General features: G+C 41.5%; 11 protein-coding genes and 1 long non-coding RNA gene across 14 annotated transcripts; 7 read left to right on the forward strand and 5 right to left on the reverse strand.

The window, feature by feature from the left end:
* Window positions 1-5,572: 5,572 nt before the first annotated feature.
* LOC135501270 (protein O-mannosyl-transferase 1-like) lies at window positions 5,573-23,409 on the forward strand. 2 transcript variants are annotated; one of them, XM_064793299.1, is made up of 19 exons: window positions 5,573-5,837; window positions 7,073-7,306; window positions 7,902-8,071; window positions 9,724-9,878; window positions 10,060-10,206; window positions 10,936-11,044; window positions 13,187-13,252; window positions 13,622-13,715; window positions 13,999-14,154; window positions 14,678-14,901; window positions 15,296-15,388; window positions 15,518-15,614; window positions 16,204-16,296; window positions 16,891-17,023; window positions 18,763-18,839; window positions 19,643-19,768; window positions 20,283-20,409; window positions 20,661-20,835; window positions 21,343-23,409. In XM_064793299.1, the coding sequence occupies exons 2-19, from the start codon at window positions 7,094-7,096 to the stop codon at window positions 21,530-21,532; spliced, it is 2,445 nt and encodes an 814-aa protein (XP_064649369.1). In that variant the 5' UTR covers window positions 5,573-5,837; window positions 7,073-7,093; the 3' UTR covers window positions 21,533-23,409. The 2 variants fall into 2 exon arrangements, with proteins under 2 accessions (XP_064649369.1, XP_064649368.1); XM_064793298.1 differs by having other exon boundaries at window positions 5,574-5,837; window positions 7,070-7,306.
* A 1,450-nt stretch (window positions 23,410-24,859) lies between these two features.
* On the forward strand, window positions 24,860-30,174 carry LOC135501444 (monocarboxylate transporter 14-like). Its single transcript, XM_064793569.1, has 4 exons — window positions 24,860-25,831; window positions 27,160-27,303; window positions 28,099-28,860; window positions 29,393-30,174. The coding sequence occupies exons 1-4, from the start codon at window positions 25,366-25,368 to the stop codon at window positions 29,641-29,643; spliced, it is 1,623 nt and encodes a 540-aa protein (XP_064649639.1). The 5' UTR covers window positions 24,860-25,365; the 3' UTR covers window positions 29,644-30,174.
* A 797-nt stretch (window positions 30,175-30,971) lies between these two features.
* Window positions 30,972-35,678, reverse strand: LOC135501315 (prolow-density lipoprotein receptor-related protein 1-like). Of its 2 annotated transcripts, none has more exons than XM_064793366.1 (3): window positions 35,515-35,678; window positions 33,505-33,653; window positions 30,972-33,078 (listed from the first exon to the last, which is right to left on the reverse strand). In XM_064793366.1, the coding sequence occupies exons 1-3, from the start codon at window positions 35,579-35,581 to the stop codon at window positions 31,501-31,503; spliced, it is 1,794 nt and encodes a 597-aa protein (XP_064649436.1). In that variant the 5' UTR covers window positions 35,582-35,678; the 3' UTR covers window positions 30,972-31,500. The 2 variants fall into 2 exon arrangements, with proteins under 2 accessions (XP_064649436.1, XP_064649435.1); XM_064793365.1 differs by having other exon boundaries at window positions 33,505-33,649; window positions 35,511-35,678.
* A 13,224-nt stretch (window positions 35,679-48,902) lies between these two features.
* On the reverse strand, window positions 48,903-49,548 carry LOC135500986 (low-density lipoprotein receptor-related protein 8-like). The gene is made up of 2 exons (XM_064792704.1): window positions 49,538-49,548; window positions 48,903-49,476 (listed from the first exon to the last, which is right to left on the reverse strand). Exons 1-2 carry the CDS (start codon window positions 49,546-49,548, stop codon window positions 48,903-48,905), a joined length of 585 nt encoding a protein of 194 aa, XP_064648774.1.
* Window positions 49,549-49,551: 3 nt separating this feature from the next.
* LOC135501884 (uncharacterized) lies at window positions 49,552-51,332 on the forward strand. The gene is made up of 4 exons (XR_010449662.1): window positions 49,552-49,781; window positions 49,911-50,007; window positions 50,585-50,677; window positions 51,282-51,332. It is a non-coding gene; the product is annotated as an uncharacterized LOC135501884 (long non-coding RNA).
* Window positions 51,333-51,631: 299 nt separating this feature from the next.
* LOC135500987 (protein O-mannosyl-transferase 1-like) lies at window positions 51,632-54,614 on the forward strand. Its single transcript, XM_064792705.1, has 5 exons — window positions 51,632-51,650; window positions 52,527-52,603; window positions 53,401-53,526; window positions 54,041-54,167; window positions 54,436-54,614. Exons 1-5 carry the CDS (start codon window positions 51,632-51,634, stop codon window positions 54,612-54,614), a joined length of 528 nt encoding a protein of 175 aa, XP_064648775.1.
* Window positions 54,615-58,953: 4,339 nt separating this feature from the next.
* LOC135501882 (monocarboxylate transporter 14-like) lies at window positions 58,954-63,685 on the forward strand. Its single transcript, XM_064794279.1, has 4 exons — window positions 58,954-59,743; window positions 61,070-61,213; window positions 62,040-62,801; window positions 63,302-63,685. Exons 1-4 carry the CDS (start codon window positions 59,278-59,280, stop codon window positions 63,550-63,552), a joined length of 1,623 nt encoding a protein of 540 aa, XP_064650349.1. The 5' UTR covers window positions 58,954-59,277; the 3' UTR covers window positions 63,553-63,685.
* A 256-nt stretch (window positions 63,686-63,941) lies between these two features.
* On the reverse strand, window positions 63,942-68,443 carry LOC135501881 (prolow-density lipoprotein receptor-related protein 1-like). Its single transcript, XM_064794277.1, has 3 exons — window positions 68,256-68,443; window positions 66,285-66,433; window positions 63,942-65,859 (listed from the first exon to the last, which is right to left on the reverse strand). The coding sequence occupies exons 1-3, from the start codon at window positions 68,320-68,322 to the stop codon at window positions 64,282-64,284; spliced, it is 1,794 nt and encodes a 597-aa protein (XP_064650347.1). The 5' UTR covers window positions 68,323-68,443; the 3' UTR covers window positions 63,942-64,281.
* A 12,250-nt stretch (window positions 68,444-80,693) lies between these two features.
* On the forward strand, window positions 80,694-82,758 carry LOC135500988 (protein O-mannosyl-transferase 1-like). Its single transcript, XM_064792707.1, has 4 exons — window positions 80,694-80,703; window positions 81,506-81,631; window positions 82,185-82,311; window positions 82,580-82,758. The coding sequence occupies exons 2-4, from the start codon at window positions 81,506-81,508 to the stop codon at window positions 82,756-82,758; spliced, it is 432 nt and encodes a 143-aa protein (XP_064648777.1). The 5' UTR covers window positions 80,694-80,703.
* A 4,569-nt stretch (window positions 82,759-87,327) lies between these two features.
* LOC135501883 (monocarboxylate transporter 14-like) lies at window positions 87,328-91,941 on the forward strand. Its single transcript, XM_064794280.1, has 4 exons — window positions 87,328-88,132; window positions 89,461-89,604; window positions 90,429-91,190; window positions 91,691-91,941. Exons 1-4 carry the CDS (start codon window positions 87,667-87,669, stop codon window positions 91,939-91,941), a joined length of 1,623 nt encoding a protein of 540 aa, XP_064650350.1. The 5' UTR covers window positions 87,328-87,666.
* A 308-nt stretch (window positions 91,942-92,249) lies between these two features.
* On the reverse strand, window positions 92,250-96,858 carry LOC135501880 (prolow-density lipoprotein receptor-related protein 1-like). Its single transcript, XM_064794276.1, has 3 exons — window positions 96,689-96,858; window positions 94,669-94,817; window positions 92,250-94,243 (listed from the first exon to the last, which is right to left on the reverse strand). The coding sequence occupies exons 1-3, from the start codon at window positions 96,753-96,755 to the stop codon at window positions 92,666-92,668; spliced, it is 1,794 nt and encodes a 597-aa protein (XP_064650346.1). The 5' UTR covers window positions 96,756-96,858; the 3' UTR covers window positions 92,250-92,665.
* Window positions 96,859-104,013: 7,155 nt separating this feature from the next.
* On the reverse strand, window positions 104,014-107,026 carry LOC135501561 (psychosine receptor-like). Its single transcript, XM_064793719.1, has one exon. It carries the CDS (start codon window positions 107,005-107,007, stop codon window positions 106,021-106,023), a length of 987 nt encoding a protein of 328 aa, XP_064649789.1. The 5' UTR covers window positions 107,008-107,026; the 3' UTR covers window positions 104,014-106,020.
* Between the last annotated feature and the right edge of the window lie 13,941 nt (window positions 107,027-120,967).

The following is a 120,967-nucleotide window of genomic DNA, read 5'->3' on the forward strand; positions in this document are numbered from 1 at the left end:
GGAAATGTGGGCTGCTGCTGTGGATGCAAAAGGATGACCGGTCAACGTGGTAGGTAGACTATAGACAAGGGCAAGGACGCAAGGTTAGGCTACACTAGGTCTCCGACAGAGGTCTCTCTTATATCCTATGCACGTAACACGCAACACCTCTAACTAACGTCTGTCTCGAGGAGTCGGCATCCTACAAGAACCATTTTTCCAAAGAAACATTTTGTACAGATTTCCGAAAATGAATTCGAAGGAAATGTCTCCTATCCCACCGTATACGCTCCATTTCATATCCGAGGAAATATTTCGTTGTAGTGTTATATTTATTGGCAAGTTCGACAAATGGACGTCGTTAACGTCTAGCCTCGGACGGCAACTGGTCTAGGAGAAGGAAAACTCCGATATAACACCAAAATTGCTGAAGACGGAAATGCTGGGCCATGGACACATGGTGCTCAACCACGGCATTCCGCACCTCAACACTTCCCTGAGAAAAAAACCACCCAGCGAGTAATATTACAGTGGATACCAGCACACTGCAGTATCCCAGTAAATGAAAAGGCTGACAAACTGGCAAAGGAAGGAGGTAAAATGGAACAAAACAGTATTACCCTATCCTATGAGTAGGCCAAATTTAACATCAAAGCTGCATAAGAAGGCATGGAAGCAGAACCAACCGGACCATGAACGACAGAAGAGCTGTCATCGGCTAACAAAAGCAGAACAAGTTGCCATCTTCAGACTTAGAAGCGGGCATACAGGATGCGGTACCACCTATTCCACAAGTACAAAATAGGAGACACCGACCACCGACCAGTGCTCTTGCGATACGGGATCGATGGCAACCACCCAGGCGCTATAGGACTGCCCTCTGCACAAAGCTCGGTCGACAAGAAATCTGGCCAAATTGTGCCAACATACAGGATCAACTGTATGGAGACCGGTTGGAATTGCAGAGGACGACCGAGTAAATCCGACGAACATGTAAGACTGAATGAGGTGAACGCCAGAAGAAGAAGAAAAGAATACTACCCGGTGTTCGCATTTACCCTGATTTGATCAGCCCTTTTTGGAGTGACGCAACACCACCGACTAATTAAATCTTTCGACTGCTGCGGCGGATCCAAAAAGATGATCAGTTATCTAAAGCAATACTACCGGTTAATTTGAGAATATGATATGTCATCTACTCCCTGCTAATCAACATGATTGAAATACATAATATCAATCTCGACCAGAAAGGTCCGAATAAGAGCACGAGGTTTCTCATATGGGAGGAGGCAATCTTGGAACTCGGCTGCAGAAAAATTGCCCGTCCAAAAATGTCAAAATTCACTCTCATCTGCTGCTTCTTCGTTTTCCTTTACCTAAATGACACGCTTACATCTTCTGTGGGAGCAGCCAGGAAAATGACTGTTGAGGATACGGTCACATCTGCTGAGAGAATGACCAGTGTACTGAATGTTGAGGCTACGGTCAACACTGTTGTGGCGCGTGTAACTGTAATGGCAGCTGAGGATGCGGTCACATCTGTTGAGGGAGTGACAAATGTAATGGCTGTTGAGGGTACGGTCACATCTGCGGAGGGGGCAGCCCGTGTAATAATAATTGGGGACCGAGTTACATCTGCCGAGGGAGTGACCAGTGAAGTGACAGTTAAGGATAAAGTTACACCTGTCGAGGGAGAGGCCAGTGTAGTGACAGTAGATGATAGAGTTACATCTGCCAAGGGAGTGGCCAGTGTATTGACAAATGAGGATAGAGTTACATCTGCCGAGGAAGTGGCCAGTGTAGTGACAGTAGAGGATAGAGTTACATCTACCGAGGGAGTGACCAGTGTATTGACAGATGAGGATAGAGTTACATCTGCCGAGGCAGTGGCCAGTGTAGTGACAGTAGAGGATAGAGTTACATCTGCCGAGGGAATGACCAGTGTATTGACAGATGAGGATAGAGTTACATCTGCCGAGGAAGTGGCGAGTGTAATGACAGTTGAGGATAGAGTTACATCTGTTGAGGGAGTGACCAGTGTAATGACTGTTGCAGATAGAGTTACATCTGCTGAGGGAGTGGCCAGTGTAATGACAGTTGAGGACGAAGTTACATCTACCGTGGGAGCGACCGGTGTAATGACAGTTGATGATACAATTACACCTACCGAGGGAGCCGCTAGTGTGGTGACAGTAGAGGATAGAGTTACATCTGCCGAGGGAGTGGCCAGTGTAATGACAGTTGAGGATAGAGTTACATCTGCCGTGGGAGTGGCCATAGTAATGACAGATGAGGATAGAGTTACATCTACCGAGGGAGTGGCCAGTGTAATGACAGTTGAGGATAGAGTTACATCTGCCGTGGGAGTGGCCATCGTAATGACAGATGAGGATAGAGTTACATCTACCGAGGGAGCGACCAGTGTAATGACAGTTGCGGATACAATTACACCTACCGAGAGAGCTGCTAGTGTGGTGACAGTTGGCGAAACAGAAAGCAGTTCATACTTTCCTGAAGATTCTCGCAGTTATGGTTCATTGCGGTTGAATTCCAATCGAGACCACGGGGAACCGGGTAACCTAAGCGAGACCGATCGTTCATACATTTGGCATATTCGGAAAGTAGAGCAAGTTTTCAAGCTCTCACTCCCACTACTCAACACATGTGTTGGTGGTTTTGGTAATATTCTGAGCTTGATCATCATGACAAAGAAGCACAATCGGGTACATAGCACATGTTTCCTCATGGGCGCTCTTGCCGTTCCTGATCTTATCATGTGCATCTTTGTTACTCCCGTGTTTTTCATCGGGTGGAATTTCCACCCAGAAATATTTCGATTAAGATACTTCTGCCCCAGTTTTTATTACATTATAAATGTGTGCCTGTTTGCAAGTGGATGGGTATTGGCGTTTATGACGTCACAGAGATTGGTGGTTACTTACCGCCCCCTACAGGCAAAAGCTATCATGAGTAACATCAAACTGATGCGGCATGTTCTGGTGGTCATGGGTTTGGTAGCCATCTTGATAAGCACACCAATTCTCTTTACCGTTGAACCTGGTGTTGCGGGCGAGGGCAATTTGAGCGAGGTCTGCAAACTATTTCCCTCCAACACTTGGTATGTAAGGGGATACATGCACATCAACATGGTTTTGAGAACCTACATCGTGTGCATTATCATTCTGGGTTCAAATATTCTTTTAGTCTGGAAGCTAAAGCTTGTTGGAAAGCAGAGGGCACAAATGTTGGACACAACAAGATCAGGTTACAGAAGACAGAAAACAGTCACGAAGATGTTGTTAGGGACGTCAGCGGCTTTCATCGTCCTCAGTCTCCCAGTTCTCGTGTACAATATAATCCGCGTTCAGTACCTGGAAATGTGTGGACCAGTTGAAAGAGCTGCAATGGCAGCCGCCTACCCACTTTTGTACATGATATGTATTTCGAACCATGCATTAAATGTCTACTTATATTGCGTTTTTGGTGGGGAACGATTTCGTGTTGAGTTTCGTAAAGTGATGAAGTGTTCGTCAAGCAGCAAGGTCGTACCATTACACTAAATATTCTTATTTGCCAGGTTCATTCGTTGGAAAACGTCGGATAAGTTATTTATTTTTTCCATTTGGCCACTGATGCCAACTTTTGCGATTTGTAAGAGACTAAGCCAGAAACTCCTATTTTTACCCCAGGCATATCCGGTGACTGTCTGACGGCAATGTTTATTTCTGACAAACAATCAACCTAGCTCAGTTATCATAGCAAGTATACAAGCGCTATTCTACACATGGTGCCACGAAGAAGTTCATTGTAACTCCGATCGACTTCGCTGAGACAACAATAAAGTGGATGTTTTCCACTTGGGGCTTTCCACTTCTTTGGAAATGCGACTAAGAGCGACAGTGTACCGATAAATCGGATGAGATTATGTGTACTCCGTGTAAATCAACCGAATTATTTTACACAGCGGACAATGGTACACCATAACGTGACCGTATTTACCATAAACAATATTTCCCCGTTTATGCGGGTACGTCGACTTTTTTTACACTTTATGGTAATTTTCTTCGTACTTCAAATTGATTGAGACAAAAGTTTAAACCTGTAAGTGGGATAATATGTCCGTGAACAGATTCGGCACGTCTGGGGTTGGGAACACATTGCAATGATCTGATAAATAATGTGAAGCGCTTTGAGCGACTGAAACCAGTTGGATTTAGCGTTATTTATATAAGTCTCATGATGTACTATTTCAAACATTGATAATTTGACATTTTGAAAACTCAGGCCGATTCAACGGCGAATGGTTCTGTTCTAATCTATGGCACTCGACGTGGATTTCTTGGTAGATATTTCTAGATGATAACTTCAACACACCTGTTAATAGGTTTGTATCGATGTAGCTGTCCTGAGTTTTGTAGGCCTTAGTCATGCCTTATTCAGGGTACAAATTGCGCTTATTTCTACCATATCTGCATAAGTGGTGAAGCTTATTGCATATAATGTGCTGTGTTGTGTAGCATGTACACCATAACATATGTTCCATTGACTTACTAGAAGTGTACCAGGGTTGATTGATGGAAAACCGAACCATTTGTAAGTAAAGTTGGGTCCTTGATAAGGCATACGAATATGTTAGTTGAAAATATAATCACTACTTCTCAAAACTGTCGAAAAGTAAAAGACGAAGCGTATCGCTTTTTGTATCAATGTTGTCGTTGACACTATATCTAAATAGTTTTATAGAAATCAGTGAATTTGAAGCTGGCATTTGCTGTAAAACGGATAATTTGTAATGGCTATGTTCAGCCATGGAGGTATTATTAACAGTACCTCCATGGTTCAGCTGATCGAAGAATTGTGCAAGTTCCAGTTGTGCGGAATTGGCTTGGGTCAACGCCTGACACGAGACAGCTCTGTCCCAGCGCGCGTCTTTCGGAACGGGCGGTGGCTTTGGTGTTGAAACCATACGCTCAGACTCTGGTATTGCTAAAGTCATGTTAAGTATATTGCATCTTAAGATAAACAAGATCCCAATGTACCGGTATTATAAATTTCTTGATTTAATATTAGGCTTTGTTTCTCATGCTTTATCAAGTAAGGCCCATTTTCGTAAAAGTCTCCCCTGCTTGGTACATGGAGTGGGCGAACCTAGATGCACTTATGTGTGACGTGCAAAGGGTCCAAGGAGAGGAGCTAATTAGTATTCACTCTTAGGGTCGCTCTACTGGGTGTTTGCACCACACCTCATTAACCCCATTCAACTGAGGGCTTTGATCTTTAATATCCTATTTTGGGAAGCCCTAGTATTTTTCGCCGGTTTTCGAGAAATCCGACCTATCAGTGAAAAGTGGGACAAATGTCAGACTTTTGTCGGATACATCAGGAAAGGTTTTCTAGTTGTCCAATAGCAGTGCTGCCATCTTCTGATATGAAGCTAGTAAACCAACCGACTTTATGATAGATCCACATGAAACATGGATCGATGATCCTATTGTGTGCACATTCCACATATCGATGACCTCGATCTATCTATAGTGTATCAAGACTGTGCATGTTTAGCTCTCGACATAGATAAAAATGATATAAAATGCCTAGCCCACCGAACTGTGACTACCATTTCAATGCCATGCATGACGCTATCAAAATGTGAACCATATCTACATGGAGTCATTGTATGTGGGCACTGGAAGATATTGTGATGATATTCCGTGCTGAATGTCTGTGCATAATGCGAATACTCGTCTCTTCTCGGGACGATCCGAAACGGGCCTAAACAAGGACTTTAACTTAAGGCACAGTTGCGTTACGACAGTTTTCGTGTGATGTCTTGATTTTGATGTCGAGTTGGACGAGTCAAGGTAAGGAAATAACCCGGTCCCTTTTTCTCCCAGTCTTCTGCCAATCGCCCGGGTTACGTGTTCATTGTATATTTGCGTCCTTATCTCGACGAGCTGAACGGGTAGTTCTAACGCTGAGAGAACACGGCGTGAACAACCTCACAATATTGCGATGTATGCTGCGAGTGTTGGTGGTACAGGTAGATATTGGCCTTCACGCCCATTGGTCATTTTACCGCTACTTGGTTTGTCATGTCAATGAACTATCGAAAGAATTTTGATAAGGTTCTTATAAGATTCACAGTCGAGATCTCATTTAGTTTCTTGTATTGATAAAAGTTTTTTATCACAAGCAGAAGTATTCAGTAAATATTTCGTCCTTACACTAAGAATTTCTTCAGTACACTGACTGACAGAGGTCGCTCTGCTGACGTCAGTTGACCTCCAGGGTTGTCGGATTTGAGGATCTGAGCGTATGTGTGGGACTGTTGGATCCGAGAACCCTGGAGGTCAGCTGCCGTCAGCAGAGCTACCTCTGTTAGTCAATGTACTGAAGAAGTCCTTATTGTAAGGACGAAATATTTACAATGTAAATATTTCTGCTTGTGATAAAAGAACTTTTATCAATCTAAAACACCAAGCCGGTGAATCTTTTTGGATCCAGTTCTTGTACTTTTACATGTACAATGTTTATAATATCTTTGTCATGTTTTAGATCTTTAACTAAGAACCTTAAACAGTGATCTTGCAAAGACTTCACATGTTAACCAAATCAGAAACGAAATTCTATGAGGAATGGTGTTATTTTATACTTTCTGTCTGATATTGTTCATCTTGATCGACACGGCATCTTCCTATTCTCATGTAAAAGAACCTGAACGCGAAAATCTTATAGAGGTCTAATCTGGATACACGACCGAGGCAGAGCAAGGCCTATATCGACCGAATGCGGTTGACAAAGCTATGATCAAAATCACAAGCGGTGAAATCACGGCACGTTTGTCGAGAGTGAAAAGTAAACTGTATAAACAAATCGTAACGATTACACTGCTAACGCTAGCAAGAATGTAATGGTTAGGGATGAATCAACGTTATCAGATAAGTTAGCATGATTGGTGGGGTGAGGTATATTATCGTAGAAATGTAGTACTGCCGTGATGATAGGCCTACGTACATGAATGAGGTTTACAACCAATGACAAACCGAAAGCACGTATCACTTGCCTGTTCTTACAATTATTCATTTGATCTTAGCAGAAGTAAGGCTAGATCTATAAGATGTTAAACGAAGAGCTGGACAGTGACCCTGTCACCAGGTCAGGGGAGGCCGCAGACGAAAATCAAGATGATCAAACTATGTCATCTTCGGCGAGGCGCTCTGAGAAATCTTGTTCGGGTGTTGATGAGCAAGACGAGTCAGCGGAAGAGCTGATGACGCCAGTGAGACCCCGAATAGACAGAGACGTGGTCTCTGATGTTCCGAGACAACAGGTGGGTGTTCATAAAGTGAATTGTTCGTGTGTTTTTTTCATTCGAGGAGACAGTATGTTCCGACGAGAGCTGGAAAAAGTACAGGTGAATCGTCACAACATAGTTTAGATCATTCAGTTTAGATCATTCTGGGGGCAACAACTGATTTCTGCTATTCCTCTTCACTTTTATTGGATGTGTCTTACACTCGTACATGTATCGAAGGCTCGACCAAGCTAAGACGTATTCCAACTGGAGACCGCGAACTTACAACTCATCAAGGGCAGATGCACAGCATTAGCGCGGTATCACAAAAGGTCGATTTTGTTGCTGAAACGAACTTTGATATAACTCTTGATCGGCAATTTCAAAGGTTCAGGGTGACACCTCATCATGAATCAGTGCCATGTCTAAAACAATGTTTTGCGCTCAACCGCATTTGCATATTCAAGAGGCTACGAATTAAGCTAAGGTATATAATATCACAGCCGGGTGAAACTTTTAACCAAAATGTATAAAGAACCGTCGGAAGAACTAAGGTTTTGATTCATTTATGCATTTTGCATGTCCATTAGGAGGCTATATATGCATCTAATCTATAAAATCTCCATTCCAGGGTGACGGAGCATTCCAAAAGGACAATTGCACCGAGATGACATCACCTACCATCAAATATCCAAATAGTCCATTCTCAATCAATGTTGACATCGATCTCATGCAGGTGGCGCTGTTTGTCCTGGCAGTGGGTACCCGGATGTGGCGGCTGGATTACCCTAATTCTGTGGTGTAGGTACCAACATTACTATAAGCACCGTCCTGAAGTTACGACAGTAAGGCACAATTTCGGGTATTGAATTCCATACACTAATAACAGGAGACTTTTTCCGACTTCTCTTCTCTCTTTTCAGTTTCTCTAACTTTCTGTCGATTTTTCCGACAAAAGTCCGACTTCTAGAAAACCTGTGAAAAACACCAGGGCTCCCTCAAAAGGGCATTGACGATCAAACGCCTATGTTGAATGGGGTGAATGAAGTGTGAGCCAAACACACAGAGTGACCTACATGAGGGACATAAATTGTATTCACATTGAGGGTCACTCTGAGTGTTTGGCTCACACATCATTATTTATTTATTTTATTTATTTATTTAAAACCTCTAAACAGGAGAACAATACAGTTGATACAGTTAAACAGATATATAAAAGTCCATTAAAAAGATCGCACCAAAAGTTTGACCAGCCCCCTCTCACGCGACCCCGGAGAGCAGTATCTGTCGTCGAGGAGGAGAGACCTAAGAGAGTCAACTACGTCATCCTCGCCGACAGAGGCCACGTCAACGGGGCAGAGCGAGCGGGGCCGGTCCGACAACGCAAGAACAACAGGCCACACATTTTGAGAAACATCGTGTAACAGTGTGCCAACAGTACAACCCCGCCCAGCAAAAAATTCAGCCAAAAGAGCTGCATTAAGAGCACTGGCCGGGGACCGGCGTTGAAAAATACGGTTAAAAAGTAAAAGCTTACTATTGAGGATCACAGAGGAGACAGGATTAACAGAAATGGCCTTAAGAAGCTTGCTATGGTGTGATCGCTTCGGTAAGCCGAGCACCCGTTTAAAATTATTACTCTGAAAACTGTTTAAAAATAGACATATCGTGTTTGTTCATATGCACGCTAGAACATCCAGAGATTGCAATAGGTAGAATAGCGGTTTTCCATAAATACACTTACTGCGGCTGAGCATAGGCCGGGATAACTGAAACCTGCACTGAACAGACTGAAAGCTCTACGTTGAGCAGCAGAGACCCTCTGCTCTACATGGTATGATGATTAACCCCACTCAACATAGGCCTTTGATCTTTATTGCCATATTTTTTGGAAGCCCTAGTATTTTTTACAAGTTTTTTTTGGTTAAATCGGACCTTTCAGGGAAAAAGTCGGACAATGTCGGATTTTTTTCGGACATATCAGGAAAAAGGTGGAGAAACCGTTAAGAAATTGGATATAGCCTCCTACTTCACTCCCATGCCCGTATGTCACGCTGTTGGTGATCCTACATGTATATCTCAGCACATCTTCAAATGAAATGAACACACGGCGTTACGGCTAATGTACAAGCAGTTCAGGACATTGGGAACTCCTATAACTGTTTGCTACCACTTAGAAATTAAAAAAAACCCATTTTCTCAAGTTATTTTGATCAAAACTACATGTAGCTAAAAGTGGGCCTTCATACATTACTTGACACACACCTCCTTTCCAATCTTTTCCGAACTTTGTTTTCGTTTCCCTTGCATATGAGATTGTTGTCAGCGAGAGTGTCTGCGTGGAAACCGACACTGGATCGCTGGGGTGTATGCATCGATCACAAATGATTAGAATGATGACATTACACATATTTCTTTATGGACTCACCTCCCTTTAAATCCCATTTTTCCAGGTTTGACGAAGTAGTCTACATGCAACAGGTTGGCTGGTACCTGAATAGGACCTTCTATTTTGACCACCATCCTCCCCTCAGTAAAATGTTCTTCGCCCTAGCGGGTTACATGAGCGACTATAATCCGGGACGAGTCTTCGAAACTGTCGGACAAGGTAGGTACTGAAATAAATGCAAATGCATGTGAAGCATGCAGTGTTTGCGAATTTTGAAAGAAAACGATTTTTAAGTTCTGTGGAACTTATTTGGAGATAACAAGCATTAATATCCTGGAGAAGAGTCGTCTGGCCGTTCACTCAAAGAAGCTCGTCATCAACTCCACACTTCCTCTTCCAGAATACGACCCTGATGTACCAATAGGCTACTTGCGTTTCCTTCCCGCTCTATCCGGCAGCTTAATCATACCAACCGTCTATCAGATATTGGTGGAGCTCGGCATGAAGCGGTGGACTGCCGCAATAGCAGCAACTTTAGTATTATGCGGTATGTATTATGGATCAACCTTATACTGGTCGGGGGCCAGGCGATTTAATAGTCTGAAATGCAGATGCATTCTCAGATATCGTCGCGATCGCGCGCTAACATTAACGTGTATTTGCGTGTCAAATGCACTAATCATAAATTCCAGGGGGACTGAACTAATACAAATGCCAGCATATCGTCCTGTGCCGATCTTGCCAAAAGCCTATTTTGGCGTTACCAGAATACCCATGGATTCTAATTTTTTGACCACAAACTTTACCCAAAGGACATAGCAAAGCATTCAGTGTATGCTCAATGTCAGTCCTTAACATAGATACATGTATATAGTCGGACTTCCACCTATCAAATCCCCGTGTCTTTTGCGCTTACACCTATGAATTGCCGTGTCTAAATAGACCCGTGTGTCAAATCCCCGTGTCTATTAGCCCCATCGAGCTCGATGGGGCTAATCGGGGGCTAATTTAGACCCGTGTTCAAAACACAGGAGAGCTCCCTACCTACAGCGCACCTGTCGCCGGTGCTATTAACCATTATCTAACACCACTGATAGGTGTAAGTGCGCCCCGGGTTTTTTGACACACGGCGAGGACACGGGTCTTGAAAAAACACGGGGTTTTATGATAGGTGGAACTACGACTTATTGTATTCTCTTTCGCATACCAATTCTTCGTTAAAAACGCGTAACATTCCATTGAGAAAATAAATACCAGTTTGTAATATTGTTTTCAGAGAACACATTCCTGACTCAGTCTCGCCTCGTAATGGTCGAGAGCATACTACTCTTCATGATCTCATTTACAATTTTGGCACTTCTCAAGTTTCTTAATCGTCGCTCAAGGTAGGTACTAGATGCATTGATCGAAATATTCCACTCGGTGACATCTCTACGAAGTTTTAGTCTAAAAGGAATATGATCATTACCCGCAAAGTGTTTTTCAGATCGATCTGGCCAAAGATACTTCGCTTTTATCTTAAACTGCGACAATGTGATCACAACTAGTAATGTAACACACAGCTGGGCAGCCATTGCCGTAGATGATCGTGACCGGTGTAAAATGAATGCACGTCCTAGGAAAGCAGGACCACATACAATAGCTGTGTATTGTCAACGAATGTGGTTAATGGTTTGGTTAGGGTAGCTACATAATCTTCAACAAAGGAACCCGGCGACTCTATTCACTTTAACGAAAGGACCGAACTTAGATTCCGGGGACTTGCATTTCTTTTACACCGGTTTTAGTTGACACCGTGAAAGAGCATTGGTTAAGCCCGCAGCACACCAGCCGCCAACTTTGACGACAAGAAGCGTTCAGCTGACGCCTCTCAACGCCGAAGTTGGCGGCTAGTGGATCCCGGTCAGAGCACACCTGCCCAGAATCGGCGTCCAGTAGCGTCTTTTCCGCCACCTTAGGCTGCCATTTTGAAATCATGTGACATCAAGACGCATACTGATTGGCCATAGCCTCGCCGCCGACGCCAATTCAGGCGGCAATCCGTAGCATACCTGTCTTTTTCTTACGTTCAAACGCGGCGACACGCGTCAAAAATACAAACATGTTAGATATTTGGCGTTTAGTTGCGGCAAGTGGCGGCAAGTCGCGTTCGCCGACGCCGTTCGTAGCAGACTAGGGATTTTTCAGGCGTTCAGGACTCTTGCGGCAAAAAACGCATGTGAACGCCGAAGTTCGCGGCTAGTGTGCTACGGGCTTCAGGCTTTACCCTGAGGATAATCTAGTGTTTGCAGCATCACTTTATATTATTTTGCTAAGTGTGATATGTTCAGATTCCTGCCTTCAATCTGGTACCTTTGGCCAGAACGACATGAAACACACTCTACCAGTGTTTACCAGGGACGAATGATCGAATGTGTTGTGTTGAATCACGAATTCCTAAAGACTAAGAATTTGGAACTTCAGAAATTAAAAGCTCTTTTTTTTCAGAAGGGTGGGTAAAAGTTTCCTGAACTCAGGTACTAAATGTTATTGATTCATTGTAAAGTAATTACCAAGACGAACACAATGATACCTTATTCAGCTCTGAACTCTTAAAGATAAAGGAGATACAGAGCATTTTGTCTAAGAGACAAAATTGATTATTTAATTTCCCTTGCTATGGCTTGATGGTGGGCATTCTTTGTCTTAGAGGGGTTTTAGAACCTCGTTAAAATACCATTTCCTTATTAGCCTAATCATCGCTACTAAACGAGTAACACTATTTGAGGCATGTCTTTTGTGAAAAAAATCTAGCCACAACCAGCCAATAGTAATGATAAGAGACAAGACCACTAATGAATATTCATAGGTTGGAGGGTCGAGGCCTATCTATTAGACGAGTGCATGTTTTTTACTCTCAAGTACATATTTGGAGAGGTATTGACAAAATATTTGTTGTGGCAAGTCTACAGATATAAAGAAATTATTTGATGAAAAAATTAATTTCGAATTTTGCTAATTGGGTAATAGGGGGCGTGTTTTGAGTTTTTTCTGCCAGTTGGCTGAAAAGAGTGGAAATATCAAAGTCTGTCTAATTTGTCGATTATCAAAAAATTTCCGTGGTCAATCACCATTTTATTTTTCACCATTTACTTGCCCGACTGTCCGGAATAACATAATCTAAATTTCAGATTCACAACACCACGCGTTCTTTGATGCGTCGCGGTCAAACATTGACAATTTAACTGCTAAAAGGCTTAAAAAATCAATTGTGGTCTTGTCTCATAGTCATTGAATAGAAGATGAATTATCTTGCAAAAGCCCCCTATTGTCAAAATTTGGAACCCGGTGCGAGTTAAGTTGCTGTAGTATTGGTTCCAAATTCTTAGTCTTTATTTATTCTTGGTAGTATGCATGGTTGTTACACATACTCGCATACGCTGATTCCACAACCACAGTGACATTCCGTGTTTAAAAAGGCAAGTCTGAGCACAGAACCTCACGATTTGAAAAGAAAAACTCGTATCATCTGTTATCAATATTTTCAGATCTTTTTCCATATCTTGGTGGTTCTGGCTAGTTACTCTCGGGACGATGATCACCGTGACTGCCACGTAAGTGATTTGATCTATTTGTTTGCATTCATTATATGTGAAAATAGAAGGTAACACTGGAAATGGCTGCAAAAATGGCTCGTAGGGGCAGAGTTTACTTCCTTTGCCAACTTAGTCTACATAGCCTTCGCCTCATTAGTGTCCTCTTACATCAATAAAGACCTAAACATCGAGAGCTCTGTTTAGCGTAGTCTAGGGGCACGTGACTCGCCACTAAGCTTTGTCTTTATTGTGGATGTAGCATCATACGATTTATGGGCTTCAGATTTTATGGTCTCGGTTCAGTTGTCAGCAATAGGTATGTTTTTGGACGGTCGAATCAAGTACATGTATAAACGTTCTTTTCCAATTTATCACTTTCAATTTCAGAACAAAATATATCGGCGTGATGACGTCAGGTCTAGTGCTATTTATGGCATTCAAGGATCTCTGGTACATGATGGCTGACCTTTCATATACTGACGTATGTATCATTCTATAGTCAAAGAATGTGTAAAATGCACATGTATAAGTACACAGAGCTTAATGAGATTTTAACTAAGAATATCAAAATAGCCATTTATCAGGATTGTGAACCTGAGTCGTACCACCACCAGTTTTTAGGCATTTGAGTAGAATATCTTAATAGCTCTGAAAATATTGAGTTTTTCTTTTCAAATCGTGAGGTTCTTTGCTCAGGTTTGCCTTTTTTAATATCCTAATCAAATGCCGAAACCACTTACTGCAGCTGTATCTTTCCCTTGCAGCGAGTCCTTGTCAAACAAACACTTGCAAGACTTGCTTGCCTCATCGTCATGCCCGTGATCTTATACTTGGGAATCTTCTACGTGCATCTCTCCATCCTTGTAAAGGCAGGACCAACAGATAGCGTGATGACCAGCACGTTCCAGATTGGTCTTGAGGTAAGTTTAAATGGATAACGCCAGGCGGGAAAAACTATTGAGAGTCATATTTATGCCTCGGTCAGAAATAGGAGACTGAACCGCATGTATACTTTGACGGACAAGACGCAATGCCCGGCCCGGGACTCGGCTTCCTGAACGAGATACCTTCCTGCGACCTGTCTTGCACGGGACCGGGCTTCATTCCCTCGATGGGTATGCCGGCCAGTCGCCCAGGCCCGAGTTGATGGACGAGACGCGGCAGAGTCCAGGGCGTTGTCATTCCCGGCGACCTTTACAATACATCTTATCCAACATCCTCACTCCCAGTGTGATGTATCACTTAATCCTGGCCTTCGTTACAACGTAGCATTGTCAAAATATCAGCAGAATTCGCACCAGGTAAAAATGACACGTAAGGAAATTCTCACTAATAAGCATGGTGTAAATAATGGAATGTCTCGAAAAAATCAAACCGCAGATATTTTGTCAACCGAATATTGACAACATTAGAATAGCAAAGTGTATCATGTTTTTTTCACAGGGTGGACTGGCAGCCCTCACCAAAGGACAGCCTCTGTACGTCGCTTACGGCTCACAGGTGACCCTTCACAGGACATTTGGTCCCGAGTCTTGCTGGCTTCACTCACATGACGCCCTCTATCCAGTTCGATACGAGGACAACAGGGGGAGCTCGCATCAACAACAGGTCACGTGCTATGGGCACAAGGACGCAAACAACTGGTGGTTTATCAATAAAGCGGACAGGTATTGAACTTTGAATTATATAGGCCTACATGACTTCATTATGTCTATGGTGGTATCTAACACCAGGCGGTATCTGACGCCGCCGGTAAGTCATAATGGCATGCATGCTTGCGTTGTCTTTATTCTGTTGCTTTAGCACTATATTCGATTGCAGCATCTTAATTTAGGGTGTATGATTGTGCACTGTTAGTTACATGAGAATACTACTTTGTCATCGGTAATTTTCGCACAACTTCCGAAAATGGCAAATCTTTGGTGCCATCCTTGGTGCCTTCACCTGTATACGGCAGTTGTACCTGAAATGTTTACGCAAAACGACCACCGAAGAACAAACGATAGACATTGAGCATCCGATTTATGAATACTGTACTACTATACTGTTCTCATGTTGCAGCAACGACACGAAAGTGGCTGACCCTCCTGAGCGGGTAAAGGATGGTGACATTGTACAAATCTACCACGGGCTTACAAAGCGACCCTTGAACAGGTATGCAACTGATAAGCGATGTGCTAGCTGCTTTCATTCTCAAGATTATCCTTCCCTTTCATATCTCAACGATCAGAAGGACATTGGCGGATTTTCTCTTTTATCATTGCTTTTCGTTCTTCTCTTCAGCCATGATGTTGGTGCACCAATGAACCCTGCCATCATGGAGGTTTCTTGTTATGTAGACCACAACATTAACATGTCGGCGAACACGCTTTGGAGAGTGGTAAGTTTTTTTCCAAGTCATTTAAATATATATCTTACTCAATTAAATTGTGATTTGAATTTGCTGCCGACATATTAATATATTTGGATTTAAAGGTAATGAGGTTGTCATCAAGTGGAACTATGGAAAACGAACCCCTCCCTGTTTTGTTCGATAACGGAAACGATGCATGGTCAGAGCGAACAGTGACCTTTGAATACAACGAGTCGCTCTAAGAAATCTTCGCTCCATTTCATATAATGGTTACCTGCAGTACAAATCTCAGTTCAATATATGATGATCCATCAAATTGGAATATAGTAAACAGTTCAAAGCACAATCGTGTGAATAATACCGTTATATATTCCGCATATTATGCTCCCTTGTACATGTAAATGGGCTATAGTTTTTACCAAATATCTTTCTTCATCAAAATTAATATTTTTTGGTGGCTGTCATAAACAATAATACACATTCCTCACTCTGTTTACCTTTCCATGAGGCCCTGAACAAGTGAAATAATCTCCCTCTTGTTAGTCATTCAACAAGGCCCTGAACAAGTATAAAAATCTCGCCATTGTTTACATTTTTCACTTCTTTGTTATTTCAGGAGATCCTGAACAAGTATGACGAAGGTGAATACTGGCTGTCGATACGATCTCATGTCCGCCTGATCCACGTCAATACCACGTCAGCTCTCAGGGTGAGTGGTCCTCACGCAGAAATAAATTGCCTATCAAGTGGAATGCGACTTTGTTCATTTGATAAAAAATCGTATGACTCTTCGGGCCATCACCTGAACTAGTTCTTAAAAATTCATTAGAAATTGATACTGACCACATACTCGTGCATTCTGGTGTAGTATGGAATGGTACATATCCAGGTCGAAAACCCAGATACATGTTAGACTATAGTATGTTTCTTACTATCTTCGTAAGAAAATTGTCAATTTTACAAGTGTCGTGTATCTGTAGGTACTTTCATAATTTGCCCTGTTTCTCGGTTACGATCACAAGTAAATATCTTACAAACATCTCACAACGAATGTACTTGCACATATGTCTGAAACTAAATAAAACAACTACTAAATTTTCTTTTCCGCATTGGTGAAAGAAAATGCATGCTCGGCCTGAACAAAAAACAAAGCATCACTTTACGGGTCCATGCAGGCCAATCATTGCGATAATGGTGTTGTCCTATTTGAATAACACCCCACTACAAATGGAAATAAGGACTGAATATAATTCAGTACCTAAAAATTCAGCACTTTTTCATATTTTACTGATCAATGTTTCAGGTGACAGGCATCATCTTACCAGAATGGGGTTTTGGTCAGCAGGAAGTGGTGGCTGACAGGAGCATTACCCAGGAGTCGGCAATCTGGAATGTGGAAGAGCACCTTTACCTCAAGGATAACCAAACTAAAGAAGGTGAGCTCCGGTTTCCTCCTACTTAATGATAATAATATTATTGAGTTCTTATATAACGCCTTTCCATGTTTCCGTGCTCAAAGCACTTTTGGGATATTATATTATTACCCCGGTCTCCACAGAAACCAATCGGGGGTTTCAAGAAGCAACCAGAAGTCGCTCACTTGAATTCGACCAGTCTAACAGACGTTGAGTATTTGATTAGCAAGGTGAGACAAGACCACAATTGATTTTTTAGGCCTTTTAGCAGTTAAATTGTCAATGTTTGACCGCGACGCATCAAATACTGCGTGCGGTTGTGAATCTGAAATTTAGATTATGTTATTCCGGACAGTCGGGCAAGTAAATGGTGAAAAATAAACTGGTGATTGACCACGGAAATTTTTTGATAATCGACAAATTAGACAGACTTTGATATTTCCACTCTTTTCAGCCAACTGGCAGAAAATACTCAAAACACGCCCCCTATTACCAAATTAGCGAAATTCGAAATTAATTTTTTCATCAAATAATTTCTTTATATCTGTAGACTTGCCACAGCAAATATTTTTTCAATACCTCTCCAAATATGTACTTGAGAGTTAAAAACATGCACTCGTCTAATTGATAGGCCTCGACCCTCCAACCTATGAATATTCATTAGTGGTCTTGTCTCAGGTAACGAAGGTGAGTACTCTTTGGCCTCCAGTTTCCTCGTACGTTGCAAGCTTGACGTGGAGTATGTGTGATTTGTTATATTTGATGATCGTCGTTGACTTTGATATACAGTGTAGTCGTCAATTGAACACACAGGCCCAAAATCTTATACTTATAATATTATCTTAGTACTGCATAATACTGACAGGATTCGTATCATATGACCTTAGTATAATGCACGTATACATGCGTAAAATTTACAAGACTTGTGTAGGATTTCTAGTCAAGATACATGTATTAGATGATCTTTTAACTGAGAACCTTAAAAGGATCTTCGGAATCTTCCAGAAATCTTGCAAAGACTGTACACGAATCTTAATTAAGGTATTCCCTAAGAACCTTACCAGACTCTTTCCCTAAGTTTTGTAACTTACAAGGTGGTAGGTGTTTCACTAAGAATGTTATCATATTGTTATCGGTTTTTTCTACGTACATGTACTCCGACAATATTGTAGAACATTGCCAGTGTGACAGCGGATATAGTCCCCCTGGAGTCATAGTCCGGTAGCATTGTATTTGACCAATTAAACAGCATGATCTATTGTACCGCTAACCCTAACCAAAACATTTAGCAATGCGGGCTATTGTTACACGGACTATCAGCCCTAGGACTACTATCCCCGTCACACCGGTGTAAGTAGAAAATGTCTCAGTCTGTTTCTGGCCCTTTGTATATTGACGGATTATGAAGTGTATAGATTATTGTTCTATAGTGACCACGACTGTCGTCAGCCTGGATATCAAAGTGCATAATATAATCCATTGTTGTTCGGACATTTGGTCCCAGGATATTTGAAATCTTTACACGTGCTTAAAACGATTGATAGGTCAAAAACATACCAATGCCGACTCTTCGGATAATAAATAGTTGAATATCCAGCGTATGTTTTTACTAACAGAAGCTCACTATCAAATCATGTTTACCATTGTATCAATTATGCATCCCCTCATTTAATTTAATTGGCTCGAGATCTGAGCCACCAATAAGTTGTCCGTAGTTGATGCTTCGTTTATTCGAACGATTTGTTCGTTTTTCATTTCAGAAGACCTAAGAGCATCACCGCTCATCCCAACGAAACCCGTATACCTTTCATTCTGGGATAAATTCAAGGAGCTTCAGGTGAGGTTGTTGTATTTCTTCCTACAAAATGCAATCGATGAGAGTTGCGAAAGTTGAAAAATTATGAATCGATAGCAGTTCCCCATGCCGACTTATCGGCGGTGAATATCAGTCCTAAAGTCTTCTCCTTTCACCGCCGATAACTGCCGCCAGGTAATCTATCGGACGCACCATCATAAACGGGTGGCCAATCAAATTGCTCGACACAAAGTAATTGAATGACGGCCTGAATTGAGAGTTCAACCTCCGGATCAGGTTACCCTTCTTCTATACAACATGCACTGTGCATTTGGGTCAGGTCAGCATCCCTGGAACCTTTACTGATCGAACACCTGGTCTTCAATTATAGTGGCTTTCAGTGCGTGTCTCGTGCGATAACCACGAGTGAGTGTAATGTTAGTGTTGTCCCGAGGACGCGTTGGAAAGGAGGGGAATGCAGGGAGACTACCGATAAAGTAACAGCCCTTCTGACGGCCGTCAAAGATGGATATACGCACAACGACGGTGGATCGGCATGTTAGTTCCCTGGTGTACCTCTTTGGTTGCCCCCCCCCCCCCCCATATCTTAGTGATTCCATCCTAAACACAGCTTGAAAGATCATGACTAAATGGAGTAGCAGGAAAAAAAAAGGTATCGACATGTACAGCAAACAAACAAAAACTTTCAGTAAACGAAAACATTACAACTAGCAATACACTAGGGCAATATTTTCATACCTCTAGCCCTTCATTTGTATTACACAGTTATAAGTAAAATAGTGTGCATATTCTTCCAAATGTTTTCGTTTTTATATCTTCTTCAGATGAAGATGTTGTCGTCGCGTGTTGACGAGAGTATCGATCACAGATATGCATCCGCGCCTACCGACTGGCCGTTCGATGAGAAGAACGTGGCCTACTGGCTCAAAGAGACCGGCAAGGAAAGCAGCGTACGTATACCACCCGAAATTGGCTCGTCCCGGCCCCTCAGAAAAATATAGAAACTCGTTGACGTACAGAAGTTCCGAAAATTTGAAATGTCACAGGCATGATCGGGATAGAATATCCGATGAACAAAACTATAACGCGATTTATTCTCTGGGCTATTGACAATCATGGCCTCTTGAGCCATACCATATTCCGTCAGAAGTCTGTGGGGCTGGACAGGTTTTCCAGTGGGGACGGTTTTTACTTTTCCGCCAGCTTCAAACACTGCTTCCACAGACGATTTGAATGACGTTGTAGATCATTTTGAAGCACATTTATGTTATGTTAGAAGCCATGCCTGTGAGCCAAAACAAAGGATGTTTTATGGCACAGAAGTTTCAGCCAAACGAAACCGAGGTACGTCATGCGATTTAGCTGGGTGACATCACGTAATATCACCTAGCCAGCACGCCTATTACTTTTTTTCTTCAAAATTAATCGAGTAAGGAATAATTACCTTTTCATTCTCCTCTTAAGGCTCAAATACATCTCCTAGGGAACATCGTCAGTTGGTATTCCGCCCTTCCCGGGTTCTTGCTTTTCGTCCTCATCTTTACAGGGATCGTCCTGGCGAGGAAGCGCTCTCTTACAGTCGTCAGGGAAGGTGAGGATCACTCCGAATGGTTGTCATGCAATGTCCTGCTCTGGCAGACATTGTTACTCCTAGGCCATAAAACACAAGACAAGATTATTATGATATTCTTTACTAAAATTTAATTCAGGTTTCGTGTGCATAATAATTCGTGAAATGATACGATTTTTCTAAAATCTTACAATAATCTTGTAACGATTGTGCATGTGAACGAAAGTGAAATCCTTAATACATATCCTTCTGACCCATTATTTTTCATTCAGACTACTTGGCACAAATGACCTTTGTCGCCGAGCTCCTTATCGGAGGTTATCTGCTTAATTACCTGCCTTTCTTCGCTGTGGAGTCGACGTATTTCCTCTACCACTACCTACCGGCCGTCCTATTCAAACTTATTTTTGTAGCCATCCTCGTGGAGCAGATATATTCGGTTTTAGCGTGAGTAATAGTTCGATTTATATCATTTTCCAATTTCTCTTACTTGGGGACACTATCACTTTGGAGAATAAGTTTCTAAAACTAGCCACAATATCGTGCAGGAAACGCCTGTCATCTAACCGAGCTGACCTAACTTTGGATAAGGAACATGTGCGTATCACATTTAAAAAGCAAACGTGAGTGCTTTGTACTGTACTGTATTAAGATAAAAGTGTTCACGAGGGTATAAACCAATTACAATGTACTATCAAAATCATGGAGGCATTTATCGAATGGGGTCATGCATTCATTGCAGAGGTTTCTTTCCTTCTTTTATTCAATCAAACTTATAGAGGTTCAATGCAGCGTTCTGAGACATTATGACTGGTTTCCGTTACCAACCAGGACTCATGAAACACGCAAAACAGGTCAATGCAAAGGAAAGAAAGTCTCGAACTCCATAATGGCGGGAAACGCCCTCGTTATTAATTTGTGGTCGTCGGTATATTCACTTTCTCTAAATTTTAGCAAAGATCCAAGACTCCAATACCTAGCGGTTGGTATGATATCTGTGTGGATGACAGCTGTCGTGCTCGTTTTCTACCAATACTATGGACTCAGTTGTGGCTTCAAGCAGTACACCAATAAGCAGCTATTAGACATGGTATTCAGATCTTGGGATTTTATAATGGTCGAGCAATCGGAGACAAATAAATAATAGTATAGGCGCATGTTGAACAAATCTCGACTTCATATAAGATCTTAATACTACGAAAGCCCAGAAGGATCATTGGAAATACGAAATACGAAATACAAAATACGAACTTCGAACTTCGAGATTCAATATCTAAATCAATCAATCACAATACTTTAATGAAAGCACGTGACTCAGAGAATTAGTAATGGCGAAGCTACCAATGAAGATCACAGAGAATGCACATCTACCTGGGCTTGTCTTCCATATTTAGAAACGGTTTTAGATCGGTGTGTCTTGAGTATATTTAGTATGCACGCCAAACTAATTGATGGGCATGCATGCTTACGTGTCTCTCTCTGCACACGGCTCCGTCGACTGGTGAATCTGAAGATGGGGCTTTACGTAAAACGTACCGGGAAAATAAATAAACTTATTTAGACGACGGCTACGTATGGCTTGTGGTATTCGACTCGATGACTCGACGACGCGATGGCTCGATGACGCGATCGTTGCTATGGATTTTGCTAAAATACGGAATCCCATGATCCTGGTCTCCGGGCTACCGCTGCAACAGCAGAGGTTTTAGCTCGGCCTCCCCATACCCAGCTACGGTATGTAGAAGGATGTGCCCCCCCCCCCCCCCAGCCATGGCCACTGAAGATTGGTCCCCGCGATTGATTTTGATATTTAAAGGACTCGCGGAAGTTTCATAGCATGCAAAATGACCGGAGATTTAATTGACAAACAAGCTTCTAGTGGCCAATATCAGATGTCATGTGGTAGTCTGTCAACAATCGGAATTTCGCAGCATATGTGCAGTTTTTTAGACTCAGTCACTCAGTCCCTCTTCCGCCCCTTGACATCTGCCCCCCCCCCCCCCAATACATCAGCCCCTGTACATGCTTTCCGAAATTGGTGGCTTGCATTGGAACTAACTTTTTCCCCCTTGTCCGTCATTAAAGGCATCCAAGTGTGTTGGTCAACCATGACTATCTCCTTTGTCCCTCCACCACAGGCCTAGTTTCCCCTTATGACATCACTATTTCGGACACTCAGCGCCCCATTTCTGGAAAGGTGTATAGGACATTTAATATTGCCGTGCTGAACGGATATCCAGAGCCAACCTTGTCTCCAGGAACTCGCGTGTCATTTAAAGGTTTGAATGTCTGCTCGTAAAGAACCTGGGTAGGAGGTTGATCTGAACCAGCTATATTTAGGTGTATTCAGCTGTATTGACGGTAAGCTTGCATAGCAACATGGCGCATGGTTTTATCAAAAATGCGAACTTGTAGGAAACGAAAAATGGTCGGATTAGATACGGTGAAAACAGCTGGAAAGGGGTTGGTAATGATCGGTTCTTTTTTATTTTCCTCCACTTATGATTCTATGTATAAATTACAGTCCAGGCAGTGATATTCTTTAAAAAGATTCCAACTTGATCGCGTCATCGAGTCATCGCGTCGTCGAGTCATCGAGTCGAATACCACAAGCCGCTACGTATCAGCAAAATAAACTCAACATGTAGAAAGCACGCAGATCAATTTTTAGCCTGCTGTAAACACGATGGCTAAAGATATCGGCTTACCTGGAGAGGAAATGACGACACAAAAGAAACATACGAAAGACTAGTTCATTTTGAGGGGCGTTAGGCCCGCATTTATTATTTGTATCCGATTGTATCCCTCCAACACTGTATAATGGGATGACCTTGTTTCTATTGTGATGCAAAGGTAAACCAATACCTTTACCCTGAGTGTATAAATAAACACATAAACGGTGCCGTATGAGCAAGCAAGCCATGACGAATCAAAGATTCAATGCAGCTGTGCTGTATTTCTATGAATACAGTATCATTTATAAGTGTGTATATTATTTTCAAAATAAATCATGAAATTATACATTTGATGTTTATATGCGAGCCTGATTTTATTCATCCGGAAATGACCCGTCATTTTCAATATTCGCTGCCTGTCGATATTTCAAACCCCTGGTGAAATCCATGCTCTTCAGACGGATTGTAGCGGTAGCAAAAAATCGCCCAATCAGAACGCTCCAATCAAACGCAGCAGCATTTTTATCCAAGCACGCCTTTTCATTGGGTGTTATATCGGCTGCCGAAGGTCTGCTATTGTATTTGTTATTTCACATCTCCTCTCAGTCATGTCTCCTGAAGCTTACATCACAAATGCTAGAAAGGGCTTAACACAGTGCGTGTGACGACATTAAATGCTGCGTAAAGTGGACCCTAGCCGACGACGCACGCGCTCATTGGAATGAAACAAAGCATTTGATTACACTCCAAATATTAACGTATTTACGTTGATATCCACATGAATAAGACATAATCGAATACATGTACCTCAAAATTACATCTCGATTTCAAACAAAGTTTAACAAATGCGGTTGAAATCCGCGATTATACCACGCAAAAAACACTTCCTGCACACTCGGATATTTGAACAATGGCACATGACGATGAAGTTTAACTGATATCTTAAGACGAAGTGATATTTTAATGGTATTTAAAAAGATGTTCTTTTTCTGGTGATCAAAAAAACATACACCTCTGGTTTATGGAATGGACGGGTTTTTTAAAATTTCAATAACTTTATCCTTCTCCGGTTTCATGCGCACACTATAATTCGTTCACTATTTTTTAATTTTGTTCTTACTCATCGGTATAAAAGAATACGATTTTTGTTGATCTTCATCCTCAACGGGTCAACAAATTCGAAGCGCGCGATTTTCTTTCCCGTTCCCGGAAGCCGGCGGAGTTCCGCGACGTCATTTCGCTGATCACAGTGGCAGTGCCTAGACCAAAAATATAGATTACACTAAGTACTTTGATGGCAGCTGGTTTCCCCAGCTATTAAGGTTATCACGATTATAAACAAAACTAGTCGTGAAGGACATCGAAGACGAAATTGCATTGCTGAAAGTTTTTTTAGTGCAGATTCGCCGTCGTAATGGCTTAGAGCAAGGTAATGGTAATGATAGATATGGCACAATGATTAATATAACCACAGATTTCATGTTAAAAAATAATCTTATTATCACGAATTAGTGTCGTAATTGCACCCATTGGGTGATATGAATAAAGACTAGAAAATGATTAGAAAGACTAGAAAATATTTTTATCTAAAACTCCATGTACATTTATACTAGGCCTTTCTGTACAAAATTGAAGTAAAATCATTTGCTAGATTCATATCAACCAATTGACCTAGAATTTAGAGTCAAGTTTTAATGCATAGAATGAGAGTTGATATATTTTTTTGGTTACGTGATAAGTACTTGTTCTGAAAGTGTCCTTATCAGGTCACCAACTCTGTACAAACCTATTATTCGCTAACAAAATCGCAATTCTCATGTTACGGGTGGCCTACATGTAAGTGCTGGATGCCCGAAATACTAAAACCTTTGAGAAGTCAGCAGGATAAACGATCAGTTAAGGCCAGTTCAGAAGGTCGTCAATCGATAGTCGAGTGGAATGCGCGCGTTGGTGACTGTCATTTCCTTTGTGGTCCGCAGAAGAAGTATGTGCATCGAGTAGACTCTGGTATCAACTAGGAACCGTTATCCGAACCGCGCAAAACTAAAACTTTAAAACTGGAACGCCTCAATTGACAAATTCTTAGACCTCGGTTGTGGAGGATCTTCTTTATTTACATAGGCTTACTGACCAGTACTGCAGGATTGGACTTCCTTGTGAGGATGGCTTCCACTCATGCCAAGTCTGCCTGCCTAGGCGAGGTATTGCCTTTTCACTAGTACCAGTGTAGTGAGAACAGCGAACGAAAGGTGACACCCTTCTCTGTGTTCTCGTTATTCACTCAAAGCACAAAACGTGTAAAATGGCGGGATTCGAGAATGGTGTTGATACGATGGTCAGTCAAAACAGTGGTAACGACGTGAAGCTGTTGTCGTCGGCAGATCAAAAGACGCATTCCATAGGAACCGGGCCTCCGCCGTCGACTGGATGCGACGACATTTCGTTTCATGAAACAAACGGGACACATGGGGCTGAGAGAGAGGATTGTTACCTCGCGGAAGAGGTCATTGGATCAGGCTCAGAGAAATTGAACGAGCATGCATCCGATAACTCTTCTATCAAAAATGATTGGTCTTCATCTTTGATTCAAAACTTTCAAGGTTACAAAGCAGTGATTATGTTCGCCTCATTTTTCTTCTCTATGGTCAGCACTGGTATTGGACTATCTGTGGGAGTGTACTTCATCGCCCTTCAGGAAGAGTTCGAGACAGGAGCATCACTTACTGCGCTGACGTCGTCACTTTACGTTGGGATACGTAGTTTTACTGGTAAGTTACGATGCAATACAATCATGTGAGCCGAGTTGCATGTCACCCTCTGTCAGCGCCGTGTATATGACCATGTCGATTTAACGGAATCGACGGAATCAATGGAATCAACGGAAAATTTACGGAAACAATGCTAAAACTGCATAAAATCGCATGACAATTAAAGAATGTTAATACTAACAATTGATACAACATTCCCAGAATGTTATAAATTGCTATAGTTATCGAGAAGTAATCAAAATGATCCCCAGACAGGCTTGTAAAAAGGTCTACGAGGTATTGTTTTCGTGGACTTGTTCCCCGTCCTACCTATACTTTTGAACTGTGGGATATACAGGTAGGACAAGAGCTCAGTCTATATTACCTGCATACGAGGTTGTTTCTTGGAATCGCCATTCTCCTCTCAGAACAGGTCGGTGTGTTTGGTTATCGATTTTTCACGATTTTCATGTAAGTAGAGACGGTTTGTATGATCAAGAGATACTAAAATATGGGGCAGAAGTCAGGGGCGGGTAAATATCTGGGGAGGTAATGTACATATAGGCTATGGGGAGCAGTTAATGAAGGGGTGATAGCCTAAATGGAAATTGTCCATGGGTTAAAGTCATAGGGGGCAGGGGAACGAACGCGGGGGGGGGTGGTGGATTACCTGTTTCTTCTCAAGGTGTCACTATACCGGTACCTTGCACGTGACAAAAACCCCTAGGCCAAAGCCCTATTATTAGCCTAGACTGTAACCACGCCCCTCACGTCACTCATGCAATACATGTACCTACGCTCCTATAACGAGCACTCCGAGGCGACCACAGTCGACAGAGTCTGGTTTTGAGCGATACTAACCTAGGCCTATCTATTAACTAAACCTAGAACACTAAGTTCGTGGGGAGAAGAAATTTGAAGAAATTCCTGGCCGCCCACCTTCAAAAGGTTTTTGTATCAATAATGATCAACACCAGCGAATTCGTCCTACCATCTCGTGTAAAGACCTTGAACCAATGGGTTTTTCCCCAAAGGAGATTCCCCGCAGTATAACACCCCCCCCCCCCCCCCCCAACCAATACAGATACATGGTGGGAACCAGGTTGTATCGGTTACAGACCAGTTTCCGTTGATTCCGTTGATTCCATTGATTCCGTCGATTCCGTTAAATCGACATAGGCCGTATATATTACCGTTAGCGACCCGATTAGTTCAGGCACTCGCTGTCCAGATCGCCGAAGGTGTCAGGTCACTTTTCTTTCTTATACCAGTACTTGTTTGTCTTTTCGATCAAGCAGGTCAGCATTAACCTAACACGTTCAATTCAATTTTTATTTCTTAAATTCCAGCCCCACTATCGAGTCTCCTCGTTGATCGATTTGGCATCCGTGTCGTTGTGATGACTGGCGGTCTCATAGCAACCGTTGGTTGCCTAGCAACAGTATTTGCAAATAGTTTCTTCTTCGTGTTGTTCACATTTGCAATTATCACTCGTAAGTACGCAATGCCTTGGTGATGTCAGAGTCTTTCAAATACTCTGTTTCCTCACGTATACCGTCTTTGGGCGCTATGTTTAAGAGGCCCGAAGGACTGAATACCTCGCATACCTAATACAAAGGATAGGCCTAGTGGATTGGACTGATTGGCTCGGATCGTGGCGCAGACCTATGACCAGAGACACCCACTACTTGCAGTCCACTACAATTGGTTGATGGGATTTTAAATGAATTGAATGGGTGGTATTACCAGACAATCGTGTTTGGGCTTTATTCATGGTGTGACCGAGGCGGAACAAATGAACATTGCCCATTCATCGCGTGGGCAAAAGAAAAACCGCCCCGCATGTGGTGAACCCTATTGCGTACCCCACCCAATGTATGGACACTGTTATTTTGTATTTGTGGTATAGGAAGACGGTATACGTGAGGAAACAAAGTATTTATTTGAAAGACTCTGGTGGTGTATAGGAAATGCGACGGCAATATTCAATATCCGTTGTTGTTGTTTCATAGTATATACAAAAATTATCTCATTGCATGTAACCTTGTAGGTCACGTGCAGACGCATGTGGTAATTTACTGAGTCAGCCTCGGAATAGGCCAGTATTTTCCTCACACTACTGGTAACCTATCGGGACTTTTAGAACAGAATATAAAGCATCGATTTTTATACATAAACGTTCTTTGGGGAAAAGAAATATGCAAGTGGACAATAATGATCAAAATTGTTCAATTTGTGAATGTCACCTCATCTGGCTTTGATGATTGTCTCACTATTTTCGTTTCCAGCATTAGGTGCAGGATTAGCATACGTGCCAGCAATGACCATCCCTGCTGCCTATTACGATCAACGAGGCAGAGCATTCGCTTTCTCATTCGCCTCAGCAGGCGCTGGCATCGGACAGTTCGTGATGTCAAACGTTCTCGCAGCGACGATAGAGGCCTACACCTGGCGAGGGTCTATGTTCATATCTGCAGGAGTCATATTGCAGATCGTTGTCTTAGGTGCTCTGATGCGGACCCCAAAAACGTGGAAAAAAACCCAACCAAAACAAACTGATGAAAGGTCGTCTTACCGCAACCAGATTCTCAGGATTTACAAAAATGTGGAGTTGGTTATGTTCTTTTTGCATTATATCCTGATTTCATGTGGACTCTCCGTCATATACGGGTACATAACAGCCGTGACAGAGACACTTCCAAATGTGTCCAAACAGCAGGCTGCACTGCCCTTGTCAATGATAGGCTTGTCAATGATAATTGGCCGAACGGCGAGTGGAGTCATTGGGCAGCTCAAATGCGTTAACGTTTTCCTGTTTTACTGCCTTGCTACGCTTGTATCCGGTTTTGTGATCATGCTCGTTCCGGTTGTGGCAGGTTATACATTTACAGTAATTTGCACATTCGTGTTTGGCCTCCTACTCGCGCCGTATGGCTGCCTCTACAACATCGTGATGCTCTATTTCTGTGACCTGTCCGACCTTATGGCTGCCTTCGCACATATGTCCCTGCTGAGTGGATTAGGATTTGTCTCTGGAGCACCACTTGCTGGTTCGTATAGTTATCCGTCAAGTCAAATTGTGATAAGAGGTACTAGATAGTGGACGGGAACCCTTAGAACAAAATTGGTGTTACCGGCAGTTTCGTACACCATATAGTTTTGTATCTTATGTGTGGTAGGAGGTACTTGGTAGTGCGGATGTTTGGAATGTGGGTTTAAAAGACGCAGGTCGCCTGAATTGTTAGCTGAATAGAGTATGGCCAAACATTCTTTTTCTTGTTACTTCCATGACCCTGACCGTAGTTCTCATTGAGCATCTGAGCTATGCTTATTGCGTTGGATGTCTACCTTGCCGAGTCATATGTCGCCACACTGTAGCGATTCCCTGTCTTTGAGCGATCCGCAAGCGATTTTTGTCGCTGTTACCTGTGCCGAAGCGTTTCAGAAGATGAGTGATTGCGCCTTTACTGGTCATCGGTGGCAGCTCTGCAATTCAAAACTAAATTGGTCGTTTATTCATTTTTTTGCGATAAAATGCGATCGTTTGTGGAGAACTTAAAAAACTCTATTTTGTTGTTGTAGGTTTGCTATATGAAGTGACAGGGTATTACGACTCTTCCATCTACCTCGGAGGTGCCCTCATTGTCGCAAGTTCTCTCGTACTGGTCTGGCCTTACATGAGCCACAGACGAAGGCATGCGAAGGAGATGGCCATCATAGGAGACCAGGTCAAGGCACTAAGTGTTGGAAGTATGGGAATGATCGGAAGTCAATGTATGACTTATGGTCTCCAAGAGGTTTTAAGGTCTGAAATATCAGTTGACAAGTTATGAACAAAGGACTTTAAGATAGGATAAAGAGTCGGAAGTGTTCATCAATACTTTGAAATAGTTTTCTAAGAGGTCGGTGAATAGGCCTTTGATTTGCACGTAAATCATTGACCTGCTCACTGTGTGGCTCGCTTGAAAGGATTAAACGGATGGTCCTTGAAGAAAGCATCGAAGTTTGTATTCATAAGTCGTACAAGTCTTTTTTAGCTCACCTCTTAGCAGAGGTGAGCTTATCCCATACCGTGGCGTCCGTCGTCCGTCGTCGTCGTCGTCGTCGTCGTCGTCGTCGTCGTCCGTCGTCCGTTAGCAGGGCACGTTTCGTAACTGTTAGAGCTATTGAGTTGAAACTTGGTACACATGTACCCTTATGTAATGACACCTGGGAGACCAAGTTTCGGTCCGATTCGTTTCATGGTTTGGCCACCAGGGGGCCAAACGTTAAAAGTGAAAATATGCAATATCTCCCTTAATAGTAGTCGGGAAATTTTGAAAAAAATATGGCAGGTACTTCTAGCAAAGGTGCATCATATATCCTCCGGGTTTTTGATTTGACCTCCTTTTCAAGGTCACAGAGGTCAAATGGTGTAAATTGGCCGTTAGGATGTAACGATGGCACGTTTCTAAACTGCAATGACTATTGATCCCAAATTTGGTACACATTTACCCCTTAGTCAGGTAATCTCGGGGACCGAAGTTTGGTCCAATATGATTCACCATTTGACCACCAGGGGGCAAAATCCAAAAACCTTAAAAATGTGATTATTCCTTAACTTCTTGCCCGATTGCCACCAATTTGATATCATGGGTACATCTAACCACCATACAGTATATGTCACACAGGTTTTTAATTTGACCTTCTTGTCAAGGTCACAGAGGTCAAATGGCGTAAATTGGCCGTCAGGCCGTAACTATGGCACGTTTCTTAACTGCAATGACTATTGATCACAAATTAAGTACACATGTACCCCTTGGTCAGGTGGTCTCAGGTACCGAAATTTGGTGCGGTCTGATTTGCTGTTTGGCCTCCAGGGAGGGGGCCAAATCCTAAATTCTTCAAAATGCCATTATTCCTAGTATTACTTGCCCGATTGGCACCAATTTTATATCATAGGTACATCAAATTCTAACAACCATTCAATGTGTCACCCGGGTCTTCTTTGATTTGATCTACTTTTCAAGGTCACAGAGGTCGAATGTACTGTAAATTGGCCATTTTGGGGAAATTGTAATTGCTTGGACCTACATCAAACCTGACACTACATGACACAATACCATGCTCTTTATCCATCTTTCCTCCACATGAGGTGAGCACAATGGCCCTGGCCATTTCATTTAATTGTACCACCTATAAAACCTGAAATATTTAAGAATAACACAGCTGTTAGGAGTACACAGAACTTTGTCCATCATAAATATATTAGAGGAGATAGAACTGCATTTATATTTAGGATAACATTGTTCTAGTTAAACAATACCATTAGACGACCACTTTTACCGATATACTTTTTGGAAATGTAGATCGTATTAGAAATACCAGAAATTAAAAAGTGTTTTTCGTAAGGCTTTTTCAATGACCGATTTCAAAAGAAAAGGAAATCTGCGCAATCACAATCCTGCCATAGTATATCATTAGAAAACTAAATTTCTAACAATATGCTAAAACTGCATTGGATTTTGTGCCCTAGTTTGGGAAAAATCGTTTGACGTAAGTGTTGACATCCATTTAAGCTAGACTGTACATGTCCGTCCAAACTCATCAGATTTGTCGTTGTAGTCTAGATCACCATCACATCTCCATTTCGACGGAAGACAGCTTGTAGCATTGTCACAACCAAACTGCTCGGACGTAGCGGTCGTTGTTCAATCACATGTGAGCTCGTCTGCTCCATCGGTGCAATCTTCCTCACCATCACACTTCCAAGGGTTCGGGATACATTTTTTCTCCTGTCTGCATAGAAATTCTGTCGATGCGCACTCGTGAACGGTCGTGGTGCAGTCATCTTCGTCAGTACCGTCCGCACAATCTTCATCACCGTCACATTTCCAACGAAGTGGAAGACAACTGCGGTTATCACATCTGAATTCTGTTGAGTTACACTGAATTTCAAGAGCGCATCCTACTTCGTCTAAACCATCGAAACAGTCGTCCTCTCGATCACACTTCCACGAGATTGGGATACATTTTTTCTCCTGCCCGCATAGAAATTCTGTCGATTTGCACTGAACGGTCGGGGTGCAGTCATCTTCGTCAGCACCGTCCGCACAGTCTTGAATACCGTCACATTTCAAAGGAAGTGGAAGACAACTGCGGTTATCACATCTGAATTCTGTTGAGTTACACTGAATTCGATCAGGACAACCAACTTCGTCGGCACCATCGAGACAATCGTTCTCTCCATCGCACTTCCAAGAGTTCCGGATACATTTGTTCTCCTGCCCGCATAGAAACTCTGTCGATTTGCACTGAACGGTCGTGGTGCAGTCATCTTCGTCAGTACCGTCCGCACAGTCTTGATCACCGTCACATTTCCAACGAAGTGGAAGACAACTGCGATTATCACATCTGAATTTTGTTGAGTCGCACTGAATTTGATCAGAACAACCAACTTCGTCGACGCCATCGAGACAATCGTTCTCTCCATCGCACTTCCAAGAGTTCCGGATACATTTCTTCTCCTTGCTGCATAGGAATTCTGTCGATTTGCACTGACCAGTCTCGTCGCAGTCAGCCTCGTCGCTACCGTCCGAACATTCTACCATACCGTCACATTTCCAACTCGATGGGAGACACATCTTTTTATCACGACATCTGAATTGTGTTGAGTCGCACTGAATTTGATCAGAACAAGCAATTTCGTCGACGCCACCTTGACAATCGTCCTCACCATCGCACTTCCAAGAGCTTGGGATACATTTCTTTTCCTCGCCGCATAGGAACTCAGTCGACCTGCATTGGGCAGGATTGTCGCAGCCAGCTTCGTCAGTTCCATCGATACAGTCTCGATCACCGTCACATCTCCAACTAAGTGGACTACAACTAATGTTATCACATCTGAATTGTGTTGAGTCACACTGGATAACATCAGGGCATCCCACTTCGTCTAAACCATCGAGACAATCTCTCTCCCCGTCACATTGCCAACTCCCTGCTATACACGATTTGGTCTCTCTACAAAAGAATTCGTTAGATTTACACGGAGAACACCCATCCTCATCCGATTTATCGGAACACTGTCGCTCTCCATCGCATTTCCAAAGAAGTGGAAAACATCCACTTTTGTTGTCGCAACGAAATTCATCTGAGTTACAGAGAATTTTTGCGTTACACAAGACTTCATCCGAATCATCTGCACAATCTTTCTCACCGTCACATCTCCAGCTAAAGGGAATACACTTCCTTCCATCTGTACACAGGAATTGCCCCGAGTGACATTTTACCTTTAGTGAGAAGAATTAAAGATAAAGTGAATTAACAGTGGTATTTTTTAATATTTTTGATTTCGAAATTTTCCTCTTCTGTGTAAATTTTCAAGTACAAAATGCTCTTATAGAATAATGTTTGCTTCTTTTAAACGTCATATACATAGTACTAGAAATCACTTTAACGCATTCCACCTCCGGCTAGCCAAACATAAACTGGTTCAATTCAGTAGCCATAATATTCAACCTGATCTGCTCACAGGTGTTGTTTCTGGGTCGTTTGAACACTCTTTGTTATTACAGTAATGAAGGGCAGTGCAGCTATAATCTACTAATCAATATTCAAGGGCTAATGCAATGTTGATATTTTGCATACGCCGCGATGATTTCTAACAATCATGATTTGTTGTTTTTTTTATATTTTAGCCTGCACTTGTTTCTTACCTGACCAGGGCACTGTCTCTCGTCAGATCCATCTGCGCAATCCTCAGTGTCATCGCACTTGTATTTCTTGTTGAAACACCCGGTTCCATTCTTACACGGGATATGGTCTGGCTGTTCACACAGCTCGAGCTTTGCTTCAGTCGACCTACCTATTTGGAACAGAATATTAAAATAAATCTACTTATAACCATTTCTTTCAAAACTTAATCATCTTCATCTACCAGCTATTTGATAGATCCAGGATATGTTTTCTGCTGAATGGTATAATTTTTTGGTGGCTGATAATTTGAAAAATGAGCGCACTGATAGGGCACTTTTGCTAATTGGGGAAATATCACTGTCTGCCAAGCTGTCGAATTCTGATAATTTTTCCATTATCATTCTTGTTGTACTCATGTCAGAGAAATTTTCTGTCAAATCACAAAGTTACAATTCTTAAGGACTGTTGTAGAAGTAGACATCCTTAAATTAAAAGAAAAACTAACTTAGAGAATTTTTTTTCAAGAATTATCAAAACAAAAGGGAAAAACATTTATTGAAATATTTGAAAATGAAATTTCCTTATTCCCTTTTATACAAAAGAACGTCAAAACTGACTTGAGCTAGTTTAATAAGTTTCAACTATGTTTTTAAAACAGTACGCACTACCATAGCCTCCGTATAAATTGTTCGAAACCGCGTCAAGAACTTGTACAGGACACTTGGGCAGCGTGACGCACACTTGGGCAGCGTGACGCGCACTTGTATAAAATTTCAATATCTAGATCTGTCATGAAGATTGTACCATTATCCAACCTCGGCAATCTGGTTGGCTCTTCGAACGGCAACATTCCAACGCGTTGGAAAATCTGCATTATTTTTCTGAAGCCGAAATCGTGCCAATGATTTACAAATAAAGTTATCTCATTGTAAATGTCGTGGCCGGTAAATTTTACTTGACATCTGATACAAGGCAGCGCTGAAATAAATATTTTGTATTACTTTGTTTACGGAGAAATCGGTAAAGAAACAGCGGGATCTGGATACCGCTTACGGTTTTGTAAAATGTTGCGGCCAATCGATTTCTCTGGAAAATATCATCCACTATATGTTGGCGACCTTCGTACAGCCAAGCATGCAGTCGACCCGGCCATTTCCAAGCATAAATCAGCACCTAGGCATAAATACCTTAAATAATGCACTCATTACCCCAAACAGCCGTTTTTAGTCTTGAATGAATGCATTAAAAGTTTTTTGGTCATCAACAATTCGGGGTAAATTGCCTCTTCCATAAACGTTCGATAAATTGAGAAATGACGTCAATGGAGCAGGTAATTATTTAGGGGTTGAGTTGTTACTGATCATTTGTTGGACCGAGTGTACAAATGCAAATGTGTCCTACATTTAAATTCGTTATGAAAATCGTTGTATATAGGCATCGAATGCAAGTGATTTGTAGATCTTAAACAGCATACAATTTTACATTGCATGAAAATACAAAACCCTCTTCAATAATGGGTCAAAAGTGAAGAAAATACTAAAAAAACAGCTATATTTTATGGATAAATATGCTTTGTGGTGTGGAAAATCTACGTAAAATAATCATTGGAATCATTGCACTCTGCCTGTCAGAAATCCTTTGAGATTTCATGTATGAATATTGACTATTTTAGTTGGACAGTCTTTTCTTTTCTTCCCAGAGTATCTATAGGTAGGTCCTAATTAAGGCCATACCGTCGAAACTAATCCTTCCCTATTAAACAGTTGAACACCGATTTTTTCCGGCTTGCAAGCTCTCGATCTGCAGTTTTGAGCTTTCTGAACTGGAATAGGCCCCCAAAAATTCGATTCGTACGATCTGTGAATAAGATCGGACTCTCTGGCTGTAAAACGATATCACTTATAATATGCTACTCCTACATTCTTTCACAGTTTGGTATACATTTTAATAATTTACTTGAAAAAGCAAAGAAATTGAGAACGAAATCAGCAAAATCAGCAAAATCAGCATAAGACTTGATTTATACTCACAGTCTGCGTAGGAAAACAGTAACAAAACGAATCCGAAGCCGATGGCGAGAACATAAAAACGTGCCATGTTCCAGCACTAAGCTGAATTCTCCTTCTAAGTGTGTGGAAATTAAAACCGCCCGTCACGATGCGGTACACTTTTAAACTTCAGTTGTCGGTGTGGTCACTCGCTGAACCGCTTTCTGTCTTGTTGAGTGTTTTTCGAAGCCTAAATACAGGCCGCGCCATTTGGAACAGGTCGGACAATTACATCTAATTTTCATCATTTCAGCGACATATTATAGTAGTTAGATTGCTGATAGACACAACTCTTCAGCGCGTTCAGTTTGTCATACAGGTTATCCTTGCCTATAACGTCTTTGGGTGACATTGCAATGAGGCCCGATGGGGTATATAATGATTATGTGTAGGCCTGACTATGTCATGTCAAATGGTTATGGAAACCCAACGATATTTGTCAAATGTTTTTACGCCAGACTGCCACGGTCTGTGGGCGGGGAAATCATTCATTCGGTTACAAATGTTTTGATGATCATTACTTGGGGGCGGTGCACAAACGACTCTTGGCGTCAACCATGAAATTTGGCCTGCCTGCTATTGTAGGCCTAGGCCAAGAGGGCTGAGTTTACTACAAATATTTCTTGAGTATTCACACCCACTCCTGGTGATACCCCTTTGTGGGCCTAATTGAATGTATGATACATATTCAGTTGTACAAGAAGGAATAGAAGACGTTATAGGCAAGGATAACCTGTGTATCTTCAGCGTGTTCAGTTCGTTTGTATGAAAACAACGTTTTTGACAATGAATGCTCATCGTAAAATATTATAGAAATAGTCCTCTAGAGTTGGTCGCTTATTTTCTCAGGAGAATTCTGAGACCGGTGAAAATCAACTGATGCCATCTAATGAAATCAATCAGACACTTCGAAAGTCTTTTTATTTCATAACTGTGTTGCTCTGGTCATTGTCCATTCATAGCTGGATTGGAATTTCTCTCATATCATGATTTTTAGTGGGTTTTTTTAATGATTTGCTGTAAGAATACCTGCTTATGAAAATGAGAGAAAATCTGTGAGATCTGTAAATACTGACACACGTAGGAAAACAGTAAACAATCGAAAGCCGACTGTGAGAACAAGGAGCGTGCCATGTTCCAACGCTGCTTAATAAGTCCTCGGAATGGTTAACGGTTCACCCAGATACGGTAAATTGTCAAAGTCTGTGATGTTGTTTTCTTCTTCAAATAACGCGTCCCTGAATCATACAGCCTGCCACAGTACCTCAACCTCTTCGGTTTATGAAACTAAAGTAGCCATGTGTTCTCAATCGCCGAACTAAATTCTGTCAGTAAGTGCCCAACTTAAATACTGTACAAAAATTGCAGAGGTTAGCGAGGCTACTTGAAACAGTGCTGACACGTAGTGCCCGGGTCATACATAGGTCACCGCCAGATTCTGGTATGATTGGATATGACGTACACGAGTATCCAGGGTCTAGTGGTGCAGCCATTTTGAGTGCTAATCAATAAGACCCCGGATTTAGAGGTTGAAGTTTTAAGTCCAGACCTCAAGTGGTTACGAAACGTGCCGCGCTAACACACGCCGCAGGTGGACGACAACGACGACGACGGACGCCACGTCATCGCATAGGCTCACCTCGTTGATGTGGCGTGCATGAAGCACCCGCACGCTTCGATAAAATATTGTGACAGGCAAATAAGCCGCTGCTTATGTTTAAACAATTGTACCTGTGTACTTGTCCCCACCTGTCATGACTGTGGATATTCCTCCAGTCATTTATTTCGCCAGTCACTAGTCATTTTAAAAATTATACGCTGGCCTATTGGGCATATGGTATATTCGAAGAATTTTAAAGTTGTTGATAAGCATATAGGGAATAAACTTGGTATTTAACGTAAGCCTATATAACTGGCAATTACTGTCTTCTCCCACTTAACCGAGCGCGGCTGAATCGTAAAATGACTAAGTCCAAATGAATAGGCCGATTTCACTGGTGGCAGGCGAACATTAGAAAGAACAGCCACAGCTGATAATTGACTCCCTTTTCGTGGTCAATGCCAATGCCTTCCACGTAAGTGGATAAAAGACATGAACATTGACATGGGGTAGTCCTGTACTGAATGAATGAATACAATACAACTAGCGTCCTCATTTTATGCCTATAGTGTTCGTTGACCAGAAATTTCTAATCTAGGGTCTATGATAAAGCCAGCTTCATGGGTCTGCAGAATGTCCCAATAAAGAAGTCTTGCTATCAACCAATAAATTAAAGAACAGATTTACTTATCAATTTACCAATCAATTTTTATTATCCAAACAGGATTTACACGTCATCATCAAAAACATCATCATCCTCTTCTCCTTCCGAAAACTCAATCCCCTCAACAAAATGCTCAAGCTCATCATTTACCATCTCTATCCCCTCCCCGAGTTCGTCATTGTCCTCAGGAACTAGGCCACTGGCTCTCCAACCGTTCATAATCGTCTGTTGTGTGACCCTTTCCCAGCCGAGGCTGATCATCCTGACCACATCCCGCCTGGTGATCCGCTCACAATGTTCTTGATCATCGGTGTGGCCGATTTTCCACACTTTCCAAATGGTCCTCAGGTGACACTTGAAGCTCCTGTTTACGGTCAAGTCCAAGGGCTGCAGCAGCGAAGTACACCGTCCTGGGATGAAAGTGTCTGTCCCATTCTCTGCGGTGATTGCATCACGAAATTGGTGATTTCGATGCACCGGATACCTGTCTAAAAGTAACAGGAACGTGGCCCCTGCTACAAATGGCACAATCAGGGCCTGCAACCACTCGATTAGCGATTGGTGTCGGGCCCAACCCTGTGGACTACCAGTTACCTGGAAAAATAAACAACAAGTATGAACATTTACATGACTTTTCTGAACAGTCAGACTTGCACAATGTTTTGGTTCCATCCATGACAAACCTATAATAATTTTAGTCATAGAAGTTCTGATTTTCCTAAAAAAAATACTACCATTAACTAGAATGACCGTCAATGACAACACTGATGACGTCAGGTACATGTCCTGTACTAAAAGCACGGATTTGTATTCTATGCCAATACTCACTCGCACATTGTCTGGAGCATCCACCTGAAGCTGCCGAATGACGTCACCATCTGGTGCCAAGCCTCTGAAGTTGACCTCGGATCGTCCTTTTCGTCCGTCTGTCGTAACTACTAGAGTCACCATGCATCCAAGTTTCGGGTTGCCTTGGGATGGTCTAATGTCAACATTCTGAGACCCAGTCGCTTCCATTGTTGATCTTGGCACCATATCAAACAACACGAACGTCTCATTCATGTTCATGATGACATCAAAATCAGCGTCTCTGATGAGGTCGGCAAAATCTCCCCGGTAGTCGGCAACTAAAGCCTGGGCGTTGTCAGGTAACCCCCTTGAATCGTTGGTCTTCCTTTGATAGCTGATTTGTTTCCTGAAATGGAATTTGCATATTGTTGAAATTCACGGCATACAATCCATTAAGGCCGATCCATGCAACAGCGGAATAAAACTCACCTTTCCATAAAGTTGCTAAGCCAATGTGCAGATGCATGGACACGTAATCGCAGGGGTCTCTGTTCTTGTCTTTCGGCCTTCGTTTCGTTCGGAAGCTCTGCCCACCATTGCCGAAATTCTCTTCCAGCTTGCCCTTTAATATCCTCACCGGAAACAGGGAAACCAAGTCTTCGGCGCTCAAGGAACCAGGTGTTCAAATTGTTTTCCATTTCGGGCCAGTATGCTGAAATAAAAAAGCTAACACGTTTAACATCTTTGGAAATATTGATTGCCGATAACCACAGGAATGAACGAAATGTTAGTCCTAGGAATAAAGGAGGGCAAACAAGTCATCATGTGTGCTTATCCAACGTCTAAATGTCTGCGGTGCTATGCGGTGGTGTCTAGCAAAGAATGTCGCAGTTTCAGCATGACGTAATCCTATAGCATGCTTCAATTGGTATGTCTCGATAAGGTCAATCTTCTGATTGAGACTGTAGCTTTTCTGGTGCCTACGTGCACCAGGTACAGCCCGGTTAGCATCATCTACATCATCATCATCATCATCATCATCATCATCATCATCTTCATCATCAGTAGTGGTATCAGGGTCAGGGCTGTCAACATCATCTCCATGCTCCATTCCATACGTTAAGATCATCAGGGTGCCTGCTAGGCCTACCCACAAAATCCATCGCACTGCGTGCATCTTACAAGAAGAACGTGGTCAAAGCAAGATGGCAGACAACAATTATGACATTTGACACGAAAGTGCCCTTTATTGGATTTCCCCCACAAGAAAACGATTCCATAATCGACCAGATAAAATAAATTCATTTGAAAGACTCTGGATTGGTCAACCATTTACATGGACTTACGTAACTTCAATAATCATCACCCTGACTGCAGGGATTACTGGCCCTGACCGCGACCAAGCGTTATTGAATTGACAACATTTACAAGGTTGTCTTCCTATAACCATTGATCAATATAATTGGCTGTCATATTGAATGTTTGCAGCCCACCGGTAAAAACTACAGACTGCCATGTTTCTGGACTTAGTCATTTTCGAGCCATTTTCCTGGCGCTCGGTTAAGTGGGAGAAGACAGTATATTAATCCGATTAGACTTGGAAACACAAATAGAATATGAGATGGTGGTATCGCTGAAGAGACTAGTTGTGGTTCTTCTGCCACAGTGAATATTGGGTTACAGGTCCCAGAATCCAATGGGGCCTCATCAAACAATTCCCACATGTGACCTAATTTAACTGCAAACCGTAAAGACATTTGCCGGATCGAAGCCGGTTCAGCAATCCCGCACCGTCTGAGTTGGATTTCACCCCAGCTTAACTGACCTTGTCGGAACCGACCCGGGATGGGTTTAAGCCGGTTCGCTCTAACGCGCACCGAGTAAAAAGTCCTATTGTTAACACGTTCTACCTTTCTCTGCCCATCTAAAATTTAAATCCGGTTGAATCATTTGCATGTTAGATTTGTTTGGGAATCAGTTGCAACAGACAGCCCTTGAAGAACCCTCTGCATGCTATTGTATGAACCATCAATTCCGTTGAATGGCCCCATTCATAAAGACACTGACTGCCTGCATTGCTGACCATAAGCATTCTGAACCATCAGAGTCACTCGGTCCGTTATCTCCCCTCATGGTCAAGCCTCATGGTTGGTGTAATGGAGTCCGGGTCGGCGGAGTGGATCCAAGGTTTGAGGGTCAAGATGACCACAAGGGGAGTTATCAAAGGTCACCAGCTGTCTGACATAAACAATCACCTGCAGCGAACTAAAATTAATCTTCAAAATGAAGAATTTAGCAGGAAATTCCTAATGAAAGCGAAAAAACCTTTGTTGGATCATAGTTAACCGATATATAGATATAGAACCAAAAGAAAAGAAAAAACTATAGTATTTGAACATTTTTTAAAATGCCTGATAGTGTTACATAATGAAGAGACAAGATTAGCTGGGCCAAAATACAACAGATACATGAACAACTTGATATACAATTGCCTCCTGAAAAACTTCATTCAATTATCTTGTTCTATCTCTGTGATACCTTAAAAAACCTGTGGACATTTACTTTCTGGTCGGACTGTACATATAACCTTAAACCTTGAACAGGTTTACCGCCGTTATCTAGATACAATATTTACTACCAAGACAGATGAGACGTTTGGACGAGATTCGCGGTCGGGTCACTTCAGATTTTTTCTGTATATAATACACCTAACTTAGGACATTGCATCAGTCGACTGTCAGATTCCTCTTTGGCTGCCACATTCCTCTGTAAGGTAAGTTCACAAGCTCTGCTTCGAAAACGACCCATTGTATCTTTCATTGACATAACTATCATTTATTTTGTTGTAGACCTAGAGGGTACGTTATGTGGTGAATGAATCTATTATCAATGCTATTCTATCTGAGGTTTTGGGTATACGTTTTCAGGTCACTGCATGCACGGTATTCAGGTGGTTGCTGAGCAAATGCATGAAGTCGAAATCAATTTTAGCGACTTTTGTTTCACTCTTTGTATTCACAGCACTTGCTGCATGAAAATTGCAAGACTTAAATTGTTAGATGTTATTTCTAAAACTTTCAACATGGTTACGTCTTGATGAATTGTGTGATTCATTGATCATGTCGCTAATAAATCTCCGTTCCAGCGTATTAAAATGAAGAAAGTCATCATCATGCTGTTGCTCATTGGTCTCGTAGCTGTTGAAATGACAACGGCAAAAGGTAAGCGAGTGATTTTCAGTTTAACAAACATTTATATGATCCAGGGTTTTCCCACATTACCACGTTATTTTACCCCTTATCTCGCGGTTAAAAGAACTCAGGCCTCGCCGAATACACGGTCTCTCACTGTAAACGTCAGTTGGTCGATTTGACCGACTTACCCTGGTCCAGGGCCGATGTCATTTTTTGACTAGGTTATTGGCCAAACAGTTATCAACTGACCAACTGGCTTGATATACTTGATTTACCAATTGGTCAGCTGACAAATTGGCTTAATCAATTGACCAGTTGGCTTGTTGATTAACCTATCGCCTTGGCCAACTTGACTATTCATGCAAACTCTCCTAGCCTCAAGTTGGTCGAACCAAAACGTACCAAGCTGGTTGGTCGATGTTGACTAATCAGGTTTGTCGAGCCATGGCAGAAATGTCCAAGTGGGTTAGTCAATATGAACCTACAAAATCATCGTAATCAACTGGCAAAATTCAGTTAACAGACAAATCCTACTGGCAAGTTGACTTTAAGGTTTGTCAAGTGGCCAAAGAGTTTGGTCACTTAGCAGTTGACAAACTTCAATCAACATTAATTTGGTCAACTTACCAATTTTTGACCAAGTTACGTTTTCAGTTATTGTCCGTCGCACAGAGGCCTAAATTCCGATTGTTCTACCGATGTATCAAACAGTTATCAGGGCAAGTCAATATAACATCGACCCCCACAGAAAATTACCGTAGGGCTCGATAGACCTAAAGCGGCAAGGGCCAATAAACGGAATGGCCCGCGACGCTGGCATGTGATGTGAGGGGACATACCTTCTTCTAGATGAAAATACGAGCGTGCTATGATGCATCACTCAATATTTATCCAGTGCTTTTGTCAATATTCTTCTGGCCCACTTTTCCTTTTTATACGCATCGGTATTTGGATTGCCGGTGAGGCTGCTACTCGGTAACGTGCGTTCCCTAAGGATCGTACATTAATTAAGATTGTGCTAGGAGTGGCACTTTGAAGTGGTACTATGGGACGGAATGCTGCAGGACCACATAAGGGCGCTCTAAAGTTATCTCAATGAGGTTTATTAAGACTTCGCCAACTTAAATCTCAATAAAACTATTTTGACAAATTAATGACATGTCTCTTTCAGAGTTGTATCGCTCCAAGCGGTCGTACATGTAAGTAAACAATGACAATATGGTGCCCGAAGAAACCACAAATATCCTTCAAAAATCATATAATTAATCTATCTTTCTGACAGGATTTATCATAGACGTATGACTTATTTTTTATGTGAGGTTGAGACCGATTTCATAAATACATATGCCACTTACCACGGAACCAAGAGGCAAATTGATGGGATTTTTTCTTGGAGTCGAAATTTATTATCTAAACACCACGGGCATACTGTCGATGATTTGATTTTATCTGAAAACACTTATGTTAATAATTCACATCACAGGCCATAGGTGGAGTAAGGCGTAATGAACGAATTCCCCAGCCTCAAACATATACATTTATCATTATATAACCATAACACCCCGGGCAAATCGCAGACAAGATATCCTCTTGACCATTCGAGCAGATCTATGCTCGTTCGGCAAACGTCACTACTATGATATACCTGCATTGGCCATTCCTGATGGATGGCTCGATTCTTGGAGGCTATTTGATTCACGGCTTTAGCTAAAAGCCTCTGTCCTCTGTTTTGTACTGGCGAACTCTCTGCTATTTTCCTAAATGAGCCTGATCGTTTCGGACTGACCTTGGCCATCTAATATATACCGTTCTGCATGTTGAAGGCAACTCTGTAAACATAAAACATCGCTATTTGCCTTCTTTCATCATTCTCAGCAATTCAGTAATTGACTTTTTCAGCAGCAGGCGGAAGTAAATCTAGCGGTATTACTAAACAATACATTTCCAACCCAAATCAACCCCATGCCAATTTCATCCACAAAATGTTCTGTATTGTTATCTACCGCTAACTTTTACTGCGATTCTGAGTAAACAAAAAGTAATACCATAATCCATCGCCATGAGCCTACCTATGTTTGGAAATTTTACTTGACCATGTATGATGCAATTCGATGCCACTCAATCTCCTAGTAAACTTTGCAAGACCTCGCCCCAAGAAGACACTAATCAAAACCTATCTCTCTTCTTTCAGCAATGGGAGGGAAGGTGTTGAATGCGGATTTCCTAGAAATGTTTATTGCAGGGATGACACGAGGTGCTGTAGACCAAAAGGAGAAGATAATCCGAGTTATCTTCCTATACTGAAAAAATGCTTGTACGACAAGGATTGTCGATTTTGATGTACAAAATCGCCTGCTGCAATACATCGCTTGTGAATAAAAACGGCTTAGTTGTCATCAGCAATCACGCCTTTTGCGTTATTTTGTCTTTGCGATTTACAAATCAATAAGCCCATGCGCAATTTGGCTTGTCTAAGAGTTTCTGTAGACCATTCTGATGAACATTGACCCTTCATGCGTTCACCGGCGTGGACTTGGGGATCAACTTACCCGCTAAGCCAGAAACTTGGTGGAAGAGTGAAATTAAGGCAAAGACAAACCAAAAACTTCTGACTCCGAAACCCTGAAATGGTCATGGTTGTAATTTGGTCCTTCATTGGTCTAGCTCAAAGGTTTTCACGATAATTTGTACGATGAAGACTTGACAAAGACCGCGTATACGCACGTTTTCTACCCCGTATTTCGTGTAATTCCCTTCCCAAGACGCAGCATCTAGCTGTCATTACCACTGCTAAAAATAGCAGCTGCTGTTGATGTATGAAGCACCAGAACGCTTAGCGATCGATAGGAAGTACTCTCGGGCAGACAATTGAGAGTGGAAACTGTATACTTCGTTATTGATTTTACTTGGATGGATATCTGGGAAAAAAAGTTTGGCATTGACATGCAGGTCAAATAAGCCTTGTTCATGTTAAAAGAACTGTCACTGTACTGTCACTGTCGCTTTTCCATCTTAGTTGGCTCGACTTAAACGTTATTTTGCCCCTCATCTCGCAGTTAAAAGATTTCGGACCTCGCCGAATACACTGTAAACGTCAGTTGGTCGAATTGACCAACTTGCACTGGTTCAGGACCGATGTTATTTTGGACTAGGTTATTGGCCAGCTGACCAAACATTTATCCAACTGACCAATTGTCTTGATGTACTCGACTTACCGGACCAATTAGCTGGATACACTTGGCTTACCAGGTTGGCCAACTGAACAATTGGACCGATATACTTGGCTTACCAGGTTGGTCAACTGACCACTTTGCTTGATTTACCTATTGCCTTGGCCAACTTGACAGTGAAACTTTGGGTTGATCGCCCTACCAATTGAATTGGTCACCTTGACCAATGTGTTTAGAGTGAGAGAAAATATATCATCATTCGAGACAAAAGGTCATCATGCACATGGTGAAGGGCACTGTCGGTATTGATTGTCTGACCCAAACCGCGAGGGTGGAGCTAAACTAGTGGCCAAAACCTCAGCTACGCCTCAGTTTTGGTCTACATTTTAGCTCCAACCTCGCGGTTTGGGTGAGACAATCAATACCTCCAGTTCGGTATCAATTCCTTAAATCATCAGATAAGGAAATCAGTTGCGTGATCGTCTAGTTACGAAACAATGAAAGGGTACACAATTTTGTTGCTCTTTTGGAAACTAGACAGTTCACCTACAAGTGTATTTTTCTACTAAATTGCTTTTTTACAAATTTATGGTTGACTAAAATATAACGAGTTTACAACAGTATTTAGTTTGACCAATGTTGGTCATATCGCACGCTGTCTATCGTTTGATCTAACCCGCCCATTGTCCGAGAGCTGATACCCCATTGTCATGCTCGACTATCTGCTCAGGGATTAGGCTCACGAAACAATAGGCACAGTCTTGGGAGGACTTCAATTGTTCGAATTTGGTTCTGAGGGGTCTGTAAACGTAGTGAAACTCCTGGTCGTAATCATACCTTTCAATCGACTGGGAGCGGCCGCCTCAACTCAAATTGATCGCAATTCAAACGCATAACAATATAATCATGATACATGCGTCAGATGCAAGTCAAATAAGTTAAATGAGACACCCATTGCAATTGTGATGCAAATTGCACATTTCGGCGACAATGACTTTTATAAGACACCAAAGGCGCATTTATCACGTTTATGCGAAGTTTTTGTCATACAAACTGTACTTCATGGGACATTTTGAATATCGGAATATTGGATGTAGTTAAAACGGGAAATACCTATGTTATAGACTACGTTTCTTTGCCCTTGATGATTTTCCCGTAAGGACCCCCCCCCCCCATTTCGAAGCCTTTCTGGGAGTACTTGTGATGACCTGATGAACTTTTGGATTAGCCGTTTAGTTCGTGTATCTCGGGAATGATTCCTAGCTACCGAAAGAATTAAAAGGTAAAATAATGTACTGTGTTCCTTTTTGGAACAAGACAGTTCGCCAACTAATGTAACTCTATCACAAATAGCCATTTTAAATTTGGTAATTGACTGAAAAATAATGTGGCGTGCATGAAGCACCAGAACGCTTCGATAAAATATTGTGACAGGCAAATAAGCCGCTGCTTATGTTTAAAGGCCATATATCAAGGTTTTTTGCCATTTTCTGCTGTAAGACGATTTCAAAAGTGTACCTAACACTTTATACAATACAGAAAACCAAATGCAATTAGCTCCATCCATTTTGAAGATATAGCCAATTATGTGTTTGACAACTTGATTACCTAATCAGGCTAGCAACTGGCTTGTTAGAGCCAGGCGGCGGGTTCAGCAAAAGTTGTGATGTAGATCAGGTCATCTGTACATGTCATGCAATCATAAAAGCAGGAGGGCCTTAATTAATTATGCACACCTGGAAGTAATGTGTTTCATTCACTATGGTGTATTGTGTGGCTCCGAATTGTGTCAAGGATAGCACAAAGAACAATCGAATGACGGATGGGACCCATTTTCATGAATTTCCAAAGCCAGTTGAACGAGAGAGGAGGAAGCTGTGGATTCGGAAGTGCAAACGTTTGGAGTGTTGGAAGCCTGGGCCTTCGGCCAAACTTTGCAGTGATCACTTTATCGATACGGATTATCACATGAAGCCGGATATCTGCATCCAACTGAATATTTAATGCCACTTGTTAAAAACAGCTGTTCCAACCATGTCAATTGCATTTAATGCCCGAGGCTGCTGAGGTCGGTTGTTGTGTAGGCCCTATTGGGGCCTGTGATACCGCATAGTGTCTTCTTGTGTTCCAGCCATAGCAAGGTGACAGCGACACAGGTCAGTGTCAGTGACAGCCACTGTCAATGACAGATTATTGTCATCTGACATCTAGGCCTATCTAACGTTGCACGGCATTATATCGTCACGTCAAGATGATTGTGCATAATACCGTCACTTTTAGTAGTTCAGCGTCATGACATAACTGGCGATACAAGACTGACGAGGCGAAACAATATACTGCAACATTAGTCTGTTCAAAATCATACATGTTATGCATCTGCAACCGTCTATCAATGTCTTCTTTGCTATATCGGCAGGTCTGCCATGCAAATTGATTAACCACAAATTCTAATCACTTTCATCCGAATGATCACTCTCGAACATGTACGGCTCAACGTTTAAATATCCTTCTGTATCGACCAAAACATCCTCAAATTCACTGCTCTCACTCTCTGAACTGTGTGCGGAAGCCATCTTGCTTTGTTCTGACTGACCTGATCTACGTCATCAAAAAATCCCTAGCGGCCACATGTGGAACTAATCTAAAGTTGTGTGTGGTGGGAAATTCAAATAGTTTAAAATTGAAAATTGAAATAACTAAATAATGACTTTATTATTAGAATGTTTTCAATGTCTGGGATCTTGTTTTCAACATATTTCATGAGTATCAAGCATGTTTTCAAACCTTGATATATGGCCTTTAAACAACTGTACCTGTGTACTTGTCCCCACCTGTCACGAGTGTGGATATTCCGCCAGTCATTTATTTCGCCAGTCACTAGTCATTTTAAAAATTATACGCTGTCCTATTGGGCATATGGTATATTCGAAGAATTTTAAAGTTGTTGATAAGCATATAGGGAATAAACTTGGTATTTAACGTAGGCCTATATAGCTGGGAATTGTGTTAATCCGATTAGACTCATGGAAACACAAATAGAATATGAGATGGTGTATAGCTGAAGAGACTAGTTGTGGTTCTTCTGCCACAGTGAATATTGGGTTACAGGTCCCAGAATCCAATGCGGCCTCACACAATTCCTACATGTGACCTAATTTAACTGCAAACCGTAAAGACATTTGCCGGATCGAAGCCGGTTAAGCAAACCCGCACCGTCTAAGTGGGATTTCACTCCAGCTTAACTGACCTTGTCGGAACCGACCCGGGATGGGTTTAAGCCGGTTCGCTTTAACACGCACCGAGTAAAACGTCATATTGTTAACACGTTCTACCTTTCTCTGCCCATCCAAAATTTAAATCCGGTTGAATCATTTGCATGCTAGGTTTGTTTGGGAATCAGTTGCAACAGGCAGTCCTTGAAAAAAAACCTGCATGCTATTGTATGAACCATCAATTGTGTTGAATGGCCCCATTCATAAATACCCTGACTGCCTGCATTGCTGACCATACGCATTCTGAACCATCAGAGTCACTCGGTCCGTTATCTCCCCTCGTGGTCAAGCCTCATGGTTGGTGTTGGTGATGGCCACTTTTATATACTTTTTATGTAGATCGTATTACAAATACATGTACCAGAAATAAAAAGTGTTTTTCGTAAGGCTTTTTCAATGACCGATTTCAAATGAAAAGGAAATCTGCGCAATCACAATCCTGCCATATCATTAGAAAACTAAATTTCTAACAATATGCTAAAACTGCATTGGATTTTGTGCCCTAGTTTGGGAAAAATCGTTTCAAGTAAGTGTTGATATCCATCTAAATTAGACTGTACATGTCCGTCCAAACTTATCAGATTTGTCGTTGTAGTCTAGATCACCATCACATCTCCATTTCGACGGAAGACAGCTTGTAGCATTGTCACAACCAAACTGCTCGGACGTACATGTCGTTGTTCAATCACATGTGAGCTCGTCTGCCTCATCGGTGCAATCTTCCTCACCATCACACTTCCAAGGGTTCGGGATACATTTTTTCTCCTGTCTGCAAAGAAATTCTGTCGATTCGCACTCGTGAACGGTCGTGGTGCAGTCATCTTCGTCAGTACCGTCCGCACAGTCTTCATCACCGTCACATCTCCAACGAAGTGGAAGACAACTGCGGTTATCACATCTGAATTCTGTTGAGTCACGCTGAATTTCAAGAGCGCATCCTACTTCGTCTAAACCATCGATACAGTCGTCCTCTCGATCACACTTCCACGAGATTGGGATACATTTTTTCTCCTGCCCGCATAGAAATTCTGTCGATTTGCACTGAATGGTTATGGTGCAGTCATCTTCGTCAGTAAAGTCCGCACAGTCTTGAACACCGTCACATTTCAAAGGAAGTGGAAGACAACTGTTATCACATCTGAATTGTGTTGAGTTACATTGAACTTGGTCAGAACAACCAACTTCGTCGACGCCATCGAGACAATCGTTCTCTCCGTCGCACTTCCAAGAATTCCGGATACATTTCTTCTCCTCGCTGCATAGGAATTCTGCCGATTTGCACTGACCAGTCTCGTCGCAGTCAGCCCCGTCGCTACCGTCCGAACATTCTACCATACTGTTACATTTCCAACTCGATGGGAGACACATCTTTTTATCACGACATCTGAATTGTGTTGAGTCGCACTGAATTTGATCAGGAAAAGCAACTTCGTCGACGAATATTGTACTGCTGTTCTCATGTTGCAGCAACGACACGAAAGTGGCTGACCCTCCTGAGCGGATAAAGGATGGTGATATTGTACAGATCTACCACGGGCTTACCAAGCGACCCTTGAACAGGTATGCAACTAATAAGCGGTGTCCTAGCTGCTTTCATTCTCAAGATTATCCTTCCCTTTCATATCTCAACGATCAGAAGGATATTGGCGGATTTTCTCTTTTATCATGGCTTTTCGTTCTTCTCTTCAGCCATGATGTTGGTGCACCAATGAACCCTGCCATCATGGAGGTTTCTTGTTATGTAGACCACAACATTAACATGTCGGCGAACACGCTTTGGAGAGTGGTAAGTTTTTTTCCAAGTCATTTAAATATATATCTTACTCAATTAAATTGTGATTTGAATTTGCTGCCGACATATTAATATATTTGGATTTAAAGGTAATGAGGTTGTCATCAAGTGGAACTCTGGAAAACGAACCCCTCCCTGTTTTGTTCGATAACGGAAACGATGCATGGTCAGAGCGAACAGTGACCTTTGAATACAACGAGTCGCTCTAAGAAATCTTCGCTCCATTTCATATAATGGTTACCCGCAGTACAAATCTCAGTTCAATATATGATGATCCATCAAATTGGAATATAGTAAACAGTTCAAAGCACAATCGTGTGAATAATACCGTTATATATTCCGCATATTATGCTCCCTTGTACATGTAAATGGGCTATAGTTTTTACCAAATATCTTTCTTCATCAAAATTAATATTTTTTGGTGTCTGTCATAAACAATAATACACATTCCTCACTCTGTTTACCTTTCCATGAGGCCCTGAACAAGTAAAATAATCTCCCTCTTGTTAGTCATTGAACAAGTGTAATAATCTCGCCATTGTTTACATTTATCACTTCTTTGTTATTTCAGGAGATCCTGAACAAGTATGACGAAGGTGAATACTGGCTGTCGATACGATCTCATGTCCGCCTGATCCACGTCAATACCACGTCAGCTCTCAGGGTGAGTGGGCAGCTTCGAGAGGTCGTCACGCAGAAATAAATTGCCTATCAAGTGGAATGCGACTTTGTTCATTTAATAACAAATCGTATGACTCTTCGGGCTGAACTAGTTCTTAAAAATGCATTACAAATTGATACTGACCACATACTCGTGCATTCTGGTGTAGTATGGAATTGTACATATCCAGGTCGAAAACCCAGATACATGTAAGACTATAGTATGTTTCTTACTATCTTCGTAAGGAATTTGTCAATTTTGTGTCGTGTATCTGTAGGTACTTTCATAATTTGCCCTGTTTCTCAGTTACGATCACAAGTAAATATCTTACAAACATCTCACAACGAATGTACTTGCACATATGTCTGAAATTAAATACAACAACTACAAAAAGTCGTATTTTCTTTTCCGCCTTGGTGAAAGAAAATGCATGTTCGGCCTGAACAGAAAAGAAAGCATCACTTTACGGGTCCATGCAGGCCAATCATTGCGATAATGGTGTTGTCCTATTTGAATAACACCCCCACTACAAATGGAAATAAGGACTGAATATAATTCCGTACCTAAAAATTCAGCACTTTTCATATTTTACTGATCAATGTTTCAGGTGACAGGCATCATCTTACCAGAATGGGGTTTTGGGCAGCAGGAAGTGGTGGCTGACAGGAGCATTACCCAGGAGTCGCCAATCTGGAATGTGGAAGAGCACCTTTACCTCAAGGATGAACAAACTATAGAATGTGAGCTCCGGTTTCCTCCTACATAATGATAATAATATTATTGAGTTCTTATATAACGCCTTTCCATGTTTCCGTGCTCAAAGCACGTTTGGGATATCATATTATTATTACCCCGGTCTCCACAGAAATCAGTCGGGGGGGGGGGGGGGGGTTCAAGAAGCAACCAGAAGGTGCTCACTTGAATTCGACCAGTCTAACAGACGTTGAGTATTTGATGATGAGCAATGTAAACGAAGGTGAGTATTCTTTCGCCTCCAGTTTCCTCGTACGTTGCAAGCTTGACGTGGAGTATGTGTGATTTGTTATATTTGATGATCGTCGTTGACTTTGATATACAGTGTAGTCGTCAACTGAACACACAGGCCTAAAATCTTATACTTATAATATTATCTTAGTACTACATATACTGACAGGATTCGTATCATATGACTTTATTTAGTATTATGCACGTATACATGCGTAAAATTTACAAGACTTGTGTAAGATTTCTAGTCAAGATACATGTATTAGATGATCTTTTAACTGAGAACCTTAGAAGGATCTTCGGAATCTTCCAGAAATCTTGCAAAGACTGTACACGAATCTTAATTAAGGTATTCCCTAAGAACCTTACCAGGCTCTTTCCCTAAGTTTTGTAATTTACAAGGTGGTAGGTGTTTCACTAAGAATAATTATTATCATATTGTTATCGGTTTTTTCTTAGTACATGTACATTGCCGGTGTATGTTTCTGGCCCTTTGTATGTTGACGGATTATGAAGTGTATAGATTATTGTTCTATAGTGACCACGACTGTCGTCAGCCTGGATATCAAAGTGCATAATATAATCCTTTGTTGTTCGGACATTCGGTCCCAGGATATTTGAAATCTTTACACATGCTTAAAACGTTTGATAGGTCAAAAACATACCAATGCTGACTCGTCGGATAATAAATAGTTGAATATCCAGCGTATGTTTTTACTAACAGAAGCTCACTATCTAATCATGTTTACCATTGTATCAATTATGCATCCTCTCATTTAATTTAATTGGCTCAAGATCTGAGCCACCAATAAATTGTCTGTAGTTGATGCTTCGTTTATTCGAACGATTTGTTCCTTTTTCATTTCAGAAGACATAAGAGCATCACCGCTTATCCCAACGAAACCCGTATACCTGTCATTCTGGGATAAATTCAAGGAGCTTCAGGTGAGGTTGTTGTATTTCTTACTACAAAATGCAATCGATGAGAGTTGCGAAAGTTGAAAAATTATGAATCGATAGCAGTTCCCCATGCCGACTTATCGGCGGTGAATATCAGTCCTAAAGTCTTCTCCTTTCACCGCCGATAACTGCCGCCAGGTAATCTATCGGACGCACCATCATAAACGGGTGGCCAATCAAATTGCTCGACACAAAGTATTTGAATGACGGCCTGAATTGATAGTCCGGATCAGGTTACCCTTCTTCTATACAACATGCACTGTGCATTTGGGTCAGGTCAGCATCACTGGAACCGTTACTGAATGAACACCTGGTCTTCAATTATAATGGCTTTCAGTGTGTCTCGTGCGACTACCACGAGTGAGTGTAATGTTAGTGTTGTCGCGACAGAGGACGCGTTGGAAAGGAGGGGAATGCAGGGAGACTACCGATAAAGTAACAGCCCTTCTGACGTCCGTCAAAGATGGATATACGCACAACGTCGGTGGATCGGCATGTTAGTTCCCTGGTGTACCTCTTTGGTTGCCCCCCCCCCCCCCATATCTTAGTGATTCCATCCTAAACACAGCTTGAAAGATCATGACTAAATGGAGTAGCAGGGAAAAAAAAGGTATCGATATGTACAGCAAACAAACAAAAACTTTCAGTAAACGAAAACATTACAACTAGCAATACACTAGGGCAATATTTTCATACCTCTAGCCCTTCGTTTGTATTACACAGTTATAAGTAAAATAGTGTGCATATTCTTCCAAATGTTTTCGTGTTTATATCTTCTTCAGATGAAGATGTTGTCGTCGCGTGTTGACGAGAGTATCGATCACAGATATGCATCCGCGCCTACCGACTGGCCGTTCGATGAGAAGAACGTGGCCTACTGGCTCAAAGAGACCGGCAAGGAAAGCAGCGTACGTATACCACCCGAAATTGGCTCGTCCCGGCCCCTCAGAAAAATATAGAAATTTGTAGACGTACAGAAGTTCCAAAATTTGAAATGTCATAGGCATGATCGGGATAGAATATCCGATGAACAAAACTATAACGCGATTTATTCTCTGGGCTATTGACAATCATGGCCTCTTGAGCCATACCATATTCCGTCAGAAGTCTGTAGGGCTGGACAGGTTTTCCAGTGGGGACAGTTTTTACTTTTCCGCCAGCTTCAAACACAGTTTCCACAGACGAGTTGAATGACGTTGTAGATCATTTTGGAGCACATTTATGTTATGTTAGAAGCCATGCCTGTGAGCCAAAACAAAGGATGTTTTATGGCACAGAAGTTTCAGCCAAACGAAACCGAGGTACGTCATGCGATTTAGCTGGGTGACATCACGTAATATCACCTAGCCAGCACGCCTATTACTTTTTTTTCTTCAAAATTAATCGAGTAAGGAATAATTTCCTTTTTATTCTCCTCTTAAGGCTCAAATACATCTCGTAGGGAACATCGTCAGTTGGTATTCCGCCCTTCCCGGGTTCTTGCTCTTCGTCCTCATCTTTACAGGGATCGTCCTGGCGAGGAAGCGCTCTCTTACAGTCGTCAGGGAAGGTGAGGATCACTCCGAATGGTTGTCATGTAATGTCCTGCTCTGGCAGACACTGTACTCCTAGCTCATAAAATCCAGACAAGATTATTATGATATTCTTTACTAAAATTTAATTCAGGTTTCATGTACATAATAATTCGTGAAATGATACGATTTTTCTAAAATCTTAACTACAATTCTTACAATAATCTTGTAACGATTGTGCGTGCGCATGTGAACGAAAGTGAAATCCTTAATACATATCCTTCTCACCCATTATTTTTCATTCAGATTACTTGGCACAAATGACCTTTGTCGCCGAGCTCCTTATCGGAGGTTATCTGCTTAATTACCTGCCTTTCTTCGCTGTGGAGTCGACGTATTTCCTCTACCACTACCTACCGGCCGTCCTGTTCAAACTGATTTTTGTAGCCATTCTCGTGGAGCAGATATATTCGGTTTTAGCGTGAGTAATAGTTCGATTTATATCATTTTCCAATTTCTCTTACTTGGGGACACTATCACTTTGGAGAATAAGTTTCTAAAACTAGCCATAATATCGTGCAGGAAACGCCTGTCATCCAACCGAGCTGACCTAACTTTGGATAAGGAACATGTGCGTATCACATTTAAAAAGCAAACGTGAGTGCTTTGTACTGTACTGAATTAAGATACAAGTGTGTCACGAGGGTATAAACCAATCACTACCAAAATCATGGAGGCATTTATCGAATGCGGTCATGCATTCATTGCAGAGGTTTTTTTCCTTCTTTATAGACCCCACATACAACAAATGTGGGGTCTATATTGAGATTACTAGCAGAAGGTACTAGGCTTCTGCATTCTTCCCAGGTTATATTATGGAGGTAGTCCAGCAAAACTGCTATTTCAACTGAAAAACTGTCACCCCTGTCCCATCAAACTAAACTCGATCTAGTGCACCTGGCAAAGATTTTTTCGAAATTCGGATAATTTTGATGACTTCGAAGCGTTTTTATGCGCCGATTTTCTGATTTGCTTTCAAATCTCCGGCACGATTCTGTCAATCACACGCACATTAGCATAAGCTCCGCCCCGTAATGTTGACGTCATATCCTCATGCATCATGGCGGCGGTATCTCTTTGCCGAAGTGGGGGATCCCCCGAAGTGGCGAGCTGTCGAGTATTTTGAGCAAAGAACGACGGTTGAATGTAGGAATAAAATATAGGAATAGCCTTAAATGCTTATCGATGATCCATCCTGCCCATCTGAAAAGGTTAGGGTGCTGTTTAAATGTTATTGAGCGTGTGATTTTGAGAAAGCGCGAACGTGTTTGTCCGGAAATAGATCATCCGCGAAACGGAATAGACTTCACTCCTCCATACGTAGTAGTGTACTGTGTGGGCCCGTGGGGGCTATCAAATTTGCTGACAGGCAAATTTCAAATTTCTGGTTTATTCAATCACACTTATAGAGGTTCAATGCAGCGTTCTGAGACATTATGACTGTTTTCCGTTACCAACCAGGACTCATGAAACACGCAAAACAGTTCAATGCAAAGGAAAGAAAGTCTCGAACTCCATAATGGCGAGAAAAGGCCTCGTTATTAATTTGTGGTCGTCGGTATATTCACTTTCTCTAAATTACAGCAAAGATCCAAGACTCCAATACCTAGCGGTTGGTATGATATCTGTGTGGATGACAGCTGTCGTGCTCGTTTTCTACCAATACTATGGACTCAGTTGTGGCTTCAAGCAGTACACCAATAAGCAGCTATTAGACATGGTATTCAGATCTTGGGATTTTATAATGGTCGAATAAGTAATGGCGAAGCTACTAATGAAGATCACAGAGAATGCACATCTACCTGGGCTTGTCTTCCATATTTAGAAACGGTTTTAGATCGGTGTGTCTTGAGTATATTTAGCGTGCACGCCAAACTAATTGATAAGCATGCATGCTTACGTCTCTCTCTGCACACGGCTCCGTCAATCGACTGGTGAATCTGAAGATGGGGCTTTACGTAAAACGTACCGGGAAAAAAAATAAACTTATTTAGACGACGGCTGCGTACCAGCAAAATGAACTCAACATGTAGAAAGCACGCAGATCAATTTTTAGCCTGCTGTAAACACGATGGCTGAAGATATCGGCTTACCTGGAGAGGAAATGACGACACAAAAGAAACATACGAAAGACTAGTTCATTTTGAGGGGCGTTAGGCCCGCATTTATTATTTTTATCCGATTGTATCCCTCCAACACTGTATAATGGGATGACCTTGTTTCTATTGTGTTGCAAAGGTAAACCAACACCTTTACCCACCGTGTATAAATAAACACATACACGGTGCCGTATGAGCAAGCAAGCCATGACGAATCAAAGATTCAATGCAGCTATGCTGTATTTCTATGAATACAGTATCATTTATAAGTGTGTATATTATTTTCAAAATAAATCATGAAATTATACATTTGATGTTTATATGCGAGCCTGATTTTATTCATCCGGAAATGACCCGTCATTTTCAATATTCGCTGCCTGTCGATATTTCAAACCCCTGGTGAAATCCATGCTCTTCAGATGGATTGTAGCGGTAGCAAAAAATCGTCCAATCAGAACGCCCCAATCAAACACAGCAGCATCGTTATCCAAGCACGCCTTTTCATTGGTTGTTATCTCGGCTGCCGAAGGTCTGCTATTGTATTTGTTATTTCACATCTACTCTCAGTCATGTCTCCTGAACCTTGCATCACAAATGCTAGAAAGGGCTTAACACAGTGCGTGTGACGACATTAAATGCTGTGTCAAGTGGACCCTAGCCGACGACGCACGCGCTCATAAGAATGAAACAAAGCATTTGATTGCACTCCAGATATTAACGTATTTACGTTGGTATCCACATAAATGAGACATAATCGAATACCCCAGAATTACATCTCGATTTCAAACAAAGTTTAACAAAAGGCGGTTGAAATCCACGATTATATCACGCAAAAAACACTTCCTGCACACTCGGATATTTGAACAATGGCACATGACGATGAAGTTTAACTGATGTCTTTTAAGATGAAGTCATATTTTAGTGGTATCTTTTTTTTTTAAATGTTCTTTTTCTGGTGATCAAACATATTAAAAAACTTATCTGACCAATGTTTTTAAAATGACCGCGATTTTGGGCCAGTGACAGATGTAGGCGAGGTAGTTCTGAATAAAGAGTTTCCTAACCAGAAAAAGAAAAATCTATTTAAAAAGAACCATAGAATGTTTCATTGGCAGACATATTTCGAAGTGGTTGTGCCAAGCATTCTCTTCCGCCACATACACCTCTGGTTTATGGAATGGACGGTTTTTTAAAATTTCAATAGCTTTATCCTTCTCCGGTTTCATGCGCACACTATAATTCGTTCACTATTTTTTTATTTTGTTCTTACCCACCGGTATAAAAGAATACGATTTCGTTAATCTTCATCCTCAACGGGTCAACGAATTCCAAGCGCGCGATTTTCTTTCCCGTTCCCTGAAGCCGGCGGAGTTCCCGTCATTTCGCTGGTCACAGTGGCAGTGCCTAGACCAAAAATATAGATTACTTGAATTACTTTGATAGCAGCTGGTTTCCCCAGCTATTAAGGTAATCATGATTATAAACGAAACTAGGCATGAGGTACATCGAAGACGAAATCGCATTGCTGAAAGTTTTTTTAGTGCAGATTGGCTGTCGTAATGACTTTGAGTAAGATAATGGTAGTAATCGATATGATACAATGATTAATATAACCACAGACTTCATGTTATAAAAAATAATCTTATTATCACGAATTAGTGTCGTAATTGCACCCATTGAGTGATATGAATAAAGACTAGAAAATGTTTTTATCTAAAACTCCATGTACATTTATACTAGGCCTTTCTGTACAAAATTGAAGTAAAGTCATTTGCTAGATTCATATCAGCCACTTGACCTAGCATTTAGAGTCAGGTTTTAATGCGTAGAATGAGAGTTGATATTTTTTGGTTTAAGGAATTAATACCGAGCTGGCGGTCATTGGTTGTATAATCAAGACCGCTCGGGTAGATCGAAAATGCAGTCCAACCCGAGCGGTCTTGATTATACAACCAATGACCGCCAGCTCGGTATTAATTTCTATTCTAAAAGGTTTCAAAATTAAACAAATTAAATACGATTTGAAAGGTATATATGTTCCGTTTTCGTCAAAGAATGATCCAGCCTGGTGTCCGGAACTCCGCCATATTGTTGCTTGTGAAGATGACGTCACGCAGCAAGGGAATTCCCAGTCTGCTAGCTCGATTTCTACCATTTCCTCGTCTTTGACCTCTTCTGAATCCTGACTGACGACCTCGAAAGAGTCCTCGGGTATCCTCCCTACTTCACAAATCCCAATATCGGGGAATACTTCAAAATCTCGTGTTCTTGACATTGTTTTGTGGGGCTGAGTCGTTGCTTCTTGGTGAAAATAATTCGTCTGCTAAAATTCAGAATTTTATACCTACCCAGGCGGTCATTGGTTACGATACCAAGACCGCTCCGATCAAAACGAGGCGTAATGTATTTTGTATTAGAAACAATGATATACTGTGACTAAGGCCTTTTAGAATACGTGACAAGTACTTGTTTTGATAGTGTCCTTATCAGGTAACCAACTCTGTACAAACCTATTATTCGTTAAAACAATGGTAATTCTCAAGTTACTGGTGGCCTACATGTAAGTGCTGGATGCCCGAAATACTAAAACCTTTGAGAAGTCAGCAGGATAAGCGATCAGTTAAGGCCAGTTCACAAGGTCGCCCATCGATAGTGGAGTGGAATGCGCGCGTTTGTGACTGTCATTTCCTTTGTGGTCCGCAGAAGAAGTATGTGCATCGAGTATAGACTCTGATATCAACTAGGAACCGTTATCCGAACCGCGCAAAACTAAAACTTTAAAACTTGAACGCCTCAATTGACGAATTCTTAGACCTCGGTTGTGGAGGATCCTGGACTTCTTTGTGCGGATGACTTCCACTCATGCCAAGTCTGCCTGCCTAGGCGAGGTATTGCCTTTTCACTAGCGCCAGTGTAGTGAGAACAGCGAACGACCGGCGACAGCCTTCTCGGTATTCTCGATATTCACTCAGAGCACAAAACGTGTAAAATGGCGGGATTCGAGAATGGTGTTGATATGATGGTCAGTCAAAACAGTGGTAACGACGTGAAGCTGTTGTTGTCGGCAGATCTAAAGACGCATTCCATAGGAACCGGGCCTCCGCCGTCGACTGGATGCGACGACATTTCGTTTCATGAAACAAACGGGACACATGGGGCTGAGAGAGAGGATTGTTACTTCGCGGAAGAGGTCATTGGATCAGGCTCAGAGAAATTGAACGAGCATGCATCCGATAACTCTTCTATCAAAAATGATGGGTCTTCATCTTTGATTCAAAACTTTCAAGGTTACAAAGCAGTGATTATGTTCGCCTCATTTTTCTTCTCTATGGTCACAGGTGGTATTGGGCTATCTGTGGGAGTGTATTTCATCGCCCTTCAGGAAGAGTTCGAGACAGGAGCATCACTTACTGTTCTGACGTCGTCACTTTACGTTGGGATACGTAGTTTTACTGGTAAGTTACGATGCAATACAATCATGTGAGCCGAGTTGCATGTCACCCTCTGTCAGCGCCGTGTATATGGCCATGTCGATTTAACGGAATCGACGGAATAAATGGAATCAACGGAAAATTTACGGAAACAATGCTAAAACTGCATAAAATCGCTTGACAATTAAAGAATGTTAATACTAACAATTGATACAACATTCCCAGGCTATTAGAATGTTATAAATTGCTATAGTTATCGAGAAGTAATTAAAATGATCCCCCAGACAGGCTTGTAAAAAGGTCTACGAGGTATTGTTTTCGTGGACTTGTTCCCCGTCCTACCTATACTTTTGAACTGTGGGATATACAGGTAGGACAATACCTCAGTCTATATTACCTGCATACGAGGTTGTTTCTGGGAATCCCCATTCTCCTCTCAGAACAGGTCGGTGTGTTTGGTTATCGATTTTTCACGATTTTCATGTAAGTAGAGAAGGTTTGTATGATCAAGAGATACTAAAATATTGGGAAGAAGTCAGGGCGGGTAAATATCTGGGGAGGTAATGTACATATAGGCTATGGGGAGCAGTTAATGAAGGGGTGATAGCCTAAATGGAAATTGTCCATGGGTAAAAGTCATAAGGGGCGAGGGAAAGAACGCGGGGGTGGATTGCCCTAGACCTGTTTCTTCTCAAGGTGTCACTATACCGGTTCCTTGCACGTGACAAAAACCTCTAGGCCTAAGCCCTAATATTAGCCTAGACTGTAACCACGCTCCTCACGTCACTCATGCAATACATGTACCTACACTCCTATAACGAGCACTTCGAGGCGACCACAGTCTACAGAGTCTGGTTTTGAGCGATATTAACCTAGGCCTATCTATTAACTAAACCTAGAACACTAAGTTCGTGGGGAGAAGAAATTTGAAGAAATTCCTGGCCGCCCACCTTTAAAAGGTTTTTGTATCAATAATGATCAACACCAGCGAATTCGTCCTACCATCTCGTGTAAAGACCTTGAACCAATGGGTTTTTCCCCAAAGGAGATTCCCCGCAGTATAACCCCCCCCCCCCTCCCCCAACCAATACAGATACATGGTGGTAACCAGGTTGTATCGGTTACAGACCAGTTTCCGTTGATTCCGTTGATTCCGTCGATTCCGTTAAATCGACATAGGCCGTATATATTACCGTTAACGACCCGATTTGTTCAGGGACTCGCTGTCCAGATCTCCAGAAGGTGTGAGGTCACTTTTCTTTCTTGTACCAGTACTTGTGTGTCTTTTCGATCAAGCAGGGCAGCATTGACTTAACACGTTCAATTCAATTTTTATTTCTTAAATTCCAGCCCCACTATCGAGTCTCCTCGTTGATCGATTTGGCATCCGTGTCGTTGTGATGACTGGCGGTCTCATAGCAACCGTTGGTTGCCTAGCAACAGTATTTGCAAATAGTTTCTTCTTCGTGTTGTTCACATTTGCAATTATCACTCGTAAGTACGCAATGCCTTGGTGATGTCAGAGTCTTTCAAATACTCTGTTTCCTCACGTATACCGTCTTTGGTCGCCATGTTTAAGAGGCCCGAAGGGATGAATACCTCCCATACCTAATACAAAGGTTAGGCCTAGTGGATTGGACTGATTTGCTCAGAGCGTGGCGCAGACCTATGACCAGAGACACCCACTACTTAAAGTCCACTACCATTGGTTGATGGGATTTTAAATGAATTGAATGGGTGGTATTACCAGACAATCGTGTTTGGGCTTTTATTCATGGTGTGACCGAGGCGGAGCAAATGGACAATGCCCATTCATCACGTGGGCAGAAGAAAAAAAACAGCCCCGCATGTGGTGAACCCTTTTGCGTACCCCACCCAATGTATGGACACTGTTACTTTGTATTAGCGGTATAGGAAGACGGTATACGTGAGGAAACAAAGTATTTATTTGAAAGACTGGTGGTGTATAGGAAATAGGACGGCAATATTCAATATCCGTTGTTGTTGTTTCATAGTGTATACAAAAATTATCTCATTGCATGTAACCTGGTAGGTCACCTGCAGACGCATGTAGTACTTTACTGAGTCAGCCTCGGAATAGGCCAATATTTTCCTCACACTACTGGTAACCTATCGGGACTTTTAGAACCAAACTACGTAGTCGCACCATACACAACAAAGTTATAAAGCATCGATTTTTATACATAAACGTTCTTCGGGGAAAAGAAATATGCAAGTGGACAATAATGATCAAAATTGTTCAACTTGTGAATGTCACCTCATCTGGCTTTGATGATTGTCTCACTATTTTTGTTTCCAGCATTAGGTGCAGGATTAGCATACGTGCCAGCAATGACCATCCCTGCTGCCTATTACGATCAACGAGGCAGAGCATTCGCTTTCTCATTCGCCCTAGCAGGCGCTGGCATCGGACAGTTCGTGATGACAAACGTTCTCGCAGCGACGATAGAGGCCTACACCTGGCGAGGGTCTATGTTCATATCTGCAGGAGTCATATTGCAGATCGTTGTCTTAGGTGCTCTGATGCGGACCCCAAAAACGTGGAAAAAAACCCAACCAAAACAAACTGATGAAAGGTCGTCTTACCGCAACCAGATTCTCAGGATTTACAAAAATGTGGAGTTGGTTATGTTCTTTTTGCATTATATCCTGATTTCATGTGGACTCTCCGTCATATACGGGTACATAACAGCCGTGACAGAGACACTTCCAAATGTGTCCAAACAGCAGGCTGCACTGCCCTTGTCAATGATAGGCTTGTCAATGATAATTGGCCGAACGGCGAGTGGAGTCATTGGGCAGCTCAAATGCGTTAACGTTTTCCTGTTTTATTGCCTTGCTACGCTTGTATCCGGTTTTGTAATCATGCTCGTTCCGGTTGTGGCAGGTTATACATTTACAGTAATTTGCACATTCGTGTTTGGCCTCCTACTCGCGCCGTATGGTTGCCTCTACAATATCGTGATGCTGTATTTCTGTGACCTGTCCGACCTTATGGCTGCCTTTGCACATGTGTCCCTGCTGAGTGGATTAGCATTTGTCGCTGGAGCACCACTTGCTGGTTCGTATAGTTATCCGTCAAGTCAAATTGTGATAAGAGGTACTAGGTAGTGGACGGAAAGCCTCAGAACAAAATTGATGTAACCGGCAGTTTCGTACACCATATAGTTTTGTATCTTATGTGTGGTAGGATGTACTTGGTAGTGCGGATGTTTGGAATGTGGTTCTTAAAGACTCAGGTTGGCTGAGTAAAGTATAGCCAAACATTTTTTTTCGTGTTACTTCCATGACCCTGAGCGTAGTTCTCATTGAGCATCTGATCTATGCGTATTGCGTTGGCTGTCAACCTATAGCGATTCCCTGTCTTTGAGCTATCCGCAAACAAGCGATTTTTGTCGCTGTTACCTGTGCCGTAGCGTTTCAGAAGATGAGTGATTGCGCCTTTACTGGTAATCGGTGGCAGCTCTGCAATTCAAAACTAAATTGGTTGTTTATTCATTTTTTTGCGATAAAACGCGATCGTTAGTGGAGAACTTTAAAAACTCTATTTTATTGTTGTAGGTTGGCTATATGAAGTGACAGGGTATTACGACTCTTCCATCTACCTCGTAGGTGCCCTCATTGTCGCAAGTTCTCTCGTACTGGTCTGGCCATACATGAGCCACAGACGAAGGCATGCGAAGGAAGTGGCCATCATAGGAGACCAGGTCAAGGCACTAAGTGTTGGAAGTATGGGAATGCTCGGAAGTCAACGTATGACTTATGGTCTCCAAGAGGTTTTAAGGTCTGAAATATCAGTTGACAAGTTATGAACAAAGGACTTTCAGATAGGATAAAGAGTCAGAAGTGTTCATCAATACTTTGAAATAGTTTTCTAAGAGGTCGGTGAATAGGCCTTTGATTTGCACTTAAATCATTGACCTGCTCACTGTGTGACTCGCTTGAAAGAATTAAACGGATGGTCCTGGAAGAAAGCATCGGACTTTGTATTCATAAGTCGTACAAGTCTTTTTTTAATTGTACCACCTATAAAACCTGAATATTTAAGAATAACATAGCTGGTAGGAGTACACAGAACGTTGTCCATCATAAATATATTAGAGGAGATAGAACTGTATTTATATTTAGGATAACATTGTTCTTGTTAAACAATACCACTAGATGGCCACTTTTACCGATATACTCCTTATGTAGATCGTATTACAAATACATGTACCAGAAATAAAAAGTGTTTTTCGTAAGGTTTTTTCAATGACCGATTTCAAATGAAAAGGAAATCTGCGCAATCACAATCCTGCCATAGTATATCATTAGAAAACTAAATTTCTGACAATATGCTAAAACTGCATTGGATTTTGTGCCCTAGTTTGGGAAAAATCGTTTGACGTAAGTGTTGATATCTATTTAAATTAGACTATATATGTCCGTCCAAACTCATCAGATTTGTCGTTGCAGTATATATGACCATCACATCTCCATTTCGACGGAAGACAGCTTGTAGCATTGTCACAACCAAACTGCTCGGACGTACAGGTCGTTGTTCAATCACATGTGAGCTCGTCTGCTCCATCGGTGCAATCTTCCTCACCATCACACTTCCAAGGGTTCGGGATACATTTTTTCTCCTGTCTGCATAGAAATTCTGTCGATTCGCACTCGTGAACGGTCGTGGTGCAGTCATCTTCGTCAGTACCGTCCGCACAATCTTCATCACCGTCACATTTCCAACGAAGTGGAAGACAACTGCGGTTATCACATCTGAATTCTGTTGAGTTACACTGAATTTCAAGAGCGCATCCTACTTCGTCTAGACCATCGATACAGTCGTCCTCTCGATCACACTTCCACCGGATTGGGATACATTTTTTCTCCTGCCCGCATAGAAATTCTGTCGAGTTGCACTGAACGGTAGTGGTGCAGTCATCTTCGTCAGCACCGTCCGCACAGTCTTGATCACCGTCACATTTCCAACGAAGTGGAAGACAACTGCGGTTATCACATCTGAATTTTGTTGAGTCGCACTGAATTTGATCAGGACAACCAACTTCGTCGGCGCCATCGAGACAATCGTTTGCTCCATCACACTTCCAAAGGTTTGGGATACATTTGTTCTCCTGCCCGCATAGAAACTCTGTCGATTTGCACTGAACGGTCATGGTGCAGTTATCTTCGTCAGTACCGTCCGCACAGTCTTGATCACCGTCACATTTCCAACGAAGTGGAAGACAACTGCGGTTATCACATCTGAATTTTGTTGAGTCGCACTGAATTTGATCAGAACAACCAACTTCGTCGACGCCATCGAGACAATCATTCTCTCCATCGCACTTCCAAGAGTTCCGGATACATTTCTTCTCCTTGCTGCATAGGAATTCTGTCGATTTGCACTGACCAGTCTCGTCGCAGTCAGCCTCGTCGCTACCGTCCGAACATTCTACCATACCGTCACATTTCCAACTCGATGGGAGACACATCTTTTTATCACGACATCTGAATTGTGTTGAGTCGCACTGACTTTGATCAGGACAAGCAACTTCGTCGACGCCACCTTGACAATCGTCCTCACCATCGCACTTCCAAGAGCTTGGGATACATTTCTTTTCCTCGCCGCATAGGAACTCAGTCGACTTGCATTGGGCATGATTGTCGCAGCCAGCTTCGTCAGTTCCGTCGATACAGTCTCGATCACCGTCACATCTCCAACTAAGTGGACTACAACTAATGTTATCACATCGGAATTGTGTTGAGTCACACTGGATAACATCAGGGCATCCCACTTCGTCTAAACCATCGAGACAATCTCTCTCCCCGTCACATTGCCAACTCCCTGCTATACACGATTTGGTCTCTCTACAAAAGAATTCGTTCGATTTACATGGAGAACACCCAACCTCATCCGATTTATCGGAACACTGTCGCTCTCCATCGCATTTCCAAAGAAGTGGAAAACATCCACTTTTGTTGTCGCAGCGAAATTCATCTGAGTTACAGAGAATTTTTGCGTTACACAAGACTTCATCCGAATCATCTGCACAATCTTTCTCACCGTCACATCTCCAGCTAAAGGGAATACACTTCCTTCCATCTGTACACAGGAATTGCCCCGAGTGACATTTTACCTTTAGTGAGAAGAATTAAAGATTAAGTGAATTAACAGTGGTATTTTTTAATATTTTTGATTTCGAAATTTTCCTCTTCTGTGTAAATTTTCAAGTACAAAATGCTCTTATAGAATAATGTTTGCTTCTTTTAAACGTCATATAGATAGTACTAGAAATCACTTTAACGCATTCCACCTCCGGCTAGCCAAACATAAACTGGTTCAATTCAGTAGCCATAATATTCAACCTGATCTGCTCACAGGTGTTGTTTCTGGGTCGTTTGAACACTCTTTGTTATTACAGTAATGAAGGGCAGTGCAGCTATAATCTACTAATCAATATTCAAGGGCTAATGCAATGTTGATATTTTGCATACGCCGCGATGATTACTAACAATCATGATTTGTTGTTTTTTTATATTTTAGCCTGCACTTGTTTCTTACCTGACCAGGGCACTGTCTCTCGTCAGATCCATCTGCGCAATCCTCAGTGTCATCGCACTTGTATTTCTTGTTGAAACACCCGGTTCCATTCTTACACGGGATATGGTCTGGCTGTTCACACAGCTCGAGCTTTGCTTCAGTCGACTTACCTATTTGGAACAGAATATTAAAATAAATCTACTTATAACCATTTCTTTCAAAACTTAATCATCTTCATCTACCAGCTATTTGATAGATCCAGGATATGTTTTCTACTGAATGGTATAATTTTTTGGTGGCTGATAATTTGAAAAATGAGCGCACTGATAGGGCACTTTTACTAATTGGGAAATATCACTGTCTGCCAAGCTGTCGAATTCTGATAATTTTTCCATTATCATTCTTGTTGTACTCATGTCAGAGAGATTTTCTGTCAAATCACAAAGTTACAATTCTTAAGGACTGTTGTAGAAGTAGACATCCTTAAATTAAAAGAAAAACTAACTTAGAGAATTTTTTTTCAAGAATTATCAAAACAAAAGGGAAAAACATTTATTGAAATATTTGAAAATGAAATTTCCTTATTCCCTTTTATACAAAAGAACGTCAAAACTGACTTGAGCTAGTTTAATAAGTTTCAACTATGTTTTTAAAACAGTACGCACTACCATAGCCTCCGTATAAATTGTTCGAAACCGCGTCAAGAACTTGTACAGGACACTTGGGCAGCGTGACGCACACTTGGGCAGCGTGACGCGCACTTGTATAAAATTTCAATATCTAGATCTGTCATGAAGATTGTACCATTATCCAACCTCGGCAATCTGGTTGGCTCTTCGAACGGCAACATTCCAACGCGTTGGAAAATCTGCATTATTTTTCTGAAGCCGAAATCGTGCCAATGATTTACAAATAAAGTTATCTCATTGTAAATGTCGTAGCCGGTAAATTTTACTTGACATCTGATACAAGGCAGCGCTGAAATAAATATTTTGTATTACTTTGTATTTGGTTACGGAGAAATCGGTAAAGAAACAGCGGGATCTGGATACCGCTTACGGTTTTGTAACATGTTGCGGCCAATCGATTTCTCTGGAAAATATCATCCACTATATGTTGGCGACCTTCGTACAGCCAAGCATGCAGTCGACCCGGCCATTTCCAAGCATAAATCAGCACCTAGGCATAAATACCCTAAATAATGCACTCATTACCCCAAACTGCCGTTTTTAGTCTTGAATGAATGCATTAAAAGTTTTTTGGTCATCAACAATTCGGGGTAAATTGCCTCTTCCATAAATGTTCGATAAATTGAGAAATGACGTCAATGGAGCAGGTAATTATTTAGGGGTTGAGTTATTAATACTGATCATTTGTTGGACCGAGTGTACAAATGCAAATGTGTCCTACATTTAAATTCGTTATGAAAATCGTTGTATATAGGCATCGAATGCAAGTGATTTGTAGACCTTAAACAGCATACAATTTTACATTGCATGAAAATACAAAAAAAAACCCTCTTCAATAATGGGTCAAAAGTGAAGAAAATACCAAAAAAACACCTATATTTTATGAATAAACATGCTTTGTGGTGTGGAAAATCTACGTAAAATAATCATTGGAGTCATTGCACTCTGCCTGTCAGAAATCCTTTGGGATTTCATGTATAAATATTGACTATTTTAGTCCTAATTTAGGCCATACCGTCGAAACTAATCCTTCCCTATTAAACAGTTGAACACCGATTTTTTCCGGCTTGCAAGCTCTCGATCTGCAGTTTTGAGCTTTCTGAACTGGAATAGGCCCCCAAAAATTCGATTCGTACGATCTGTGAATAAGATCTGGCTCTCTGGCAGTAAAACAATATCACTAATAATATGCTACTCCTACATTCTTTCACAGTTTGGTATACATTTCAATAATTTACTTGAAAAAGCAAAGAAATTGAGAACGAAATCAGCAAAATCAGCATAAGATTTGATTTATACTCACAGTCTGCGTAGGAAAACAGTAACAAAACGAGTCCGAAGCCGATGGCGAGAACATAAAAACGTGCCATGTTCCAGCACTAAGCTGATTTCTCCTTCTGAGTGTGTGGAAATTAAAACCGCCCGTCACGATGCGGTACACTTTTAAACTTCAGTTGTCGGTGTGGTCACTCGCTGAACCGCTTTCTGTCTTGTTGAGTGTTTTTCGAAGCCTAAATACAGGCCGCGGCATTTGGAACAGGTCGGACAATTACATCTAATTTTCATCATTTCAGCGACATATTATAGTAGTTAGATTGCTGATAGACACAACTCTTCAGCGCGTTCAGTTTGTCATACAGGTTATCCTTGCCTATAACGTCTTTGGGTGACATTGCAATGAGGCCCGATGGGGTATATAATGATTATGTGTAGGCCTGACTATGTCATTTCACATGGTTATGTAACCCAACGATATTAGTCAAACGTTTTAACGCCAGACTGCCACGGTCTGTGGGCGGGAAAATCATTCATTTGGTTACAAATGTTTTGATGATCATTACTTGGGGGCGGTGCACAAACGACTCTTGGCGTCAACCATGAAATTTGGCCTGCCTGCTATTGTAGGCCTAGGCCAAGAGGGCTGAGTTTACTACAAATATTTCTTGAGTATTCACACCCACTCCTGGCGATACCCCTTTGTGGGCCTAATTAAATGTATGGTACATATTCAGTTGTACAAGAAGGTGTAGAAGACGTTATAGGCAAATATAACCTGTGTATCTTCAGCGTGTTCAGTTCGTTTGTATGAAAACAACGTTTTTGACCATGAATGCTCATCGTAAAATATTATAGAAATAGTCCTCTAGAGTTGGTCGCTTATTTTCTCAGGAGAATTCTGAGACCGGTGAAAATCAACTGATGCCATCTAATGAAATCAATCAGACACTTCGAAAGTCTTTTTATTTCATAACTGTGTTGCTCTGGTCATTGTCCATTCATAGCTGGATTGGTATTTCTCTCATATCATGATTTTTAGTGTTTTTTTTTTAATGATTTGCTGTAAGAATACCTGCTTATGAAAATGAGAGAAAATCTGTGAGATCTGTAAATACTGACACACGTAGGAAAACAGTAAACAATCGAAAGCCGACTGTGAGAACAAGGAGCGTGCCATGTTCCAACGCTGCTTAATAAGTTCTCGGAATGGTTAACGGTTCATTCAGATACGGTAAATTGTCAAAGTCTGTGATGTTGTTTTCTTCTTCAAATAACGCGTCACTGCATCATACAGCCTGCCACAGTACCTCAACCTCTTCGGTTTATGAAACTAAAGTAGCCATGTGTTCTCAATCGCCGAACTAAATTCTGTCAGTAAGTGCTCAACTAAAATACTGTACAAAAATTGCAGAGGTTAGCGAGGCTACTTGAAACAGTGCTGACACGTAGTGCCCGGGTTATAGGTCACCGCCAGATTCAGGCGGTGACGAGCGATATGATTGGATATGACGTACACGAGTATCCAGGGTCTAGTGGTGCAGCCATTTTGAGTGCTAAGCAAGTAGACCCCGGATTTAGAGGTTGAAGTTTTAAGTCCAGACCTCAAGTGGTTACGAAACGTGCCGCGCTAACACACGCCGCAGGTGGACGACAACGACGACGACGGACGCCACGTCATCGCATAGGCTCACCTCGTTGATGTGGCGTGCATGAAGCACCCGCACGCTTCGATAAGATATTGTGACAGGCAAATAAGCCGCTGCTTATGTTTAAACAACTGTACCTGTGTACTTGTCCCCACCTGTCACGAGTGTGGATATTCCGCCAGTCATTTATTTCGCCAGTCACAAGTCATTTTAAAAATTATACGCTGGCCTATTGGGCATATGGTATATTCGAAGAATTTTAAAGTTGTTGATAAGCATATAGGAATAAACTTGGTATTTAACGTAGGCCTATATAGCTGGGAATTGTGTTAATCCGATTAGACTCATGGAAACGCAAATAGAATATGAGATGGTGGTATAGCTGAAGAGACTAGTTGTGGTTCTTCTGCCACAGTGAATATTGGGTTACAGGTCCCAGAATCCAATGGGGCCTCATCAAACAATTCCCACATGTGACCTAATTTAACTGCAAACCGTAAAGACATTTGCCGGATCGAAGCCGGTTCAGCAAACCCGCACCGTCTGAGTTGGATTTCACCCTAGCTTAACTGACCTTGTCGGAACCGACCCGGGATGGGTTTAAGCCGGTGTAAAAGCAAAAAGTGTCCCCCCTGGAAAAAGTGTCCGACCCTATTGTATTCTGCAATATGGTTCTATAGAGACCCTGACAGTCAATAGCTCAGAGATTGAAGCGCATAATAGAATCATTTGTTCCAGGACATTTTATCCTAGGACATTTTAAACTTCTACACCGGTTCGCTTTAACACACACCGAGTAAAAAGTCCTATTGTCAACACGTTCTACCTTTCTCTGCCCATCTAAAATTTAAATCCGATTGAATCATTTGCATGTTAGATTTGTTTGGGAATCAGTTGCAACAGACAGCCCTTGAAGAACCCTCTGCATGCTATTGTATGAACCATCAATTCCGTTGAATGGCCCCATTCATAAAGACACTGACTGCCTGCATTGCTGACCATAAGTATTCTGAACCATCAGAATTACTCGGTCCGTTATCTCCCCTCATGGTCAAGCCTCATGGTTGGTGTAATGGAGTCCGGGTCGGCGGAGTGGATCCAAGGTTTGAGGGTCAAGATGACCACAAGGGGAGTTATCAAAGGTCACCAGCTGTCTGACATAAACAATCACCTGCAGCGAACTAAAATTAATCTTCAAAATGAAGAATTTAGCAGGAAATTCCCAATGAAAGCGAAAAAACCTTTGTTGGATCATAGTTAACCGATATATAGAACGAAAAGAAAAGAAAAAAGTATAGTATTTGAACATTTTTAAAAATGCCTGATGGTGTTACATAATAAAGAGACAGGATTAGCTTGGCCAAAATACAACAGATACATAAACAACTTGATATACAATTGCCTCCTGAAAAACTTCATTCAATTATCTTGTTCTATCACTGTGATACCTTAAAAAACCTGTGGACATTTACTTTCTGGCCGGACTGTACATATAACCTTAAACCTTGAACCGGTTTACCGCCGTTATCTAGATACAATATTTACTACCAAGACAGATGGGACGTCTGGACGAGATTCTCGGTGGGGTCACTTCAGATTATTTCTGTATATAATACACCCAACTTAGGACATTGCATCAGTCGACTGTCAGATTCCTCTTTGGCTGCCACATTCCTCTGTAAGGTAAGTTCACAAGCTCTGCTTCGAAAACGACCCATTGTATCTTTCATTGACATAACTATCATTTATTTTGTTGTAGACCTAGAGGGTACGTTATGTGGTGAATGAATCTATTATCAATGCTATTCTATCTGAGGTTTTGGGTATACGTTTTCAGGTCACTGCATGCACGGTATTCAGGTGGTTGCTGAGCAAATGCATGAAGTCGAAATCAATTTTAGCGACTTTTGTTTCACTCTTTGTATTCACAGCACTTGCTGCATGAAAATTGCAATACTTAAATTGTTAGATGTTATTTCTAAAACTTTCAACATGGTTACGTCTTGATGAATTGTGTGATTCATTGATCATGTCGATAATAAATCTCCGTTCCAGCGTATTAAAATGAAGAAAGACATCATCATGCTGTTGCTCATTGGTCTCGTAGCTGTTGAAATGACAACGGCAAAAGGTAAGCGAGTGATTTTCAGTTTAACAAACATTTATATGATCCAGGGTTTTCCCACATTACCACGTTATTTTACCCCTTATCTCGCGGTTAAAAGAACTCAGGCCTCGCCGAATACACGGTCTTTCACTGTAAACGTCAGTTGGTCGATTTGACCGACTTACCCTGGTCCAGGGCCGATGTCATTTTTTGACTAGGTTATTGGCCAAACAGTTATCAACTGACCAACTGGCTTGATATACTTGATTTACCAATTGGTCAGCTGACAAATTGGCTTAATCAATTGACCAGTTGGCTTGTTGATTAACCTATCGCCTTGGCCAACTTGACTATTCATGCCATCTCCTAGCCTCAAGTTGGTCGAACCAAAACGTACCAAGCTGGTTGGTCGATGTTGACTAATCAGGTTTGTCGAGCCATGGCAGAAATGTCCAAGTGGGTTAGTCAATATGAACCTACAAAATCATCGTAATCAACTGGCAAAATTCAGTTAACAGACAAATCCTACTGGCAAGTTGACTTTAAGGTTTGTCAAGTGGCCAAAGAGTTTGGTCACTTAGCAGTTGACAAACTTAAATCAACATTAATTTGGTCAACTTACCAATTTTTGACCAAGTTACGTTTTCAGTTATTGTCCGTCGCACAGAGGCCTAAATTCCGATTGTTCTACCGATGTATCAAACAGTTATCAGGGCAAGTCAATATAACATCGACCCTCACGGAAAATTACCGTAGGGCTCGATAGACCTAAAGTGGCAAGGGCCAATAAACGGAATGGCCCGCGACGCTGGCATGTGATGTGAGGGGATATACCTTCTTCTAGATGAAAATACGAGCGTGCTATGATGCATCACTCAATATTTATCCAGTGCTTTTGTCAATATTCTTCTGGCCCACTTTTCCTTTTTATACGCATCGGTATTTGGATTGCCGGTGAGGCTGCTACTCGGTAACGTGCGTTCCCTAAGGATCGTACATTAATTAAGATTGTAATAGGAGTGGCACTTTGAAGTGGTACTATGGGACAGAATGCTGCAGGACCACATAAGGGCGCTCTAAAGTTATCTCAATGAGGTTTATTAAGACTTCGCCAACTTAAATCTCAATAAAACTATTTTGACAAATTAATGACATGTCTCTTTCAGAGTTGTATCGCTCCAAGCGGTCGTACATGTAAGTAAACAATGACAATATGGTGCCCGAAGAAACCACAAATATCCTTCAAAAATCATATAATTAATCTATCTTTCTGACAGGATTTATCATAGACGTATGACTTATTTTTTATGTGAGGTTGAGACCGATTTCATAAATACATATGCCACTTACCACGGAACCAAGAGGCAAATTGATGGGATTTTTTCTTGGAGTCGAAATTTATTATCTAAACACCACGGGCATTCTGTCGATGATTTGATTTTATCTGAAAACACTTATGTTAATAATTCACATCACAGGCCATAGGTGGAGTAAGGCGTAATGAACGAATTCCCCAGCCTCAAACATATACATTGATCATTATATAACCATAACACCCCGGGCAAATCGCAGACAAGATATCCTCTTGACCATTCGAGCAGATCTATGCTCGTTCGGAAAACGTCACTACTATGATATACCTGCATTGGCCATTCCTGATGGATGGCTCGATTCTTGGAGGCTATTTGATTCACGGCTTTAGCTAAAAGCCTCTGTCCTCTGTTTTGTACTGGCGAACTCTCTGCTATTTTCCTAAATGAGCCTGATCGTTTCGGACTGACCTTGGCCATCTAATATATACCGTTCTGCATGTTGAAGGCAACTCTGTAAACATAAAACATCGCTATTTGCCTTCTTTCATCATTCTCAGCAATTCAGTAATTGACTTTTTCAGCAGCAGGCGGAAGTAAATCTAGCGGTATTACTAAACAATACATTTCCAACCCAAATCAACCCCATGCCAATTTCATCCACAAAATGTTCTGTATTGTTATCTACCGCTAACTTTTACTGCGATTCTGAGTAAACAGAAAGTAATACCATAATCCATCGCCATGAGCCTACCTATGTTTGGAAATTTTACTTGACCATGTATGATGCAATTCGATGCCACTCAATCTCCTAGTAAACTTTGCAAGACCTCGCCCCAAGAAGACACTAATCAAAACCTATCTCTCTTCTTTCAGCAATGGGAGGGAAGGTGTTGAATGCGGATTTCCTAGAAATGTTTATTGCAGGGATGACACGAGGTGCTGTAGACCAAAAGGAGAAGATAATCCGAGTTATCTTCCTATACTGAAAAAATGCTTGTACGACAAGGATTGTCGATTTTGATGTACAAAATCGCCTGCTGCAATACATCGCTTGTGAATAAAAACGGCTTAGTTGTCATCAGCAATCACGCCTTTTGCGTTATTTTGTCTTTGCGATTTACAAATCAATAAGCCCATGCGCAATTCGGCTTGTCTAAGAGTTTCTGTAGACCATTCTGATGAACATTGACCCTTCATGCGTTCACCGGCGTGGACTTGGGGATCAACTTACCCGCTAAGCCAGAAACTTGGTGGAAGAGTGAAATTAAGGCAAAGACAAACCAACAACTTCTGACCCCGAAACCCTGAAATGGTCATGGTTGTAATTTGGTCCTTCATTGGTCTAGCTCAAAGGTTTTCGTGATAATTTGTACGATGAAGACTTGACAAAGACCGCGTATACGCACGTTTTCTACCCCGTATTTCGTGTAATTCCTTTCCCAAGACGCAGCATCTAGCTGTCATTACCACTGCTAAAAAAAAGAAGCTGCTGCTGATGTATGAAGCACCAGAACGCTTAGCGATCGATAGGAAGTACTCTCGGGCAGACAATTGAGAGTGGAAACTGTATACTTCGTTATTGATTTTACTTGGATGGATATCTGGGAAAAAAAGTTTGGCATTGACATGCAGGTCAAATAAGCCTTGTTCATGTTAAAAGAACTGTCACTGTACTGTCACTGTCGCTTTCCCATCTTAGTTGGCTCGACTTAAACGTTATTTTGCCCCTCATCTCGCAGTTAAAAGATTTCGGACCTCGCCGAATACACTGTAAACGTCAGTTGGTCGAATTGACCAACTTGCACTGGTTCAGGACCGATGTTATTTTGGACTAGGTTATTGGCCAGCTGACCAAACATTTATCCAACTGACCAATTGTCTTGATGTACCAGATTTACCAGACCAATTAGCTGGATACACTTGGCTTACCAGGTTGGCCAAATGAACAATTGGACCGATATACTTGGCTTAACAGGTTGGTCAACTGAACAATTGGCCCGATATACTTGGCTTACCAGGTTGGTCAACTGACCACTTTGCTTGATTTACCTATTGCCTTGGCCAACTTGACAGTGACACTTTGGGTTGATCGCCCTACCAATTGAATTGGTCACCTTGACCAATGTGTTTAGGGTGAGAGAAAATATATCATCATTCGAGACAAAAGGTCATCATGCACATGGTGAAGGGCACTGTCGGTATTGATTGTCTGACCCAAACCGCGAGGGTGGAGCTAAACGAGTGGCCAAAACCTCAGCTACGCCTCAGTTTTGGTCTACATTTTAGCTCCAACCTCGCGGTTTGGGTGAGACAATCAATACCTCCAGTTCGGTATCAATTCCTTAAATCATCAGATAAGGAAATCAGTTGCGTGATCGTCTAGTTACGAAACAATGAAAGGGTACACAATTTTGTTGCTCTTTTGGAAACTAGACAGTTCACCTACAAGTGTATTTTTCTACTAAATTGCTTTTTTACAAATTTATGGTTGACTAAAATATAACGAGTTTACAACAGTATTTAGTTTGACCAATGTTGGTCATATCGCACGCTGTCTATCGTTTGATCTAACCCGCCCATTGTCCGAGAGCTGATACCCCATTGTCATGCTCGACTATCTGCTCAGGGATTAGGCTCACGAAACAATAGGCACAGTCTTGGGAGGACTTTAATTGTTCGAATTTGGTTCTGAGGGGCTTGTAAACGTAGTGAAACTCCTGGTCGTAATCATACCTTTCAATCGACTGGGAGCGGCCGCCTCAACTCAAATTGATCGCAATTCAAACGCATAACAATATAATCATGATACATGCGTCAGATGCAAGTCAAATAAGTTAAATGAGACACCCATTGCAATTGTGATGCAAATTGCACATTTCGGCGACAATGACTTTTATAAGACACCAAAGGCGCATTTATCACGTTTATGCGAAGTTTTTGTCATACAAACTGTACTTCATGGGACATTTTGAATATCGGAATATTGGATGTAGTTAAAACGGGAAATACCTATGTTATAGACTACGTTTCTTTGCCCTTGATGATTTTCCCGTAAGGACCCCCCCCCCCCATTTCGACGCCTTTCTGGGAGTACTTGTGATGACCTGATGAACTTTGGGATTAGCCGTTTAGTTCGTGTATCTCGGGAATGATTCCTAGCTACCGAAAGAATTAAAAGGTAAAATAATATACTGTGTTCCTTTTTGGAACAAGACGGTTCGCCAACTAATGTAACTCTATCACAAATAGCCATTTTAAATTTGGTAATTGACTGAAAAATAATGTGGCGTGCATAAAGCACCAGAACGCTTCGATAAAATATTGTGACAGGCAAATAAGCCGCTGCTTATGTTTAAACAACTGTACCTGTGTACTTGTCCCCACCTGTCACGAGTGTGGATATTCCGCCAGTCATTTATTTCGCCAGTCACTAGTCATTTTAAAAATTATACGCTGTCCTATTGGGCATATGGTATATTCGAAGAATTTTAAAGTTGTTGATAAGCATATAGGGAATAAACTTGGTATTTAACGTAGGCCTATATAGCTAGGAATTGTGTTAATCCGATTAGACTCATGGAAACACAAATAGAATATGAGATGGTGGTATAGCTGAAGAGACTAGTTGTGGTTCTTCTGCCACAGTGAATATTGGGTTACAGGTCCCAGAATCCAATGGGGCCTCACACAATTCCTACATGTGACCTAATTTAACTGCAAACCGTAAAGACATTTGCCGGATCGAAGCCGGTTAAGCAAACCCGCACCGTCTAAGTGGGATTTCACTCCAGCTTAACTGACCTTGTCGGAACCGACCCGGGATGGGTTTAAGCCGGTTCGCTTTAACACGCACCGAGTAAAACGTCATATTGTTAACATGTTCTACCTTTCTCTGCCCATCCAAAATTTAAATCCGGTTGAATCATTTGCATGCTAGGTTTGTTTGGGAATCAGTTGCAACAGGCAGTCCTTGAAAAAAAACCTGCATGCTATTGTATGAACCATCAATTGTGTTGAATGGCCCCATTCATAAATACCCTGACTGCCTGCATTGCTGACCATATGCATTCTGAACCATCAGAGTCACTCGGTCCGTTATCTCCCCTCGTGGTCAAGCCTCATGGTTGGTGTTGGTGATGGCCACTTTTATATACTTTTTATGTAGATCGTATTAGAAATACCAGAAATAAAAAGTGTTTTTCGTAAGGTTTTTTCAATGACCGATTTCAAATGAAAAGGAAATCTGCGCAATCACAATCCTGCCATATCATTAGAAAACTAAATTTCTGACAATATGCTAAAACTGCATTGGATTTTGTTTGATTTAGTTTGGGAAAAATCGTTTCAAGTAAGTGTTGATATCCATCTAAATTAGACTGTACATGTCCGTCCAAACTAATCAGATTTGTCGTTGTAGTCTAGATCACCATCACATCTCCATTTCGACGGAAGACAGCTTGTAGCATTGTCACAACCAAACTGCTCGGACGTACATGTCGTTGTTCAATCACATGTGAGCTCGTCTGCCTCATCGGTGCAATCTTCCTCACCATCACACTTCCAAGGGTTCGGGATACATTTTTTCTCCTGTCTGCAAAGAAATTCTGTCGATTCGCACTCGTGAACGGTCGTGGTGCAGTCATCTTCGTCAGTACCGTCCGCACAGTCTTCATCACCGTCACATCACCAACGATGTGGAAGACAACTGCGGTTATCACATCTGAATTCTGTTGAGTCACGCTGAATTTCAAGAGCGCATCCTACTTCGTCTAAACCATCGATACAGTCGTCCTCTCGATCACACTTCCACGAGATTGGGATACATTTTTTCTCCTGCCCGCATAGAAATTCTGTCGATTTGCATTGAATGGTTATGGTGCAGTCATCTTCGTCAGTAAAGTCCGCACAGTCTTGAACACTTTCACATTTCAAAGGAAGTGGAAGACAACGGTTATCACATCTGAATTGTGTTGAGTTACATTGAACTTGGTCAGAACAACCAACTTCGTCGACGCCATCGAGACAATCGTTCTCTCCATCGCACTTCCAAGAATTCCGGATACATTTCTTCTCCTCGCTGCATAGGAATTCTGCCGATTTGCACTGACCAGTCTCGTCGCAGTCAGCCCCGTCGCTACCGTCCGAACATTCTACCATACCGTTACATTTCCAACTCGATGGGAGACACATCTTTTTATCACGACATCTGAATTGTGTTGAGTCGCGCTGAATTTGATCAGGAAAAGCAACTTCGTCGACGAATATTGTACTGCTGTTCTCATGTTGCAGCAACGACACGAAAGTGGCTGACCCTCCTGAGCGGATAAAGGATGGTGATATTGTACAGATCTACCACGGGCTTACCAAGCGACCCTTGAACAGGTATGCAACTAATAAGTGGTGTCCTAGCTGCTTTCATTCTCAAGATTATCCTTCCCTTTCATATCTCAACGATCAGAAGGACATTGGCGGATTTTCTCTTTTATCATTGCTTTTCGTTCTTCTTTTCAGCCATGATGTTGGTGCAACAATGAACCCCGCCATCATGGAGGTTTCTTGTTATGTAGACCACAACATTAACATGTCGGCGAACACGCTTTGGAGGGTGGTAAGTTTTTTTTCAAATCATTATATATCTTACTCAATTAAATTGTGATCTGAATTTGCTGCCGACATATTAATATATTTGGATTTAAAGGTAATGAGGTTGTCATCAAGTGGAACTATGAAAAACGAACCCCTCCCTGTTTTGTTCGATAACGGAATGGTCAGAGCGAACAGTGACCTTTGAATACAACGAGTCGCTCTAAGAATCTTCGCTCCATTTCATATAATGGTTACCCGCAGTACAAATCTCACTTCAATATATGATGATCCATCAAATTGGAATATAGTAAATAGTTCAAAGCACAATCATGTGAATAATACCGTTATATATTCCGCATATTATGCTCCATTGTACATGTAAATTGGCTATAGTTTTTACCAAATATCTTTCTTCATCAAAGAAAATATTTTTTTGGTGGCGGTCATAAACAATAATACACATTCCTCACTCTGTTTACCTTTCCATGAGGCCCTGAACAAGTAAAATAATCTCCCTCTTGTTGTTAGTCATTCAACAAGGCCCTGAACAAGTATAATAATCTCGCCATTGTTTACATTTCTCACTTCTATGCTATTTCAGGAGATCCTGAACAAGTATGACGAAGGTGAATACTGGCTGTCGATACGATCTCATGTCCGCCTGATCCACGTCAATACCACGTCAGCTCTCAGGGTGAGTGGGCAGCTACGAAAGATCGTCACGTAGAAATAAACTGCCTATTAAGTGAAATGCGATTTTGTTTATTTAATAACAAATCGTATGACTCTCCGGGCCATTACCTGAACTAGTTCTTAAAAATTCATTAGAAATTGATACTGACCACATACTCGTGCATTCTGGTGTAGTATGGAATTGTACATATCCAGGTCGAAAACCAAGATACATGTAAGACTATAGTATGTTTCTTACTATCTTTGTAAGAAATTTGTCAATTTTGTGTCGTGTATCTGTAGGTACTTTCATAATTTGCCCTGTTTCTCAGTTACGATCACAAGTAAATATCTTACAAACATCTCACAACGAATGTACTTGCACATATGTCTGAAATTAAATAAAACAACTATTAAACTTCTTTTCCGCCTTGGTGAAAGAAAATGCATGTTCGACCTGAACAAAAAAGAAAGCATCACTTTACGGGTCCATGCAGGCCAATCATTGCGATAATGGTGTTGTCCTATTTGAATAACACCCCCACTACAAATGGAAATAAGGACTGAATATAATTCAGTACCTAAAAATTCAGCACCTTTTCATATTTTACTGATCAATGTTTCAGGTGACAGGCATCATCTTACCAGAATGGGGTTTTGGGCAGCAGGAAGTGGTGGCTGACAGGAGCATTACCCAGGAGTCGGCAATCTGGAATGTGGAAGAGCACCTTTACCTCAAGGATGAACAAACTAACGCCTTTCCATGTTTCCGTGCTCAAAGCACTTTTGGGATATCATATTATCATTACCCCGGTCTCCACAGAAATCAGTCGGGGGGGGGGGGGGGGGGGGGGGGTTCAAGAAGCAACCAGAAGGTGCTCACTTGAATTCGACCAGTCTAACAGACGTTGAGTATTTGATGATGAGCAATGTAAACGAAGGTGAGTATTCTTTCACCTCCAGTTTCCTCGTACGTTGCAAGCTTGACGCGGAGTATGTGTGATTTGTTATATTTGATGATCGTCGTTGACTTTGATATACAGTGTAGTCGTCAACTGAACACACAGGCCTAAAATCTTATACTTATAATATTATCTTAGTACGAAACCCGTATACCTGTCATTCTGGGATGAATTCAAGGAGCTTCAGGTGAGGTTGTTGTATTTCTTACTACAAAATGCAATCGATGAGAGTTGCGAAAGTTGAAAAATTATGAATCGATAGCAGTTCCCCATGCCGACTTATCGGCGGTGAATATCAGTCCTAAAGTCTTCTCCTTTCACCGCCGATAACTGCCGCCAGGTAATCTATCGGACGCACCATCATAAACGGGTGGCCAATCAAATTGCTCGACACAAAGTATTTGAATGACGGCCTGAATTGATAGTCCGGATCAGGTTACCCTTCTTCTATACAACATGCACTGTGCATTTGGGTCAGGTCAGCATCACTGGAACCGTTACTGAATGAACACCTGGTCTTCAATTATAATGGCTTTCAGTGTGTCTCGTGCGACTACCACGAGTGAGTGTAATGTTAGTGTTGTCGCGACAGAGGACGCGTTGGAAAGGAGGGGAATGCAGGGAGACTACCGATAAAGTAACAGCCCTTCTGACGTCCGTCAAAGATGGATATACGCACAACGTCGGTGGATCGGCATGTTAGTTCCCTGGTGTACCTCTTTGGTTGCCCCCCCCCCCCCCCCCCCATATCTTAGTGATTCCATCCTAAACACAGCTTGAAAGATCATGACTAAATGGAGTAGCAGGGAAAAAAAAGGTATCGATATGTACAGCAAACAAACAAAAACTTTCAGTAAACGAAAACATTACAACTAGCAATACACTAGGGCAATATTTTCATACCTCTAGCCCTTCGTTTGTATTACACAGTTATAAGTAAAATAGTGTGCATATTCTTCCAAATGTTTTCGTGTTTATATCTTCTTCAGATGAAGATGTTGTCGTCGCGTGTTGACGAGAGTATCGATCACAGATATGCATCCGCGCCTACCGACTGGCCGTTCGATGAGAAGAACGTGGCCTACTGGCTCAAAGAGACCGGCAAGGAAAGCAGCGTACGTATACCACCCGAAATTGGCTCGTCCCGGCCCCTCAGAAAAATATAGAAACTTGTAGACGTACAGAAGTTCCGAAATTTAATATAGAAACTTGTAGACGTACAGAAGTTCCGAAATTTGAAATGTCATAGGCATGATCGGGATAGAATATCCGATGAACAAAACTATAACGCGATTTATTCTCTGGGCTATTGACAATCATGGCCTCTTGAGCCATACCATATTCCGTCAGAAGTCTGTAGGGCTGGACAGGTTTTCCAGTGGGGACAGTTTTTACTTTTCCGCCAGCTTCAAACACAGTTTCCACAGACGATTTGAATGACGTTGTAGATCATTTTGGAGCACATTTATGTTATGTTAGAAGCCATGCCTGTGAGCCAAAACAAAGGATGTTTTATGGCACAGAAGTTTCAGCCAAACGAAACCGAGGTACGTCATGCGATTTAGCTGGGTGACATCACGTAATATCACCTAGACAGCACGCCCATTACTTTTTTTTCTTCAAAATTAATCGAGTAAGGAATAATTTCCTTTTTATTCTCCTCTTAAGGCTCAAATACATCTCGTAGGGAACATCGTCAGTTGGTATTCCGCCCTTCCCGGGTTCTTGCTCTTCGTCCTCATCTTTACAGGGATCGTCCTGGCGAGGAAGCGCTCTCTTACAGTCGTCAGGGAAGGTGAGGATCACTCCGAATGGTTGTCATGTAATGTCCTGCTCTGGCAGACACTGTACTCCTAGCTCATAAAATCCAGACAAGATTATTATGATATTCTTTACTAAAATTTAATTCAGGTTTCATGTACATAATAATTCGTGAAATGATACGATTTTTCTAAAATCTTAACTACAATTCTTACAATAATCTTGTAACGATTGTGCGTGCGCATGTGAACGAAAGTGAAATCCTTAATACATATCCTTCTGACCCATTATTTTTCATTCAGATTACTTGGCACAAATGACCTTTGTCGCCGAGCTCCTTATCGGAGGTTATCTGCTTAATTACCTGCCTTTCTTCGCTGTGGAGTCGACGTATTTCCTCTACCACTACCTACCGGCCGTCCTGTTCAAACTTATTTTTGTAGCCATTCTCGTGGAGCAGATATATTCGGTTTTAGCGTGAGTAATAGTTCGATTTATATCATTTTCCAATTTCTCTTACTTGGGGACACTATCACTTTGGAGAATAAGTTTCTAAAACTAGCCATAATATCGTGCAGGAAACGCCTGTCATCCAACCGAGCTGACCTAACTTTGGATAAGGAACACGTGCGTATCACATTTAAAAAGCAAACGTGAGTGCTTTGTACTGTACTGAATTAAGATACAAGTGTGTCACGAGGGTATAAACCAACCACTACCAAAATCATGGAGGCATTTATCGAATGCGGTCATGCATTCATTGCAGAGGTTTTTTTCCTTCTTTATAGACCCCACATACAACAAATGTGGGGTCTATATTGAGATTACTAGCAGAAGGTACTAGGCTTCTGCATTCTTCCCAGGTTATATTATGGAGGTAGTCCAGCAAAACTGCTATTTCAACTGAAAAACTGTCACCCCTGTCCCATCAAACTAAACTCGATCTAGTGCACCTGGCAAAGATTTTTTCGAAATTCGGATAATTTTGATGACTTCGAAGCGTTTTTATGCGCCGATTTTCTGATTTGCTTTCAAATCTCCGGCACGATTCTGTCAATCACACGCACATTAGCATAAGCTCCGCCCCGTAATGTTGACGTCATATCCTCATGCATCATGGCGGCGGTATCTCTTTGCCGAAGTGGGGGATCCCCCGAAGTGGCGAGCTGTCGAGTATTTTGAGCAAAGAACGACGGTTGAATGTAGGAATAAAATATAGGAATAGCCTTAAATGCTTATCGATGATCCATGCTGCCCATCTGAAAAGGTTAGGGTGATGTTTAAATGTTATTGAGCGTGTGATTTTGAGAAAGCGCGAACGTGTTTGTCCGGAAATAGATCATCCGCGAAACGGAATAGACTTCACTCCTCCATACGTAGTAGTGTACTGTGTGGGCCCGTGGGGGCTATCAAATTTGCTGACAAGCAAATTTCAAATTTCTAGTTTATTCAATCACACTTATAGAGGTTCAATGCAGCGTTCTGAGACATTATGACTGGTTTCCGTTACCAACCAGGACTCATGAAACACGCAAAACAGGTCAATGCAAAGGAAAGAAAGTCTCGAACTCCATAATGGCGGGAAAAGCCCTCGTTATTAATTTGTGGTCGTCGGTATATTCACTTTCTCTAAATTACAGCAAAGATCCAAGACTCCAATACCTTGCGGTTGGTATGATATCTGTGTGGATGACAGCTGTCGTGCTCGTTTTCTACCAATACTATGGACTCAGTTGTGGCTTCAAGCAGTACACCAATAAGCAGCTATTAGACATGGTATTCAGATCTTGGGATTTTATAATGGTCGAGCAATCGGAGACAAATAAATAATAGTATAGGCGCATGTTGAACAAATCTCGACTTCATATAAGATCTTATTACAACGAAAGCCCAGAAGGATCATTGGAAATACGAAATACGAAATACAAAATACGAACTTCGAACTTCGAGATTCAATATCTAACTCAACCAATCACAATGCTTTAATGAAAGCACGTGACTCAGAGAATTAGTAATGGCGAAGCTACTAATGAAGATCACAGAGAATGCACATCTACCTGGGCTTGTCTTCCATATTTAGAAACGGTTTTAGATCGGTGTGTCTTGAGTATATTTAGCGTGCACGCCAAACTAATTGATAAGCATGCATGCTTACGTCTCTCTCTGCACACGGCTCCGTCAATCGACTGGTGAATCTGAAGATGGGGCTTTACGTAAAACGTACCGGGAAAATAAATAAACTTATTTAGACGACGGCTACGTACCAGCAAAATGAACTCAACATGTAGAAAGCACGCAGATCAATTTTTAGCCTGCTGTAAACACGATGGCTGAAGATATCGGCTTACCTGGAGAGGAAATGACGACACAAAAGAAACATACGAAAGACTAGTTCCTTTTAAGGGGCGTTAGGCCCGCATTTATTATTTTTATCCGATTGTATCCCTCCAACACTGTATAATGGGATGACCTTGTTTCTATTGTGTTGCAAAGGTAAACCAACACCTTTACCCACCGTGTATAAATAAACACATACACGGTGCCGTATGAGCAAGCAAGCCATGACGAATCAAAGATTCAATGCAGCTATGCTGTATTTCTATGAATACAGTATCATTTATAAGTGTGTATATTATTTTCAAAATAAATCATGAAATTATACATTTGATGTTTATATGCGAGCCTGATTTTATTCATCTGGAAATGACCCGTCATTTTCAATATTCGCTGCCTGTCGATATTTCAAACCCCTGGTGAAATCCATGCTCTTCAGATGGATTGTAGCGGTAGCAAAAAATCGCCCAATCAGAACGCCCCAATCAAACACAGCAGCATCGTTATCCAAGCACGCCTTTTCATTGGTTGTTATCTCGGCTGCCGAAGGTCTGCTATTGTATTTGTTATTTCACATCTACTCTCAGTCATGTCTCCTGAACCTTGCATCACAAATGCTAGAAAGGGCTTAACACAGTGCGTGTGACGACATTAAATGCTGTGTCAAGTGGACCCTAGCCGACGACGCACGCGCTCATAAGAATGAAACAAAGCATTTGATTGCACTCCAGATATTAACGTATTTACGTTGGTATCCACATAAATGAGACATAATCGAATACCCCAGAATTACATCTCGATTTCAAACAAAGTTTAACAAAAGGCGGTTGAAATCCACGATTATATCACGCAAAAAACACTTCCTGCACACTCGGATATTTGAACAATGGCACATGACGATGAAGTTTAACTGATGTCTTTTAAGATGAAGTCATATTTTAGTGGTATCTTTTTTTTTAAAAATGTTCTTTTTCTGGTGATCAAACAAATTAAAAAACTTATCTGACCAATGTTTTTAAAATGACCGCGATTTTGGGCCAGTGACAGATGTAGGCGAGGTAGTTCTGAATAAAGAGTTTCCTAACCAGAAAAAGAAAAATCTATTTAAAAAGAACCATAGAATGTTTCATTGGCAGACATATTTCGAAGTGGTTGTGCCAAGCATTCTCTTCCGCCACATACACCTCTGGTTTATGGAATGGACGGTTTTTTAAAATTTCAATAGCTTTATCCTTCTCCGGTTTCATGCGCACACTATAATTCGTTCACTATTTTTTTTTTTTGTTCTTACCCACCGGTATAAAAGAATACGATTTCGTTAATCTTCATCCTCAACGGGTCAACGAATTCCAAGCGCGCGATTTTCTTTCCCGTTCCCTGAAGCCGGCGGAGTTCCCGTCATTTCGCTGGTCACAGTGGCAGTGCCTAGACCAAAAATATAGATTACTTGAATTACTTTGATAGCAGCTGGTTTCCCCAGCTATTAAGGTAATCATGATTATAAACGAAACTAGGCATGAGGTACATCGAAGACGAAATCGCATTGCTGAAAGTGTTTTTAGTGCAGATTGGCTGTCGTAATGACTTTGAGTAAGATAATGGTAGTAATCGATATGATACAATGATTAATATAACCACAGACTTCATGTTATAAAAAATAATCTTATTATCACGAATTAGTGTCGTAATTGCACCCATTGAGTGATATGAATAAAGACTAGAAAATGTTTTTATCTAAAACTCCATGTACATTTATACTAGGCCTTTCTGTACAAAATTGAAGTAAAGTCATTTGCTAGATTCATATCAGCCACTTGACCTAGCATTTAGAGTCAGGTTTTAATGCGTAGAATGAGAGTTGATATTTTTTGGTTTAAGGAATTAATACCGAGCTGGCGGTCATTGGTTGTATAATCAAGACCGCTCGGGTAGACCTCAAATTACGTCCAAAACCCTCGGCGAAGCGCCTCGGGTTTTGGACTGCATTTTCGGTCTACCCGAGCGGTCTTGATTATACAACCAATGACCGCCAGCTCGGTATTAATTTCTATTCTAAAAGGTTTCAAAATTAAACAAATTAAATACGATTTGAAAGGTATATATGTTCCGTTTTCGTCAAAGAATGATCCAGACTGGTGTCCGGAACTCCGCCATATTGTTGCTTGTGAAGATGACGTCACGCAGCAAGGGAATTCCCAGTCTGCTAGCTCGATTTCTACCATTTCCTCGTCTTTGACCTCTTCTGAATCCTGACTGACGACCTCGAAAGAGTCCTCGGGTATCCTCCCTACTTCACAAATCCGAATATCGGGGAATACTTCAAAATCTCGTGTTCTTGACATTGTTTTGTGGGGCTGAGTCGTTGCTTCTTGGTGAAAATAATTCGTCTGCTAAAATTCAGAATTTTATACCTACCCAGGCGGTCATTGGTTACGATACCAAGACCGCTCCGATCAAAACGAGGCGTAATGTATTTTGTATTAGAAACAATGATATACTGTGACTAAGGCCTTTTAGAATACGTGACAAGTACTTGTTTTGATAGTGTCCTATCAGGTAACCAACTCTGTACAAACCTATTATTCGTTAAAACAATGGTAATTCTCAAGTTACTGGTGGCCTACATGTAAGTGCTGGATGCCCAAAATACTAAAACCTTTGAGAAGTCAGCAGGATAAGCGATCAGTTAAGGCCAGTTCACAAGGTCGCCCATCGATAGTGGAGTGGAATGCGCGCGTTTGTGACTGTCATTTCCTTTGTGGTCCGCAGAAGAAGTATGTGCATCGAGTATAGACTCTGATATCAACTAGGAACCGTTATCCGAACCGCGCAAAACTAAAACTTTAAAACTTGAACGCCTCAGTTGACGAATTCTTAGACCTCGGTTGTGGAGGATCCTGGACTTCTTTGTGCGGATGACTTCCACTCATGCCAAGTCTGCCTGCCTAGGCGAGGTATTGCCTTTTCACTAGCGCCAGTGTAATGAGAACAGCGAACGACCGGCGACAGCCTTCTCGGTATTCTCGATATTCACTCAGAGCACAAAACGTGTAAAATGGCGGGATTCGAGAATGGTGTTGATATGATGGTCAGTCAAAACAGTGGTAACGACGTGAAGCTGTTGTTGTCGGCAGATCAAAAGACGCATTCCATAGGAACCGGGCCTCCGCCGTCGACTGGATGCGACGACATTTCGTTTCATGAAACAAACGGGACACATGGGGCTGAGAGAGAGGATTGTTACTTCGCGGAAGAGGTCATTGGATCAGGCTCAGAGAAATTGAACGAGCATGCATCCGATAACTCTTCTATCAAAAATGATGGGTCTTCATCTTTGATTCAAAACTTTCAAGGTTACAAAGCAGTGATTATGTTCGCCTCATTTTTCTTCTCTATGGTCACAGGTGGTATTGGGCTATCTGTGGGAGTGTATTTCATCGCCCTTCAGGAAGAGTTCGAGACAGGAGCATCACTTACTGTTCTGACGTCGTCACTTTACGTTGGGATACGTAGTTTTACTGGTAAGTTACGATGCAATACAATCATGTGAGCCGAGTTGCATGTCACCCTCTGTCAGCGCCGTGTATATGGCCATGTCGATTTAACGGAATCGACGGAACAAATGGAATCAACGGAAAATTTACGGAAACAATGCTAAAACTGCATAAAATCGCTTGACAATTAAAGAATGTTAATACTAACAATTGATACAACATTCCCAGGCTATTAGAATGTTATAAATTGCTATAGTTATCGAGAAGTAATTAAAATGATCCCCAGACAGGCTTGTAAAAAGGTCTACGAGGTATTGTTTTCGTGGACTTGTTCCCCGTCGTCCTACCTATACTTTTGAACTGTGGGGTATACAGGTAGGACAATACCTCAGTCTTTATTACCTGCATACGAGGTTGTTTCTGGGAATCCCCATTCTCCTCTCAGAAAAGGTCGGTGTGTTTGGTTATCGATTTTTCACGATTTTCATGTAAGTAGAGAAGGTTTGTATGATCAAGAGATACTAAAATATTGGGCAGAAGTCAGGGGCGGGTAAATATCTGGGTGGTAATGTACGTATAGGCTATGGGGAGCAGTTAATGAAGGGGTGATAGCCTAAATGGAAATTGTCCATGGGTTAAAGTCATAGGGGGCAGGGGAACGAACGCGGGGGGGGGGGGGGGGGGGGGATTGCCCTAGACCTGTTTCTTCTCAAGGTGTCACTATACCGGTTCCTTGCACGTGACAAAAACCTCTAGGCCTAAGCCCTAATATTAGCCTAGACTGTAACCACGCTCCTCACGTCACTCATGCAATACATGTACCTACGCTCCTATAACGAGCACTTCGAGGCGACCACAGTCTACAGAGTCTGGTTTTGAGCGATATTAACCTAGGCCTATCTATTAACTAAACCTAGAACACTAAGTTCGTGGGGAGACGAAATTTGAAGAAATTCCTGGCCGCCCACCTTTAAAAGGTTTTTGTATCAATAATGATCAACACCAGCGAATTCGTCCTACCATCTCGTGTAAATACCTTGAACCAATGGGTTTTTCCCCAAAGGAGATTCCCCGCAGTATACCCCCCCCCTCCCCCAACCAATACAGATACATGGTGGTAACCAGGTTGTATCGGTTACAGACCAGTTTCCGTTGATTCCGTCGATTCCGTTAAATCGACATAGGCCGTATATATTACCGTTAACGACCCGATTTGTTCAGGGACTCGCTGTCCAGATCTCCAGAAGGTGTGAGGTCACTTTTCTTTCTTGTACCAGTACTTGTGTGTCTTTTCGATCAAGCAGGGCAGCATTGACTTAACACGTTCAATTCAATTCTTATTTCTTAAATTCCAGCCCCACTATCGAGTCTCCTCGTTGATCGATTTGGCATCCGTGTCGTTGTGATGACTGGCGGTCTCATAGCAACCGTTGGTTGTCTAGCAACAGTATTTGCAAATAGTTTCTTCTTCGTGTTGTTCACATTTGCAATTATCACTCGTAAGTACGCAATGCCTTGGTGATGTCAGAGTCTTTCAAATACTCTGTTTCCTCACGTATACCGTCTTTGGGCGCCATGTTTAAGAGGCCCGAAGGGATGAATACCTCGCATACCTGATACAAAGGTTAGGCCTAGTGGATTGGACTGATTTGCTCAGAGCGTGGCGCAGACCTATGACCAGAGACACCCAATACTTAAAGTCCACTACCATTGGTTGATGGGATTTTAAATGAATTGAATGGGTGGTATTACCAGACAATCGTGTTTGGGCTTTTATTCATGGTGTGACCGAGGCGGAACAAATGAACATTGCCCATTCATCACGTGGGCAGAAGAAAAAAAACAGCTCCACATGTGGTGAACCCTTTTGCGTCCCCCACCCAATGTATGGACACTGTTACTTTGTATTAGCGGTATAGGAAGACGGTATACGTGAGGAAACAAAGTATTTATTTGAAAGACTGGTGGTGTATAGGAAATAGGACGGCAATATTCAATATCCGTTGTTGTTGTTTCATAGTATATACAAAAATTATCTCATTGCATGTAACCTGGTAGGTCACCTGCAGACGCATGTAGTACTTTACTGAGTCAGCCTCGGAATAGGCCAATATTTTCCTCACACTACTGGTAACCTATCGGGACTTTTAGAACCAAACTACGTAGTCGCACCATACACAACAGAGTTATAAAGCATCGATTTTATACATAAACGTTCTTCGGGGAAAAGAAATATGCAAGTGGACAATAATGATCAAATTGTTTAATTGGCGAATGTCACCAAATCTGGCTTTGAAGATTGTCTCACTATTTTCGTTTCCAGCATTAGGTGCAGGATTAGCATACGTGCCAGCAATGACCATCCCTGCTGCCTATTACGATCAACGAGGCAGAGCATTCGCTTTCTCATTCGCCCTAGCAGGCGCTGGCATCGGACAGTTCGTGATGACAAACGTTCTCGCAGCGACGATAGAGGCCTACACCTGGCGAGGGTCTATGTTCATATCTGCAGGAGTCATATTGCAGATCGTTGTCTTAGGTGCTCTGATGCGGACCCCAAAAACCTGGAAAAAAACCCAACCAAAACGAACTGATGAAAGGTCGTCTTACCGCAACCAGATTCTCAGGATTTACAAAAATGTGGAGTTGGTTATGTTCTTTTTGCATTATATCCTGATTTCATGTGGACTCTCCGTCATATACGGGTACATAACAGCCGTGACAGAGACACTTCCAAATGTGTCCAAACAGCAGGCTGCACTGCCCTTGTCAATGATAGGCTTGTCAATGATAATTGGCCGACCGGCGAGTGGAGTCATTGGGCAGCTCAAATGCGTTAACGTTTTCCTGTTTTATTGCCTTGCTACGCTTGTATCCGGTTTTGTAATCATGCTCGTTCCGGTTGTGGCAGGTTATACATTTACAGTAATTTGCACATTCGTGTTTGGCCTCCTACTCGCGCCGTATGGTTGCCTCTACAATATCGTGATGCTGTATTTCTGTGACCTGTCCGACCTTATGGCTGCCTTTGCACATGTGTCCCTGCTGAGTGGATTAGCATTTGTCGCTGGAGCACCACTTGCTGGTTCGTATAGTTATCCGTCAAGTCAAATTGTGATAAGAGGTACTAGGTAGTGGACGGAAAGCCTCAGAACAAAATTGATGTAACCGGCAGTTTCGTACACCATATAGTTTTGTATCTTATGTGTGGTAGGATGTACTTGGTAGTGCGGATGTTTGGAATGTGGTTCTTAAAGACTCAGGTTGGCTGAGTAAAGTATAGCCAAACATTTTTTTTCGTGTTACTTCCATGACCCTGAGCGTAGTTCTCATTGAGCATCTGATCTATGCGTATTGCGTTGGCTGTCAACCTATAGCGATTCCCTGTCTTTGAGCTATCCGCAAACAAGCGATTTTTGTCGCTGTTACCTGTGCCGTAGCGTTTCAGAAGATGAGTGATTGCGCCTTTACTGGTCATCGGTGGCAGCTCTGCAATTCAAAACTAAATTGGTTGTTTATTCATTTTTTTGCGATAAAACGCGATCGTTAGTGGAGAACTTTAAAAACTCTATTTTATTGTTGTAGGTTGGCTATATGAAGTGACAGGGTATTACGACTCTTCCATCTACCTCGTAGGTGCCCTCATTGTCGCAAGTTCTCTCGTACTGGTCTGGCCTTACATGAGCCACAGACGAAGGCATGCGAAGGAAGTGGCCATCATAGGAGACCAGGTCAAGGCACTAAGTGTTGGAAGTATGGGAATGCTCGGAAGTCAACGTATGACTTATGGTCTCCAAGAGGTTTTAAGGTCTGAAATATCAGTTGACAAGTTATGAACAAAGGACTTTCAGATAGGATAAAGAGTCAGAAGTGTTCATCAATACTTTGAAATAGTTTTCTAAGAGGTCGGTGAATAGGCCTTTGATTTGCACTTAAATCATTGACCTGCTCACTGTGTGACTCGCTTGAAAGGATTAAACGGATGGTCCTGGAAGAAAGCATCGGAGTTTGTATTCATAAGTCGTACAAGTCTTTTTTTAATTGTACCACCTATAAAACCTGAATATTTAAGAATAACATAGCTGGTAGGAGTACACAGAACGTTGTCCATCATAAATATATTAGAGGAGATAGAACTGCATTTATATTTAGGATAACATTGTTCTTGTTAAACAATACCACTAGATGGCCACTTTTACCGATATACTCTTTATGTAGATCGTATTACAAATACCAGAAATAAAAAGTGTTTTTCGTAAGGCTTTTTCAATGACCGATTTCAAATGAAAAGGAAATCTGCGCAATCACAATCCTGCCATAGTATATCCATTAGAAAACTAAATTTCTAACAATATGCTAAAACTGCATTGGATTTTGTGCCCTAGTTTGGGAAAAATCGTTTGACGTAAGTGTTGATATCTATTTAAATTAGACTATATATGTCCGTCCAAACTCATCAGATTTGTCGTTGCAGTATATATGACCATCACATCGCCATTTCGACGGAAGACAGCTTGTAGCATTGTCACAACCAAACTGCTCGGACGTACAGGTCGTTGTTCAATCACATGTGAGCTCGTCTGCTCCATCGGTGCAATCTTCCTCACCATCACACTTCCAAGGGTTCGGGATACATTTTTTCTCTTGTCTGCATAGAAATTCTGTCGATTCGCACTCGTGAACGGTCGTGGTGCAGTCATCTTCGTCAGTACCGTCCGCACAATCTTCATCACCGTCACATTTCCAACGAAGTGGAAGACAACTGCGGTTATCACATCTGAATTCTGTTGAGTTACACTGAATTTCAAGAGCGCATCCTACTTCGTCTAGACCATCGATACAGTCGTCCTCTCGATCACACTTCCACCGGATTGGGATACACTTTTTCTCCTGCCCGCATAGAAATTCTGTCGATTTGCACTGAACGGTCGTGGTGCAGTCATCTTCGTCAGCACCGTCCGCACAGTCTTGATCACCGTCACATTTCCAACGAAGTGGAAGACAACTGCGGTTATCACATCTGAATTTTGTTGAGTCGCACTGAATTTGATCAGGACAACCAACTTCGTCGGCGCCATCGAGACAATCGTTCGCTCCATCACACTTCCAAAGGTTTGGGATACATTTGTTCTCCTGCCCGCATAGAAACTCTGTCGATTTGCACTGAACGGTCATGGTGCAGTTATCTTCGTCAGTACCGTCCGCACAGTCTTGATCACCGTCACATTTCCAACGAAGTGGAAGACAACTGCGGTTATCACATCTGAATTTTGTTGAGTCGCACTGAATTTGATCAGAACAACCAACTTCGTCGACGCCATCGAGACAATCATTCTCTCCATCGCACTTCCAAGAGTTCCGGATACATTTCTTCTCCTTGCTGCATAGGAATTCTGTCGATTTGCACTGACCAGTCTCGTCGCAGTCAGCCTCGTCGCTACCGTCCGAACATTCTACCATACCGTCACATTTCCAACTCGATGGGAGACACATCTTTTTATCACGACATCTGAATTGTGTTGAGTCGCACTGACTTTGATCAGGACAAGCAACTTCGTCGACGCCACCTTGACAATCGTCCTCACCATCGCACTTCCAAGAGCTTGGGATACATTTCTTTTCCTCACCGCATAGGAACTCAGTCGACTTGCATTGGGCATGATTGTCGCAGCCAGCTTCGTCAGTTCCGTCGATACAGTCTCGATCACCGTCACATCTCCAACTAAGTGGACTACAACTAATGTTATCACATCGGAATTGTGTTGAGTCACACTGGATAACATCAGGGCATCCCACTTCGTCTAAACCATCGAGACAATCTCTCTCCCCGTCACATTGCCAACTCCCTGCTATACACGATTCGGTCTCTCTACAAAAGAATTCGTTAGATTTACACGGAGAACACCCAACCTCATCCGATTTATCGGAACACTGTCGCTCTCCATCGCATTTCCAAAGAAGTGGAAAACATCCACTTTTGTTGTCGCAGCGAAATTCATCGGAGTTACAGAGAATTTTTGCGTTACACAAGACTTCATCCGAATCATCTGCACAATCTTTCTCACCGTCACATCTCCAGCTAAAGGGAATACACTTCCTTCCATCTGTACACAGGAATTGCCCCGAGTGACATTTTACCTTTAGTGAGAAGAATTAAAGATTAAGTGAATTAACAGTGGTATTTTTTAATATTTTTGATTTCGAAATTTTCCTCTTCTGTGTAAATTTTCAAGTACAAAATGCTCTTATAGAATAATGTTTGCTTCTTTTAAACGTCATATAGATAGTACTAGAAATCACTTTAACGCATTCCACCTCCGGCTAGCCAAACATAAACTGGTTCAATTCAGTAGCCATAATATTCAACCTGATCTGCTCACAGGTGTTGTTTCTGGGTCGTTTGAACACTCTTTGTTATTACAGTAATGAAGGGCAGTGCAGCTATAATCTACTAATCAATATTCAAGGGCTAATGCAATGTTGATATTTTGCATACGCCGCGATGATTACTAACAATCATGATTTGTTGTTTTTTTATATTTTAGCCTGCACTTGTTTCTTACCTGACCAGGGCACTGTCTCTCGTCAGATCCATCTGCGCAATCCTCAGTGTCATCGCACTTGTATTTCTTGTTGAAACACCCGGTTCCATTCTTACACGGGATATGGTCTGGCTGTTCACACAGCTCGAGCTTTGCTTCAGTCGACTTACCTATTTGGAACAGAATATTAAAATAAATCTACTTATAACCATTTCTTTCAAAACTTAATCATCTTCATCTACCAGCTATTTGATAGATCCAGGATATGTTTTCTGCTGAATGGTATAATTTTTTGGTGGCTGATAATTTGAAAAATGAGCGCACTGATAGGGCACTTTTACTAATTGGGAAATATCACTGTCTGCCAAGCTGTCGAATTCTGATAATTTTTCCATTATCATTCTTGTTGTACTCATGTCAGAGAAATTTTCTGTCAAATCACAAAGTTACAATTCTTAAGGACTGTTGTAGAAGAAGACATCCTTAAATTAAAAGAAAAACTAACTTAGAGAATTTTTTTTCAAGAATTATCAAAACAAAAGGGAAAAACATTTATTGAAATATTTGAAAATGAAATTTCCTTATTCCCTTTTATACAAAAGAACGTCAAAACTGACTTGAGCTAGTTTAATAAGTTTCAACTATGTTTTTAAAACAGTACGCACTGCCATAGCCTCCGTAGAAATTGTTCGAAACCGCGTCAAGAACTTGTACAGGACACTTGGGCAGCGTGACGCACACTTGGGCAGCGTGACGCACACTTGTATAAAATTTCAATGTCTAGATCTGTCATGAAGATTGTACCATTATCCAACCTCGGCAATCTGGTTGGCTCTTCGAATGGTAACATTCCAACGCGTTGGAAAATCTGCATTATTTTTCTGAAGCCGAAATCGTGCCAATGATTTACAAATAAAGTTATCTCATTGTAAATGTCGTGGCCGGTAAATTTTACTTGACATCTTATACAAGGCAGCGCTGAAATAAATATTTTGTATTACTTTGTATTTGGTTACGGAGAAATCGGTAAAGAAACAGCGGGATCTGGATACCGCTTACGGTTTTGTAAAATGTTGCGGCCAATCGATTTCTCTGGAAAATATCATCCGCTATATGTTGGCGACCTTCGTACAGCCAAGCATGCAGTCGACCCGGCCATTTCCAAGCATAAATCAGCACCTAGGCATAAATACCCTAAATAATGCACTCATTACCCAAAACAGCCGTTTTTAGTCTTGAATGAATGCATTAAAAGTTTTTTGGTCATCAACAATTCGGGGTAAATTGCCTCTTCCATAAACGTTCGATAAATTGAGAAATGACGTCAATGGAGCAGGTAATTATTTAGGGGTTGAGTTATTACTGATCATTTGTTGGACCGAGTGTACAAATGCAAATGTGTCCTACATTTAAATTCGTTATGAAAATCGTTGTATATAGGCATCGAATGCAAGTGATTTGTAGATCTTAAACAGCAGACAATTTTACATTGCATGAAAATACAAAAAAAACCCGCTTTAATAATGGGTCAAAAGTGAAGAAAATACTAAGAAAAACACCTACACATGTATATTTTATGGATAAACATACTTCGTGGTGTGGAAAATCTACGTAAAATAATCATTGGAGTCATTGCACTCTGCCTGTCAGAAATCCTTTGAGATTTCATGTATAAATATTGACTATTTTAGTTGGACAGTCTTTTCTTTTCTTCCCAGAGTATTTATAGGTAGGTCCTAATTTAGGCCATACCGTCGAAACTAATCCTTCCCTATCAAACAGTTGAACACCGATTTTTTTCCGGCTTGCAAGCTCTCGATCTGCAGTTTTGAGCTTTCTGAACTGGAATAGGCCCCCAAAAATTCGATTCGTACGATCTGTGAATAAGATCGGACTCTCTGGCAGTAAAACGATATCACTTATAATATGCTACTCCTACATTCTTTCACAGTTTGGTATACATTTTAATAATTTACTTGAAAAAGCAAAGAAATTGAGAACGAAATCAGCAAAATCAGCATAAGATTTGATTTATACTCACAGTCTGCGTAGGAAAACAGTAACAAAACGAGTCCGAAGCCGATGGCGAGAACATAAAAACGTGCCATGTTCCAGCACTAAGCTGAATTCTCCTTCTGAGTGTGTGGAAATTAAAACCGCCCGTCACGATGCGGTACACTTTTAAACTTCAGTTGTCGGTGTGGTCACTCGCTGAACCGCTTTCTGTCTTGTTGAGTGTTTTTCGAAGCCTAAATACAGGCCGCGCCATTTGGAACAGGTCGGACAATTACATCTAATTTTCATCATTTCAGCGACATATTATAGTAGTTAGATTGCTGATAGACACAACTCTTCAGCGCGTTCAGTTTGTCATACAGGTTATCCTTGCCTATAACGTCTTTGGGTGACATTGCAATGAGGCCCGATGGGGTATATAATGATTATGTGTAGGCCTGACTATGTCATGTCACATGGTTATGGAAACCCAACGATATTAGTCAAATGTTTTTACGCCAGACTGCCACGGTCTGTGGGCGGGGGAAAATCATTCATTTGGTTACAGATGTTTTGATGATCATTACTTGGGGGCGGTGCACAAACGACTCTTGGCGTCAACCATGAAATTTGGCCTGCCAGCTATTGTAGGCCTAGGCCAAGAGGGCTGAGTTTACTACAAATATTTCTTGAGTATTCACACCCACTCCTGGTGATACCCCTTTGTGGGCCTAATTAAATGTATGATACATATTCAGTTGTACAAGAAGGAATAGAAGACGTTATAGGCAAGGATAACCTGTGTATCTTCAGCGTGTTCAGTTCGTTTGTATGAAAACAAGGTTTTTGACAATGAATGCTCATCGTAAAATATTATAGAAATAGTCCTCTAGAGTTGGTCGCTTATTTTCTCATGAGAATTCTGAGACCGGTGAAAATCAACTGGTGCCATCTAATGAAATCAATCAGACACTTCGAAAGTCTTTTTATTTCATAACTGTGTTGCTCTGGTCATTGTCCATTCATAGCTGGATTGGTATTTCTCTCATATCATGATTTTTAGAATTTTTTTTAATGATTTGCTGTAAGAATACATGCTTATGAAAATGAGAGAAAATCTGTGAGATCTGTAAATACTGACACACGTAGGAAAACAGTAAACAATCGAAAGCCGACTGTGAGAACAAGGAGCGTGCCATGTTCCAACGCTGCTTGAAAGTTCTCGGAATGGTTAACGGTTCATTCAGATACGGTAAATTGTCAAAGTCTGTGATGTTGTTTTCTTCTTCAAATAACGCGTCACTGCATCATACAGCCTGCCACAGTACCTCAACCTCTTCGGTTTATGAAACTAAAGTAGCCATGTGTTCTCAATCGCCGAACTAAATTCTGTCAGTAAGTGCTCAACTAAAATACTGTACAAAAATTGCAGAGGTTAGCGAGGCTACTTGAAACAGTGCTGACACGTAGTGCCCGGGTTATAGGTCACCGCCAGATTCAGGCGGTGACGAGCGATATGATTGGATATGACGTACACGAGTATCCAGGGTCTAGTGGTGCAGCCATTTTGAGTGCTAATCAAGTAGACCCCGGATTGAGAGGTTGAAGTTTTAAGTCCAGACCTCAAGTGGTTACGAAACGTGCCGCGCTAACACACGCCGCAGGTGGACGACAACGACGACGACGGACGCCACGTCATCGCATAGGCTCACCTCGTTGATGTGGCGTGCATGAAGCACCCGCACGCTTCGATAAGATATTGTGACAGGCAAATAAGCCGCTGCTTATGTTTAAACAACTGTACCTGTGTACTTGTCCCCACCTGTCACGAGTGTGGATATTCCGCCAGTCATTTATTTCGCCAGTCACAAGTCATTTTAAAAATTATACGCTGGCCTATTGGGCATATGGTATATTCGAAGAATTTTAAAGTTGTTGATAAGCATATAGGGAATAAACTTGGTATTTAACGTAGGCCTATATAGCTGGGAATTTTGTTAATCCGATTAGACTCATGGAAACGCAAATAGAATATGAGATGGTGGTATAGCTGAAGAGACTAGTTGTGGTTCTTCTGCCACAGTGAATATTGGGTTACAGGTCCAGAATCCAATGGGGCCTCATCAAACAATTCCCACATGTGACCTAATTTAGCTGCAAACCGTAAAGACATTTGCCGGATCGAAGCCGGTTCAGCAAACCCGCACCGTCTGAGTTGGATTTCACCCCAGCTTAACTGACCTTGTCGGAACCGACCCGGGATGGGTTTAAGCCGGTGTAAAAGCAAAAAGTGTCCCCCCCGGAAAAAGTGTCCGACCCTATTGTATTCTGCAATATGGTTCTATAGAGACCCTGACAGTCAATAGCTCAGAGATTGAAGCGCATAATAGAATCATTTGTTCCCGGACATTTTATCCTAGGACATTTTAAACTTCTACACCGGTTCGCTTTAACACGCACCGAGTAAAAAGTCCTATTGTCAACACGTTCTACCTTTCTCTGCCCATCTAAAATTTAAATCCGATTGAATAATTTGCATGTTAGATTTGTTTGGGAATCAGTTGCAACAGACAGCCCTTGAAGAACCCTCTGCATGCTATTGTATGAACCATCAATTCCGTTGAATGGCCCCATTCATAAAGACACTGACTGCCTGCATTGCTGACCATAAGTATTCTGAACCATCAGAATTACTCGGTCCGTTATCTCCCCTCATGGTCAAGCCTCATGGTTGGTGTAATGGAGTCCGGGTCGGCGGAGTGGAGCCAAGGTTTGAGGGTCAAGATGACCACAAGGGGAGTTATCAAAGGTCACCAGCTGTCTGACATAAACAATCACCTGCAGCGAACTAAAATTAATCTTCAAAATGAAGAATTTAGCAGGAAATTCCCAATGAAAGCGAAAAAAACTTTTGTTGGATCATAGTTAACCGATATATAGAACGAAAAGAAAAGAAAAAACTATAGTATTTGAACATTTTAGAAAATGCCTGATGGTGTTACATAATGAAGAGACAGGATTAGCTGGGCCAAAATACAACAGATACATGAACAACTTGATATACAATTGCCTCCTGAAAAACTTCATTCAATTATCTTGTTCTATCACTGTGATACCTTAAAAAACCTGTGGACATTTACTTTCTGGCCGGACTGTACATATAACCTTAAACCTTGAACAGGTGTACCGCCGTTATCTAAAAACAATATTTACTACCAAGACAGATGGGACGTTTGGACGAGATTCGCGGTCGGGTCACTTCAGATTTTTTCTGTATATAATACACCCAACTTAGGACATTGCATCAGTCGACTGTCAGATTCCTCTTTGGCTGCCACATTCCTCTGTAAGGTAAGTTCACAAGCTCTGCTTCGAAAACGACCCATTGTATCTTTCATTGACATAACTATCATTTATTTTGTTGTAGACCTAGAGGGTACGTTATGTGGTGAATGAATCTATTATCAATGCTATTCTATCTGAGGTTTTGGGTATACGTTTTCAGGTCACTGCATGCACGGTATTCAGGTGGTTGCTGAGCAAATGCATGAAGTCGAAATCAATTTTAGCGACTTTTGTTTCACTCTTTGTATTCACAGCACTTGCTGCATGAAAATTGCAGGACTTAAATTGTTAGATGTTATTTCTAAAACTTTCAACATGGTTACGTCTTGATGAATTGTGTGATTCATTGATCACGTCGATAATAAATCTCCGTTCCAGCGTATTAAAATGAAGAAAGTCATCATCATGCTGTTGCTCATTGGTCTCGTAGCTGTTGAAATGACAACGGCAAAAGGTAAGCGAGTGATTTTCAGTTTAACAAACATTTATATGATCCAGGGTTTTCCCACATTACCACGTTATTTTACCCCTTATCTCGCAGGCCTCGCCGAATACACGGTCTTTCACTTTAAACATCAGTTGGTCGATTTGACCGACTTACCCTGGTCCAGGGCCGATGTCATTTTTGGACTAGATTATTGGCCAAACAGTGATCAACTGACCAACCGGCTTGATATACTTGATTTACCAATTGGTCAGCTGACAAATTGGCCTAATCAATTGACCAGTTGGCTTGTTGATTGACCTATCGCCTTTGCCAACTCGGACTATTCATGCCATCTCCTAGCCTCAAGTTGGTCGAACCTAAACGTACCAAGCTGGTTGGTCGATGTTGACCAATCAGGTTTGTCGAGCCATGGCAGAAATGTCCAAGTGGGTTAGTCAATGTGAACCTACAAAATCATCGTAATCAACTGGCAAAATGCAGTTAACAGACAAATCCTGCTGGCAAGTTGACTTTAAGGTTTGTCAAGTGGCCAAAGAGTTTGGTCACTTAGCAGTTGACAAACTTAAATCAACATTAATTTGGTCAACTTACCAATTTTTGACCAAGTTACGTTTTCAGTTATTGTCCGTCGCACAGAGGCCTAAATTCCGATTGTTCTACCGATGTATCAAACAGTTATCAGGGCAAGTCAATATAACATCGACCCCCACAGAAAATTACCGTAGGGCTCGATAGACCTAAAGCGGCAAGGGCCAATAAACGGAATGGCCCGCGACGCTGGCATGTGATGTGAGGGGACATACCTTCTTCTAGATGAAAATACGAGCGTGCTATGATGCATCACTCAATATTTATCCAGTGCTTTTGTCAATATTCTTCTGGCCCACTTTTCCTTTTTATACGCATCGGTATTTGGATTGCCGGTGAGGCTGCTACTCGGTAACGTGCGTTCCCTAAGGATCGTACATTAATTAAGATTGTGCTAGGAGTGGCACTTTGAAGTGGTACTATGGGACGGAATGCTGCAGGACCACATAAGGGCGCTCTAAAGTTATCTCAATGAGGTTTATTAAGACTTCGCCAACTTAAATCTCAATAAAACTATTTTGACAAATTAATGACATGTCTCTTTCAGAGTTGTATCGCTCCAAGCGGTCGTACATGTAAGTAAACAATGACAATATGGTGCCCGAAGAAACCACAAATATCCTTCAAAAATCATATAATTAATCTATCTTTCTGACAGGATTTATCATAGACGTATGACTTATTTTTTATGTGAGGTTGAGACCGATTTCATAAATACATATGCCACTTACCACGGAACCAAGAGGCAAATTGATGGGATTTTTTCTTGGAGTCGAAATTTATTATCTAAACACCACGGGCATACTGTCGATGATTTGATTTTATCTGAAAACACTTATGTTAATAATTCACATCACAGGCCATAGGTGGAGTAAGGCGTAATGAACGAATTCCCCAGCCTCAAACATATACATTTATCATTATATAACCATAACACCCCGGGCAAATCGCAGACAAGATATCCTCTTGACCATTCGAGCAGATCTATGCTCGTTCGGCAAACGTCACTACTATGATATACCTGCATTGGCCATTCCTGATGGATGGCTCGATTCTTGGAGGCTATTTGATTCACGGCTTTAGCTAAAAGCCTCTGTCCTCTGTTTTGTACTGGTGAACTCTCTGCTATTTTCCTATTTGAGCCTGATCGTTTTGGTCTGACCTTGGCCATCTGATATAATACCGTTCTTCATGTAGAAGGCAACTCTGTAAACATAAAACATCGCTATTTGCCTTCTTTCATCATTCTCACCAATTCAGTAATTGACTTTTTCAGCAGCAGGCGGCAGTAAATCTAGCGGTCAACTAAACAATACATTTCCAACCCAAATCAACCCCATGCCAATTTCATCAACAAAATGTTCTGTATTGTTATCGACCGCTAACTTTTACTGTGATTCTGAGTAAACAGAAAGTAATACCATAATCCATCGCCATGAGCCTACCTATGTTTGGAAATATGATGCAATTCGATGCCACTCAATCTCCTAGTAAACTTTGCAAGACCTGGCCTCAAGAAGACACTAATCAAAACCTATCTCTCTTCTTTCAGCAATGGGAAGGAAGGTATGGAATGCGGATATCCTAAAAATGTTTATTGCAGGGATAGAACGAGGTGCTGTAGACCAAAAGGAGAAGATAATCCCAGTTATCGTCCTATACTGAAAAAATGCTTGTACGACAAGGATTGTCGATATTGATGTACAAAATCGCCTGCTGCGATACATCGATTGTCAATAAAAACGGCTTAGTTGTCATCAGCAATCACGCCTTTTGCGTTATTTTGTCTTTGCGATTTACAAATCAATAAGCCCATGCGCAGTTCAACTTGTCTAAGAAAAAAGATAAATAAAAATAACTAAAATGAAATAAAACCCATGGGATATAATCATGTCAACATGGCATAAAACTGTCAAATTACATTCGACCTCTCACATGAGCCTAATGAGCATGTGGGTCTCTACTCCGGCATGCTGGATTCCTGGTACTATTTTATTTTACAGGAAAGCCCAGAAGGCTCATCTCAAATTTGAAATCCGAAATACTCAAGGTTCTGGTATGATGTCGAAAGCGATGCTGCAAAGCCATGATCCAGGCTATGGCGCCCACTATTGGCTCCGCATTACTAATTGACCAATCAGCATGGATCACTGTATTGCTGTCGATCGGAAGTAGTACTTTATGAAACAATGCGTGATCTCACTATCCAGTAGGGCTGCTATCTATGCAATAAGAATGTTGTTTCTCTTATATCATGAAATAACTGTTTCTGTAGACCATTCTGATGAACATTGACCCTGCATGCGTTCACCGGCGTGGACTTGGGGATCAACTTACCCGCTAAGCCGGAAACTTGGTGGAAGAGTGAAATTAAGGCAAAGACAAACCAAAAACTTCTGACCCCGAAACCCTGAAATGGTCATGGTTGTAATTTGGTCCTTCATTGGTCTAGCTCAAAGGTTTTCGTGATAATTTGTACGATGAAGACTTGACAAAGACCGCGTATACGCACGTTTTCTACCCCGTATTTCGTGTAATTCCCTTCCCAAGACGCAGCATCTAGCTGTCATTACCACTGCTAAAAAAAAGCAGCTGCTGTTGATGTATGAAGCACCAGAACGCTTAGCGATCGATAGGAAGTACTTTCGGGCAGACAATTGAGAGTGGAAACTGTATACTTCGTTATTGATTTTACTTGGATGGATATCTGGGAGAAAAAAGTTTGGCATTGACATGCAGGTCAAATAAGCCTTGTTCATGTTAAAAGAACTGTCACTGTACTGTCACTGTCGCTTTCCCATCTTAGTTGGCTCGACTTAAACGTTATTTTGCCCCTTATCTCGCAGTTAAAAGATTTCGGACCTCGCCGAATACACTGTAAACGTCAGTTCGTCGAATTGACCAACTTGCACTGGTTCAGGACCGATGTTATTTTGGACTAGGTTATTGGCCTGCTGACCAAACAGTTATCCAACTGACCAATTGTCTTGATGTACTCGACTTACCAGACCAATTAGCTGGATACACTTGGCTTACCAGGTTGGCCAACTGAACAATTGGGCCGATATACTTGGCTTACCAGGCTGGTCAACTGACCACTTTGCTTGATTTACCTATTGCCTTGGCCAACTTGACAGTGACACTTTGGGTTGATCGCCCTACCAATTGAATTGGTCTCCTTGACCACTGTGTTTAGGGTGAGAGAAAATATATCATCATTCGAGACAAAAGGTCATCATGCACAAGGTGAAGGGCACTGTCGGTATTGATTGTCTCACCCAAACCGCTCGGGTGGAGCTAAACTAGTGGCTAAAACCTCGGCTACGCCTAAGTTTTGGTAAATATTTTAGCTCCACCCTCGCGGTTTGTGTGAGACAATCAATACCTCCAGTTCGGTATCAATTCCTTAAATCATCAGATAAGGAAATCAGTTGCGTGATCGTCTAGTTACGAAAGAATGAAAGGGTACACAATTTTGTTGCTCTTTTGGAAACTAGACAGTTCACCTACAAGTGTATTTTTCTACTAAATTGCTTTTTTAAAATTTAAGGTTGACTAAAATATAACGAGTTTGACCAATGTTGGTCATATCGCACGCTGTCTATCGTTTGATCTAACCCGCCCATTGTCCGAGAACTGATACCCCATTGTCATACTCGACTATCTGCTCAGGGATTAGGCTCACGGAACAATAGGCCCAGTCTTGGGAGGACTTCAATTGTTCGAATTTGGTTCTGAGGGGCCTGTAAACGTAATGAAACTCCTGGTCGTAATTATACCTTCCAATCGACTGGGAGCGGCCGCCTCAACTCAAATTGATCGCAATTCAAACGCATAACAATATAATCATGATACATGCGTCAGATGCAAGTCAAATAAGTTAAATGAGACACCCATTGCAATTGTGATGCAAATTGCACATTTCGGCGACAATGACTTTTATAAGACACCAAAGGCGCATTTATCACGTTTATGCGAAGTTTTTGTCATACAAACTGTACTTCATAGAACATTTTGAATATCGGAATATTGGATGCAGTTAAAACGGAAAATACCTATGTTATACACTACGTTTCTTTGCCCTTGATGATTTTTCCGTAAGGACCCCCATTTCGAAGCCTTTCGGGGAGTACATGTGATCAGGATTGACCTGATGAACTTTGGGATTAGCCATTTAGTTCGTGTATCGCGGGAATGATTCCTAGCTACTGAAAGGAATAAAAGGTAAAATAATATGCTGTGTTCCTTTTTGGAACAAGACAGTTCGCCAACTAATGTAACTCTACCACAAACAGCTCTTTTAAATTTGGTAATTGACTGAAAATTAACGATTTTAGAGCTATAATAGTAACGCATGTTTGTCGATCTGGGCTGTTTCCCGTCCTTTGATGAAAGCCCCAGTTCTGCGTCCCTATTGTATGATGTTAATGGATTAAGGTCATGCCAATTGAGAGAAGATAACAATAAATCAGAACAGTGACCAAGGGCAGTAGAAACGTAATGTAGGGTTTAGGTACTTTTTCGAGTTTTGTTTAAAATTTCAATCTGATCAAATATGTAGTGGCTGAAAAAGAGTTAATGGAAACTACGTTAGACCTCGTTCTTGCGATCGAGATGTTAGAGAGAGCAATAAGGTAGGCAAAATAGGATCGAATACAGATCTCGAATAGGCGTGTAACAAAATGTATGAGCAATTAGGCAAATGGGCAGTAGGCGAATTGGCACATGACGAACTGACAATAAGCAAGTTGGCATTTAGACGAACTAGCAATAGGAGAATTGACATGAGTGAAATTAATAACAAGTCATCAGGTATCGTGGGCTATCAAAAAAGATGAGTTCAATACGCTACAGATGTGACGGAAACACCTCTATTTTTACTACAGTCGTATAACATCTGTCTTTTACTTATTCCAGTCGTCTGGCATGGTTCCTCAGTTGTAAGTATAAAGGTAGTGATCATGATTCCGTGACAATTAGTAGTGACACAAGCTGCATTAGCCTCGAATTCTTCGTATCATCCGGGAAACTTCCATACGGAATCCCGTGCCGCTTATGCAATAAACAATAAAATTAGACGCGTTATTGGCATACTGCAGCAAACCTGTTATGGTGTACCATAGCCTGATATCAGCCAGTTGTCGTTGGGTTAACGCTGAAGAAAACATGGTGCCACGAATAAGGAAATATATGGCGGAGGGCAAGCAAAGGAACAAGAAAACAAAGCTTGTTGTGACCAACATGACGGTGATACTGGTTGATTTCGATTCATCCGGCCCGTCGGATATTTCCCTTCGTTTGGCGCTGCTCCGTAAGACCGTGCGCACGATCAGACAGTTACAGATAAAGACAACCAGGGCGGGAAAGCCGAACCTGACGGTCGATTCTGTCCAGAACCACGCGTATCTCCAGAAATAGGCATAGTCTCCCGATGCATAGCATCCGCCGTTTGGTTGCAGTCGTCTGAAAGCGAGGATGTGCGAGTTAAGGCCAGTCAAGGTCACAGTCACGAAGATTACAGCAATAACTGTCGCTCTCGCGGTGCAAATGACGCGAGATTTCAAAGGAAAAATTACAGATATGACACGTTCTAAAGTAACGAGCATCATAATCCACGAAGAGGCCTGTAAGGAGATGTAGGTAAAGAACAAGTGAAGTGGACATGATAATTCATGTAGAGTCCGTACATCAATTCCGAACACACTTACGATCCACTGCCGGAGCAGGCCGCTGTACAACACCGTGGTGTCGCTTAAAGATAAGCTAACAAGGAGTATTCGGGTTGAAGCTCTTCCGAATTTTCCTCCAGCAAGGACTAATATGGTCGTCGCATTGGTGATGCTTCCAAAGATAATAAGAATGGCTGGGATATAGGTCCACAGGATAACAGAGACCCTGTATTGCCAGAGAAGTTCAGCTTGTTGTATTTGAGTTTGCCTAGTTGGAGTCGCATCTTCTTGGTGGAAAAGAGTTGAGAAGTTCATAACTGCAGTTTACGAAGAAAAAAAAGCATCGGACGGTACAAATGTTCCTTAAATACACTTTACACTCAACTTCGACGCGTTTAATATATCGACCCACAAAGATTTGTTTTCATTTATTAGCTTTCGGTGTTTCTGATCAATGTACTTTGATGTACCGGTAAATGTGATTGTAAATGTTTTATGATTAAATGTTTCATCGGCAACTGTGAAATGTGAATGTGAATGCGAATCCTCTATTCTCCTTATCAGGAGGTTTAATAGATAAATAACAAGATTAACTTGTCGACCACGCAGGCAAATACACCTTAAATCGAATGGAACTAACGGCGACACTGTAGAGTATGGTTCATCTTACTTTTGAATCGAAAACCCTGTCGAGTTGATTCAGGTGAAACATTGTATGGTAAATTGATCCCATTCAACAAATACTTCCGACGTTGACGCGCCCAGCCAGTATTGCCTTTTTAATCCATTGTTACATGTATATGAAATAAGATGCCAGCGAGTAACATGAAGTTCTGTCGATCAATCAAGGTTGGACTCCAATATAATGTTGAGTTAGTACACTCAGCAGGCTCGACACCTAACCTTTATTCCATTTCTCCAAAAATTGCACTGCTCGCCAAAAAAGTGCATTGTTAGGAAAAGTTGCCTGTATTTCGCTAGAAACGGCTCACTCTTGGACGCCCTTTTTCCGATTCTGGCACTATCGATATTTTTTTCATGCCTCTAAATCAGAAATACATTTTTTTTCAAATGATCCATTTTAATTCAGTACACTCAACAGGCTCGACACCTACCCTTTATTCAATTTCTCGAAAAATTGCACTGCTCGCAAAAAAGTACATTGTTAGGAAAAGTTGCCTGTATTTCGCTAGAAATGGCTCACTCTTGGACGCCCTTTTTCCGATTCTGGCAATATCGATATTTTTTCATGCTTCTAAATCAGAAATACATTTTTTCAAATGATCCATTTTAATTACGAAATTCAAAATAGAATGTGAATGTCATTTGTTTATGAACGAGGCTATAATTCTGTGAACCCTTGACGACAACCACGAAGCGATTCTCATATTATCCTTAGAACATTTGTACAATTTGTATATATTTTACCATATTCTGGTAAAACTTTACAAGCACCGCTTAACTTACATAAATGCGTCACCACGTACATACTTATGTATTTTTGTAAACTGCAGTAAAGAACGTTAACACCATTTTCATAATCATTGACCAAGTTTTTTACTCTAACTTTTGGGCCTTACTGGATCTTTATGCACATTGATGCAGTGCATAGGATTTAGATTTGTCCGCTCCGTACGGTTTATATTTCTTCCACTCTACGGGCTCTTATCTGCAATTAACACGATGTATAATATTTAAGGCGGCTAGACTTGAACATAAGACAGTGGCTTTAAATCAATATTTTCATATTCCTGTGGATGATATTGACACTTAATTCCTCTTATAGGGAACAGGAAATCTGCCAAAATAAGAGGTTATTCGTAGATTTACCAATAAGCTGATGAGTTCATATGATAACTTCGACGAAATAACGTCATATGCACTAGATAAATTAGCTACCGGGTAACCCTGAATTGCACGAATAGAATCACATAATGCATTGGAAGCTTTTTTCGGGAAATCAATATTATTCTCTGCATTCGCCGAAACCACACGACGTGACGTATACCTGAAATAAATTTGAATGTTGAAGATGCTGAAAGACAACGGTGATAAAATTATAACTCCCATTCGAAGCAAGCCAATCCAGAAACATAAAATTTATCACGGAAAAAATTCAATGTCACAATAGATTTGAATAAAAACGTAGCCACATTCAAACTATTTTTGGCAATTATGAAAGACACTATAGTATCCAATAACACTGCAATCGCACAGTGTTTTGATAAAGTTATAAAAATAATAAAGATATTCATAAACCTCATCATCATGCTGAAAATAAATACGAAAAAGCTAATTATATGACAAGCTTAACTAACGCTTAGGGTCACAATAATATACGGAAGAATGGTTAGATGAAGACAATGGATGGCGGCAACTAACCAGTAAATAGTGAATGCTTTTCACATAATACGTAACCCTCGCATTGAAGACTATTAACTGGTAAACGAACACATGAACGCCAATGACTAGGCAATGACGGCAGCTTCGTATCGAGGGAGTCGACCATTTAGAAAACAGACAATAGGCAGGTTTCGCAATCGGTACGTAAGACGCAGTAGAACGGTCTGTGGTGTCATGTAGTCATGTGATATCTCATAAAACGTGACACTCATAATTCTTATTTTATACGTTGCATTACGCTGATATAAGATGCTAGCTAAAATTCATTGGCAAGTGAATGCAGCTTAGAGAGTAAAGAGGATGAGCAATACAAAATATTTTGTTTGTTGTCAATGTTTGCAGTCATTGAACAATCGTATCTACATATATACTCATCAGTAGGTAAGCAATGAATTTATCACTGGCGGCCTGGGGTTCACACAGAATTCACGTTGTCACTTGTCACAGCTGCAGATCACGTGTCAAATACATGTTGTCATCACTGGAATATTCATCAATTGACTTCGTGAATCATAATTATGTTTCACACTCTTTGGAAATGACAGGCCGCGAATGTAGTTTAAACGTGACCTCTCGAATCATATGACTGTACCATACTCTTTGGAAATGACAGGCCGCGAATGTACATGTAGTTTAAACGTGACCTCTCGAATCATATGACTGTATCATACTCTTTGGAAATGACAGGCCGCGAATGTAGTTTAAACGTGACCTCTCGAATCATATGACTGTATCATACTCTTTGGAAATGATAGGACGCGAATGTAGTTTAAACGTGACCTCTTGAATCATATGACTGTACCACACTCTTTGGAAATGACAGGCCGCGGAAGTACAATCATGGTCAAAAGTTTATGGACACCAGTTTTTGCACATTTTCTCAAAACGGCTAATCCTATTGAACCCAAATTTTCACCAATGGTGGAGAATCTTCTTGGCTATCGAATGACTTGATAGTAAGTTGATATCAGGACCAATTGCATAACAAAGTTATTACATAATTTTGAGAGGCATCTTTTTTACTTTTTTGTTAATCAATTTTTCAAAACCAAATTTACCCTACATTATATCTTGCACATTGCTCAGACTTTCTGTGAAATTTTTTGGGATAAATCTCATTTCGGTTTTGAGATATATCGAAATATCAAAATTTAGATATTTTGATAATTTGATATTTTCGTGTTTTTTGCAACTGTATCATTGAGAAGTCATACCCAAATAATGATTGGCACCAATTTAGCACAGCTAGCAACTAATATTGCTGAGAAAAGGTGGATACTTGGTAGTATGAAAATCTTCATATTATAATTTCAAGATGTTCCTTTAGTTGAAAATCAGAAAAAAATCACCATTCATTCAGGGGACATGGGTACTACTAAGATATATCGAAAAATCTGAAAAATCTGAAAATTTTCAGAATCTCAAAATTTTGATATTTTGATATATCATGAAAAGTAAATGATATTTTCAAATACTTTCTTCACAGAAAGTCTTAGCATTGTTATCTGTATGATGCAAGATTAATACTTCGATTTAAAAAATCCATCAACCAAAAGTGAAAAATAGATGCCTCTCAAAATTATGTAATAACTTTGTTATGCAATTGGTCCTGATATCAACTATGATATCATTCGATAGCCAAGAAGATTCTTCACCATTGGTGAAAATTTGGGTAAAAAAGGATTAGCCGTTTTTGAGAAAATGTGCAAAATCTGGTGTCCATAAACTTTTGACCATGAGTGTACATGTAGTTTAGACGTGTCGTCTTGAACCATATGACTTATCACACTCTTTGGAAATGACAGGTAGCGAATGTAGTTTAAACGTGACCTCTTGAATCATATGACTGTATCATACTCTTTGGAAATGATAGGACGCGAATGTAGTTTAAACGTGACCTCTTGAATCATATGACTGTATCACACTCTTTGGAAATGATAGGACGCGAATGTAGTTTAAACGTGACCTCTTGAATCATATGACTGTATCACACTCTTTGGAAATGACAGGACGCGAATGTAGCTGAAACGTGACATCGTGAACCTATGTATCACACTCTCCGGGAATGACTTGTTCGCTATAAAGTTACGCATAACTATTAGGAAAACGTTACGTAGTTCTAGTCTTCGATGTCAGGCATCTGTTTTGACTTGTGCATTCTGTGCATGTCTGGATGTCTGAAGCCCGAATCAGTTTATAATACAGTGACTCTTTCGATATCGACCAGTTCCCGATCGACTTATCTGAGTGTGAAACTCGCACACACCCTAGTGAGCAGATCGGAAACTGATACACTAATGACTATACGGCAGTCATTTTGAAATCGAGTTTCATCACGGGAGATTTATGCTGGATGTTAATGCGTGGGGTTTCGTGCTGAAATTTTTTTCTTCTTCAAGAATAGTGAAAGTATCCGTTAAGCTGGAGAAAAATAGGATTCACGTTTGCCACGTTCGTCACTTGACATGTTTTATTTGTCAAAAGTTAACTGACCTAGGCTTGAAAACAAAAGGGTAGGGTGAAATGTGACATCGTGAATCGTGTGTGGCCAGCTCTTTGGAAATTATTTCGTTCTTCATGACCGCATGAAAAGTTTACAGGGACACGCTGCGTATGAAAGCTGAACTCTATATTATAATCGTGGCATGTAAACCTCCTATGTGATTTTTCCAATCGCGGAACTATTGAGGCGAAACAATGCTTTTGCAACCCAGCTCGCCGCTGCAATAGTTTGCCGAAAAGTATGATGTGAATGTTAGTCACCATCTGCTGTACGCGACTGCCATTCCTCCATTGTTTCGTAACAAGCTGAGAACATAGTAACTTATTCCTAATTCTTAAGCGCAATTTCCGTGTTCTCAATTTGTTGCGGCTCGAACCAGCTTGCAGCAGTATGGGAGGCAATGTCAACGGAGTTTTTATCTTTAAAAACATTTTTTTTTCTTGTGACAAAATCTTTCATCATTTTTTTTCAAATTTTACTCAGAAATTTACATTGTTTGTTGAAGCTTGGATCGGGTGGTTCTGTTTCAATTTTACTACGTGTAATCTTAGACCACGGACAGGAACCACATTGACTTCCCCTCTTCCACCTTGCTTACTTCTGGTCAAACATGGTGTAACAGTGGGTAGAACAGTGGGTAGCTTCATATTTGGAATTACGTGCATTCGGATACATCCAATAATTATGCCATGTCTCCCATTCGAGTTGTTTTTTGTTGTTTTGTTTTTTTATCTAGGTCACCATAGCAGCCAATTAGTAAAATTAAAAACAGAGGTTACTTACCGATCAGTGGGCCATGCATTACTAATTTATGAACGCCAGTTACCGACATCACTTGTGCATGGGTGAAGATACAAGAACTACGTAGAGTGCAAACATTATAAAATGATGACGAAGGTTACGAGTTTGACATTGGCAAGCCTTAAAAATGATAGCCTAGAAGTCACGTGTTTGTATTACTCAAGAAGAGTCAACAGTAGCGATGTTTATGAAACAATTTTGTATTACCTGCGCGTCCACGTCATGTTCGCCCTGACCTTGGTCGGACTAGTTGGCAACTCGCTAACTCTGCCGGTGTTGTCACAAGAGCTCAAGACTTCCTCACGATCGACAGGGTTTCTTCTCAAAACACTAGCAAGTGTGGACAGTATGGTACTCGTGTCATTTGCATGGTACTACCCGCTGCCAGCGCTTTACAAATATCTCGGGATACTTGAGAGCTATTATCAATTCCATCAAATCATTGAGCGTTACCTTTGGGCGGCCATATGGTTCGCGAAGAGCTTTGCAGTTTACATGATAATGGCGGTCGCTGTAGACAGATACATAGCAGTGTGTAAACCGCTCAGAGCTAAATCATTATGTAGCGTCAAGAATGCGCAGAGAACTGTCATTTCACTCATGGGTTTCTCTTTTGCTTATAACCTCCCAAACATTTGGTATTTCGACCTAATTTACGTCTCTGACCCATGTTCGGTTTCTTCAAGACCACTGTCAGTAAAAAGTCATCTCTACACACACAACGAGTACTTCGACTTAGTTTATACAATTCTTTATGCAATATTTTCCTTTACTGCTCCTGTGGTTGTCTTGACGTTCACCGGGATCTGTCTGATCCGATCTTTGCGACAAGCAACGGCAGGCTTCTCGAGAGTCGCGGGCAATGACAAGCGTCAGCGAGACATGAATGCCGTCACATTCCGTGTTGTTCTTGTCGTCATCGTCTTCCTCGTCTTGGAAGCACCCTCAAACGCCTTCTTCTGCCTGTTTGCCGTAATAAATCACGCAGGTCTCACTCTAGACTTGGATTTCAAAATCGTTTACAAAATAGTTGGCATGTGTGCTATTCTCACCACTGTGAATTCATCTGTAAATTTCTTCATCTATTTCATGACCGGGGCAAACTTCAGGCGCTCGTTTTGGAAGCTGCTAGCATCACTTACAAGAAGAAAAAAACCGCTTTCTATGAACTAATCATCGAAGCTTCCAAGCTGTGCAACTTTTTTTCAACACGTCAAGGAACGTTTTCCACAGCAAACATCAATCAGCATTTCCAATAACAAACAAGCATCAATTTCAATGAATGAACTGATATATAGAATCTACGAGAAAGCTATAAAGAAATTAAAAACTCTTTACAGAAAATGGTATACACAAAGTCGTCATATAATTTCTTTATAGGATTTTCATAGATTTTATATCAGCAAAAACAACACAACATGGTATTTACAATAATTTTACAAATAAATGCATTTACAGCTCCTGCACAGACGGGGCCCCCGGTTTCGTAATGTGTATGTATTTACTATTTAACGCCCGTGTTGTTTCTACAGGGTACGTAGCTGTGTGGAGGATGGCCAGACCACCACAGCGCTAATTTTAGGAATGACAAGACGTTCACAAGGTGCACGTCTGGTGACCTGAAAAATCTTACAAACCTAGTAGCGCCAACATCGGCGCGATCAATCAAAAAGCGCACGTTTTGGCACATCGCAGCGCCGTTTTGTCCAGAGAAAGGCGCGGTGCTGAGCGTTTTGGTGCGTTCAAAATCGCGTCAGAAATATTCCATCTTATTTCAAGGCTCAAACACACTCAAAAATTGTTCCAAAACCTCCAAGGGTTTCCCTGTCAATGCAAAGCAAGAAGGAAATGTTTGGGCCTTAAAATGTGGAATTTTAGGAATGTCCATGGCGTTGGAAAGAAAAAAGCATAAGATCCATCCCTTCCAAAAACTATATGGAGGTCTATCAGGCAATATCGAATAGTATGCAAACCATACTGATATAACGCAAATCAAACAGCACGCTAAGATTGCATTGCTATTAGGTACCAATTTACAGTAATTCATTTCACAATTAACTCTCATTTTTAAACACTAAAATTACTCCCGGCCGTGTTTTCTGGTGAAAATCACAAATTAAACTGTTATGTAGACCTAAAGATATGAGGCATAATGAGATTCGTTGGCTGTTGTGCTTTAATCGCCTACTTAGTAAGTTCCTTGACAGCCAACAGCTTGATAACGATTCCCTTAACAACTCTACTTGGCCTACCCTGATTGAGCCCCTCGGAAGCCATCTGTGTAGCGACCATCTTTGTGCGACCGATGGGATAAACGATACATTGCGCGGAGGCGGGGAGCAACACCTTAAATAAGTTGACTTGTTTTCAATCACCACCATAATACGGCGACACTAGTGACCTCAACTCCGCTTCATGCTATCGGGATGATTCAAAGACCTAGCTCGGGTTCATTTAGCGGCGAAAAAAGTTTTACGTGCAAGGAGTTGTCCATAAAAAAGGAATAAGGAGTTTTAACAATATTGGGAAAACACCAATCACTCTCCGAATAAAACAGGAAAAGAACAAGGGTGTTGAAGTGATGATACGCCTACTCCTTTAAGAGAAGTCAGCGAACTATTACATACAAATGATGGAACGGGTAACAATAGTCGGTTTCTCGGAGTATTGGAGGACAATAACTGGGAAAAAGCATCCGTCTCATAGCCCGAGGTCTCAAGCTCTTCCCATTGTCCCCTTTCTCAAGATTGTGCCATGTTCATCCGCGCCTCGGCGATAAATATTTCGAACAAAGCCGTTACTTTTGCATGTCGCACTCTACTCTCAATAGCCCAAGGCAGACCGTCATTATCAACAACAGCAGCAGCAATGTTAGAAGTGATGAAATCTAACATCTTGTGATGTCGCTTGCAACTATAGCTGATATAAGGATGGGAGCAAATGAAATACAAAGGGCTCATTCTTGCTTTGTCATTGGAAATTCGATGTACTATTAGAAGCTATGGCAAGGGCAAGTGTCGAGATTATTTTGGAAGGAGTGTCGCAGTCAACTGGAGCGGTCCTTCATGCTGTTTTTTTGGGAAGTTGTAGGTATTTTGTAGTCACTGGCACGGTGTTCATTTCACAGGTCAAATCGGTTTTTTTTGGTGGGAGCTATGGTTACTGTAGATGTATAGTTAGAAATATTTTACGATCAGACCAATAATTATCAATTACATTGTTGTACTGAATTGTATTCATAGTATCTAAGTTTTTGTTGATAAAAACTGCTTTAAGTGTCAGAAGTTAAAAATTATTTTCATGTAACGTGAACTTTTCTAACTTAGCATTGTAGTTTTCAGCATAAACAATTAATTTCATGTTGGGTCGGGCCAAGGTGTCGCTAGAAGAGAGGTGTCCACTAAGGGAGGTTGCACTGTGTCTATTAGTTTGTGATTGGATCGTGTGTTTTTTATCTGTGCAAGGGCCTGATTTCGGTAAAGTTACTGCAGTAGAAAGCATTCGATACACGGTCACATGAGCATCTCTCCGTTTGAACTTTGAATTTCTCCAATAGTGTGTAGTTTTAAGATGAACCTGCTTCTCAGAATTGTTCTGAGGAAATTTGGATATGTTTTTCTTCTGCAAATGTTGTATAGTGTATTGTTGCCGTCTCAGGAATTTGCATTGCATTGAAAGGGGATTTCGCTGGACCATTAGCGCTTTAGCCTATATAATTTTCAAATGTTCATCGCCCGAGAAAATGAACCTTCCCATTTTTCTTGATAAAGGTCCGGCGCATTATTATCAGTTAGTTAGTCTCGGTCTAATGTAACCGTGTTGACAATAGAGGAATAGGGTTCTGATCTTTTCAGAAACTCGTGCAGACTTGATGATGCATCAATCGCTCTATTACCAACCGAGGCACGGGTAGGGCAATATTTTTCTTCCACAATTCACTTAAAGGTCACCCATGGTAACCCCTTTTTACGTTTAGATTTCGAGTACCAAAACTAGACATTTCTGTTCATTTTGTTACCAGGTACCATTTAGTGTGACATTTACCGTTCACATGTTTGATGCAATACATTTGGAGGTGTGCAGCCTTACAAAAACAAGAATGCTGTCAATCAAATAAAACCAAAATGAAGCTGTTTTTACCTGTATTAGCGCTACGACTTAGGAAAATGTGTCGCATCAAAAACCCGCACTGTATATTATGTATACCTTCACCACTAGTTAAATCCTACCATAAAAATTTGTGAAATATTGATGTTGTTTGCATCAATTCAAATATTCTACAGTATGGTTGGACCAATCTTTTCTATTTTTGTTCTGTTATTATTGCTATTAATCTCGCGAGATCAGAGTTTGGTACAGAAACTCTCAACTTGCTGTGATTGGTCAGCCCAATAATTCGAATCATTCTTCACAAATCGAAGCTACTTGCCTGGGCTACTGAGGCGGAACAAGTCAAGGTTTTGGGTGAGTGATTTAGCGATCTCAAAACATTACGGGTCAAAGATGCTGGACTACGTGTACCTGCTACTGTGTACCTTTAGCTGTCGGGGGTCGAAATAATGCAGGCAAATCGATCTGCGATTCGGGCTGAATAAAAATCGAATAGCGTGATTGGCCTACGACCCCTTCATCGAGGGTCCATGTCCGACGTGTCGCGTTAGAGCATTGTGTGCCATAACCGGCGCGCAAATGGTCATCAGATTTGTAAACATTGGAAATATGATACTATTCAAGCCATTCTATGCCATTTTGACGCCAATATCGTTTTGAATGTTTGACGTGCACTTTATTCATTTCCCGGTAAAACAATGAACTGCTGCCGGTGACGCAGTTTTAAATGTCCCCTGGGAAATAGTCCTTCCCTATCATTTGGCGCCACATTGAAATGTGGTTCTAAAGAAACCTCATAAGAGATATCAACAACGCATAATCGAATCATATAGTTCCCAGGACACTCTATCCTAGGACGAATTCTCCTACCACACGAATTACATTAGATATTTTGCTGTTTAGATAAACATAAAAAAGTTTGCGTCATAGAATTTAGCGGGCTAGATTGCTTTCACTTATACTACATGTACATTGATCCTTGGAATCGAATGAGCTAAAATGACATCCGTCACTAGTTTCCAGTTGTGTAATGTTTTATGCGACGACCATGATGGCCCATTTATACTAATCCAATCACAGGATTAACGTCAGTAGCAGCAAATACAAATGGTGCCATAAACCTAGGATCATCCTGTATTCCATGCTCCCTGTTCCTGAACCCACTGCCCCGGGAGGCAATTTTTTTCAAAGAGACTTCCGGACACCGTTAGTCCTGGTCTTGCCGATCCCTGCTTGAGGTCACCAGGTAACGCAAAGGGGACTGACGGCAGTTACAGTCTACAGTTTTTGCGCGTCATTTGTAACGTTGTCGAGTTCGTTTACTTGACCTTTTCGGTTGTTGCTTATCAAGCCCCATGATAGCTTTTTCGTTGAGTTTGATGCCGTTTATAGTTGCCGTTGAAACCCTTTGATAAGACAGTAGAACAATGGGAGTTGATGTCGTTCGGCGAGCGGAATCTCCTTAAAGACAATAGATCGTGTATTGGGCTAGGCCTGAATGCTAGTTACTGTAAGGTGGGTATGTGGCAAATAACGTAATGTCTTCATAATGACCGCATGCTCGCTTATCACTTGATGCGATTGTGGGAATGCAATGCGCCAATATTTTCTTCGATCATTTCGAAAACGTGCTCTTCATGGATATATATGTTTGGTGTACCCTTGATGGGATTGTGAGCGTGCATAAGGCAGTATGTTCTTATATTTCGTCACACCACACCAAAAAGTACAAAAATCACCTACGCTGCAGAGTTTATGTAAAATTGCGTCTAATTGCATGCATTATATCTAAAAGTAAATTCACAGTGAAGGCAATTTGTTTCATTTGTGTGTGATAACGTTTGGTCACAATTTGTAATGAAATGAGTCTAATTCGTAAATGTGCCACCCACGAGCAATTGCTGTTGAGTCAACAGACACCAAGTCCGCACAAAGCAAGATCACTGTCGCCTAGGTTACCACATGGGTCTTCTTTTATGGTGATCACCCTACTAATGTGAGATATGTACTAGATGTCATTATATCATAATCAGAACAGCAAAGCTGTCAATTCACGGCCATTAGGCATCCTTCATCTCGCCCCTTGATGCTGCCGCGTTGTAATATTTGACATGAGGCTAATCGTTGACACAACGGTGCGTTACGGCGCCTTAAGCCTGCATCAAATTCATGGAATGGATCGGCTGGATGTTGACGCCCTGTACACCTTTGTTAGTTTTTGTCGTTGCTTCAACCGCCGTCGTCATCATCTGGAGCATCCTTTCTGTCAACCATATTTTCATTTCATTAATTTTATATGTCGATTTGTACAATTCATTTTCTGAATTGAGCGGGTTTTTTTTCATGTATTGCTCTGTACATGTTTTCACGAATGAATTAAATCAGAATTCTAAATTCAGCAGACACTTTCGACTTCAACAACTACTGATCAAACTGCAGCAACATAACGCCATCGGAGTTTGCAGACTATACATCACGTGGGCAGAACATCGACAGAGATTAGCATCACATTGTCAGACGTTGTTCCGCATATTGACAGAGTGAAAATTGTGCCGTGTGGGTGTACGAGGCAGTAGCATCGTCAGGCCATCACCTATCCCATCATCCCACCTCCCTGTCAAGAGTAGGATCATCTTCAAAGTCCTGCTCTTGTGTTTCAAGGCCAGATGTGGTTCCACTCCTGAATACCTGTCTTGCTGCCTCAAGAACCACTCCAGTGTGCGTCCTACCAGGTTGTCCTGCTCAGAGCTTTTCATTGTCCCTCGAACAAAATCTCGGTATGGTGACAGAAGCTTCTCTGTTGCAGGTCCCAAACTCTGGTACCAACTCCCAGCCCCCATCAGATCAATCACTAATCTGATGCAATTCAAGTCCGCCCTAAAGTCCTGGCTATTTTTCATGTAGGTGTTTTTCTTGCGCTTTGAGCAGGACAACCTGGAAGGGCGCACTACAAATCATGTATTGTATTGTATTGTATTGTATCATTGTAACAGCCGTGGCCCGATTCAATTGTCTGTATTGAAACAGGACCGAACGGGACAATTTACGAGGGAGGTCGAGATCAGGGAGTTATCACGGATCTGCATACGTATGCGGATAGAAATGTATCCAAACCCGTCACCTTTCAACGGAGTTTTATCCGTATACGCAGAATGATCCGCAACGAGTCGCTGTTCTCCCATCTCCCTTATTTAGCTCCGTAAACAAGCAGAGTACAATACATGTACAATATTATAGTACGATTGTTAGTTCTAAGAATCCTTAAGAACCTTGTTAACATTGTGCATGCTAAGTACACAGAATGAAAAATAGTTAACTAAAAATATTATAAGATTCTTATCAAGCTTCACAACCTTGTGTATATAGCACAAATATTTTCGGGCGAGGCGATGGGGGGGGGGGGGGGGGGGGGGTCATTAAAGACTGCTTCACTGGTTCGAATGCAACATTATCCGACCTCCTCATCATGAGAAGACTATTCAAAATCGGGTAGTATTAGTGCAATCTACCCGACCAAGATTATGTTTCAACGGCGGATCGAATTCGGGGACAAACATCTTATGAAGGTAACATGAATAACCTTTCTCAGTAAACGTACACCACTTGACAAAAAAAGTTGGCTAATTGGAAATGACATTTCGTCATAATGTATCAGTGGGCTGACTGAACGTCCCTACCCGATGTGCGCTCGCATAGCGCGAAACGTTGTTCGCGCCAGGTGTTGTGCGTGCTGAAATATCGATCGACGTGTTTTTTACTGTCTATAAAGAGACGAAACAACTTTGAAAAAATGTGTCAAAAACTTTCCAAAAAAAGTACCCGTGAAACAGAAGAAGAACAAACGAATGTGGTAAAAAAACGCCCAGTCCTTTATTTTAAGATCGCATCAATAAAATCAGTTTCGTGCTGGGACGTCCTAGTTCTGTTGTGAGGGACGCGAGTCTGTGAATAGTGAACAGCAGAGGTTGGAAGAGCATCCCTGTATCACGAAAGATTAGGTCAGTGCAGCCCTTCCAAGATTTAACTTTCACGTATCATTACAATGTTGCCCGAGTGCTTACATTTTCGAGTGTTTCTGTTTCTGAGTGTTTCCCCTAGTTGTTTGAGAACACTGAATGAAAGATTAACACGTTTTTCTGCGTTTCCCCCTATTAAAAGTCATCGTCCTTCTAGGTGTATATCATTACACGGCCATATAGGGAACAACCACTGCTGTTGCACCGATTTAATATTGTTAAGAGCTTCTTGACGCAAGGGCCCAACGCGCCGCGTAGCGGCAAAAAAGCGAAGCTGGCGAAACATTTATAACGGGTCACCGTCAATTATTATTGGACTTATAGCGCATTTACGGGGTTGCAACTATTAATGCTTTAAAGTGTCACCAGGAAAGAAAAGCATGCGACCTAACGCCGATCTATTTGTATAAAGTGATAATTGGAAATGGTGATATAGTAGGAA

This window comes from Lineus longissimus, chromosome 17 (assembly GCF_910592395.1).
Source record: "Lineus longissimus chromosome 17, tnLinLong1.2, whole genome shotgun sequence".
Lineage (NCBI taxonomy): Eukaryota > Metazoa > Nemertea > Pilidiophora > Heteronemertea > Lineidae > Lineus > Lineus longissimus.

Bases quoted from the DNA above. Each gene is read 5' to 3' on its own strand.
- LOC135501883 (XM_064794280.1), top strand. From the start codon at position 87,667: ATGGCGGGATTCGAGAATGGTGTTGATATGATGGTCAGTCAAAACAGT. The intron at 88,133-89,460 runs GTAAGTTACGAT...CTTAAATTCCAG, and splicing joins TGGGATACGTAGTTTTACTG to CCCCACTATCGAGTCTCCTC. The intron at 91,191-91,690 runs GTTCGTATAGTT...TTATTGTTGTAG, and splicing joins CGCTGGAGCACCACTTGCTG to GTTGGCTATATGAAGTGACA.
- LOC135501270 (XM_064793299.1), top strand. From the start codon at position 7,094: ATGTTAAACGAAGAGCTGGACAGTGACCCTGTCACCAGGTCAGGGGAG. The intron at 14,155-14,677 runs GTAAGTTTAAAT...TTTTTTTCACAG, and splicing joins CGTTCCAGATTGGTCTTGAG to GGTGGACTGGCAGCCCTCAC. The intron at 18,840-19,642 runs GTGAGGTTGTTG...TATCTTCTTCAG, and splicing joins ATAAATTCAAGGAGCTTCAG to ATGAAGATGTTGTCGTCGCG.
- LOC135501881 (XM_064794277.1), bottom strand. From the start codon at position 68,322: ATGGCACGTTTTTATGTTCTCGCCATCGGCTTCGGACTCGTTTTGTTA. The intron at 66,434-68,255 runs GTGAGTATAAAT...TGTTCCAAATAG, and splicing joins ACTGTTTTCCTACGCAGACT to GTAAGTCGACTGAAGCAAAG. The intron at 65,860-66,284 runs GTAAGAAACAAG...TTCTCACTAAAG, and splicing joins AGAGACAGTGCCCTGGTCAG to GTAAAATGTCACTCGGGGCA.
- LOC135500987 (XM_064792705.1), top strand. The intron at 52,604-53,400 runs GTGAGGTTGTTG...TATCTTCTTCAG, and splicing joins ATAAATTCAAGGAGCTTCAG to ATGAAGATGTTGTCGTCGCG. The intron at 53,527-54,040 runs GTACGTATACCA...TCTCCTCTTAAG, and splicing joins AGACCGGCAAGGAAAGCAGC to GCTCAAATACATCTCGTAGG.
- LOC135501880 (XM_064794276.1), bottom strand. From the start codon at position 96,755: ATGGCACGTTTTTATGTTCTCGCCATCGGCTTCGGACTCGTTTTGTTA. The intron at 94,818-96,688 runs GTGAGTATAAAT...TGTTCCAAATAG, and splicing joins ACTGTTTTCCTACGCAGACT to GTAAGTCGACTGAAGCAAAG. The intron at 94,244-94,668 runs GTAAGAAACAAG...TTCTCACTAAAG, and splicing joins AGAGACAGTGCCCTGGTCAG to GTAAAATGTCACTCGGGGCA.
- LOC135500988 (XM_064792707.1), top strand. From the start codon at position 81,506: ATGAAGATGTTGTCGTCGCGTGTTGACGAGAGTATCGATCACAGATAT. The intron at 81,632-82,184 runs GTACGTATACCA...TCTCCTCTTAAG, and splicing joins AGACCGGCAAGGAAAGCAGC to GCTCAAATACATCTCGTAGG. The intron at 82,312-82,579 runs GTGAGGATCACT...TTTTTCATTCAG, and splicing joins TCTTACAGTCGTCAGGGAAG to ATTACTTGGCACAAATGACC.
- LOC135501882 (XM_064794279.1), top strand. From the start codon at position 59,278: ATGGCGGGATTCGAGAATGGTGTTGATATGATGGTCAGTCAAAACAGT. The intron at 59,744-61,069 runs GTAAGTTACGAT...CTTAAATTCCAG, and splicing joins TGGGATACGTAGTTTTACTG to CCCCACTATCGAGTCTCCTC. The intron at 62,802-63,301 runs GTTCGTATAGTT...TTATTGTTGTAG, and splicing joins CGCTGGAGCACCACTTGCTG to GTTGGCTATATGAAGTGACA.
- LOC135501444 (XM_064793569.1), top strand. From the start codon at position 25,366: ATGGCGGGATTCGAGAATGGTGTTGATACGATGGTCAGTCAAAACAGT. The intron at 27,304-28,098 runs GTAAGTACGCAA...TTTCGTTTCCAG, and splicing joins CACATTTGCAATTATCACTC to CATTAGGTGCAGGATTAGCA. The intron at 28,861-29,392 runs GTTCGTATAGTT...TTGTTGTTGTAG, and splicing joins CTCTGGAGCACCACTTGCTG to GTTTGCTATATGAAGTGACA.
- LOC135501315 (XM_064793366.1), bottom strand. From the start codon at position 35,581: ATGGCACGTTTTTATGTTCTCGCCATCGGCTTCGGATTCGTTTTGTTA. The intron at 33,654-35,514 runs GTGAGTATAAAT...TGTTCCAAATAG, and splicing joins ACTGTTTTCCTACGCAGACT to GTAGGTCGACTGAAGCAAAG. The intron at 33,079-33,504 runs GTAAGAAACAAG...TTCTCACTAAAG, and splicing joins AGAGACAGTGCCCTGGTCAG to GTAAAATGTCACTCGGGGCA.
- LOC135501561 (XM_064793719.1), bottom strand. From the start codon at position 107,007: ATGAACTTCTCAACTCTTTTCCACCAAGAAGATGCGACTCCAACTAGG.